A 141,886-nucleotide genomic window follows, 5' to 3' on the forward strand; every position below is an offset into this window, starting at 1 on the left:
CAAGTATCTCGAACGTGGAACCAACAGAACAAGCTAGTGTCACTGCCGAGTCAGTTACATCTGCTGTAGAGCCTCCTCAACCGCCTACGCCTGAATCGAGTCCTCCTCCAGTGATATCCGAGATAAATCCTGAAACTAGCTCAGATAATACAGTTATTACTCCTGACACTTTTGGTGTAGACGAGAATGAGAATGCAGCAATTGATGGTGATACCGGCCGCTATATACTCCCCAACAGAACTACTCGTGGGGTCCCGGCTAAGAGATACAGTCCTGAGAGGATTAGTAGAAGCCGATATTCTATGGCGAATTTGGCTAAAGCAAATCTAACATAGATGGCTAGGGCGTTTGAAGCAGCACTTTACGAAGAAGAAGAAATCCCATATACGGCCGATGAGGCTATGAAAATTGCTCACTGGCGAGAAGCAATGCTAGTAGAAATGCGGGCTCTGATGAAGAACAATACATGGGAAGTATGTCTTAAACCTGATGGAGTTCGAACTGTGGGATGCAGATGGGTCTTCACTATCAAACGGAGGCCAGATGGGTCGATTGAAAGGTATAAGGCGAGACTTGTGGCCAAAGGATACACTCAGACTTATGGAGTTGATTATGCTGAAACATTCTCACCGGTAGCAAAAATGAGTACTATTCGAGTGCTCTTCTCAATAGCGGCAGCCAGGGAATGGCCACTACATCAGTTCGACGTGACAAACGCATTCTTACATGGGGAACTGAAGAAGCCCATTTACATGGAGCCACCACCTGGATTTGTTGGAGATTTCGAAGGAGGAAAGATTTGCAAACTAAAACGAACACTATATGGGCTAAAGCAGTCACCTAGAGCTTGGTTTGGGAGATACTCTGAGGCAATGAAGAAGTATGGGTATGAACAAAGCAACTCTGATCATACATTATTCTTGAAGAAAAGAGAAGGAAATATTACATGCCTCATCATCTATGTAGATGACATGATTCTCACGGGAGATGATGAAGAGGAAATAAGCAAGCTAAGGAAGAATTTGTTTGCAGAGTTTGAAATGAAGGACTTGGGATTACTAAAGTACTTTCTGGGTATAGAAGTGTTAATGTCAAAGAAGGGGATCTTCATCAGTCAGAGGAAATATGTACTTGACTTGTTAACCGAGACATGACTACTGGACTGTAAGCCAGCAGATACTCCTATGGTTCAGAATCATGGTCTGCGGATAGTTGAAGGAGCTGAAGCCACTCACCGCACGAGATATCAACGTTAGTTGGGAAATTGATATACCTATCACACACTAGACCCGACATAGCTTATGCAGTTGGAGTAGTTAGTCAGTTTATGCATGCACCTCAAGTAGCTCACTGGGAAGCAACACTGAGGATTGTTCGATATCTGAAAGGGACAGCGAACCATGGGATTCTATTCGAGAATCATGGACATTTAGAGATTCATGGATTCACGGATGCTGATTGGGCAGGGAACCCAAATGACAGAAAATCAACTGCTGGATATTTTACCTTTATGGGAGGAAATCTTGTCACGTGGAGAAGCAAAAAACAGAAAGTGGTAGCCTTGTCAAGTGCAGAAGCTGAATTTCGAGGGATTAAGAGTGGGTTGACTGAGATTCTGTGGCTGAGGAAATTGATGACTGAGTTGAACTTAAACTCACAGAAGTCATGTAAGTTGTTCTGTGATAATAAGGCGGCAATCAGTATATCTGAAAATCCAGTTCCGCATGATCGGACAAAACATGTCGAGGTGGATCGACATTTCATCAAGGACAATATAGAGGCCAAGACGGTAGAACTTCCTTTTGTGAGATCTGAAGATCAGTTGGCGGATATACTCACGAAAGCTGTCGATGCAAGAAGCTTCCATGAGGTATTGGGCAAGTTAAGTATCGGTAATCCCATTACTTAACTTGAGGGGGAGTGTTAGAAAGGAAAATATGTAAGTAAGGAAAATAGGTAAGCAAGGAAAAAAAATTAATTAGGGAATGAGTATTATGGCAAATCTTGCCAATTTTATGTAACCCTTGACCTATTTAAAGGAGGCATACCTGTTGTAATTCTCTGAACAAGTTGAATGAATAATACTCATATCTTTCAACATTAATAGTTTTAGGTTGCCCTCTCATAAGTCATGCCTTGTAGTATGATACGATCATATCCATATCCCAATTATTTAGTTGCATATTTGATTTACCATATCTTTTCCATATTTGTTTAGATATTTGTTTCTTGTTCATTAAGTTAGGGTATTAGTATTCTAGTATTATAAATAGGAGAGATTATATCATTGTAGGAATCAAGCAATCAATTTATGAATGAAATATTTTCCCTAAACCTAACTTGAGCAAGGAGATTGAATTGTGTTTCCTCTTGTTGCCTACGGAATACGTCCAAGGACAGCAAGAATTTGTGCCTTTTCTTTGAGCACGTCAAGGAATTGAGCAGCCAAACGGCGAGACGATCGCTAATCAGATACGTTGCGAAGAACGTTCGTAACAACTGGTGCTTTCATCCCGTGCTCATCCCCGTCTTCGTTCATCCATATTCCAAAAAAAAAAAAAGTTACGCTTGTTGCTCAAGCCTAGTTTTCCCAAACCGTCCACTGCCGAGCTTCACCGCTGCCGTTCAACGTCATCATGTCACGCAACTACACCAGATTGGGGCGTTACGAACAACTATTCGATCAATTGGATGCCGCTATCTCCAGGTTGGAAACACGTTGTGACACAATCGAACGGCGTAGGACAAACTTGCTTGCGTCTAAAGCAACGTATGCACAACAGGCGTGCTACGATTCCCGCAGAGAGATTCGCACTCGTCCGCTGCCGGATCCACCGCCGCCTCCATATCAGCCGAATAGACGCCGGCCGTACCACCTCCACCAAACTCGTTATCAACTGCCCGAGCACTATCAACCCTTCGACTATGGGTTGCCACCCACGTACAGGGGGCTCCCGCGTCGTCAATTTCTGCAGCTACAGCACGAGCCTTCTCGCCAACCACCCTGTTGGGACCCGCCGAGCGCTCGGGTGCCGATGGGTAACCTGGATTATGAAGAGAGCGCATCCGTATATTACCCTGATTATGATTGTGACTCTGATGGATACGATGAGGACTTTGATGTTGGCTATTCGAGACAGCCCTACCACCAGCAACATTCGGTGCCTCATCTCCGTCAGGCTGCTGCCTGCCTCGACCAGCCCGCTGCTCAGCAGCAGCCTCTGCTCCAACTCCCTCCCTCCTGCCGGCATCCATCGAGTGGAACCCTTGACGAGGAGACCTGCTTTATGGATGACAAAATCGACTACCTAAGTGACAATGAGAAGGGGGTAGGACATGGGAGTATAACAGCAACAGGGACGCTACCTGCCCCGCCTCACGCCGCTGAGTCCCAATGCTTCTCGCATCTCCATCACGATCCATCTAGCCCCTTGCTCGCTGTTGTCGCTGCTGTCCCACCTTCTATTTTAACTCCACCATCACCGTCGTGCTGCCCCAATCTCAGTAGAGATGAGGGTGAATTATTATACGATGACCCGCCCCTACCGGCCCCAATCTTGCAGCTGTGCAACTCAGATATTAGTGAAGAGGATGAGACATTGTTAGAAGATAAAGAAGAGGATGATTCTATTGGTGAAGTGGAGAAGATAATGGCATCGTTCAATGTTGCTCAAATAACATCGAAGGCTGTGGAGAATTGTTGGTTTATGAGAGGAGGTGCTTACACTGGTGTAATGATACTTGCTTATATCCATGTGGATTTCTTTGATGGCGATGTTCCAAGTATTGTTCATCGTTCGACATCACTCGACGTCGATGCACGATTCATCCCTCCGCGCAACGACACGCCATATTTGAGCCTTCTTGGAGGTGATAAAGGGAGATATTCAGTTGTTCGATATGTGTTTGATCCAGGAGGAGATGTCTCGCCAAAGTCAGCTTTCAACTCTCTCTATTGCTTCGCGGTTCCCACCTTGAGGACAAGGTGGATTTCAACCGTGGGGGAGTTGATACGATCATATCCATATCCCAATTATTTAGTTGCATATTTGATTTACCATATCTTTTCCATATTTGTTTAGATATTTGTTTCTTGTTCATTAAGTTAGGGTATTAGTATTCTAGTATTATAAATAGGAGAGATTATATCATTGTAGGAATCAAGCAATCAATTTATGAATGAAATATTTTCCCTAAACCTAACTTGAGCAAGGAGATTGAATTGTGTTTCCTCTTGTTGCCTACGGAATACGTCCAAGGACAGCAAGAATTTGTGCCTTTTCTTTGAGCACGTCAAGGAATTGAGCAGCCAAACGGCGAGACGATCGCTAATCAGATACGTTGCGAAGAACGTTCGTAACATAGTACAATTTATTACTCTTATTTGATTTTCACTAACCACAAGATTTACTAATATTCTTCTACTTACTTGAATAAAATAAGTATTTAATTTCAGATTTGTATCTAAGCTTTATTTTAGTGAGACAAGACACAGACGATGTGGTTGATTCTTTTGAACTTTATTGATCACCACTTTACCCATTATTTGAGTGGTTGGAAATTAGGATGACACTGTCTACAAAAAAATATTGTAATTCTTATTTTTTCAAATTTATTCATTTACCAAAAATTAGTCTTTATATATTTACCATAAATTTATATCTCTAATAAAATACATGCTATTTATATTAATTACTCCTTTCGTCAATAATTAAATATCTCATAATTGACCGGCTCGAGTTTTAAGAAATTGTTTGACTTTATGAAGAAAAATGAATAGTACTACCTCCGTCCTGCACTACTTGCACTTATTTCCTTTCTGGGCGTCTCAAGTTATTTGCACTCTTTCCATTTTTAGTAACAATTTATACCTACAGCCGTAATTGTTGACTTTGTCTATCACTCAGTCTTTAATCTCCGTGCCCAAAAGGAAATGTGCGAGTAGTGCGGGACGGAGGGAGTATATAAGTTAGTGGACTGTGAATCCTGCATTTTTATATATTATTTTTATAATAAAATATGAGTGAAATGCGTTAGTGAAATGTAAGATCTATTTACCAAAATTAGTTAAAATGAAATGAGATATTTATTGACCGACGAACTAAAAATGAGTTAGTTAATAATAAATGGAAGAAGTATATTTTAACTATTTTAACTTTGTATATTTCTTTTACTTCACAAATTTTTCTTATTATTACGTACTATTTAAGATTATTTTTTGGAATGATGTGGTGATATTAGTAATAGTACTACTATTCTTTTCGTCGACAAATTATTTATTTACAGTGTCTAGTTTTGATGATGAAAAGCAAGTAGAGAATGCCGGGGCTGACAAGCATTAAATGCATTGTTCAGAAATTGTTGGCTTCATTTTATGCATACTCCGTGACTCTATTTTTATACTACTATACATACATATATTCTATACTTTAATACTATAGTTATACATGTATAGGATTAGTCACTTTGAAAAATAATTCCTTTGTAAGTAGTAAAATAATCTAGACGATGAGTAGAAAGAATGTACTTTTTCAACAATGTTCTTTTAACACCACTAGTTAAATGGTGCATGTGATTGTACTAAAAGTAAATAAAACAAGTAAATGAATTATCTATCTAAACTGACACTAAATTTTGAACTTTGTAGTATGTCATTCTATAGAATTAATTTTGATTTTTATTTTAAATGTAATATTCCATTCTATATAAGCGATTCACAAAAAATTTTGGGATTGTCCCATCTAAAATAAATCATTTCTTTTTTTAACAAAAAAAACTCATTTTCTCTCCAATACTTTATTCTATAACCTATTGTATTCTCTATTAATTTTTTTATTTTATTTTCATTCATACTTTACACTCTTCCCACTTAACTATTTAAGTAATTACTCCATTTATTCTCAAAGAGTATGAACTTTGGGTTCGACATGGGTTTTAATGTATTATTAGTAAAGTAAGAGTATCTCCAAGGGGAGAGGCAAATGTAGAGGTAAGTCATATAACTATCATATTTATCTTTTCTTTATGAAAAATCATTCCCTAAGTAGAGAGGTATTTGAGAATGTATTATATCTTTTTTTCTATTTTGAAGAGGTATCTTTACCTCTCCATCGATGGAGAAGTAATATCTCATAACTACCATATTTGTCTTCTTTTCATGAAAAACCATTTTCCAAAGGATAAGGTATTTGAGAAGATATTACACTTTATGTTTATTAATGCATTTTGTACTATTATTTTATTTTGTAAAAAATGATATACCTTTCTATATACCTTTTTCCTTTGGAATGTGTTATTTTTTGAAAGGGTATATTTCACTTTATGAGAAGGTAAATAGCTAATATACCTCTTTCATTTACCTCTCCTTGTTGGAGATGCTCTAAGAGAGAGATAGAGAAAGTTTTATAAGTATTGTTAGTGAAGAATGAGTCAGAATGAAGTTTTAAAAATTGGAATGTTTATACTCTTTGGGAAGGGATTAAAAAGGAAATAGTGTATACCCTTCAAGGACGGAGGGAGTATCATTTTCTTAAATCTCGTAGCAAAAGAAACGCCTCGAGTATGGCGGAACAGAGGGAATATGAACTTCAAAAAATATTCTAATTAAGCCCAAATAAATTAAATAGTGTTATACAGCAAAACCATTTTGAACACATACAATATGGTGATGATCAAATGATAGATATGAAACGGAACCATTGCTTCATTCTTGGAAATGGGGTTCCCCTCCATCATCGTTTCATAGATTAGGGTATAAAGTAGATTTTTGAGAAATGGAAATAATTTTACTTTAAAAAATAAATAAATTTTGAGACACAAGATTCAAAGAAAGCAATGATATATCATTTTGGATTTATTATATGCTGTCAATGTCTTATAGCATGGTAGAGAGAGAAGTGAAATGAAAGAGGACAATATGAGAAATTGGCACATTCTATGTTGGTAAAATAAAAAAAATTCCTAAAAATTGTCTGAACATGGTGAACTTTCATTTTCGATGCCTTCTATTCCCATCACAGCAAGGACCATAATCATTTGAATCTGCTTTATCATATCACAATCTGTGTCGATTAATTTGGGAAAATTAAATAAACACTTCAGATGATAATTAAATGCTAGTTTAATTTGATTGTTTTTTATGAATAATATACTTTTGGTATGATTTATCAAGAGATGGGTCGTTTTAGGATTTTGCTGATTACTACAAGTACAACTACAGATTTATCTCCTAAAAATATGTAATTCTATTACTAATTTAGAAAAGTAATTAATTAGAGTGTTATATTTATGTTGGCGAGATCACTTTTTTTTTTATGCATAAAGCAGTCGGCCCAAGCCATCTTGGCGAGCAAGAAGTCCAAGAAAACAGAGCTGAAAAATAGCCAAAAGGTACGAGCAAAGAAGCTAATCTAATCTAAAGGAAAAGCCAACAAATCTAACCTACCAGAAAGCTAACATGAGCAACCCCTATCACAGAAGCAAACCACATGCAAAACGAGCCAAGACTCATCACAAGCGGCTACAAAAAGAACACACAGCAAATACCCACAAAAATGTTTGTACGAGGAAAACCAACCTAAACCCTAAACCCTAAACGAGATCACTATACCACCATATAAGATTATATGACACTACCAAAAGATAACTTTTCCAATATTGACACTATGTTTACCATAGTATTAGCCAAAACCATCAAATTTGTCCAAACTATTTAAAGGTCATATATATATATATATATGCTCTTCATTTTACTAAATATATAAGATTTATAAGTTTCATTGATAGAAACTCATAAAATAATTTGAAAAAAATTATAACAAACATTAATCCCAAGCGGGTCAATCCTAATCAATGGAAGTGGGGGCTAGGTGAAAACTACTTCTAGATCTGTCTATTACATGTTATTGTGATTGAGAAAATTGTTGGTGTATGTTTCAAGAGGTCTTTAACATCTCACATTTAAGATAAAAGGATAATTGTTTTTTTGTGAAACACTAAAAAGATTGATGTTGTCTATGGATCATAAATTTTAGTGAAGAAAAAGAAATAGGACAAGTAGCATAGATCAAATGGATGAGAAATATCTTCTTTTCACCATTTAACTTGAGGCCCAAACATAGGTAAAAAGGGAAGTATTTTTTGTTTCCATCTCTTACTATTTTTGTGGATGCACAAGAATTAGAAGTGCAATGTAAGAAAATGTGATGACTTGTGGAGATGAATTTACTTGATTTGGTTTGGTAAATTATGAGACATGGCCTCCTAGTTTTGCCTTTTCCATACTCTACTTGATGTCATTCTCAAATCTTAATTATAGTTTGTTGGATCAATAGCAATATGTAGAATAAATCGTGTACAAAAAGTGGTCTTAAATGAAATAATAATATCACATGTGATCCATTTTAAAGCATGTATATTCTTCTCACCACATCGGTCATTAATGTTATGAAAATATTTTTTCATATGCAATTGTTCTAGTTTCCCCTTAGTTATTGCTTTTAATTGTTACTTTTACTATTTAGAAGCACTAAATGATGCTACAACTTGCTTGTAACGAAGAAGTACAGGGTTCAAATTTCATTGTTTGCATTTTAAAGAATCTTATTCCATGTTACAAAGGATTGATTTACATTTAAATAAGTCTCATTTACAAATAAAATGCTTTTTGGCATTAATTATCTATAATGCTTTTTAATAGAATCAGATAAGGCTTTTTTCTTAAAAGTAAATGATACGTACGGATGATTTAGAAAAATAGGGCTTTAAATTACTCCCTCCATTGGATAATAGGAGTTTTTGTTTTAATTTATTTCCGGAACTTAGTTTTAAGAAAAAAAAAAGTTAGTAGTAGATTATTTCCATTTTTATATATTAATTTTATAATAAAATGTGTATTTAATTATCATATGTAGTAAAAGTGAAATGAGATTTTTATTGATAAACAAACCAAATTGACAAAATAAAACTTTTATATACTACAGTATTTACAATAAAAACTGTTTTCTTTAAGAAAAAATATTACTCCGGCTTTAATTTCTATGTACATCTGGTCACATTCAAGTAAAGTCTCTTTTGCAAATAAAGAGTTTGACAATATTATATTTATCTTAGTAAAAGTTCTATTTGCGGAATTGGATTCGGAACTTTAAATTACAAATCCAATGTTTGATACCATAAAATATTCGGATTTGAAATTGAATTACAATTATAATTCCTCCTAATTCCACAATTTGAATTCCATATCAAAAGTAGATAATTGAAAATTTGGAATTCCAAATAGTTATAAAATTGGGCACTTTCACACACACACACACACACATATATATATATATATATATTATAACCTTTCTACCGAACAAAGAATTTGGAATTTCTTCAAATTCAATTCCGTAGAATTCTAATTCAATTACAACTCCGTGTACAGAACAGACCCTTTATTTGATTTTATAAAAAAGTTTATTTATGGTTGTGTAAAATATTATTTATGAATAAATGAAAACATCCTATTAAAAATATAATTTACTTTTAATAATATTTATTTTTTAATCACGCATTAATCTACCCTAATTGTCAAATTGGAAGGAGATGTATAAAAAATTAGGGAACAGATAAAAAAAGTGGGGCATGGGATGAGGAAGTAAGATTTTGGGCTTTTGTGAAAACTTGATCACATGCAAGTGGACTCCACATGCTTCACTTCTTCAATTCTTTCGAGTCCAAATCCACCTCCTCTACATGGGCTCCATTTTTATTCTATACTTTTACTACTATACCGTCACAGTGATGATTCAATAAATTTAGTGATTTATTTTTTCTAAAAATAAACAGGTACCGAGGCCCCTACGAAATAATGGATACTACGACAAATTATACAGAACACCTAGCTTATATAGTCTTAATACACGACTGTAATATTCCTTCTAAAGAAGTATTAATCAATGGTTATATATGAATCTCATTTACCAATTACCATGAACACAATAAAAAAACTGATCAAAATGTCAATTGCAAAGCAAACCAAGTGAAATCAACAATGCATTTAATTCCACCCTAATTGAATCATAACACCCTAGAATAGTTATTTACTTCACAATAAACCTCCTTAACTGTTTGTAGTTCTGTAAATTTACTGAGAAGAATAAAGTTAATCTGAATTAATGAATTCAAGCTAAGTATATATCAAATCAACAAAATAATATATAAGCACAAAAGACGATTATTTGTGTGATGTGGTGAACAAATAGATTGCGACCATTTGGTTAATGAATTCGAGTTATAATTTAAAATAGGCCTATAAATGTCACTTCCACATTATAATCATATGCATTGTTCTATGAATGTTTGTAGCATAATCATATGCATTGTTATATGAATGTTGCTACAACCTACAAAGTGTTGTTTTATTTTTATAGTTATATATATGTCGAAAAAATCAAGCCCAAAGTGAAATTTTGTCCATGTTCTTGAAAAGTGATAGTTCTAGAGGTGGGACTAATTAACTAGACATGGAAATAAATAATGGGACAATTGAAGATGAAGTTGTCCAGATGAAGCCATGCATAATTAATGAAAATCAAATGTAAAGAACACACGTAATGGAAATTATTGGAGATGGCATCCTTAAAAAATATACAAAAACTTAATTTGTCCGAGGTTACGTGTCACAACTGAAATTAGTGAAAGTGAAACAAATATTGAAATTTCTATGTCAGGACTCAGTATAATTTTAAATAAAAAAACACTTGAAATACGATACGTTGATTTGGATAAAAATAAGACTGAAAAACAAAATAGAATACCGATACATTTATAATTATGTTAGCGAATACTATATGCTTTTAAATCTTAATTAACCAGTTTTATAAATTTTAACTCGTGAAGAATCACACACAAATTAATGTAACTCAACTTTTTTTTGTAATGTCACAAATTCACAATACTCTGTGACATCATATATATCATCTCAATAATCAGTATAGCTAAATATTGACTTTTAATGTCACTTCATTATCGAGATTATTACATGTGTTCTTATCATTCTCGAAAAATCTATTGGCTTGTCAATTTTCAACTGTTTATAAAATTTAGCATAATACTAATGCTATTAATTTCTCGAAATAACCAAGTTGTTATCTTTTGTTACATTATAAAAACGTTTTAAAATATATTTCTACGTACGTACTATCCTCTCTCCCATCTCAGAAGGTAAATATATCAAAATTTTGAAGGCTTTAGTGAGTGTTCATTTCTTTCTGTTAAATATGGGTTGGTGTTAAAAACAAATAATGCTATCTCAAAATAGTGAATAAATAAATAATCATATAATTAATTAATAATGAGTCTCTTTACATGTACTATTAATCTTTTAGAGCATGTTCTATAGTAGTGATATAAATGGGACAGAGTGTAGTGTTACGAACATACTTCAATTATACTACTATATGCAAGTATGCAGTGGCGGATCCAGGATCCGGAAATAGAGGGGGCGGAATATATAGTATTAGCTTGGTTTAGTGCGGACATGGCTATTTTTTTTATTGTTCGGGGCGACGCCGGAGGCAAACGGAGGGGGCGGACATGGTAAATTTACATCCCGATAAGGGAAAAATAGTCGCACGGAGGGGGCGACCGCCCCCTCCTGCCCCCCCTAGATCCGCCACTGCAAGTATGTAACCCTCGCGGTTGCATATTTTGTGATTACAATCATTACATATTGGAATCTTGAATTTAAGATGTTCAGTCAATGAAATTTGACCAATAATAAATGTGATGAGATATTTAATTTTTAGAAAGTAAATAATATAGCGTCGATCTACGTTCCACGTAGATGACCGTAGCATAGTCACTTTCTCAAATCCGATTCCCGGTGAGTGAGAAAAATTAGATTAAAGTTGGTCACATTGTAGCTTTTAATAAAGCTATGAGATTAAAGCCCAGGAAGTAATTAACTAGTTTTAATTATCCCACATAGGAGATGAGATACATCTTTTAATGTGTATTTATTAAGTGACTTTACTACACTTAATAATTATAGTGAACTAAGATGGGTTGAAGAGCCCACACGCGCGCACACGCGTGCCGAGCCGTGCCCTTGCCCTTGCCCTTGGATGGACTTGGACTTGGACTTGTCTAGATTCATCGTCGACCACTCCAGCTTTCAAATTCGTAACGGCGGTGCTGCTTCACCAGAGACGTTGTCGTTTTATCTTTGGGGACGACAAGCCAAACCGAGAGCACTACCAGGGCGTATCTCGTCTTGCGGAAAGAGGACTTTCCTCGACTCGGCTAAGTTTATTTCCAGTTTCATTTTCATTGTATTTTCAGTTTTAGTTTTCAGTTTCAGTTCTTCCTCTTGGGTTGTATTACGCTCGATTTTGTTTATCTCTTGTAACTCCACTAATAATCTCAACAATCGCAAGACGAGATATACTTGCCGTTGAAGGATCGAACCTTAACTGAACTTAAAACTATCGAAACCTAATCCTTTGCTTGGAGATGACCAACACCAACAGCTCTACTGCCACTACTCCGGCCACCGCCGCCTCCACTGTTCCGGCCACCACCGCCTCCACTGCTGTCGCTCTCTCATCAACCTTGATGGGTCAAGGCACTCCCTTTTTCGCCTCAACTACCTCTTCGGTATGGGACAACCCCTTTGGGGCGTCCACTGGATCCACCTTTGGTGGGTCGATGGGTTCCACTTTTAGTGGTTCCTTTGGATCCTTTAATGGATCGAGTGTTGGTGCCTCCAGGCTCAATACTAGTGTTGGATCTCTTGGGATCAACACGAATGTGGGGCCATCTATGGGCAACACATATGTGGGGGGCAATAGGCTCAACACAAATTTTGGAGGCTCAACTGGAGTCAACATGAATGGTTCATATCAAGGACCAAGCTCGGTGCCTTTGATGCCGAGGATGATGCCTCCCGCCGAGAAGCCCTCCAAGTTTGGAGGATCCGACTTCAAGAGGTGGAAACATAAAATGCTGTTCTACTTGACAACATTGGGGGTCGTGCACTATCTCAAGGAAGACGAGCCACCCACGCAAAGCGATCAAGAGACAAGATTGGAGGTCTTCTCCGACTACGACACATGGCACAAAGGGGATTATCTATGTAAAAATTTCATTTTAAGTGCATTAGATGATAGCCTCTACAATGTATACTCTAATGTAACCACATCTAAACAAATATGGGAAAACCTAGAGAAAAAGTACCGTAGTAATGATGCCGGTACTAAGAAATTTGTAATAGCTAAGTACTTGGACTACAAAATGGTCGATTCAAGACCAGTGATAGACCAAGTACAAGAGTTCCAAATAATCATCCACGAACTCGCCGCCGAGCGGATGATCTTGCCAGAAAACTTTACTTCTGGCACGATAATTGAGAAGCTTCCACCTAGTTGGAAGGACTTCAAGAGCTACCTTAAGCACAAGCGAAAGGAGATGACCCTTGAAGAACTGATCGTGAAGTTGCGCATTGAATCTGGATTGCGCAAAAACGACCAAAAGGCTAAAGGTCATGGCCCCTTTGAAGCCAAGGCCAACTTGTTGGAGCGAGGCGGTCCCTCCAACAAACGTCCTCACCCAAATCGTCCAACGTTAAAGGACAAAGGCAAGGCAAAGCAACATGTGAAAGGCGACTGCTACAAATGTGGCAAACCTGGGCACTACGCCAAGGATTGCCGAAGCAAGAACAAGAGGCCTGCTGCCCACGTCGTCGAGAAGGAGTTCAAAGACTGGGACGAGAATGACCTCATTGTCGTGGTCACTGAAGAGGCCAACTTGATTGAAAACAAGGGAAGCTGATACATCAACACTGGAGCAACTGCTCATGTTTGTGCCGATAGGAGCAAGTTTTCAACTTACAATCTTGTTGATGGGAGGAAGATCAGCATGGGGAATCAAACATCATCCGAAGTGAAAGGAACTGGAGATGTGATCCTCAAAATGACATCTGGCGTCTCTATCACCTTGAAGGATGTGCCGCATGTGCCCGACATCCGAAAGAACCTAGTCTCGGGATCTATACTAGTTAATAAGGGTTTTAAACTTGTATTTGAATCCGATAGGTTTGTATTGTATAAGTTAGAAAAGTCCCTCGGAAAAGGTTATGTAACCGATGAACTTTTTAAGCTTAGTGTGGTTACGCGCCTTGTTCCAAAGCCTTTGGCTATCAATAACAATGCATCTACTTCCTCTTACTTGATTGAGTATTCACACTTGTGGCATTGTAGATTGGGACAAGTAAATATAAACGCTATTAAAAGATTAGTAAATCTTGATTTACTAAAGGCAAGTGAGGTTTATAGTAAAGATAAATGTGAGATTTGTCTTGAAGCCAAAATGGCTAAATTACCGTTTCATTCAGTTGAAAGAAACACCAAACCCCTTGAATTAATTCACACCGATGTATGTGACTTAAAATTTGTGCAAACAAGAGGTGGTAAAAAGTACTTTATCACCTTTATAGATGATTGCACAAAATATTGCTACATCTATCTTTTGAAAAGCAAAGATGAAAGAATAGAAGCGTTCAAGAATTATAAGAACGAAGTTGAGAATCAACTTGGTTGCAAAATCAAAATGATTCGAAGTGATAGAGGACGCGAATATGTAGCCCCGTTTGAAGAACTATGCAACGCAAGTGGCATAATTCATCGAACAACTGCTCCCTATTCACCCCAATCTAATGGGGTTGCAGAACGCAAAAATTGAACTCTAAAAGAGATGATGAATGTACTGCTTCTGACTTCAGGATTACCACATAACATGTGGGGGAAGCGGTTTTGACAGCCAACTATATCTTGAATAAAATTCCTCTCAAGGGCAAAGATGTTATCCCGTATGAGCTGTGGAAAGGAAGTAAACCATTTTACAAATACCTCAAAGTGTAGGGGTGTTTGGCTAAGGTGATGGTCCCCCCGCCCAAATAAGTTACAATCGGACCTAAAACGGTTGATTGCATCTTCATTGGATATGCACTTAATAGTAGTGCATACAGATTTGTGGTCCACAAGTCCGAAATTGCAACTGTGATTATAGGAACAACGATTGAATCAAGAAACGTTGTATTTCTTGAAAATACATTTCCTTGTAAAAATAAGGAAAACGTAGTATCCAATTCTGAGACAAGAATTGAGGATGAAACCACCAGTTCTAAACCATTGGAGATAGAGCCCGATTCACGCAAACCTGCAAGGCCTAATCCGAATCAGGCAGCACTGAGACGTGGGAATAGGGTCAGAACACCAAAGACATTTGGTCCTGACTATATTGCGTTCATGTTGGATGAAAAACCAACATCGATAAAAGTAGCCTTTGCAGGCCCAGACGGGTTGCATTGGAAAGAAGCTGTTCAAAGCGAAAGTGATTCAATTTTGCTAAACCACACGTGGGTGTTGGTTGATCTACCTGAAGGTGCTAAACCTTTAGGATGCAAATGGGTCCTTAAAAGAAAGTTTAAAGCCGATGGAACAGTGGACAAGTATAAAGCTAGACTAATAGTCAAAGGCTTTAAACAAAAGGAAGGGTGTGATTTCTTCGATACCTACTCACCTGTAATGAGGATTACATCAATTTGAGTGCTTCTCGCGATTGTTGTTGTACACAATCTTGAGATTTATCAAATGGATGTTAAGACTGCGTTTCTAAATGGTGACCTTGAAGATGAAATCTATATGGAACAACCTGAAGGTTTGGACAAGAGAAAAATGTATGCAAACTGGTTAAATCCCTCTATGGATTGAAACAAGCGCCGTTGCAGTGGCACTTGAAATTTGATAACGTGATGTTATCAAATGGATTTAAAATCAACGAATGTGACAAATATGTCTACATTAAGAACACTAATAATGGATACGTTATAGTATGTCTCTACGTTGATGATATGTTAATCATGGGTAGTAACACCCAAGTGATTAACGACACGAAAACCATGTTAAAAATAAACTTCGACATGAAGGACATAGGTCTAGACGATGTAATTCTTGGAATGAAAATTCTAAGAACATCCGAAGGAATCACTTTAACACAATCTCATTATGTTGAGAAAATACTAAGAAGATTCAACGCTTATGATAGCACGCCGGCTAAGACACCTATAGAGCTAAATGTTCATTTAACCAAGAACAAAGGCGAACCTATCGCACAAGAAGAATATGCGAAGGTCATTGGGTGCATTATGTATCTGACTAATTGCACCCGGCCCGATATCGCTTGCTCTGTGAACAAATTAACACGCTACACGAGCAATCCAAACAAAGAGCATTGGACTGCTCTTGTAAGGGTTTTGAGATATTTAAAATACACTTAAAATCATGGGCTACACTTTACGAGATACCTCCCGGTACTTGAAGAGTACTGTAATGCAAACTGGATATCCAATAACAAAGACTCACTCTCTACAAGTGGATACGTCTTTACTATTGGGGGCGGTGCTGTCTTGTGGAAATCTACAAAACAGACTTGTATAGCTCGATCAACAATGGAATCTGAATTCATAACTTTAGATAAAGCTGGTGAAGAAGCCGAGTGGCTTAAGAATTTCCTAGAGGACATTCCTTGTTGGTCCAAGCCTGCGCCTCCAGTGTTAATTCACTGTGATAGCCAAGCAGCTATCGGAAGAACAAATAATGGCTTCTATAATGAGAAGTTTCGACACATTCGTCGACGACACAACACCGTGAGGCATTTGATCACAACTGGCGTGATTACAATCGACTATGTGAAGTCAATAGATAATCTAGCGGATCCGCTAACCAAAGGGTTAAACCGTGATCAAATGAATAAACTGCTAGAGGGAATGGGTCTAAAATCCACAAACTAAAAGAATAATCATAGTGGTAACCCAACCATGATGACTGGAGATCCCAAGAACTTGGTTCAATGGGAAAACTAAGCTATGAGAGTTCATGAGAAACACTTATCTGCATCTATTCCCTAAAGAGCAATAGAGTGTTGAAAAACCTTCCTAAGTGGTAAGGCTAAGTCTATGACTTTTTCAACACTTCCTAAGTGGTAAGGCTAAGTCTATGACTTTTAATGGTTCTTAAGGATTTCAAAGAGATGGAGTTCTCAAAGTGACCAAGTAGGGAAGGTACTTGACTAAGAATCACCTATGTAAATGCGAAGTGTGGTTGCTTCACAAAACGCACTTATGAATCCAAGGTGGTGTCCAAGACCGCAATGGACACAAACTGTGAGAACGGAAGAGGTTGGGGTGTTTAAGTGTTAACATCATTGTCTCGGTACACGCCGTGGAGGAATAGTTCAAAGCATCGCGCTACTAGTCCGCCTGTGTACCCGATGGTGCTATCCATGGATGGTTCAAAGCTAAAAACTACCTATCCTTATACTTATATAACTCGTGGGGGTTGAGCTTGTGTCTGCATGTATGCATTTGGCTTTTTCCACTCATGTGGGGATTATTGGATTCTTGAATTTAAGATACCCGGTCAATAAAATTTGACCAATAATAAATGTAACGAGATATTTAATTTTTGAAAATTAAATGATATAGCGTCGATCTACGTTCCGTGTAGATGATCGTAGCATATTCACTTTCTCAAATCCGATTCCCGGTGAGTGAGAAAAATTGGATTAAAGTTGGTCACATTGTAGCTTTTAATAAAGCTATGAGATTAAAGCTTAGGGAGTAATTAACTAGTGTTAATTATCCCACATAGGAGATGAGACACATCTTTTAATGTGTATTTATTAAGTAACTTTACTACACTTAATAATTATAGTGGACTAAGATGGGTTGAAGAGCCCACACGCGCCGTGCCGAGCCGTGCCCGCGCCCGAGCCTTTGCTCTTGGACTTGGATCTTGACAATTGGTCTTTGGGCTTGTCCCTGGGCCCAAACTTAATGTTTTGGACCAACGCTTAGTCAGCGAGACCAGTGGCATGACACATCGTCAACTATGACGCAGTCAAAGTCTACGAGGCTGCCACGTAACGCAGTCCACATGCGACGGATGAACTGGGCGTGTACAGCGTCTAGATTCATCGTCGACCACTCCAGCTTTCAAATTCGTAACGGCCAGTCGTTACAGCCACGCCATGATGAGCCATGATGAAGCCATCAAGGCTGAGTTGACCCCTGCAGTGGACTAGGCCTATAAATAGGCTAGTCATTTCTTGCATCAATAGAACATACACACAAGCATCATACTCTCTCTGCATAGTCCTTCTTCCCGAAACTCTGCCCTCTCCTCTTCCAGTTCGCCGGAGCTCTGCTGATAGCGGTGCTGCTTCACCAGAGACGTTGCCGTTTTATCTTTGGGAACGACACGCCAAACCGAGAGCACTACCGGGGCGTATCTCGTCTTGCGGAAAGAGGACTTTCCTCGACTTGGCTAAGTTTGATTTCCAATTTCGTTTTCATTGTATTATCAATTTCAGTTCTTCCTTCTTGGGTTGTATTACGCCTGATTTTATTTATCTCTTATAATTCGAGTAATAATCGCAACATTACATAATTTAGTTATGTACTGACAAAAGATTTAAATATATTTGCGATTACATAATAATAGAGTCACGACTACTGAATTGTCGGTGCACCTACTTGTGTTGTGCATTTGAAGTTGTTTGAATCTGGCTTCTGTTGAATAGTTCCATGAGTTGTATTGCTTTATTTAATAACTTTGGTTCGTGTATTGAATTATTTATGCTATTTTTGAACCTCGTTGTATATCTTCAATGTATGACAAAAAAATTACTCAATCTGTCTCACCGTAGTTGATTTGTTTACTGTGAACAAGAAGATTAATGAATAAGTGCTTACTTAGTACATGAATTAATAAAGTAGATAATAATGTATACAAGAGAAAAAAGAAAAAGTATGAGAAATGTATTGATCTTTACTGGATTTAAAGCTTATTTTTAAGTATATAGTAAAGTGACTCGGATACAATTAGGTAGCAAAAAACAGGGGAATTATGCCCTAAAATCATAAAATTTGACTTAATTATATATGGTATTTCTCGTAAATTTAAAAATTGGTTTATAATATCACAAACACAAACTTTACATTCCATTTGTCAGTTTCCACGCCGGGTCAATCAACATATCATACTAACATATGTGATTTTTTTAATCATATTTTGGCAAAACTAATTAATCAACGTGATTTTCTACGTGGTTTTTATATCATACTTGTAACGAACTTAAAAATTGATCTAAAATATCATAAACATTTCACAGTTGTACATCTAGAGTAAATTTTTATTGAAAATATTTTATTTTTTGGGTCGGTTTGTGAAATAACAAACAAAATGCAAAATTTGTGATATTTTAGAACAATTTTAAAGTTCGTATGATATATCAAAGTTTATACTTAGTTTTTAGAGACCAAATATCCAAAAAGAAACAAATGCGACTTAGCTAGAGATGAAACATGAAAATCGTTTGGTACTTTCACCATGCAATTAGATAGCATATTCTTTGGGCTTATTATCTTAACAATGTTTTTTAGAAATCAATCTTTGTAGTAAATATAGCATAATATAATGTGGTCAATATAGTTTTAAATGTTCTATTAGGAGATTTATCTCGTCACTTTCAAATGTCACGGTAGATAAAAAGTAGTGATATAAAAGAGTCACAATGAATAAATATCATATTAGGACATTTTCAAAGTGTTACAATAGATAATGCATAAACATTTATTTGGATACAAGTTTTTTGTAGCAAGTATATTTGGATACAAGTTTATTTGGATATAATGAGTTGTAAAGAAGTCATATTATTACCGACACGTGCAATATTACACATATAGGAATAGTTCGGTTGCTATAATTTATTATCATATGATTATCCATCTAAAATTAAGTTGTGAGATTATTTTTGTTACTTAACTATGATGAATTATCATATGTTATTAATCTAGGATTAAATTGTGATTCAATATCATGAACCAGACATAAGTATGTATTTAATCGTTAGATATAATCTCACAAACCGAACATGCCCACAATATTGAATTTATCCATGCTTACCTTGGTCTTGTTTGGTTAATCTTTTCATTGAATTTCATTATTTGGCCTTGATTTTTTTATGTGTGAGATTGAGCATATGCCGATTGATATAAATTATCATTATAGTAATTTATATTGGGACTCATTTTGAGTTTGTGATTAAAAATACAGATTAATAAAAAATATCATAAAATGTTGATGTATGATCTATAATTGAAGATATAATTCTGAAATGAGTTTCAATTTTTTCTGTCTGCACATGTGTATACTAATTAAATTCTGAATATCCACTACTAAAAACTAATGTTATGGGCCTTTTATCAGTATGTGGTGAACTATTGAATTACGGGCTTTCAGTTAATTGGTACTAATAAATGGGCTCGAGCAACAAAATTTATGTGATCCATTTTCCCTTTAAAATTCACTAGTAAACAAAAAATTTCCCATAATTTGGTAAATATGTTATAGTAAACAAAAAATTTCCCATAATTCGATATGATGTGTATACTATATGCATTATATGCACAATAGAATAATTGAAAAAATTGAAACAGCTTCTCAAACACAAATGAAATACAACTCGAAATGCGTTCATATCTTACGTAAATATTGGTAAGATGAAAAATAAAAACTATATTAGTACGATGAAAAATATAGTAAGATGAAAATTTTACTACTATATATATTAGTACGATGTTGTATTTTTACCCCCCATAAAATAGATAAAAATTCATTCATATCTTACGTAACACATAATTTGGACTGTTTTAAGCTGAAAGGCTGTATTTCTTCTAATGAAGGGCATTTAATATGTGAAAAACTAATCGACATTTTTCATAAAGAAATCAACCACCAACATAAAAAAAAATTCACTTTCTATTTAGTAACGGCATGCGACATGTTATCAACTATTTTTCATCACTTACATTATATTGTTTTAATTATTAATAATAATATTTTTATGACGGGATTCGTATTTTTTTTTTGTTATATAACTTTTAAATGAGAATGTTTTAAGGACATAGAAAAGGTAGTTTTTTGCGTTTATTATGAAGCATGTAAACTTAAAAGTGGTTTCATTCAGATGAATTGAAATTGCAATTGCAAGGTTCAAAATTCAAATATTTTGCTATGTATTTAAAGCTATTTAACTAAACGTCATAAGCATTAATGACCTTACAACTGATAAAATATTTATGAGAATATCACATTAATGTTAGTGTAAGAAATTCGGTCCTTCCAATATCTTGGATATAGTAATACCATATAAATAATACTACTAATTCTGTTTGAATACAACCTAGCTACGATTGTTTAGTGCACATGCCGAAAGCAGAATGATTAGTTATAATGCCAAATGACAATTTAAGACCTAATAATCTATGATTAAAAAGTAATTTCGATTATGTGATAATAACCTATATTTATATTTAAGATGGTTTAGGTATTACTGTTATTGCAATTGAGGAGCAATAAATACAAATTACATAGTATTACATTAAATAAGATATCCAAACAAATTCACAGCTAACTCCATTCAGTTAATTACACACCTAATCTACGGATTTCTCACCTCAGGAGAGGGTTTAATCCAGTTAAGTGACCGACTTAATAACTCTAGAGACCGTAATTCAATAAAGTCGATTGTGTTTTGGATCCTAATATTCTACATTCATATGCCTGCTTTGTATCATTGTTTATATGCTTTCTTTTTTATTTGTTTATTTATTTTTCAGTCTAGTTTAATAAAAAAACATCTGTGTCTTTAAATAGTATATGACGCTTAGTATATGATAGTCTGTTGCAATCTTATTCCTTGTGTTCGATATTCTGGTACTGACCTTTAGCTATACTAGATCTACCCTGTAAACTTGCAGGTATTTTTAGTGATAATAGTGCTAATAAATAGTGCATCAGAGAGTTTTTATGTTTAGAGGACGGAAGGAGTATAATTACAAATTTCCAACTAGCTAAATAATTTAATTTAATATTTCAAATTTTGAAAAAAAAAATTGTGAATTAAATGCAGGCCAAAAAACCCACTTGAGAAAACCCCCACCAATCCACACCGTGCGATCCCGTCAACAAGGAATCGACAATGGAGATTCAAAGTCAAAGCGATCAAAGATAAAAAAAATTGGTTGGAATTCGGAACGAAGATGAGTAGCTTTGAAGCTTTGACTGGAGGAAATTAATTGAGTGCGAGAAGAGAGAGAGAGAGAGATTTTATCAGCATTTATTTTTCTCGGAATTTCTTTTCTTTTTGGTTTCGCTTTCTCTTTTATTTCTCTCTCTTCTCTTCTCTTTTCTTTTTTTGTTTCTGTTTTGAACGCAGGGAAGAAAGAGAGAGGAAAAAAAAGAGAAACACATTTTCTCATTTCGTATTGTGGACTGTGCTCTTTGTTCGGTTGATTTGATTGGAGGTCGAAGAAGAAGAGATTTCCATCTGATTCCTTTTTTGCTGGCATCTTTTTGGATTTGTTAATTTCTTATTTTTTGGTGAATAAGATGAATATGATGCGGCGGTTGAAGAGCATTACTTCCGGCCGCTCCTCCGTTTCAGATCCTGTAATTAGTTTTCCTTCTTCAGTAATGAATTTTATTTTGTTTTGGTTATAATCAAAATGTTAAGCATTTTTGGAATTATTTGGCGAAAATGTTTGGAAATTTGATAGATTGTATTTTTGGTGGTTTCCATTTGAGCTTTTGATGATTTGTCCTTATATTCGATGTCGTTTTTAGCATATATGTTATTCTTGTGTATATAATTATATTACTACTACATTCTTACTTTCTTAGAGTTGATATGCTGATACGTGTGGACTTCTTCCAAAGTTGAGAATTTGATAAATACAGGAAAGCTTGTGATTTCGGTTGATTTTGTTGCTGTCTGGTATTAAGTGGATCTTAGTTGAAGCTGCGATTTGTATTGTCTCCTTTGTTAAATCTTTGAAGATGTTTATAGTGAATAATCAATGATGCATTGGCTCCGAATTTGGTAGCATTTGTAGGATTTTTGGAAAGCAAGTGGAGTGAATCACAAAAACAAAAGCCAAATTCTAAAGCTTGATGATCTGTTTTTCTCAGGTTGGGGATTCTAGCACTATCAAGAGGGTGAAGGTGGATCAAGAACTCAATCAGAGATTCCCATGTGGAGTAGAGGCGGTAGAGAACAGTATGAGGGATCCGGAGCAGCACAAAGTAGGTGAAGCTGTTGCTAGCACATCTAGTAGCAATCATGATAGACATGACAAACCTGGCCACGATGAGCTTCCCAAGGAGATTAATGGTATGAAAATCAGAGATGATAACGAGGAGAGTGTCAAGGTTATATTTCGATTCTAGTTTTCTGTGAAATGATGTTAGTTTGATAGATAAGTTTGTTGACATGGGAACTGGTTGCTATTTCCAGGATGTGGAGCTGACAGTCATCAGTGGCAATGGGACAGAAACTGGTCAGATAATCGTGACTTCAGTTGGTGGCCGGAATGGAAATCCAAAACAGGTGATTGTGATTGTGCTTACTTGTTGTGGTTGATCATGTTAGCATTTGTTTAATATGAGTATGTATGCATGTATAATTTTGTGATATCTTCTCCTCAGATGATGTCTTACATGGCTGAGCGAGTTGTTGGTACTGGTTCATTTGGCGTTGTCTATAAGGTAATTTGGAAGAAATGAAGTAGTTATGAGAGGCAGTGCATTATATTCTGGTGTCCTAATATGATTTTTTGGTGTAGGCTAAATGCCTTGAAACGGGTGAAGCCGTGGCTATAAAGAAGGTGCTTCAGGATAGGAGATATAAGAACAGGGAATTGCAGGTTATGCAGTTGCTTAGCCACCCAAACGTTGTGCAGCTGAAGCATTCCTTCCATTCTACTACGGAGAAGAATGAGGTGTACCTTAATGTTGTTCTCGAGTATGTACCAGAAACTGTTTATCGGGCTTCCAGGCACTACAGCAGAGTGAATCAGCACATACCTGTCTTTTACGTGCAGCTTTATGTATACCAGGTACACTCCATTTTCTGTGATAGCTATTTGTCGTCTGAGTGGTTTCTTGTATGTTGAAATTTCGAATCATGGTTCCTGTTGTTTCTGATCCAAAATTGCAGATATGCCGGGCCCTTAATTACATTCATAGAGTTATTGGAGTCTGTCACAGGGACATTAAACCACAGAATCTACTGGTATGATTATTCTTTATTTTTCAAAGAGGGAACATCATTTTTGGTCCACGAACTTTGACAAAGTATCATTTTAGGTCCGTGAACTTTGAAAATATCATTTTAGGTCCGTGAACTTTGAGTTAGTATCATTTGAGGTACTTTTTACTATTTTCAAGTTTTTTTGGACGAAAATACCCTCAATACCTTAAAGTGTATATATTTTTAATAAATTTATCATATATTCATATTTTTTTATAAATATCTTTACAATATATTTTTGATAAATTTTCTAAATATAATTTGACCTTAAATATTATCACTTAATTTTGTGACATGCAAGTAAAATTGCTTCTTCAATTTTTTATATTATTTTTTTTAAAAATTGAATAAAGAACTTTCTTTAATAATAAAAAATTGAATAAAGATCTTTTTATAAATATCTTTACAATATATTTTTGACAAATTTTCTAAATATAATTTGACCTTCAATATTATCATTTAATTTTGTGACATGCAAGAAAAGATCTTTTCTGCTGCTCTATTCATTTATGGATTCACTGCAGTAGGTTAACGTGAATCATTCACGTTAACCTACTGCAGTGAATTTTCACGCTCCTGCCAAACTAACAGTTGTTCATTTTCTCTTCTAATTTATGCTACAGGTTAATCCTACCACACATGAGCTTAAGATCTGTGATTTTGGGAGTGCAAAGATGCTGGTATGTAACATCTCTGCTGAGTTTGAATGAAGTCTTACCAATAATGCCTGAAGGTCTCTCATTGAGATTTGTGTTTATTGGTTCAGGTACCCGGTGAACCAAATATCTCCTACATCTGCTCACGGTATTATAGGGCTCCCGAGCTCATCTTTGGAGCTACAGAATACACAACTGCGATTGATATGTGGTCGGCTGGCTGTGTTATGGCTGAGTTACTCTTGGGGCAGGTAGGCATGCATCGATTCTTTCTCTGCGAAACATCTTCTGCTTAGGTCCAGTCGAAATTTAGTAATCACGTTATTCTGTACATGCAGCCTCTCTTTCCTGGGGAAAGCAGCGTTGGTCAGCTAGTTGAAATAATCAAGGTATGTTTGTATATTCTTTACACCTTACATTTTTTCTCTCGTTGCATCCGGACCCTTAGCTGTTAAATTTTGTGTAGGTTTTGGGAACTCCAACGAGGGAGGAAATCAAATGCATGAACCGAAACTACACAGAGTTCAATTTTCCTCAGATTAAAGCCCACCCATGGCACAAGGTTCGTGAACCTCGACTTGGAAGCTCTTTCTCTTACCCTTCCCTGTTCAGATAGCTACGTACTATCCAAATAATCCATGTAAAATCACCATTGATGAAGTTATCGTGCACAGGTATTTAACAGGAGAATGCCAGCTGAGGCAATGGATTTGGTGTCGAGGCTCCTCCAATATTCCCCAACTTTACGTTTCACAGCTGTAAGAATTTCATCTTTAATACTTGTCAATACATACATACATACACGCATTCCAATTTCCAAGAACTTGAATATGTCTCTCAATTTTCATTTAGTTGGAGGCTTGTGCACACCCTTTCTTTGATGAGTTGAGAGCACCGAGCGCGTCCTTACCAAACGGGCGACCACTGCCTCCTCTATTCAACTTCTCACCAGAAGGTGAGTGTTTCGCCTACACCCTTTAACCCTGAGCGCTCTCTCCGCCTCTCGGTTGTTAACTGTTGGATCTTAATCTTGCAGAGCTGGCTGGTGCACCTTGCGAGCTGCTGCAACGGCTCATTCCAGAACATTCCAGGAAGCAAACTTCATGAAACCGGGAAAACTAAGGAGAAGAGATTGGTGATGTAGAAATTGGAGTTCATCGAGTGGATGACAAGACGGTTCTGATGAAGCACGATGAATAGCTGCTCGGAAATCCTCCTTAAACGGTGCTGACTGCTTTGTACATGTGGATGCTTGCAAACCAGAGATGGTTTTATTAAGGGTAAACTGCTTTAAAAGTCATGATCTTTTGCCAAATTCCGGTTTTTTCCATGAACTAAAAAATTGGCGTGTAATGTCACGAACTTTATAATCCGTCGCCGTTTTCCCATGGCGGATTTTCCGACTATGAAGCTAGCTGACGTGTCTTTTTCAGCTGATGCGACTGCTAAGTGTGTGTTGAGTGGATGACGTGGATGACAAATTTTAAGTTGACTTTGCCATATCATCAACCTACCGCTCCTCCCTACTCTCTTCCTCTTCCTCTTCCACCAAACCCTCCTCCCTTGCCACCACCACCACCACCACCTAGCCCTCCACTAGAACCTCCCCTAGCCCACCGCCGCCACCAGCCCACCACTAGAACCTCCCACAAGTCCACCACCAGCTCCGCCCCCTCCACCAGCACCACCCCCAAAGTCCACCGTCGCCGCCAAGGCCACCTCCATCACCAAGCCCTCAGCCTCCACCAAGGCCGCCGCCACCAAACGTGTCCTTCTCAAGCCTCCTACCATCAGCAATCTGCAAAGCAAACAACCCCACCAACAACATCAGAGCAGCGAAGCTTTCCTTTTTCCGACACCCTCTTTCCCGTTTCTCACTTTCTTCAAATTCTGGCAGCGAAGCTTCCTCCGCCGGCGACAGAGGCAGCTTCAGAGTTGGATTCATCAAATCCAAATCTTTGTAAAATCTCTTGCTCAATCTCCCCTCCCTCAAAGCTGCACTCTCGCTCACCACCCTCTTCGCAACCACCTCCTCTAGCGGTGCCGCCACCGGTTCTGCCGGAAAATTTTCACCACCACAATGGGTCTACACATGATACGACGTCATTTTAATTGTTGAAAACGCCATCATTTTATGAATTTTCGGCGATCTCCACGTCATCTTTCAGGCTTGCCACGTAAGCTAGTTTTCAACCGGAAAACTACAGGGTCGGGTCAAATGGGAAATACCAGCAACCCGGTAAGTTTGTGACATTACACGCTAATTTTTTAGTTCGTGGGAAAAATAAGAATTTAGCAAAAGTTCGTGACTTTTAAGGCAGTTTACCATTTTATTAATCTATCTCTCTTGTATTTAGTTCTTTTTTATCAAATGTTTGTTCCTATTAAAAGAATGAGATTCCCTTTTTGTGTTTTCGTGAATAATTCAATTTGTAAGTTTCTACTCCCTCCGTCTCACTCTAAGTAGAACATCTTTTAATTGGCACAAGATTTTGTACTGTGTTGTTTTATGAGTTCAGCCGATAGAGAATAAAATATAAAGAGTGAGATTTCTATTTTTAAAAAGTGTCATTTAGGATGGGCATTCAAAAACGGATAATGGGTTAGTTAGAATAAGATAGATGAAGTATAATGTAATAGGAGTACATCATTACCATGCATTAAAATTAAATATAATTAATATTACTATAATTATGATAGTATGTAATTTTAATTTGTAGAGGCACACAACTGGTAAGGAAGTATAATGTAATAGGAGTACATACGTTATAAATCACATGCACAATTGATAAAGTAAGAAAGAGAAAAGATAATCTGATTAAAATATTATTTATGGTGAATGAGTCATATTTAAAGAAATAAAATAGAAAATTTCTAATTTATAGGAATGAAATGAAAATAGTTTCTGTTTACGGATAGTATAATATTGATGAACTTTTTTGTTTATAATGGATTGTAGATTTTTAGTACAGTACTATAGTTTAGTCCAATTATTTGATTTTTGGCGTGCCATTATTTGATTCATTAGAATAAATTAATTATTCCATAGGTATGAGTTGGCGCTCGACCAATCACGTAATTCCAACATGGATAAGCCATTTTATCCTTTCACTTTCAATCGATGCCGTCATGTCTACATCACTTGACTTGACTTATTTTGCTACTCCTGGTCCCACTTAATTTGGCCTTAAGAGCATCTCCAGTGGGCGGACATCCCATTAGACCATCCACAATAGGAATAGCCCAGCAATAGCCCAGCAATAGCCCAGCCACTGCCACATCAGCAGCACTAAAAATCCTCCTGCCACATCATCAAAACAAGCAAATAACCCAGCAATAGCCTAGCCATAGCCCAGCCACATAATATCCACATCACTATTAACAAATATATACAAAATGAAATAATTAACAATCACACAATATGCGAAATTTAATTTACGACACAAAAACGAGAAAATTCACTAATATTAATAAAATTTAAAAAGTACATTAATTAAAAAAAATTACATAATTAAAAAAAACTAACGGCGGTCAATCCTCCGTGCCCATAACTCTTCAATTAAATCCTTCTGGAGTCGAATATGAGCCGCCGTTTGGCGCATGTCGGCATGTGCTTGTAAGAGGCCGGCTTCATCGTTAGGTACCCCACTCCGTACGTTGGGGGCGGCCACGCCGTGGCTTGGACCGGCTTCATTTTCGTCGTTGACCCAATTGGTCAGTTCGCCACCTTCATCTTCGACAATCATGTTGTGCATGATAATACATGCGTACATGATGTCAGCAATGCATTGGACATCCCACATACGCGTTGGACCCTTAATTGCCCCCCATCGAGACTGGAGCACACCAAATGCGCGCTCCACTTCCTTGCGCGCCGACTCCTGCCGTGCCGCAAAGTAGGCCTTCTTCTCATCTCCTGGGCATCGGATCGTCTTCACAAAGACGGGCCACCTAGGGTATATCCCATCCGCCAAGTAGTAGCCCATATCATGTTGGCTGCCGTTGGCGACAAAACTGATGGCCGGACCGACGCCCTGACACTGCTCGTTGAAAAGTGGCGACGAGTTGAGGACGTTGAGGTCGTTGTTCGAACCAGCTATCCCAAAATACGCGTGCCAAATCCAAAGCCGGTAATCAGCTACGGCCTCCAGGATCATCGTGGGATTCTTTCCCTTGTAGCCGGACGTGTAGAACCCCTTCCAGGCTGTGGGACAGTTCTTCCACTCCCAATGCATACAATCAATGCTGCCTAACATACCCGGGAACCCATGCTGACTCCCGTGCATCCGCAACAGATCTTGGCAGTCTTCGGGGGTAGGCTTTCGCAGATACTGATCACCGAATACTTCTATCACTCCCAGACAGAAATTCTTCAGACATTGCAGGGCAGTCGTCTCACCGATGTGGAGATACTCGTCCCACATGTCTGTCGCGCCTCCGTAGGCCAACTGCCGGATTGCCGCAGTGCACTTTTGAATAGGTGTGTGGCCGGGTCTGCCAGACGCATCGTGTCTGAAGCGGAAATACAGATATCGAGACTCCAAAGCGTTGACAATACGCATAAACAGGTCCCTGGTCATCCTAAAACGACGCCTGAAAAGGTTGGCGGTGAACCGAGGCTCCTGTGCGAAGTAGTCTTCGTATAGGCGCTGATGTGCAGCTACGTGATCCCGATCAATCACACTGCGGCGGTGGACCACGGGGGGAGGTCGAGGTATCGCCGGCTGCAAGGCACTTTCCATCCATTGGTTTATCGCGTTGGTCGTATAGGCGTCCAACGCCTCGGCCATACGACGTTCGTACTCCTCAGCATCCCCTCCGTTACCACCACTACTACCACCAGCGTTACTCATTTTGCGTTGTTGATCTTGAACAGAAATTAAGATAGAGAGAGTACTCGTTAAAACAAGTGGTACGAATGAAAATGCCGAGCAAAGCGCGTATATATAGTGTTTCGGAAAAAAAAAATTAAATTTCGCGCTGGGCGGTGCGCTGGGCGATCCGGGAGCTGCAATAGCGCCGAACGGACCGCCCAGCCGACCGCCGAGCGCCACGCCACCGCCCAGCGCTGCGCGGTTTCTCTCTCCACTCAGCCGCTGGGCGGCTGCAATAGACCGCCCAGCGAACCGCCCAGCGCCGGCGCTCGGCTGGGCGGTCGCTGGGCGCCTATTGTGGATGGTCTTAGGACATCCACTAGGACATCCCAAAAGCACCTCCTGCCACGTCACTAGGACTTCCCATCCCACTGCCACGTCACTAGGACTTCCCATCCCACTGCCACGTCACTAGGACATCCCCTGCACAATCCGCCCTTCCCATCGCCCTTCCCACTATGACATCCCGCAATTAAAAAAAATCATACATTTACAAATAAAACAATTAACATTTACGGAAATAAAATTTGACCGAGAATACGAACGAGAAAAATTAACAACTTCATCGGAAAAAACATACATGATTCGAAAAAAAAAATTAAAAACGGGACGTCCGACTGGACGCCACAATGGCGGACGTCCACCCGCCCGTCGCGCCGACGTCCGAGGACACCCGACGTCCTCACGGGACGTCCGTATCCGACCCTAAACGCCACAATGGCGGACGTCCCGGTCTCCCGTCGCGACGTCCGACCGGACGTCCTCCATTGGAGATGCTCTAAGGCCATCCGCAATGGCGCCTAGCGCACCGCCCAGCCGAGCGCCGGCGCTAGGCGGTGCGCTAGGCGATCCATTGCAACTGCCTTGCCAATTTCGGAATAAAAAACCGCCTAGCGCTAGGCGATTTCGGTGCGCTGGGCAATCCGCTCGGCGCTATTGCAGCGTCCGGATCGCCTAGCACATCGCCTAGCCGATTTTTATTTTTTTATTTTCGAAACACTATATATACGCATTTTGCACGTCATTTTCATTCGCACCACTTGTTTTAACGAGTACTCTCTATCTTAATTTCTGTACAAGATCAACACCGAGAAATGAGTAACTAGTAGTGGTGGTAGTGGTGGGGATGCTGGGGAGTACGATCGTATAATGAACGAAGCGCTAGAAGCCTATACGAACCGTGAGATTGATCGATGGATGCAGAGGGCCTTGTAGCCGGCGGTACCTCGCTCAGTGGTCCACCGCCGAGAAGTGATTGATCGTGATCACGTAGCTGCACATCAGCGCCTATACGAAGACTACTTCGCACAGGAGCCGCGGTTCAACGCCAACCATTTCAGGCGCCGTTTTAGGATGAGCAGTGCCCTGTTTATGCGTATTGTTAACGCTTTGGAGCATTGATATCTGTATTTCCGCTTCAGGCACGATGCGGCTGGCAGACCCGACCACACACCTATTCAAAAGTGCACTGCGGCAATCCGGCAGTTGGCCTACGGAGGCGCGGCAGACATGTGGGACGAGTACCTCCACATCGGTGAGATGACTGCCCTTGAATGTATGAAGTATTTTTGTCTGGGGGTGATTGAAATATTCAGTGATCAGTACCTTCGAAGCCCTACCCCGAAGACTGCCAGGATCTTTTGCGTATGCACGGGGAACAGCATGGGTTCCCGGGGATGTTAGGTAGCATAGATTGTATGCATTGGGAGTGGAAGAACTGTCCCGCTTCCTGGAAGGGGTTCTACACGACCGGCTACAAGGGAAAGAATCCCACGATGATCCTCGAGGCCGTAGCTGATTACCGGCTTCGGATTTGGCATGCGTATTTTGGGATAGCCTGTTCGAACAACGACCTCAACGTCCTCAACTCGTCGCCACTTTTCAACGAGCAGTGCCAGGGTGTCGGTCCGGCCATCAGTTTTGTCGCCAACGGCAAGCGGCATGATATGGGCTACTACTTGGCGGATGGGATATACCCTAGGTGGCCCGTCTTTGTGAAGACGATCCGATGCGCATCAGATGAGAGGAAGGCCTACTTTGCGGCACGACAGGAGTGGGCGCGCAAGGACGTGGAGCGCGCCTTTGGTGTGCTCCAGTCTCGATGGGCGGCAGTTAGGGGTCCAACGCGTTTGTGGCATGTCGACTGCATTGCTGATATAATGTACGTCTGTATTATCATGCACAACATGATTGTCGAAGATGAAGGTGTACAACTGACTAGTTTGACCAACGACGATAATGAAGCCGGTCCAAGCCACGGAGTGGGGCACCTCACGATGAAGCCGGCCGCCTCCAAGCACATGCCGACATGCGCCAAACGAAGGCTCATATTCGACTCCAAAAGGATTTAATTGAATAGTTATGGGCGCGGAGGACTGCACGACGTTAGTTTTTTTTTTAATTATGTAATTTTTTTAATTAATGTACTTTTTAAATTTTAATAATATTATTAAATTTTCTCGTACCTGCGTCGTAAATTTAATTCCGTATTTTGTGTGATTGTTAATTATTTGTTTTATATAATTTCGAGTGATGTGGCTAGGCTATGGCTGGGCTATTTGCTTGATTTGATGATGTGGCAGGAGGATTTTTAGTGTTGATGATGTGGCAGGAGGAGTTTGTGGCTAGGCTATGGGTATGTCACGAAGGGACATACCCATTGAATTACTTATTGTTAAATAATTTTTAAAATTCTGAAGTTATAAAAAGCAGTACATGTATATATACTTAATTTCTTAGTGTTACCATCCCACGAAATATTCATAGTCGTTCGAATCAAATTATTTTATTATAAAATAATCTATAAAAATTCTTAGCTATAAAAAAGACTACATGTGTACATACTTCATTTCTCAATTATAATATAATTCTTAAAATTATATATATCACTACCCTAGATATATTTATATGCATATATAATTTTTTAGTGTTATCATTAAATAAAATAATAATTGTCATTCGCTTTCAATTTTTTTATTTCTAAATAATTCTGACAATCTTAAGTTATAAAAATGACTATATGTATGTATTTCTTAGTGTTATCATCCAAGATAACTTATAGTCCTTTTTATAACTTAGGATTTTAAAAATTATATTAAAAATTAAATTAAATATTGATAATAGTCATTCTCATTCAAATATTTATTATTAAATAATTTTTTTATATTATAAATTATAAGCTATATGTATATATACTTAATTTCTCAATGTTATCACCCAACTAATTGTTGATCATTACGTCGATTTCCTTGTATACTTTACAACTTCCCCGCAAAATTCTTAATACGAAATTAGCTATAACATTTAACAGTTAAATTGATAATAGTTATTTGACTCTAATTGTTTAATTATAAATAATTATAACAGTTAAGTGATAATAATTACTCTAATTTAAATTATAAAAACGACTATATCTACATAAACCTAAATTTTCTTAGTGATATCAGCCAATTAATTAATGATCATTAAGTTGATCTTTTTATATTCAACATCTTCATGCAAATATGAAATAAAATTTGATATGATATATAATAAGTGGAAACAAATAAATTAAAATGATTATGGTATGCGTACAATTATTTAATTTTCAAAATTCTCAAATTATAAATTAGAAAAATGACTATATTTATATAAAATACTTATTATTTTAGCATTCTCACCTAACTAACTGATGATAATTAAGTCGATTTCCTTGTATATCTATACTTTCACTCAAAAACCTTTAAACGAAGCTAGTTTAGTATTACAGTATATAATGATAAAAACATAATTTAAAATAATAATTGTCATTCTTGTTCAGTTATTTATTATTATTATTATTATTATTATTATTATTATTATTATTATTATTATTATTATTATCATCATAATCATCATTATTATTACTTTCTCTTTACTATGGAATAACTTATTGATGAATAATCATTTTTTTATCCTCTACATTTTCTCGCAAAAATTATGAAATAAAATTAGATATGATATAGTAAATTAAAATGATAATAGATAGATATAAATTTAAGAAATTTAACGATATTACTTCCAAATTTTAAATGATAACATTAGTTAGACACAAATTTTACAAGTGAAGAAATTCAATTTATGAATGCCTAAATAATGCGACGTTTTAATTGCCAAGATTGTTTATAATTTCATACTACCGTATATAATTCTTGTAATTTAATAGTGATTTGACCTTGCAAATATAATAAAAGGGTAATTTGGTATTGAAATAATAGTTAATGAGATAACCAGTTTAAATAAAAACCGGTTTAAAATTTGAGGGCATTTTGTATATACAATTTTTATTAATTTATCTTTATTCTTATAATTCACAAAAAATGTATATACAAAATTGGATATTTTAGGTATTTCTACATTTATAATAAATTTATGATAATTACTTAATTTAACGTATTACATAATTAGCCTTCAATGCTCATTTAGGAAAAATAAGTTTTCCGTAATCTATATTTACACATTTATGAAGGATTTAGTAATCAATTCCATAGAAACATACATTAATTGCATAATTTTTTCTACTAATAAAAAAGACTGCATCATGTATACGTAATTTTTAGTGTTAATCATCCAAATAAAAAATATTAGTATTTTGTATCTAATTTTTATTATTAAATAATAATTCTTAAAATTTTAACTTACAAATGGCTATATGCCTATATACATAATTTCTAAGTGTCATAATCCAACAATTTAATTATAGTCATTCACATCCAATTATTTTATTATTAAGTCATTTTTTAATTTCTAAATATGAATTAAAATACATGCATATATAGTTGATTTCTTTGTGCTAACATCAAATGAAATAATCATAGTCTTCACATCTAATTATTTTATTATTATAATTTTTAAAATTTCAAGTTATAAAAATGACTACATAATTATATACATAAGTTCTTAGTGTTATTATCCAACGAAATACTAATAATATATTCGCATCTAGTTATTACTATTAATAAACAATTCTTAATTTTAAGTTATAAAAACAACTACATGCATATATACTTAATTTCTTCGTGTTATTATCTAAAACTTTATTCATAGTCATTTACATCCAATTATTTGTTATTGAAAATTTTATAAAAATGACTACATGGATATATACTTAATTTCTTTGTGTTACCATCGAACAAAATAATCATAATCATTCACATCAAATTATTTTATTATTAAATAATTTTACAATTCTATGTTATGAAACTGAATACATGCATATATACTTAATTTTTTAGTGTTATCATCCCACGAAATAATAATATATTTCACATCCATTTTATTTTATTATTAATTAATTTCTAAATTATAAAAATGGTTCTTAGTGCTACCATCAAACAAAATAATCATAGTCGTTCATGTCCATTTATTTTATTATAAATAATTTTTACAATTTCAAGTTACTAACAAATAACTATTCCTACATGATTATATACTTAATTTATTAGTGTTATCATCCAACAACTACATGCATATAGACTTAATTTCTTAGTGTTATTATCCAACAATTTAATCATACTCATTCAAATTTGGATTATTTTACTATTAAATAATTTCTAAAATTTTAAATTATAAAAATTACTACATGCATATAAATACTTACTTTCTTAGTGTTAACATCAAACGAAATAATCATAGTCATTGACATCCAATTATTTATTGTTAAATAAATTTTAAAATTCCAGGTTATAAAACGACTACATGCATATACACTTACTTTATTAGTGTTATCATCAAACAAACTAATCATAGTCATTCACATCAATTTTTTCATCATTAAATAAATTTTAAAATTCCAAGTTATAAAAACGACTACATGGATATATACACTTACTTTCTTAATGTTATCATCAAATAAAATAATCACAGTCATTCACATCAATCGAAATAATCATAGTTATTCATATACAGTTATCTTATTATTAAATGATTTTTAAAATTTTAAATAATCATAATTGTTCATATTTAATTATTTTATTACTGTAAAATTCTAAATTGTAAGTTAAATCATTTTAAAAATTTTAAATAATCATAGCTATTCCATATTCGCATCAAATAATATATTTTTTTGTAAACATAAATTTATATAAGAAATTAATTTAAAATTATTAAATAATTATATTTCCAATCTATTTTTGAATTGCTTAAGTGCAATTTAAAAAATCAGACCCTAAGCTATAATTACAAGTAGATGGAATAAAATGACTAGTAAAAAACAATTAGATACAACACTATTAAAATCGGCCACCAAAATTTATTAGTATACTTCAATTTATGAAATTTCTCTAAATAAATGGCTCCATTTTGTTGCATTGTTTATTCGTATTTTTCCTATTTCCATATATAATCACGTAATTTGGTAGGGATTTAACTTAACAAATATAACATAAAGGGTAATCAAGTAAAGGAATAAGTAATTTATAAGAAAATCGGTTTAAATAAAAACCGGTTTAAAATTTAAGGGCATTTTGTATATACGATTTTTGTTAATTTATCTTTATTCATTTTGTTAATACATGTTTATCAGCACTAATCAAGAAAATCACATTCAAACCGATAAAAATAAATTCTCGAAATCTCTCACGCACTCGCATCAGATCTTCATCTCTGACCGTCCGATCAATCCAGCGTCATTACAACGTTCAAACAAAATTCCAATCAAGAAACATCGTCGCACTCCTCTCCCGCTCTCCGGCCAATAAAACGATGTCTTCTAGCGCCGAATCTCCGCCCCCCGCCTCCGTCGATCCAACGCCGTTACTCTCCGACCAGATCTTCCGCCCTCGCCGCCGCCCTCGCTTCCTCCGGCGCGCACCCAGCCTCCGCGGCGCCGCTAACTTCCTCCGCCGCGCCAGCAGCCGGAGTCTCTCCATGCGCGAGCCCTCCGTTCGCGTCCGAGAAGCGGCCGCTGATCAAATCGAGGAGCGGCAGAGTGATTGGGCTTACTCTAAGCCGATTGTCATTTTAGACCTCGTTTGGAACATCGCCTTCGTTGTCGTCTCAATTTCGGTGCTGATTATGAGCCGGGACGAGACGCCTTCGATGCCGCTGAGGCTCTGGACCGTGGGCTATGCGCTGCAGTGCGTTCTTCACGCAGTGTGTGTTTGTTGGGAGTATACGAAGAGGTATTCGGAGCGGAATTTGGAAGGGGGCGACGGACCTCAATTAGGGCATGCGAGGAATCACTCCAATTCGAGCTCCGGAAGTGATGATGTGGATTCTGGCGGTTATTTTTCCGATCACCGCCAAAGTGATGACGAATCTAGGTATAGTTTAATTTTGTGCTATCCATTTTTAGGGTTTCTAAAAATGTTCGATTTAGGGGGAAATGTTCTTAGTTTAACCAGAGTTAAGCATGTTGTGACTAATTTGAAAGAATTTGCAACACAAATTAGCAAGAGCTCAGTTTATGATTTGGTGATGACTGTGCCTGAAAAACTATAGTTAGTCGAATTGTGTATCTAAGGTTTGTGAATTAGGCTTTAGATTTTGTTTTGTAGAACTTGTTTTAATTTTCAGTTGAGGAACTGTTGGTGCTTGATGAACCAAGAGAAGTTTGCTGGCAAGGTGCTGAGTGATTGCAACTTCTCTGTTGATTGAATTAGTTGGAAGTAATCTAGCAAATTATAGAATTAATTTGAGTCAACGGCCATAGTATACCAAGTACTTATTTATTATATTTACCTGAATTAGTTGGAAGGAATGCAGTAGGGAGAGAATTAATATGAGTCAATGGCCCCAGAATGCCAAGTGGTTATTCATTACATTATTTACTGGTACTAACAGCTTGATGTCCTTCACCCTTTGTCTTATTGTGGAAATATTATCCAAGAAGCTTTCCATTGACCATTTATGCTCCTTATTATCCGAATTAAATGACTGGTATGGTTAAAATGTTAACTTGCTGATATTTTTCTTGGCAGCGTTGCTAAACATCTGGAGTCTGCAAATACTATGTTTTCATTCATTTGGTGGATAATTGGTTTCTACTGGGTTTCTGCTGGTGGCCAACGTCTGACTAGTGAAGCACCTCAGCTTTACTGGTTTGTCTATGCACTGAAGCTATTTCAGTTTTGCTTATGTCCAGTGTGTTTATGAATTCTCATTTTTTCCCCATGCAGGCTGTGCATAACATTTTTGGCTGTAGATGTGTTTTTTGTTGTCATTTGCGTTGCTGTAGCGTGTGTTATTGGACTTGCTGTTTGCTGCTGTCTACCTTGTATCATTGCAATCTTATATGCTGTTGCTGACCAGGTAGGTTACATGCTAGTATCTTTTAGTTGCCGCAATCAGTTAAGTTATGCCATTTTTAAACAGATTTTGCTCTTTCTTGTAATTAAGGATTTGACCTGACCAGTTTAACAAACTGAAGGAACTTTCCACATATTAACTTGAGTGACCAGTTCATATGTTGTGTGGTACTCCCTCCGTCCCAAGGAAGATGACCTCTTCCTTGGGCGGCACGGGAATTTATGCAACTTTATTTTGTGTGTGAGGTGGAGAGAGTAAAGTAAGAGAGAGGGTATAAAATAGAGATAAAAGTGTTTTCATTTTTAGTAATGGGTCATCTTGATTGGGACAAACCAAAAAGGAAAGTGGGTCATCTTCAATGGGACGGAGGGAGTAGTATTTTTTATGATGGTACTAACACCAAAGTTTTTTGAATAAGTTGGGAAGGATAGTTTACCTACTGTTATGAGTTGCTGTAACAGTAAATGCTATCCGTGTACCTGAATGGCTAGCAAGTGCAGGCAGTTCTAATCTAGCTGATATTTGTAAAATCCAAAAATCACACATAAAGAAAAGGGGAGGTGGAAAAAATGTGGGGAGGTGGAAAAAATAGGAACTTTAAGCCCGTCTGGTTGTCCTGCTATCGAGCCTGTTGATATTTTGTGGTCCCTCATAATATATCACCTACTATCATCTCGATATCAAATGACTTTTAGACTTTTTGTGCTTGTTAATGACTTAGTTCTGCCCTGACTAATGAAGGGAATGTTATATCTGCTATGTTATACTAATAGACATCAAAAGTTAATTTCATAGAACTCCTTCTGTAAAATCAGCCGCATGGCCAGGACTTAGTTTGCAATGGCTGGCTAGGCTAGGCAGTGCAGCAGCTGCTTCTGAAGGGTGTTCTTTCTTTCATTGAAGTGTTTTGTACTTTTTGTTACTTTTGATACCATTGCTAATTGTGATGTGACTTTAAAATGTTCTCTTTGGCAGTTTGATGACCCAACTTGTATTTAAACCAACAGAGAAAAATGGTGATGCCAGTATATGCCATTAAGTGTGTGTTCTTCTTGTTTGTGTTACAGGAAGGAGCTACTAAGGATGACATTGAGAGACTACCTAAATACTTATTTCGTAGAATCGATGATTTTGAGAAGCGAAGTGGTGAAATTCAAGGATCATTTGGTGGAATAATGACAGAATGTGACACTGACTCACCCATAGAGCATGCCCTTCCTCTGGACGATGCTGTATGTCCACCTATACTGTTTATACTTTCTGTATTGTTACTTTTTCAATCCAGATCGACGAGATATCTCCTATCATATCATGGCATAAGTCCACTTAAGCATAGTTTTATGTGTCTGTACAGTAGTTGCTATTGGTCACCACTCACCAGTATTTACCTCGGTATATATTTAGGGGTGATTGAGATTTGCCTTTTCTATTCTACATTAAATTGGAATGCATCTGATTCTGACTAATCTTGCATTGGGATTGCAGGAATGCTGCATTTGCCTCTGTGCTTACGATGATGGAACTGAACTGCGGGAGCTCCCTTGCGCCCACCATTTTCACGTGGCTTGTATAGACAAGTGGCTGTACATGAACTCTACATGCCCTCTTTGCAAGTTCAACATACTCAAAAATGGCAACTTGAGTGGTAGTGAAGAAGCATGATCATTGAAAAAAAGGCTAACCACATCGCTCTGGGCATTATTATTCTACAGTGCAGCCTGGATGCTGGTGTGTGGTCTCGCCCCTGCCCCGACCCTTGGTGCGTCGCGAGGCGGAAGCTTCCCGTATATGGAATATACCTACTATATATATACATAGCCCTTTCTTGTTAAATATACAGAACTGATGTTGTAATGTTGAAACATTTAGTTTCCATTCCAAATTTTATAAATGTGAGCTACAAGAAGTGCCAGTTTTTTTGGTTTCTCGCGAGTGTTTTGTAAGAGAACAACCATGTATTTACGCCGACGTCATTCGGTGATTTTGTGTAAATCCTTAGGCGCCATTATTCTTTATATTCTAAGCCTGTTGATTTCTCAGTACCTACATTTTCCTTTTAAAACTCCTTTAAAATAGAAAAAAAATGTACTGAAATGGTAGTAAAATGTAAGTTTGAGAAATGACAAGTGATATTTATATAGTCGAATTTTATTGTTTCATATTGAAAAAGATCTATAAATATTTATTAATTTAAAATAAATTATGTACACACAAATAATTTTACAACAACTTAGGAAAATATTAAAATTTTACATTGTATTATCCTAAAATATAATAGTAATATTTTTTGTATTTTATATTGCATCCCATTCTATGTGTACCAAAACAAACCTTTAAAATATTTATGAAATCTAAAGGTTTATTACTTTACATATATTTTATATATTATTTATTTTAAAAATCTCAAATATTTACAGTAGCAAATATATTTATATAATGTTTACAACATTTTTGAATTTTTAAAATTAAGGGATTTTTTCCACTTACTATTATTTCTTTTACAAACCTCATTGATGAATTAAAACATGACTTGTTTACAATTAAACTAATGGACTCATATATTGCACGAGTCTACACTATTGTTTTTAAATTAACACTCTTTTTAAGCCGTATTCAGTTGAGCATGGAGCTTCAACTAAAATAAAAATTGTATGTTGGGCTTTATCTTGGTCAAATAACAAATACTATTATAATATTATTTTGTTCATATTTGATTATTTACAATATTATAGTTGAATAATGTTATCGGGCTAGCACTATAATATATATTAACTGTCAAATTCTGCATGACAAATTAAATTCTTTAACTAAATTTTATTAAGAGAGGTTAGAGAACAAAAATACTAGAACTAATTATGCATAACCTTGTAGTCATATTTCTTGGGTCTATTTCATTTGAAAGAGCATACGACGACGTATGATTGTGAAGTTGTAACTCTATCCAGTCTGTTATCACCAAGCCAGAAAATCAAGAATGTCATCTCCTTCTGGGCTCTCGTCCCTCCCCTCGAAACCTTTTCTCCCACCGCCTCGGGCCACTTCCTCCGCCACTCTCCTCCACTTTCCATCTGACCAGCAATATGCTTTCTCTTCCAGAGCCTCCCGCTTCAAATGCTCGGCGGGAGACGCCGGCTTCTTCACCAAACTCGGCCGCTTAATCAAAGAAAAAGCCAAGAGCGATGTCGAGAAAATCTTTTCTGGATTCTCTAAAACTAGAGACAATTTAGCTGTTGTTGATGAGCTTCTGCTCTACTGGAATCTCTCCGACACCGACAGGGTTTTAGATGAACTCGAAGAGGTCCAAGATTCTACCTTTCTTCTTAATTCAATTCCGTTAATAACTAGTCGTGGAATTAGGGGGAGCTCAACCACCCCCAATTTTGTTAACATTATGATTTTGAAATTACCAATATTCCTTGCACATTTTTGGGGTAGTTATCTATCTTATCTATCTATCTATACTTGAATGAGCATTTGTTGTCATGTAGAAAATGTGATTTCTGCACGTTTTTAGATTTCTATTATTGATATTTTTGTTCTATTATTTCTATGTGGGTGTATGGAATATTGACATCTTTCCTGTTTTGAGGTGTAGGTGTTGTTAGTGGCTGATTTTGGACCCCGGATTACTGTAAAGATCGTTGATAGCTTAAGGGACGATATATACGCTGGCAAGCTCAAGTCGGGGCCAGAAATCAAAGTAATCATTTTCCAGATTTATATTCACATTAGTCAGAATGATCACTAATGTTATGTTTCTCAATGCATTCACATTAAGTAGACTTGCCTCTGTGATTTATAGGATGCTTTAAAGAAGAGTATATTGAATTTGTTGACGGCAAAGGGACTTAAAACTGAGTTGAAGTTGGGCTTCAGGTCAGAAGCTAGTTCAAATAACAATGCTCATACTGAAACTCTGTAATAGGTGGCTAACATATGATTTTAATTAGGAAACCAGCTGTTGTCATGATAGTTGGTGTCAATGGAGGTGGTAAAACTACATCTCTTGGTAAGTTTTATCAAAATATCATGTTCATGCTGTGAAAACAATTTTTCTGCTTTCAAAATGCGTTCCTCCTTTTCCCTTATTTGCACATGGAGTTAGGATTAAATCTTGATGGTTAGTTTGTGACCGCAGTCGTAGTCAATTATCCTGTTTGTGCTCGTTGGTTGGTGGCCGGGGAGAATTTCTTGCCCTGATTTCTATGTTAAATGACTAGCCATTGCGTTGCTTAATATCGATGGGGCACCCTTGTGTCTATGGCGTGCTATTTTCGTCGTTCTAGAATGACTTCTGTATAACTTTTATGGTGCTATCCATTGCAAGTCTGTTGTTTTTCTGACGATTCTCTACCATTGATAAATAATATCGAGCTTCGATTGTTTTCTTGATGCAGGAAAGCTGGCCAATAGATTTAAAAATGAAGGGACCAAAGTGAGTTGATAATTTTCTTAGTTGATAATTTTCTTGTTGCTATCAGATCAATAACTCGTAATGTCATCAAATGCTTTGGTCAATAACTGTTGATTTTTGAAGTGACTCCATATGTGCGTATAATTCATGTGATGGAGTACCGAGTATGCTTCTAAGACGCCTTAGTTGTTTTCTCTTCGAGGAATTTTTTTGTAGAAAAATGCGTTGAGCTAGTCGTATGTGCTACTTAATTATATTCAAACTTGGATAAAAACTATCTCTCATTCCATCGGGTACTTTCCAAAAAATGGCAGGTATTGTTGGCTGCAGGAGACACATTTAGAGCAGCTGCAAGCGATCAATTGGAGATATGGGCTCAAAGAACGGGTTGTGAGATCGTCGTAGCTGGAAATGAAAATGCAAAGGCAGCTACAGGTAATCGAGTACCTGTCTACAGTTGAAATTTTATCGATGCAGTGGTATTCCAACAAATGATCTTGAAGTTTTCATGAGTAGTTCTTTCACAGGCTGTTAAAAGGGGTAAGCTAGAAGGTTACGATCTTGTTCTGTGCGACACCTCTGGACGTAAGATTGACTGCCTAGTTTCACCTGATGCCCTACACTTGGTGCGAAGCTCTTATTAAGATGATATTGCTTATCCGTAATGGACAGGTTTGCACACTAATTACAGCCTTATGGAAGAATTGATCGCGTGCAAGAAAGCTATTGGAAAAGTTGTTCCCGGTGCACCTAATGTTAGCACCCTCCTCGTTTATTTAGTCCTTGAGACTTTTGTGATGCAAAAAATATGTTATAACCGTGATTTCTCGATTTTGGCAGGAAATCCTGCAAGTGCTGGACGGAACAACTGGTTTAAACATGCTTCCACAAGCAAGAGAATTCAACGACGTAATACATCTCCCTTTACTAATGGGCATTTTTCTGATAGATTTTTTATTAGTTGAACTTAGAGTGTGTTTAGCTACGCTTACTTTAGACAACATATAAACTCCAACAACGTACGTATAAGATCGTTGTTTAAGAAGTAATATCACAAGAGCTTATTTCACCAAACACTTGAATGCCAGGTTGTAGGAATTACTGGTCTGATTTTGACCAAACTTGATGGCTCAGCAAGAGGTGGCTGTGTGGTAAGTTTTTCATCGACATTAGGTTTGCATTCTTTTGAATGAATTTCTTGTACGTTTTGTCCAAGTCACTAGTAACGTAAGCTGATGTTCGTTTGTTTAATGTATTGGGCTCATAGGTGAGTGTAGTTGATGAACTCGGAATACCTGTGAAGTTTGTTGGTGTCGGAGAAGGCGTGGAAGATCTCCAACCATTTGATGCTGAGGCATTCGTCAACGCAATATTTCCATGAAATTTTGTCAGCGAGAGACTGCAAATTTATGTGGTCTTTAAAGAAGGTAGTCTCGACAACTGGCACTTGTATCTTTAGATCGAGTTTTGGGGTCTTCTTTCGTTGTAGATTTGTGAATCCTGCAAATGGATCAACTTGGGATCGGATTAAAAGGGTTTCCGGCAAAGATTATCTTATGATTGTTTGAATAAATGGATAGCTTGATTAATCTTAGAGAAGTAGAAGTATATTATCTTTCTACCAATTCAATTTATTCTGGAAACTGAGTTCTGGTTGCACTGCTTATGTGGAACTGAAAATGAAAATTTGAAGTTTTCAAATTGCGCAGCATTTATATTCTTGCTTGAAATATAATAATAAAGTTTTAATGTACTACTTTTGCAATTTTAGCACAAGCTTTGAAACGTTGCAAATAAATGTATGTGAGATATATTGTAGAAATTGTGGGCATGGAGGTTATATATGATCCGAAGTGTTATTAGTATACATCAGATAAATAAATGTAGATTTAAACATTTGAAAGAGGTACTAGTATTTTGTTGTGTAATGTCCTGCATTATCTATTACATGCTAGTATAATTTTATAAAAGTTATCGATTCCATGACATACACTTTAGCTATCATATATGCATTTAACTTCCAAGATTACGAGAAAATTCCGGCTCAAAAATAGAAACATAGTTTACACACCATATATTGGAAAACAAGTTTAATATAGTACTAACTTTTTGGAGTATTATATGTGTGTCTAACTTTTAGCATTTCTTAATAAATGGTCCTTAATTCACGCTTTTTACTTCAAAAAAATCTCAATTTTGAAAAAAAGTTTAATTTATGATGCACCTTCGAAGTTTGGCAGTTGAAATGACCAGTCAACCTCACCAGATTATTTGGTAGATTATAATTTCATTTGGGATACTACCAAAAATCATTTGGGATACTACCAAAAACTTAGTTTAACAACATATTTTCCCATCGGTAATCTAGAAAATCCGTTGTTGAAAACATCATCGGTAAAAACTTACCAAATTTTATGGTCACAACGAATATTATCGGAGGTGACATACGTTGGTGCGATGTCATCAACAAATCGTCGTCGGCATGCATCCACCGTCGGCTTACTAACGGATTTGGCAATCGATATATACAATGGACGATGTTTGTAGGTGATCATGTGACATTAATATTCATGTAGTTAAGACGTAGCATACTATATACTAACTGTAAAAATGTCTTCAAGAGAAGGACCTATTCCTGAATTACAATTAAATACTCCATCCGTCCACGAAAAATAAGGCTATTCCATTTTTATCCCTCGTTTTGACTTGTCTATATTATTTTCTCTCTTACTTTTCTTTCTCTCCACTTTAACTATTTATTATCATTTTTCCAAAACGAGAGATAAAAATGGAATAGCTCTATTTTCCGTGGACGGAGGGAGTATGTCTTTAACGTCACTAAAATGAATGTCATTTAAATACTACTCCATCATAGAAGCATGTTCAAAAGCAGGTCTGAGATATGAAAATTCTTGAGCATGGATCATAAAATAAACCATGGTTGTGTTCCATCAAACAAAGTACTATAAACACATACCCCTTCCGCTTTGCTAGTATATCTAATCGAATGTATACTACATTAACAATGCCCCATTAAGTAGAGTATGGGATTAATAATCTCACAAACTCGACATGGGCATATTGTAGAATGTGGCTCGAGTCAAGAATGCCAGCCGCCCTGAATCCTTTAGGCGGAAATTAACTGCAACCACTGTTATGTTTCTCCCACTCCTCACTACATTCCCATCAATGATTACTTCAGCCTGTGATATGAGTCACGAGTCAGCTGAAGAAGACAGATCCAATTATGTTAAAGATGCTGATTGTGAGACTTCAAACTACTGGAGGTTCCTGGGTGGAAGTTACCTAATAGTTTCACCACTCTTAGACAAATCTTGGAGTGTAATGTTCACATTCAGTCAAACGGAAATGAGATACTATTGCAATTGCAGGTAAAATCAACTACAAGAACATGGAGGAGATCAATACATGTTCATGGGATTGAATCTCACAACACAATCCTAAATGGATAATCATGTGATAATTAGTCATAGCCACCATCTCCAACTAAAATAATCTCACAACTCAATCCTAGACTACATCTCATGATTGTTTTATCTAATAAACTGAACAGCCACGTAGAAGACTAAAAAAGTACTATCATCTTTTTATCCTTTCCACACCTTTCAGTGCCAACGTATTTCAAAAACTAGTGCCATAGTAAAATGAGCATTCGTATTTATATCCTTAAGAACTCACATTATGTGGAGCAGCAGAGAGATATGAGAGGCCAAGTTCTCCAAGGAAGAGATCTTTGTCGTCTCCAACGACTGTTCTAGCACAAGCAATGGCAACCCTCTCAGCAACAGCCCCAACTGCACCTCCATGCATTCCACCATAAGAATTCTGTGCATCCAACCAGGATATTTCAGTCAAGTGGGATAAAGTCACAAAAATTAGCTGGACTTGTCAAAACGATCCACATTCACGCCTTATTTACAACATGAAACAAAATAAGCTAGAATGATGAATTTCAAGAAATTAGCTTACAGATAACCATCAAATCACTTGCACAAGCCAGGCTGCCAAATTTATTAGCTGAGAATTCCATATTACATGAGCTGAGCGATGGTCATTTCTAAGTAACCATATCTAGCTCATAGTAGCTCTTAACTAGTCAATCACTATCGTTTTAAATACTAGCAACCATCTCGTTTAGCAGATGCGTTAACGACCAAGCCCTTTACTGATGAGGTTAGAAAAACTAATTTGTCAGCAAAAATATGATGGTAAAAATTACAAGATCAAGTAAATTCATTCCCTCTCCAAAAGCATCAGAGGAAAACTAAAACCTAATATGGGCCTAACATTTCATCCCAATTAGTTTTTCCCCAATTTCCCAATTAAGTTGCTGTAACTATGGACAAATCCCTTGAATTTGGAGACCCGCTGAGATAACCATACAGAAAATCCGAGAATCGATCAAAAAACTATACCAAATAGTAAAGTGCTATAGATTCAGACAAATCGGCAGAAAGGATTACCAAAATTGGAGCTTTGACATGGAGAAAGCAGGAGATTTTTCCCCTTTCGACAGAGGTAACCTTAAGTCCTCCTCCTATAAGGTTGGAGAAAGAGTCGTCAACGTTGTGCTGTGGTTTGATTGTTAGAGCGACTCCCATACGCTTCAAAAATTCAGCGATTGCTTCGCAGTATTCTGTTGGTACATCACTAGAGACTGAGGCAGCTGCCACCGCCGGAGATTCTTTTATTGTGCTCATTCTCTCCCTCCTTCGCTCTGTCTCTCAATTCCTTCCAACCAACCACTTTCAACCTGTGTACGATTGGCCTATTATGTTTGCACATTGGTAAGTATTCTGCTCGTTTCATTTTAATGAATTTTTTTATTATGAAAATAGTCCTACAGCTAAAAGAGCATTTACATTTCTTGTTAATTAGGACTATATTTTCTCACTACTGATATGGTCCTAAAAAGGCATTTAGATTTATAATGACAAATATACTTCATTCGCCCTCGATTAAATGACCCAATCACCGATAAGGAGGGCCGAATCTTAATTGCAGGGGCGGAGCCAGGAATCTGTAAGGAAGGGGGAAAATATACCTATAAAGAAAATTTAAGAATTTAAGAGATATTTAATGAAAAATTTTAAAAAATAAATTTTATAATAGACAATATATATATATATATATATGGAGAAAAAAATTTGAGGTGGGGCACCCTCCTAACACCTTACTAGATCCGCCCCTGCTTAATTGCTTTCAGGTAATCGGCAATTCCGAGCACTCATTGTTGGGATTTGCTTTTGGGCCTTTTAATTTTTCTCTTCCTGTACAGAATTTGCATTTGTTGAGATAGAACAAGGTTGTTCTAGTTTAGCTTTTGTAGTAACAGTGATATTTTTAGTTACATTTTTTTAACTCAGATTAAATTGGTACTTTACACGTGTGGATTGTTGTTTATTCTGTATTGGAGCGGCCACTCTAGATGCTTTTGAGGTTTGGGGTACCTGAATTTTGGGACTGAATACCCGAGATGGATAATTGGGTGTTCGATGTTGATTCGGATCGAGTTTCGAGTGATTTCTTTTATACTTTCGGATTGAAATAACACACAAGTAGTGTGACCACAATCATCTGGGGTGGGGTAGACCAATCTATTCAAATTGAGTTGAATTTGAATCTAAAATTTGGTTCGGGCATTTTGCTGGCATTAGATTGATTTTCTTTTTCTTTCTATACAACCAACGGTATATTTTAAAACTCAACAAACCCACAACTAAAATTAGATTTTTTTAACTAAATATGTGATAAAATAAAAAATATAAGGTATTTGGACTTCTCTGATTTTTTTTTCACATTTACACATAGTAAATCGTTTGAAATTGATTCTAAAATTTTAGGATTGGTATATTTCAATATTCGGCTTGATTCAAATAATTTTTTCTTTAAAATTAGTTTTTTTAGAATAATTTTAGGAACCATTTCAAACCAAAATCTTAGTAGGTGTGAGCAAATGAAACAAAATGAGCATAATAACATTTTATATGGGGTAATGAGAAAACTGAAATCATTATAGAATAAGTCTAATGACTATTCTTCATATAATTAATTGGTTTTCAGGTAGAACCTTATGAATTTCTTCATAGTATAAGAGCGGATTGTCCATTGTAGGCTAAATTTAATTGACCTAACAATATATTTATAGACAGAAACTGAAAAATAATTGTCCCAACAATATATCCAGGCTTTAAATTTGAGTCAGTTGGATAGAGAGCGATTGGTCTAATCCGATAAAAAAAACCCAATTCCTTCAAGGTTCACCTTGAAGGATTTGAGCGAAGGTATTAACATAGGAAACAAAAATAACAACAATAAGTAGTACTCCTCGATGTAAAAAGATAACTTAAACTACTAACATAAATTTAATGAACTACGAGAGTATTTCATAATCAATTGCTTTTAGGAAGAAATCAATTTCATCGACGTCAAACCAAAAAAAAAATCAATTTCTATCAATAGGGCCTCCAGGGAATACAAAAACACATGTCAATACCAATTGTAATAGAAAAAGAAATAGAAATGGCAATGGCATAATATTTGAATAGTTTTGAGCCATAGTCATGTGAAGAAGGAAATCATGCATGAAGCAATGTGATACTCTCTCATGATCCTCTTAAATGTCTCATATTTTCTTATTTGGATAATCCCTAATAAACATCTTGTTCTACTTTTAGTACTTTTAATAAATGGTCCGCATTCCACTGATATTTTTTTATCCACCTTTCTTTTCAAAGTCAAACAATTTATTAAAATGCGCACCGGTCAAATGCGAATTCACAAACGACTAGAAAGGTGCAGGCGGTAAAATGTAGCGCGACTCAGGTGGAGCACTCACCCCGTTTCCTCAGCTCCGAAACTCTATAGTCCGCTTATTGTCGCTAGACGCCTCCACAATCACTTGTGCCAGTCACACAAATTAATTTTAATTAAAATGTGGAAACTCACATTAGGCGGAACTGGTGAGAGATAAGAGATGCTAAGCTCTCCAAGGAAGAGATCATCATCTGTCCCAACTACTGTCTTAGCACAAGCAATAGCAACCCTCTCTGCAGCCTACCAACTCCATTCTACATATAACATCCAACAGAGCAGCTAGCTAGGATGCCAATTTTATAATCAATTAATAAAAAAAGGTGGTGAATTCTATTTCAATTTCAAGTTACATTAGGCAACATATTCATTCCGAATCAGTTCTAACAAATAAAAAACACACAGAAATAGTATATACAAACAATGAAAACATGCTGCCAATTTCAATTTGTTCTAAAAAAAAGAGATTAGATTGGGTACCAGAACGGGGGGTTTAACAGTGAGAATGCAGGAGATTTTGGCCTTGTGAAGGGAGCTAAGTTTGAGAGTTCCGGCTACAACTTTGGAGTAAGCGCCCTTCTGGTTCGAGTGGGGTGAAAAGCCCGGCCCCCATTCTTCCAGAAATGCCATAACTATTTTGTAGCCCGTCGCCGGAATTTCGTTGCTCGCTTCATTACACATACATATTTATACTCAAAACGCTTCTAGTAAGTGAAAGCGCAGCGTCATTGTCACGCTCACGCTACTTTAATTTGGAGTTATTCAATTCTTTCATAGGAAAGTTGACTAGTTTTTATTTTTTTGTCTTGTTCTTGTACCAAATACTATTTCGTGACCACTTACATATACTGATATACTAGTATTGAATATAGAGAATATTTCGCGACTTAATTTGTTGTGTTGCCACAAATTAATATATTAATGAACAAAAAAAATATTTTTCATATAATAGTTGATAATATTATCTTGTAGTATAATAATCATAATGTGAAGTCTACAATTTTGAAAGACATATATATACAGTACCCTACATAGATTGGTTTTTAAGTGTGTGGATGTGGGAATGAGTACAAAAAACCACATATATTTAGGTGGGACGAGATTGTGAGGGCGTCAATAACCCCGGCCCGGTTTCAGGCCATAAGTCCCATCCACGTCATCATTCCTCTACAGTTGTTGCCCAGGCCCCAACTGCTCTAACCCTGCAGGCCATAACCCGGGACGCAACTAATAAATGACACTATTCACGACTTCAACCTATTTTAAACGTAAAATAAAAAACGCCGGAAATTTATAACACGGAAAAGTTAATTTCGATCGAAGATTGAAAATTACAACATAGAAATTTTAAAATACAAAATAAAAATGATAAAAACACAACGTCAATGCTGGAAAACGTTGGTGCGAGTCCAAATCTCTTCGATTAGATCGGCTTGGAGGCGAGTGTGTTGTTCCTCTTGGCGCATCGCAGCTGACCGGGCCATGACATTGCGGATGTCGGGAGGAAGGCCCTGCACGGGCGGGTCAGTGACAACGTAGTCACTCCCGGTGCTGGCGAGCGGATCGTCGCTCCACAAAGTGACATTACCTTCTTCCTCAACGATCATGTTATGCATTATGATACATGCATACATGATGTCGGCGACTAGTGACCGCTGCCAACCACGGGCCGCTCCCTTCACGATAGCCCACCGTGCTTGGAGGACTCCGAATGCACGCTCGACATCTTTCCGAGCCGCCTCTTACCTTTGGGCAAACAATGCCCTCCGATCCGTTGTCGGATATGTGATAGTCTTCACGAACACGGGCCATCGAGGGTAGATCCCGTCTGCCAGATAGTACCCCATACTATACCGACGGTGGTTGGCTGTGAACTCTACTTTCGGCGCTCGCCCGACACACAAGTCGTTGAACAATGGAGACTCGTTCAACACATTGAGGTCGTTGTTGGACCACGCAACACCAAAGTAGGCATGCCAGATCCACAATCGTTTGTCGGCAACGGCCTCCAACACAATCGTGGGATGTGTGCCCTTGTGCCCGCTAGTGTATTGTCCTCTCCAAGCCGTTGGGCAATTCTTCCACTGCCAGTGCATACAGTCGATGCTTCCAAGCATCCCCGGGAAGCCGTGGGCCCGCTCGTGCATGTCGACTAGCTTCCTAACGTCGTCGGTCGTTGGCTTTCTCAAGTATGTATCCTTGAATGCTTCGACGACTGCCCGACAGAATCTAGCTAGGCACTCCCGTCCGGTAGGCTCGCTTACATGGAGATACTCATCGAACATATCTGATGTAGTTCCGTAAGAGAGTTGACGAATGGCAGACGTGCATTTCTGCAACGTCGATATACTTTGTCGGCCCACAGCATCGGTTGTTTGGCAGAAATACTTGTCACGAGCTACAACTGCGTTGACAATGCGTAGGAACATAGGCCTCCGCATCCAGAACCGGCGACTGAACATCTGATCACTCCATCGCGGATCTCTAGAGAAATAATCTGTGAAAAGCCGCAAGGCAGCTTGTTCACAGTCTCGGTGAATATACATCCGAGTACGTGGTACCCGGATTTGTTGTTCGTTCCAAGCTTGAATAGCAGCTTGGTAGCGTTCTACTTCGTTGTTGATTTCTTCTTGGATTGCCGGTACCGCCTCTGCTAACAACCGGGACATTTGATATTCGAATAATCTTTGACGAGGAGGCATTTTTTCAAATTCTAGGAAGAGATTTGAAGTTGAAATGAAGTTGAATGTGTATGAAAATGGAGGAATGGAGGAGTATTTATAAAAAAATTTCGAATTTTAAAAAAAACAAAAATCAGTTGCGGCCCGGCCCGAAAATGAAATAACCTTGGGCCGGGCCACATTGCGTCACGTCCCGCACCATTTAACGCGTGGCTAGCCCGGGCCGCGGGACGGTCACCAAGACGGGAATGCGGCCCCGGGCCGGCCCAGGCCGTGACACTCTCCCGTTAACGCGTGGGACGGGCCGGGACTCTTGATTTGCGGTCCGGCCCGTAGCGTTACCGATGCTCTGAGAATCTAATAATTCCCATGCCTACTTGGGATGAGATTAGTGAGAATCTAATCATTCCCATGCCTACTTTTATGTGACTATGTACTTATTTCCAATGAAAGTCACCATTATGGATAATATTCATTAGTATTATTAATGAGATGGGAATATTTCACAATTCATAATTTTGCTATTCCATTAACCTAATTAAATTTTTTTTGGAAAAACTTTGAGAATGTCCAAAAATATTTTCCTTTTTTATTTTATTCCACTAACAAGAAATGAGATGATAAAAGAGAGAAATTGAAAATAAATAGAAGTGGTTAAATTTTCTCTTAAGGCTGAAAAATGTAAAATGAAAAAGAAATAATCTTAAAACAAAAAACAGTACCTCAAATGAATTAAAACCTTAATACATAAACATCTTGTGCAAATCATTTTCATAAGTATTGGAAATATACATCATATACATTTACCCTATATAGTTCACGATTTTTAAAAATGTTGACAATTCATTATTTTAATTAATGTCATCCGTTCTTTAGCATAATATTATAGAAATGAAAATATTTCAGATGTACTAGCTTTTATTTAGTGTGTGCCATGCAACTATGAATGTTGAATGATAAAATTTAAAATTTACATTGTTTTATGCTTCGTGGTTGAACATCTCTTCTTTAAAATTTGTTATTACTATTATGTTTTGATTTTTATTCAATTAATTATACTAACTATTAGGTGGACGTAGGCAAGTATTGGCCATCTAGGTAGTTCGAGTTTAATGGCTAAAACCCAAAATTTCAACATTGCTTCGTCATGTCCAAGTAAAGGCTAAAATTTCAACCTTACGTCGTTCATGTCTAAAGACTAAAATATCTGGTTTCGACTTCAATCATATTTGGGCAAGGCAATTTGGTTTCAAAATCATATACGGCATAATTTAGCATACGTAAATAAAATTGTTAGTACTTAAAAATCTTATTTTAAACAGATTATTATAATTTTTTAAAAAAACTAGTAAATCATAGACACACACATTACACGTTAATCCTTGCGTGACTTGAACAGTTGAACCCCCGCTTATGGGCCAGAAAAATGCTTTTCATTGTTCAAAATAAAATTTTTCTATTTCCAACTAAAATTATTAGTAGTAATTTTTTTATGTTGATGGATTCATGAAAATTAGTGTATATTTATTTTTATAATACAGTAATTTGCATTTTTTTCATTTTTTCTCCTATATTTTCTTTATATATCAACCTTCAATCAACAATATTACAATTTCTTTTTATAATTTACTAATTTTACATTAAAATTCAATCTACAACTATTAAAACTATTCACATATATTTAAATAAGAAAAATTAGTTGAAAACTATCACATTATTATTTAAATAAGGAAATAATTATTGAATTCGAGAATATTAGGTGGGTCCCGACGTAATCAATTACAAAATCAGCTATAAATTTGAGACAAGTAGAGTTGAACCACTCTGTCAAAAGGATTCTCAATTTGCTTTGTTTTTGAGTGTCATTTTGATCTGAAGATGACCCGCGGAACCCTTGAAGTTCTTCTTGTTAGCGCCAAAGGTCTCGACAACTCCGATTTTTTATGTATGTTTCTTTCTTCACTGTATTTCCTTTTTTTTCTCTCTTGAAATGGAGTATTATTATTTATGGCATTGTTTTACTTGATGTCATCGATTCAAAACTCGTGAGCAGAAAACATAGCACGGCGGAATGATATTTGTTTCTGATCTCGTTAATATTTTTAGTAAAAATTATGTGCTTTTTTTTACATTTGCAAAGATCCACATTGATTCATAGTTTCGATGTTTCAGTTGTTTTGAGATTCACGATTCTTAGTTAAATTAGTAAGCGATCCACCGATGAACGATTGATTCGTTAGATTTGGACTACTTTTCGATTTGATTATTTTGCATTTCATTATTTCGGAAAGTTGATGAAAAATTTTCTCAGAAGCTAGGTAAAATAAAATGTTTGATTTGCTAAAAAATTCACTTGATTAGTGTGATTGAGGGATCGAAACTGCTGATTTGATGTTGTTAATCATGATTAGATCGTGTTGGATTCTAACAGAATCATGATTAAGAGTGGAAGTATTTGTATGTGCTAATTATATGCTGATCGATTAGATGATGATCCAGGAATAATTGACTGTATATAGTGAATTTTTACCGGGATTGTATGTTTCACTCTTCCCATCTGAGTAATCTGTGGTTTCATTGGATGCTATAACTGTTGTATAAGTATAATGTGTTCACTTATGGACTAGTACTGCTCTGTCTTGATCTCCGATCTGGCAGCTAAGTCGGATCCTTATGCGGTCATCACCTACCGAACTCAGGAGAAGACTAGTGGCATTGCATCAGGTACAATTTTGTTCCATATTGCTATTCTTGCATAGTTGCATATGCATGGTTCAATTAGTCAGAACAATTCCTTATGAACATAATCACAAACTCATCAAGAGTCTAGTTTTAGGCCTTCTCGCTCCCTCTCTTTCTCATTGATCTTTATTGTTGTATCCAGTTCAAGGATCTAGCTCCGAGTGGAATGAGAGCTTCCTCTTCTCTATATCCAGTGATGGGACTGACCTCAAGATCAAACTAATGGACAAAGACACGTTTACAGCAGACGATTTTATGGGCGAAGCAACGTAAGTAATATAGTACTATATATTATATCTTGTAAAATTCTTGTCCACAGTTGATGTATGATCAGCATTGTTGTCTCATGATTCTTGAATTCCTTGGGAACCCTAGAATTCCTCTCCAGCCTCTGTTTGTTGAAAATAATGTTCCGCCCATGGCATACCATGTCGTCAAAGAGGATAAGTACTGTGGACAGATTAGAGTTGGCCTCACTTTCACTCCCCAGGTCTGAAACATCCTATGTATCATGGTATTTGGTTTGTGCATGTATTGTCGTGTGTCTGTCCCTGAAATGATGTTTTTTTTTTCATTGCAGAGGAGTAGAGGCCTTGAAGAGGAGAGCTATGGAGGATGGAAGGAATCATCATGCGTGGAGTGAGGAAGATGTTGGAATCAATAGTCAGTTTGTGAACTCTCATGTGCATTATTGCTACTGTTTGCTGTTTTGATCATTTAAGGAACCTACACTGTGATGGATTTCAGCAGGATTGGTCATGATGTGCATATATGCATCTGATCTTATGCTCTTTCAGTTTTACCAAACCATTCAATTATACAATTACTGTTTTATAGTATTTGATGTGGTGTTATTTATTCATCCATTTATTTATTATTCATTATACATGATCGGAATAGAGGCATTCATTTTTTAGGTCTAGTATGTATTGATAAAAATAGTAGTACACCATTATTTACTAAAGATGAGCTGGAATTTTGGAACATGTAAAGCTTTTAATAATTTGTACTATTATTTGAGCTAATTTTAATCGACTCATACCCCATCGTAAGGATATGATTGGGGAAGTCTTAGTAATACTTAATTATGCACTCAGTATATGATTAACTATGAAAGTGATCGTACTTGATTGGACTTCTTCACGTAAATTATCTCCTCTAACTTTATATGGAGTATTTGAAGTCTTTTTTTTTTGGTTGTTGTTGGGCGTCCCACCCATCTAAACAATATGCCTAATTGCCTAATTCCCTATATTTTTGTTGTGCAATACTACGATAAATGGATGCAAGATTAGATTAATTCGAAAAAAGAAGAAATTTTTACTCTCGAATTTTGAAATCAAGAAAACGAATTTCTTCAATAAAAAATATCAGAATTATTACTACTCCTTCTAAGCGTATGATTTTTTCGCTGTTTTAATAGTTTTACAAATAAAATTATATAATCCTTCCATTTACAACACAAACTAATACAAAATGTCAAAATCCTACTAGTATTAAATGTCCAACTTAAATTTGGGGAATCATAAAAAGAAGTGGTTTTATTATCAACCTTTATTTTTTTCCCTGCTGTTCTTTTCTTCTTCCTCTTCTTTCTCTCCAGAATTTTCTGGTTATTTTGAGGGTTAATTGAGAAGAAAGATCCAGAAACTTGAAGCACACACCTGAATCGGTGCATGAGCAAACGGTGAGTTTTACAGCTCTCTTATGTTAGCCCTAATTCATTGCCCATTCTCACACTTTAAGTCAATTTCAGCAGAATGTAAAAAGTTAGAAAGAAAGATTCGGATATGTTTCTTCCAGAATCCAAATGCAACTTTCAATTTCTCATCGTCTTGTTGTGTTAAGCTCTATTTGTTTATGTTCCTTGATTACTTTAGCTGCATAATTTTAGGATTCAGCTCACAAAATGCTTATGGGTCACGCTGAGAGGCTTGGTTCTGATAAAAATCTGCTTCCTTCGGATTCCGGCTCTGAGCTTGATGTCGATGAAGGAGCCGATAATCATCTGAGAGTACTATACGCAGCTTCGTTCAACGAGCTCGCATCGAAACATGTTAATTATGATACTATAATATGGCTCTCGATATCTCTGTTGCTAGTTTTGGCTTGGGGTGTTGGGATAATTATGCTGCTTTATTTGCCCTATAGAAGATATGTGCTTCACAGAGATATTGCATCGCGTAAACTCTATGTTACATCGGAAGAAATAGTGTATAAGGTAGTTAATTATCTTGTTTGATTTTGTTAATAAATGTCTCTGTGACTAGTGGGATGATGGATGATGTTTTTCTTTTCTTTGTTTAGGTGTCTAGGCCATCGTATATACCCTTCTTATCGAACAGAAATGTTGAGAAGCATGTTCCTCTTCCATTGATGATCGATGTTATAATAGAACAAGGTACACCATGAAGCTCTGTATCCGTCAGCTTCTTTGTTTGCTCTTTCTGATTGATTTACTTATTTTTTAGTCAAACGTAATGGAAACATGCATTTGGATGTACCGTCTAACTTGTGGGGCAGTTTTTGGGTATTGATCTAACTTGATTGTAGGATGCATTTACTAACTATCAGTTTTGAGTTATCGAATGTTGTTCGTACTTGTATATGCTTCTTTTGTAGACTTCTGTGAGGCTTTTTACCTCATAATGCCTATAAATATTCATCACTGGGGCATTGGTAACATTATTCTGTCTGATATTTAGGTCGAAGATCATTGGCTGTGTTCATACTTCATATACATTGATGATTTACTTCACTTGGCTAAATAAGCATTGGCATTAATAGTAGGCAAGGTTGATAATAACACATGTTTGAAGCTTTCTAGTAACAACTCGCTTCACCACTGCACCCCTTTTTGCTTGAACAACATTACAATTGTTCTAGACCTTATCTTGATTCCTTCTCATCAATCACCACAATTACTCTTCTCCCTTTTATATGAAATCATCGATGTTTATATATATGCACACACATGTGAATATGCAGGCTGGCTGCAATCATTGTATGGACTGCATACATTTAGAGTTGAAAGTATTGTACATGGTAAGGCTGCACCTGTCGATGAATTACAAGTTCAAGGACTCAGTAACCCTGGACTTTTGAGGAAGGTACTGTTTGTCTGACCCAAATCATCTAAACTTATCTCTGAGTAAGAATAAGATTCCTTACATTTGCTCATAGTTTCCTAGGCTGAATTGTTAGATTGTAATGTAATTCTTAATTTACATTTACAGGTTATAATAACACAGGCTTCAAAGGCTATACAAGATACTGGCATAAGCTGGGACCCTAACATCATTGTTAACAGCAGTGAAAGTATGTTTCGCATGGAATCTTTGACCTTGGGTCCAGCAGTTTTAAGATCACCATTGTCTAAAAGCAAAAAGGTAAACAATACTCAGACCCCTTGTTAGTAGATGCCATCAGACTTTCTACCAGATGCCTGGTTTTTTTTATGGCAGTTCTATATTCACCTCATGTCACACATGTCAATCTTAAGGTAGCTTTAGTTGATAGAAGAACACAGTGTAATTTGTTTGTGCATGCTCTTAGTAGGTGGTTGAAGTAGAAAATCATTGTGCAGGTTCTGACCATGTTTCTTCTGATCACCATGGTTCTTGAAATTAGTTGTGCCCTGTAGCAATAAATAGCCAAGTATGTTTTAAAGTGACTGACCGCAATGTTAATTCCATATAGTATTATGATAAGAGTCAAGGTAATCACGCCAAGGAAATAAATAAAATGTAAAAACAATAAATATGGGATGGATGATTTTTATATTCAAAAGAAGGGGAAAAACTCTGACGATTTATGTTAGGTGTTGCCCCTGGCTCGAAATTCTGATGAACTCTGATGCTTGACCAAATGACTTGCTCACCATGAACCAGATTACTCACAAATTTTCTTAATGATCCCTACCTCTACAATCTATTCTATTCATAATTAAGAATATTACAGTTTATCCTGAAATAAGCTTTTGAATCATAACTATAAGTATGAATAACTTAATCAATTGACTGATGTTCTTTCCCTTCCCTTCCCTGACACAATTCCAAAGGAAATAATTTTATTCCTATCACATTATCCTTACAGAGTTCATTGCATCTCAATAGCAAAACTATTAACTACCAAAATGTGATGAATTGTAGCATGGTCTCATGACTCTCATTGTTAGTATGCCTTGAATCTGTATGTGGACGATATGCTTATAGCTGCAAAGTCAAAATCTGAAATTCAGAAGCTAAAAACTCACCTCAGTGCTGAGTTTGATATGAAGGATTTGGGTTCTGCAAATAAAATTTGGGCATGGAGATATCTAGGGATAGAACAAAGAAGAAGCTTTCCCTGTCACAGAAGAGCTACATTGAGAAGATTTTGTCAAGATTTGGCATATCTACATCAAAGGCTATTGATACTCCAAGTGCCATAAACATTCATCTGTCATCTGATCAGGCACCAAAATCTGAAGCTGAGGAGGAGTACATGACTCGAGTTTCGTACTCGAATGCAGTTGGGAGTCTGATGTATGCTATGGTCTGCACTAGGCCAAACATAACACATGCTGTTAGTGTTGTTAGTAGGTTCATGGGGCAGCCTGGAAATGAGCACTGGCTGGCTGTAAAGAGGATCTTTCGTTACTTGAGAGGTACGTCTGATGTTGGTCTCGTTTATAGAGGTGATACCCACTGTTCTGTGATTGGTTATTTTGATTCTGATTATGCTGGAGATGTTGACGGTAGAAGATCTATGACTGGCTATGTTTTCACTCTTGGTGGTTCCGTTGTTAGTTGGAAGGCAACTTTGCAGGCTGCAGTTACTTTGTCCACGACTGAAGCAAAGTATATGGCGTTGACTGAAGCTGCTAAAGAAGGAATATGGCTGAAAGGGCTAGTTGGTGATCTTAGTCTACATCAAGAGCAAGCTGTTGTTTTCTGTGATAGTCAGAGCGCTATTTGTTTAGCCAAGGATCAAGTCCATCATGAGAGGACCAAACATATTGATGTGAGGTATCATTTTCTGAAGAATGAGAATAGAATTGAGGTGAAGAAAGTAGGTACCGCTAATAATCCTGCTGATATGTTCACCAAACCGGTCCCGCAAAGCAAGTTTCAACATTGTTTGGACTTGCTTAACGTCATGAGTTGTTAATTGCCCGAGGAGGGCAAATCTGAGGCAAGGAAGGAGAAGCACGTTCGTTGTCAAGGCGGAGATTTGTTAGTATGCCTTGAATCTTTATGGGATTATGTTTCCTAATTGGGATATGATTATGTTTCCTAGGCCCAGTCTGTTTCATGTGTGCTTATTTATATGGGAGTAGAGCACATAAATCCAAAAATCTAAAATCTGTAGCCATAATCCGAAAATACTCTGAATAAAATCTGTTTCCGTTTCCGCCCGTGGACGTAGCCAACAACGTTGGTGAACCACGTAAATCTGTGTATTCTTTACGTTTTTGTTTGTCTCGATTACACAATTGTTCTATTCTGTCACAACACTCGTGAACTCATGTCTTCTATACGCATTTGATGCAAACCATAGAATTTGTTGTGCCAATTCACGGACGCTAAGCTCCGTGTGCTGTAAGTTTGTCAAACTTGCTAATGAGAATTGTATACTCAATACATTAGCATCTTCTGACTTATAGATAATGGGATCTCCTCGCCGGGCTTTGATGGAATCCAAAGGTGTGGTACCTACAGATGCGTTGCTTAACAAGCTAGAAGAAGTGAACAAATCAGTGAAGGTGATCTCTATTTTCTTTACGTTGCTGCACAACTCTTAATAGTTCTGTAAATAAAGATACTTTTGCACGGATCAATAATTGAGGGTAAAATATAGCTTCATTTTCTAATGGTGCATCTATATCTGACATATTTCTTGGCCTCATAACCAGAAACTTGAGTTTCTCATTGAGAAAAAGCAGGGCTCGGCTGGTCCGAGTCAGGACGATGCATGAGAATTCAAAGCGCGGCAACCTTCTCTGGAGGAAGAAGCTAATGCAAATACATAGTACATTGTAGTAGTATTTTAGAATTTAAGAAGTGCAGTATTGTTAAAATACCTAGTTGGTTGCCTCTTGTTGAGTTTGAACGCTCGAAATTAGCTTATGCAGGTGTGTACATATGCAAATCGAGTTTAAAGATAGTTTGTCATCTCTTTTGAATGATTGAACTTATATATAGTTTCTGAAATTTGATTTTTAATTCATTTTTTCCCCTAAGATGACTTTATTTTTCTGTTTTTGTTTTGTTTAGTTCAATTAAGTTTATTTTATTTACACTTGTAAACTGAATAATAATTTATAGTTAAGTTGTAACAATATAATATAGTCAATAAGGTTGAACTTTAATTATCCTTAATTAATTAAATGAAATTCCAATGGTTGAGAATTATATTTGATTAATCTTCAAATAGATTGATTAAGCTTTAATCAAAATTTAGATTCGATTGAAAATTGAAAATTTAATCAATCTATTGCATTCATTGAATTTAATTATAACCATAGATATTTGTTATTATTGAAAGATATAGCATAGCTTCATAATCAATATAGTAGTATTATAAAAGCTACCAATAGTTTGCATCTATCTAATCAAACTACTCCAAAATGAAAGACTAAAGAATTCAACATTGTTTATAAATAGTTAAATGAATTCAATAAAAGAATTCAACATTGTTTATAAATAGATTAATCAACATTGTTTAAATATAATTTGCCCGCACGGGCTTAACTCAGTTGGTTCCTGGGTGGTAGATTGTCCCTAAGCAGACAGGATCGAATGCTGGCAGCCGCAGTGTGGGAGTTTCACCACTGTGGTGGCTCCTTGTGTGCTGGTTACCAGTGTAAGTTCCTCCCACCTAATGGGCCGCTGAGGTACCGTGTTTGAACCCCTCCATAGCGATGTCGGGCCGGGTTATGGGGGCGCCTGGGGTGAGCGAATCACCTTTTGTCCCTAAGTTAAATGAACGTTACTGGACAACATATTATAAAATCTTATAGTACTACTTTTTAGTTTCGGATACTTTTTGCAGGTTACTTAATACAAACGGGACGAGGAAGAATGTTATATTATTAACTCAATATTTAATTATTAACTATAATTTTATTATTAACTTAATACTTAATTACTAACTATAATTAAATAATAGCCATTAAATATTTAAATTAAGAGTCTATCATCAGCCCCTAAACCCTCAATACAATAAAAAAAGTTAATAAAGGTATCAATCTCAATTTACAACATATTGAAACTAACTTTTGAAAAATATCTAATAACTTTAAAACGCATATAACTTTCTCGATTTAAATTATTTTTTCGCACAACATATATCAAATTAAAGATAATTTCATAAGTATTATAACGAAATCTCACTTGCATATGTTCCGATGTCAAAATTTGAAATTTTTTTAAAAAATTTTCATAAATTTCATTAACAACTGTATATCAATACACGACACATAATATGTCAATACAATAACATTGGCATGTCTTTGTGTTGATGTATTTCATATACTGTATTAACATTGTGTTTCTAAACCCTAAATTTGATAGTTGCTATTATCTTTTTAATAATAAAAAATAAAAAAACGAAATTAAATATGATAAATTATAGATCACAAGATTTCTAAAATCCCATGGTCTTAAATTAATTGAAGTTAGTAATTAAATGATGAGTTAGCAATTGATCATTCCCCACATGCATGTAGGTGTATAAAAAAATAAGTTTAGGAATACAAAAAGAAAAAAAAGGGAAAATAAAACTCAATCTATTGCTAGGCAGTGATGTAAGAGAGAACTTGTTCAACAACCTCGGAACAAAGGAATGAATGGAACAATCTTGCGGTGACTCATGTTGAGTGTCTACTTCTCGAATGGAACTTCGATCATAGTACCAATCTACAATGGCTTCCCTCATTGTCTGCAAATTGCATATGCTAAGAAAGTAAACAAATAGCTAGAAATTATATGTACTAATTATATCAAAAAATGTGTGTATTCAAACTATTCAAGATAAAACATTCAAAGAAAAAATATATATATTCCTCAAGTATAAAATGAAGAAGTAAATAGAAACAAAACTCACTTTATTTGCAAGAGAAATGCTCGTTTGAGAATCTGGGAAGTGGCCATGACGATAACAAGAGTGAACAAACGTACCTCTGCTAAGAGAGTGCTTCAGTCCAACTAATGTTTCTATGAATGTCGTTCGAAATTCTGAAATAACACAATGAAAATGGAAACATTATTTTTCTGTTAGTTAGTTGACTTAGAATTGATGAAGATTAATTGGAACAATTATAGTACCTCTCATGAGTTCTATTTCGGTAGAGTTGCAGGTCGATAAGTTCAAGTTACGAGCGCAGCTAGTGAATCCTACTTCGTATAGAACCTGCAGACAATCAAATTAATTCGACGATTAACCTGAAATGTTTGTAAAACTATATTTCGTGTACCTGAAAACTATCGAAAGCTGATTCTAGTCCAAAGAGCGGTGTCTGAATATCCCCAGCAAAATATTCAGGAAACAAACACTGATATACAAATATATAATTAGTTGAAAAGATTAGGAATGCGATTTTATCATAATAATATATATACAATCCCTCACCAAATTTGGATTCAGCTTAGAAGTGCACGTCCTAGGCAAAGCATTGGCCAACTCCTTCAGCCACAGAAAAAAAATTATTGCAATTATGATATGCCAACATTAAACCTTGCAAAAATTCATGTTAACATTCAGGGTAATAAAGTTTTACGCACCAACAAAATCAGAAGACAAATTTAACAGAAAATATAATTATGAGGAGGTTCCCTATCATTCTAAAACACATGGAGTTTTCTTGATAATAAGAATACAAAGTAGAAAAGTGTAGCAGAATACATGTGTTTTTACCACACCACTATAATAATGTTCCCTTATTATGTGTGCATGCAAATCCTGCCTGTCAATGAAACATTAAGATTTAAGATAAATCACATTTTTGTTTAGAGTATAAATTTTTTTGGAAACAGTTTTTGATACTTACCCATGAAGGAAAAAACCAGAGTCAGAAATGCACTTAACCAATGAATTTGAGCAATTGAACAAATCAATATGCTCAACCAACCAACCACAATGATGGGTTTCTCCATTCTTTAAATAAAAAAATTATGGAAATACAATTAGTGTTCAAACAAAGAAAAATATCAAACAAGGCCAAACACAATATTCAGCAATGTCTTTACTAAAACCAAATCTGGGAGTTCCGGAATTAGGAGATTTAATTTGATGGTAGAACTTAATCTGAGTTAAAGATTTTGAGCAGAGAAGAAGTCTGCTCTAGATGCCAAATCATATAAGTACAATTGAATTTAAAATTTAGATCATTGGCTTCCAAAAGTTGTACACGAACGAATACCGGAACTTGGATTCCAAAGTTGTAATTACAAGTTCATAAATGAGCAGCCTCCTAAAGATCTTATGTAACTGCAAATTGGTGAACCACAGTTTCTAACAACGACTTGGCACAGTTGAACTTAATAATTCAAGCAATTTTAAGAGTTAAGTAGATTATAAAATTTTAACAGTTTCCAGATGAAATTTTATGGTAATTTGCTACAAATGATGTCTCACGTCACTGATTCCATATGCAAAGATTACTTGGATAGGAAAAGGCATAGAAAAAGTGACTGAAATTCATCCTAGAAACACTCACGGCTTAGGCAACATACAATATCTACATATATCTAACTAGCAATTAATCAGAAACCAGATTAAGGATAAATCATGTTTGCTCTTTGGATAACCTAATACTAAAACCAAATACTACTATAATCATTATCTTCAAATATTCCAATTACGCATTACAAAACCGAACAGGATACTGAAGAAAACAAAACAAAAGAGCATATACATCTTTAGCCCTTGCATCATTACCTAGATGAGGGAACAAGGACGTTGAAAATCAAAGGTGAGGTGTGATCCAAAAAGTAACCTGTTGCAACAACAAGCAGAGAATAAGTTTCAGGGAAAAAGAAGCAAACTGAAACACAACACCGCTTAAGGCTTCTTCACACACACTTCTGTGAAAAAGAAGCAAACTAAAACACAGCACCACTAATATTGGGGAAGAGTCTATGTTCAAGTTGTATTGCAACAATTATTAACAGTTTAGAAGCCGTGCAGCAAATCATCATAGAAAAACAAAATCGAACAACTGGTGAAGCCAAAAATACTCCTCTCTTTCACACACACCACAGTTCAATCAACCAGTAGAATTATAAACAACCAACGGCTACATGAAGGAATCGGATTTCTGTTGCTTTTTACACATCCAAAAGCAAATCGAGACAATAAAGTAAAAGAGGCATAGTTGAATTAAACAAAACAATCCAAAAAATTAAAATCCCGAAAAATTAGGAAGAAAAATTAGTTCATAATTAACTCAACTACACAAATCATTATTACGGAGTAGCATATTAATATTCCAAAACAGCAACAAGCGAGTAATATTATGCACAAAAAAAATAGATACAAACTGTAAATCGATTTCAGCAGCAGAAATAATGTGAAACAGTGAAAGGTATACGAAGAAGATAATCGGTGATGGGTGAATAGCGACAGCAAATAACAAATTTGATTTGGTAAGGAAATCCAAGAGAAATTACATCGACTCCACTCGTTGATGAGAGCAGTAGAGGCAATCGACGGCTTGAACAAATAGCTGGAGAGTTCCTTTCTGAAATTTTGATGATGGCGAATGGCAAAGAAATTGGATAGTTAGGCTTGTATCGCCATTAAATGACGAATTGCTCTGAATGGAAACCATAATTGGAAAGTCAGGCTTCAAGAGAGAAGATGGTAAAGATCGAAAGAAGAGAAACGAAATCATGAAACGGTCAGAAACTGACCGGACGGTACTATTCATGCCTGCTCTCTGGCAAGAGCACAACACCCACAACTGTGCTCTTGCGCAAGGACGAGCACAATTAATTTAAAATTCAATTAAACAATAACATTTCCATAATATTAAAATTCATTTAAAAACCACAATAAATATTACAAATGACAAATAAAATTAAACATTACATAATTAAAATCCTAAAAATTAAAAATTACATAATTAAAATCCTAAAAATTAAAAAAACCACTACTCGTTGCCGAATTTCGCCCACATGTGGTTGATTAGGTCTTCTTGTAGTTGATTGTGGATTCGAGTATCGCGCATTGTGTGTCTTGTCTCGATCCTCTGGCCAACCGTCGTATGCTCGCCTCGGCGTGGGGGAGACCTCGCTGTTGAGCTTCCGGCTTCGTCCTCGTCGTAGAAGCTAGCCGCCCTCGGCCCTTCGTCGGCTATAATCATGTTGTGTAATATAATACATGTGAACATGATGTCGGCGATATTATTCACGTACCACAGCCGAGCCGGGGCCTTCACAATGTTGAATCGAGCTTGAAGGACCCCGAAGGCTCTTTCGACGTCCTTCCGCGCTGACTCTTGACACTGCGCAAAAAGAACCCATCTCGGGTCGTGCGGGTTGTGGAGCGTCTTCACGAACGTCGACCACCTTGGGTAGATACCATCGGCGAGATAGTAACCCATGCGATATGTATTTACGTTGATGGTGAAGTCGATCGCCGGTGCTACACCATTCATCACATCATTGAAGAGTGGTGAAGAATAGAGCACGTTCAAGTCGTTGTTGGATCCGGCAACGCCAAAATATGCATGCCAAATCCATAGGCGATAGTCGGCGACCGCCTCAAGGATAAGTGTTGGGCCGCCGCCTTTGTGACCGCTTAAGTGTTGCCCCCTCCAAGCAGTCGGGCAATTCTTCCACCTCCAATGCATGCAGTCAATGCTGCCAAGCATTCCGGGAAAGCCATGGACTGATTCGTGAAGACGAAGCAACCGTTGGCAATCATCGGTGGTGGGTGCCCGAAGGAATTCATCCCCAAAAGCAGAACGAACGCCCTCGCAAAAATTATTTAAACAAAGGATTCCAGTGGACTCACCGATATGCAAATACTCGTCGAAGATGTCGGCCGTTTGCCCAGTAGCGAGTTGTCGGATGGCACACGTACACTTCTGCAACGCCGTGATACTTTGCCGGGCGGCTGCATCTACACCTGTTTGAAAGTATTCAACACGTGCGGACAATGTGTTGACAATTCGCATGAACAAGCGCTTTGACATGCGAAAACGGCGCCTGAAGTAATCTGCCGGAAACCGCGGATGGTCGGCAAAGTAGTCGGCAACGAGCCTTTCGTGGGCTCCCTCCCGGTCACGATGGATGTAGCGGCGATTTGATCTAGTGCGTTGAGGAGGATGAGCGGGGGTATTCGCCGCGACATATGCTTCGTAAGCGGCACGATGTTGTTCGTAGTATTCTTGTTCTTCGCGCTCCGCTTCCGCCATGAGATGAGTGAAATCCATTTGATGTTTTGAGTGAAGGTTGAATGTGTTGATAGTTTGTATAAGAATTATGAATGAGAGATGAATTGATGTGATAAATGAGTGATGAATGTGTGTATTTATAGATAATTTTGGGAAAAAAAATAAAAAAAATCAGAAAAAACGGGAAAAAACGGCCATATTTTTGGGATTTGGAAAATATTTTTTTTTATTTTTTAGCATTATTTATAATTAAATACCGATTTTTTAAAAAATAAAAAATAAAAAAATGTTCAAACACAAAGGCTATGCCGTTGACGAATGGGAGCGCGCCACGTGTGCGTCCGCAGGCACGGACGTGCTCGATACATCGAGCAGCGCCGTGCCAGCGGCGCGGACGGCGGTGGCGACGGACGCCACCGCTGCGCATGCTCTAATGCTATTCAAATTTCCAAAACAAAATGGCAGCTGCTTCTGCTTGCGTGATTAGAGCATATCCAGTGCTCGGCGAGCGAGCGGCTCGCCGATTTTTGGCGCTCGCCGAACTATTGCAGCCGGCGAGCGCCAAATCGGCGAGAATTTCGGCGAGGGTACGCCGATTCCCGGACGCTCGCCGATCGGCTCGCCGCTATTGCAGCCTCCCGATCGGCAAGGAACCAGCGAACGAATTTTTTTTAAAAATTTTCGAAACACTATATATACGCGATTTGCACGACATTTTCATTCGCACCACTTTGTTTTAATGAGTACTCTCTCTATCTTAATTTCTGTACAAGATCAACAACGTGAAATGGATCTCAACAACGAGCCAACTTCAGGGTCGAGCGGGTCTCAAACTCCCGCGGTCCCCGTGGGAGGTGGATGGAATCAGATGCCCGGGTACTATAACAGCATGTACCCTTGGCAGCAGATGATGCCCGAGATGTCATCTGGTGGTGGTATGCCGGGATGGCAGGGGATGTCGGGGGGTTTGGGGGACCGGGGATGCATCCTGGGATGCCGATGATGCCGGGGTGGGCACCCGGAATGCAGGGGACGCCGGGGTACCCGGGGTACCCGGGGATGCAGGGGACGCCGGGGATGGCGGGGATGCAAGGGACGCAGGGTACACCGTGGGGGCAGGGGACGCCGGGGGGCTCTGACGTCTATCGCCCTAACTTTGATTTTGGTACTGCTGCTTCGCACACATCGACCCCAGCGGATACGCAGTTCCAGGGGATTGAGTCCTTCTCCTTAGAGGAGTTGGGTATAGATCTCGGGGCACCGGACACTCCCGTGGGGCGGGGTCGGGGCGCGCCCAAGAAGAAGAAGGGGAAGAAGGTGGTCGGTGAGTCGTCGCAGACGGAGGTACGGAGGAAGTGGACAGATGCGGAGAACGTCGCGCTGTCCAAGGCGTGGGTGGGTGTTTGCGATGACCCTTTCGCCTCGAACAATCAGAGGATCGTTAACTTGTGGGCTAAAATAGCAGCAACCTACAAGGCATTTTGCCCAGAGGGAAGGCCACGCAGCGGGGAGGAGTGCCGGAAGGGGTGGGACCGAATCCGGTCTGGGGTGTCCCGATTTTCGGGCTTGTACACCAACGCCCTCCGAATGAAGTCCAGCGGCCAAACTGACGAAGACTGCAGGAGGCTGGCGGAGAAAGAGTTCCCCCTGGCCTGGCTTTACAAGGACTTCACCTACTCGAACTACTACGAGGTGCTAATAGACTCCGAGAAGTTTGGCAGGTGTCGACGCGGGCTGGCTGAAGAAGCAGCGCCTGAACTATTCAGGTGATTACGCCGGAGGTAGCAGCGGCGGTTCCCACGACCTCCCCGAAGATGCTCAGGAGACCCCGTCCCCTCCCTCGTTCACTCGCCGCACTCGCCCGGTTAGTCAAAGACGGGCGCAACGCCCTCGCCAGAGGTCCCAGGAGGTCCAGTCGGCATCCCCCCTGTTGGCAGCTCGACAGCCGACCTCGTCTTCTTGGCGCGTCAACAAGCGCGGACTCAGATGATCAAGGTCATAGATCAATGGAAGAATGCAACTGACCCCGAAGAGAAGAGTTTTTTTCACGCCGTGCTCGTGAGTATGTTACAGGATTTGAATCCCGGCGCGGCACAGGTGGGGGGCTCTGACGCGGGCTCAGATGCCGCAGATTTGGGGGTCCCGGATAGCGGCGACGACGGCGAGGAGCCCGTGCGTGGATTAGGATTTTTTTAAGTAATGTAATTTTTTTTACTTTTTTTTAATTAATGTATTTTTAAAAATTTAATATTATTAGAGAATTTTCCCGTATATGTGTCGTATATTTAATTCCGTATTTTGTATGATTGTTTAATTATTTATTTTTAGTGGTGATGATGTGGCAAGGCTATGGCTGAGCTATTGCTTGTCCAGTTGCTTGTCCAGCTGATGTGACAGGAGGAATTTAGTGCTGCTGGTGTGGCATGGCTGGGCTACGGCTGGGCTATTGCTTGTCCGCCGACCACTGGAGATGCTCTTAGAGCATCTGCAACGGTGGACGGACGCCGTCCGTCCATCCGTGCCAGCAGCACGGAGGAGGTAGTCCGCTGCTGCGCTCGCGCCGCTGGTACGGCGCTGCTCGATGCATCGAGCACGTCCGTGTCAGCGAGCAGGTGATGTGGCGGCACGCGATTGGGCAACGGCATAGCCGTTGCCTTTGAATATTTTTATTTTTTAAAAAAAATTCGGTATTTAATTTTAAAAATCGATAAAAAATAAAAAAAAAATATTTTCCAAATCCCAAAAATATGGCCGTTTTTTTACCCGTTTTTCTAAATTTTTTTGATTTCCCCCCCAAAATCATCTATAAATACACACATTCATCATCCATTTATCACATCAATTCATCTCTCATTCATCTCTCGTTCATAATTCTCATACATACTATCTACACATTCATCTCTCACTCAAAACCTCAAATGGATTTCACCCATCTTATGGCGGAAGCAGAGCGCGAAGAACAAGAATACTACGAACAACATCGTGCCGCTTACGAAGCATATGTCGCGGCGAATACCCCCGCTCCTCCTCCTCAACGAACTAGATCAACTCGCCGCTACATCCATCGTGACCGGGAGGGAGCCCACGAAAGGCTCGTTGCCAACTACTTTGCCGACTAGCCGCGGTTTCCGGCAGATTACTTCAGGCGCCGTTTTCGCATGTCAAAGCGGTTGTTTATGCGAATTGTCAACACATTGTCCGCACGTGTTGAATTCTTCCAAACAGGTCCAGATGCAGCCGACCGGCAAAGTATAACGCCGTTGCAGAAGTGTACGTGTGCCATCCGACAACTCGCTACTGGGCAAACGGCCGACCTTTTCGACGAGTATTTACATATATGTGAGTCTACTAGAATCCTTTGTCTAAAAAATTTTTGCGATGGCGTTCGTTCAGCTTTCGGTGATGAATTCCTTCGGGTACCCACCACCGATGATTGCCAACGGTTGCTTCGTCTTCACGAATCAGTCCATGGCTTTCCCGGAATGCTTGGCAGCATTGACTGCATGCATTGGAGGTGGAAGAATTGCCCGACTGCTTGGAGGGGGCAACACCTAAGCGGTCACAAAGGCGGCGGCCCAACACTTATCCTTGAGGCGGTCGCCGACTACCGCCTATGAATTTGGCATGCATATTTCGACATTGCCGGATCCAACAACGACTTGAACTTGCTCTATTCTTCACCACTCTTCAATGATCTGATGAATGGTGTAGCACCGGCGATCGACTTCACCATCAATGGAAATACATACCACAAGGGTTACTATCTCGCCGATGATATCTACCCAAGGTGGTCGACTTTCGTGAAGACGCTCAGCAACCCGCACGACACGAGACAGATTCTTTTTGTGCAGTGTCAAGAGTCCGCACAGAAAGACGTCGAAAGAGCCTTTGGGGTCCTTCAAGCCCGATTCAACATTGTTAAGGCCCCGGCTCGGCTCTAGTGCGTGAATAATATCACCGACATCATGTACACGTGTATTATCTTACACAACATAATCATAGCCGACGAAGGACCGATGCCGGCTAGCTTCTACGACGAGGATGAAGCCGGAAGCTCAACCGCGAGGTCTCCCCCACGCCGAGGTGTGCATACGACGGTGGGCCAGAGGATTGAGACAAGGCACACAATGCGCGATACTCGAACCCACATTGAGCTACAAGAAGACCTAATCAAACACATGTGGGCGAAATTCGGCAACGAGTAGTGGTTTTTTTTTATTTTTAGTATTTTAATTATGTAATTTTTAATTTTTAGGATTTTAATTATGTCGTTTTTATTTTATTTGTCATTTGTAATATTATTTAGGTTTTTTAATGAATTTTAATATTATGGAAATGTTTTTGTTTAATTGAATTTTAAATTGAATTGTGCTCGTCCTTGCGGAAGAGCACAATCTGTGGGTGTTGTGCTCTTGCCAGAGAGCAGGCAGAAAAAGTGGGGCTGGGCCCACAACCGTGCTCGCTGGCAAGAGCACGGCTGTGGGTGCTCTTACTCTCATCATCGATTATCACGATCCTACGAATATCGAACCCGAAAGGAGAGATTTCGGAAAAATGGTCTCAATTCACCGGCCTTTCGAAATTTCGCTGACCCTTTCAGAATATGAGATCGCTGACCTTTCGGAATATTGGAGTGTGGCATGCGAATTTACGGAAATGAGATTTTCGCATTTTTATCTATTTTCTCTTCTTTTATCTTATTACTTCTCTACCAATATTTATGAATTTACTAATTACCCCCTAATACTTTTTTACCACAATTTTAATATTTTTACTCCAATTCTTTTTACCCAATTCTCCTCTTCCCCAGCGCTGCCTCCACCCTTCTCCTACTCTCTTGCGCTGGCTCCACGTATTGGAAAGCTCCCATTTTTTAGGAGAATTCATTTAGTCCAGAGTTGAAAGTATGCCACACTTGGTATTAATATATAGTTGATTTCATGAAACTTGTTTGTTGTTTGCGCTTGTATCGGTGCCAACAGAAATGTAAAGGAGATGAGTTTTTCGGATCCGTGGGGCACTCTACTACTATAATAACGAAAATGTACTCATTTTGTTATTTCTTCCGTCTATGGGAAAAACACCACCCCTATTGGCGGCTTATTAAGTAAAAACGCCATCATGGTTGGCGTTTTACAATGTCTTTTTGATTTTATGCAAATACAATATTTAGCGTAACACACCCACTTGGTTGGCGTGTTTATGTAAAAAACGCCTATTGTATTGGCGTTTTTAAGCAAATTTCGGATAAAATAAATCCTAAATTATAATTTATACACGCCTATCTAGTTGGCGTGTTTAAATTAGAAACGCCAACATCATTGGCGTGTTTAGGCAGAATGAATTATATCAGATTCTCCTCCCCCAAATCGCGAAACCCATACCACGCACATCGCGAAACCCACACACAGCGGCGGCTTCTCGGTGATTTCGCCCTCCCTCCATCAATTGCATCAACAAGGAGTGAATCAGTGCTATTCTTCCACATATTTGATATATTTTTCGGATAGTATGCTTATTTTTTTACAATATTAGAGTAATTATTTAATAGTTACTTAGGGTTTGTAATGAGTTGTAAATTGAGTTGAAATTCTGTGTTGCATTATTATTTAGCATATTGGCTTGTTTGAATGACATTATTGTTGATTAATAGTTGAGATATTGGTGTTTAGTTAAGGTATAAATTTGATTAAAAACCAAACTAGGTAGTGTTGTTCTAGCTTAAAAATTGGGCAACTTGATTTGGTTTATGTGGGTTTTAAATTGGTGTTGCATTATTTGGGTTTAGGTGTTACATTATTTGATATTGGGTTCAATGGTGATAAATTATTGAAATTGTTTAGGTTTATGTATATTGTTTTTTTTGAATTGTAAATGTTGTGTAGGTGAATTGTGTTACAATTTTGTGTAATATTGTGTAGGTGAATTTGTGTAATGTTGTGAAGGTGAATTTGTGTAATGTGGCTGAAACGAGCTATTGTGCATTATTTGATACTGATGTTCCATTTTGTGATATTGGGTTGAATAGTATCAAATTATTGAAATTGTTTAGGTTTGTGTATTGTTTAATTTGAATTGTGAATGTTGTGTAGGTGTATTATGGCAACATCTTCAACTTCTCGTCGAAGACTCTTATGTGGTCCTGAGGACCCTTCCGTATTGTATCTTCAGAGACAACACGTCTCTAATAATATATGGGCAGGAGTTGAATCACAAGACGTACGATGTAGAAGATATGAAGGAATCATTTGGTATATTACCATACATCCCCGTGTTTTGACAATAATAGACGAGATGGGCTTTGGCGGCATATTGAGGTGTGGTCAACCAAAGGACATTGACCACCATCTTATCACCGCGTTGATTGAACGATGGAGGCCAGAGACTCACACGTTTCACTTTCCAGTTGGTGAAGCGACAGTTACATTGGAAGACGTGGAGGTCTTATGGGGTCTCAAAGTTGACGGTGATGCTTTGACGGGTCACATCCCCATTAAGGATGCCAACTATTGGATGCAACTTTCTTTGGATTTACACCAGATACAGTTGAGTTGAAAGAAATAGTTTGGAAACAGACACGCTTATCAAATCAACTAAGGATTGAGTTGAGTGATAAACACGACCACTATATATATGTTCAACGTCCTCGTGTTTATTGTCTGCTTTTACTTGGTGGTCTGATGATCCCGAACGCCTCCGGAAATAAAATTTCATTCTTCTACTTGCAATTTTTCATGGATGTAGAACGATGTTCTAGCTATAGCTGGGGTGGTGCGACTGTTGCTTGCTTGTATCACACTTTATGTGAAGTTGCCCTTTATAGGAGGACCGGTGTCGGGGGAGCTTGTACTTTGTTACAATTGTGGGCTTGGGAGAGAATCCCAAATATTAGACCGAAGATGATAAATCCCGTGCATATAGACTACGCACCATGTGCAGTCGCGTAAGTTGTGCACTAATTAATTTTTTAAGCATAATTTTCATTAATTTCCGTGTTATTCGCTCATAATTTAATTTTTTTAGATGGAGTGGTCCGTAGTCATATGTAAAAGCACCCGAGCATTGCATTGAAAATTACAGAGATCGGTTCTCCAGAATGCACGCCAACCGAGTAATTTATGTAACTTAAATTGTTTTTTGTTTGTTGTTTTGATTGAATTTGTTTTGACTAAATTTATTTCATATGTAGTTTATTTGGTGGCCTTATGTCATGCGAAACTTGCCGGATATTTGTGTTGACGGTCGTCCTATATGGACGCCGATAACATCCCTTATTTGCTGGAATTTGGTTGAGCCACACATGCCACAACGAGTGTTGCGGCAATTTGGGATTGTCCAACCGTATATCCCGATCCTCAACCGGTTCCACCCGGAATAGTTTGTGAAACAGGATCGTCATGGTAAATCTGGCCGAAATTGGGTTGAGTACCACCACAATTATATACAGGAGTGGGACAATATGCACAACTTGGTATGGACGGATTTGGAGTACTCAAATGAGCTTATTGTACTTAACTAAACCTGGCGTGCAAGCTCAAGAGGGCTTCCATGAAACGGCATCTTCTCATAGCTTCACGGTAAATTGAAACCAATATTAATTATTTAAATTCATATGATGAAATGTAATAAACTTTGAAAATTGTAGGTGGAAACGCTTCAAAAAATACGTCACTTTTTAAGTTGGCAAGATATGACAGGACGACGGGATTTGGTAACAATTTTGAAGATGGTTGAAGATGGTCTTCAAGTATCTGGGGAGGCTGAGATGATGGACTACCGTCATTCCCAGCGATATGAGCTAGACATTGTCATGCCCGTTAGGCAAAAAGGGAAACGACGTGGAAAGATGAAAACTGCTTGTGGAGAGTCGTCATCTTCAAGGATGGAAGCTCATTTGATAGATGATTCTGATGAAGATTTTGTGCCTCCACCTCCACCTAGATCTGCAGTTCGAGGTCGTCATTCTGTCAGCCACACTGGTGGTACAGGTGAAGATATTGGTCTCAGTGATGTCTACCCTTCTCCACCTCAGTCTTCTGTGCGAGATGACTTTTTCGAGGTGGATTTTGATAATGTTGTTGTTCAAGATACTCCTCCCTCTAGACTCCCTACTTCCAGAATCGGGAAGGGGATCCAGGGTCTATTTATGCGGAGAAGGCGAGACGATTGAACTAAACTAGAACTATTTTTATTTGGTTATTGAGTTGATCTCTGTGTTTGTGAACCTTGTAATATTTATATTTGATAATTTTACAACTTCTTATTTATATTTTTGAATATGCTACATAATGGGTGGGAATGATTGTAACATTTTGAATAAGCATTGTAATAAACAGGATTGGGTAGAAACTGGAATGGTTTTATTGTGTTGTTTAAAAAGCCAAACATTCTGCATTAAAACGCCAACATCATTGGCGTTTCTACATTATTTTAAAAACGCCAACGGGAATGGCGTTTTAAAGTATAACACGCCAACTGGTGTAATAACCGCTCTTTTAAACGCCATATCCGTTATGTACTATCGAACTAATGAATCCTAATCCGCTTGACTTGTGTTTTGGGACGGAAATTTTTACCGTCCCTGAATGCTTAATGTTGTCAAAACAAAAAAATAGTGCAAGGAAAATAATCGAACGAACGAAAAAAGAAGAAGGAAATGAATAGTTATGATTTTATAAATGCATATGGCGAGTATAATACAAAGATATCCTTTCCGAACAAGATGTCCGAATTCTTCCTACATAACAAGTTGTCACCTAGTAAATAAGGAAAATATATGTATTACACATGAATTGATGGGATGAGAATTTAGAAAAAAAACAAAGAATGCATTCTGGGCCTTCTCTCTTTTCGAGCCAAGCCATACCTTCACGGCCCCGCCGAAGCAGCCCGTTGGGCCGAGAGCTGTAAGTCGCGTAGTAGTTAGCCCGAAGGAGATGATGATAGGCCAAGGAGCTACTCCAAGCACCACGATAACGAACCCGAAGATTAATGAGCAATGCAAAACAATCACATTGAGAAGTGGGAAAGAGTTATAGAGACTTGGAGAGCAAATGGTACATAGAGGCTCAAACATCTTGCACGCAGGGGCGGACAAGTTGTTAGGCTCACAAACCTCGCACGCAGGGGCGGAAGAGGGGAGTGAGTGGGCCACTGCAGAAGCTAGAGGTGGTCGACAAGAAAAAAAATATGCAAGTCAGCGTGATACAAAGAAGAAGAAGCCGTTGAGTCCGGCAATGGATCCTAAGAGTCTATTCAATTTCCCGGATTGTATCCCGCTATCACCTTTCCCAATCGAGAAGAATAAGAGAAAGAAAATAATTCAAGAGAAGTGACTCGATTGGATGATGAATATCATTAAGAAAGTTAATGTAGATGTGTCCTTGGTGGATCTGTTCCCTACACTTTTATAAATTCTCTAAGTTTTTCAAGGACCTTATTGCGAATGAGGAGAAGATACAAGATGATGATGTGGTGATATTGAGCGCATTTTGCTCACAGTTTGTGAAGGAGAAGATACCGGCTAAAAGAAGAAACCCCGGAAGTTTTGTGATCCCGTGTGAGGTGGGAGATAAAAAGTTCCCAAAGTGTCTACTTGATCAAGGCTTGAGAATATCATTGATGGCTTTAAAAACTGCGAGGTCAATCAGCCTTGAAGCAAGGATTGAACCAATCGATATTGACCTTCAGTTGGCGGATCATTCAATTATTAAGCTAAAAGGGATCATCGAGGATGTCTTGGTGAAGGTGGACAAATTTGTACTCCCGGTCGACTTTATTGTCCTAGAGATGGAAGAGGATAATGACATGCCTATCCTCTTTGGTAGACCGTTTTTAGCAACCGGTGATGTTGTGATTGAGACTAAGACAAATACGGTCATATTTCAAGTAGATGGTGAGAAAGTGGTGATCAAGCAAGAGAAGGCGGAGAAGCGCCTATTAGAGCATGGATAGAAGTAAGAAAGTCGAGCCAACGACTATAAACAAAGGTTGCTTTCTCTCTCAATGTAAAAGGGAATAAAACTCTCTTGATTCGATGATGCTCCACATTTGGTGGTCTGTGAGAATTTGTCAACTTATAGAAGGCATTCAGATGGCTCATTGGATTTTCATCATCACGACCATGGAAAAGGTTTCATCCATTCACCAAACTGATATAGTGAGGTGGAATGTTGACATTGTCATTTGCGTAGGCAAACTCCCCCGGGTGTTCAACTCCCGACTATGGATATCTCCAAACCTTCCCACATGTGGTGGGGCATCATTGTACTCATTCTCAACCATCGATTTTGTTTCTAATTCTGTCTCACTATTACTTTCTGAACTTGAGCTTAATATAGGATTCTCTCTAGCTAGACTTTGATAGCTCGAATAATTCTCTATTTCCAACCCTCTCGCTACTCTTCTATGATATGTGAGCTGATTAAACGGCGGTGTACCCCTTGATCTAGTGTGCATTCACAAGTTTTTTTTATGATTACAAAAACCTGCACAACAGAAAAGAAACCAGGTACAAACACAAAATATATTACACTACTACTGAAAGCGAGGCCTCTCGACAACTCCGGGGTAAGTCCTATAACACGTTTGTGCATGAGTGTAAACTAAACTACCTAATTACTAAATTAAGAGTTAGAAAAATATCACCTAAATACACTCCTCCGTCTTCAAGTCCGGGCGTGGTTGATGGCTATCACCCCCAACAACACGAAGTAAGTACCTAACAAAATAAAATAAAAGATCAAACAAAAATAAAACAACTAGGTATTAAACATTCTATTGCATCCCCGGCAACGGCGCCAAAACTTGATGCGTATTTTAGAGTATCTTATCCGGTTTACACAATATATCAAGTTTAGTTAATTAACTATAACAATACTATAATACTGCAAGAATACAACGTCATAAATAGTATTTCAAGTGTAGATCCACAAGGAGGTGAAAGATTGTTTTAACTTATAAAAACATAACAAATGTTTCATTTTTGGTTTTGAAAGATGTTGACAAAATTAAAAAAAACTAATAAAAACAGAAAGATTTCACAAACGGAAAGACATGTAACTCCAAGTTGCTCATTAGACTTGAATCATTCTACACCTACATCAAAAGCACATATTTTGGGATTAATTAATCAGCCTAATTGCGTGCACTGGACATGTTTGCGACGTATAGTTCACAGTCAACTGAACACTTGTTCCATGAACTAATTTTCAAAAATATTAAATTCCTGCCGAAGCGCATGAATAAAAGATCATCTACTATATAAACTTACCTAATCCGTTGTCAAATTATCCTCTGAACAATTCAAATTCAACAACACATCAATTGATTAGTCCATCCAAGTCTATGTTAAAGAGACGATAAACAAGGATTAAACATCTATAACGATAGAGGCCTCTGAAGTGATAACATTAAACACTTCAATGATGTCAAAACGTGGATTCAAGGGTGTAGAAACATTCAAACAAGTCTAAATCACAACTTGGAGCAACATTGAGAGTTTAGCCTAAACGCATGGTAAAAATCACAATGAAAACCATAGGAAGCATACTCTCGTTGAGTGGAGTTGAGATTTGGAGACGGATCTTCGGAATGTTGGCCGGAATTTCTTCCTTCTCTTCTTCCTCCTATCTTTCTCTCTTTTCCTCTCTCTTTTTGTGTCTCAGAATCTCTCAATAATCCTCCCAAAACTGCCTCCAAACTATTTGAAAACTGAATTCGACAGTTACTACGTCTTCGTACCCGGTCGGGTGCATTATTGGGCATGAAAATCACCCGGCCGGGTGGCTGATTTTGAGCACATTCTGGACTCGCGACGCAGACTAGGCAGTCTGTCAAATTGGCCCGTCTGTCAAATTGGTTATTTTGCACGACTTTTTCCAATGACTTTGTTCTCAACCCGAGCTTTATTCCATGTCTCGTTTCACCATCCATTCCGCTTCTTACACCATAAAACATACTTTTGCGAGTATCAAATCATATAAATCATGTAAAGTAATGAGAATAAAGATATACTATTTGATTCACATCAAACTTCTCATTTTGATGACTTCATATATGCCATGCAGAGCTTGAAGTCATTTCTTGGAGAAGAAAAGCTCAAGGTTAGAACCTGCCACCTTCTTTGCCAAGTTATTCATATTGGATACTACAGTAAGTAGGCAAATTTCCCCTTATTGAAGGGTGTTACAGTGAATGTCTGACCTCTCCAAACCCAGAAATGTCAATACAATTTCTTGTCGGAAATCATTTGATGTGCTGTTAATAATATTACAGGAATTGATCAACTTCTCTCTCCACTACATAGCTGACTTGGACATCCCCATTAAAAGGTAAGTAAAACTAAAGCTCTCATAAGCACCTGATCATATCTGATAGAAATCTTAGATCCATTTTATTTTACTCTAGGGGAACATTTATTGAATTCCGAAATGGTATGCTTAATGTATCTCCCATCGGAAGAAACTGCAGTCAGGAAGAACGAGATGAGTTTGAAAAGTATGATAAGGTATGAGTTGTACATACAGGGGAAGGACCATGTCTTTATCTTAACTGGAACTTGAGAAACACTTGAATTTTTTCACTAGAACTTGTCATTTCATTTACTTTTAACAGAATTGATTTCATAAATGTAATCAGGTTCACAACGTTCGCCCCAAAATGGTGTCTGCGCTCCGTGAGAAGTTTGCGCAGTATAACCTAACATTTTCCATTGGTGGACAAATCAGTTTTGATGTAAGCAATTTCGTCTGTGTTTGCTATATTTCCATTAAATGTAGTTTGTACCTGAGCAAAATGTTTCCGGCAGGTTTTTCCCCAAGGCTGGGATAAAACATATTGCTTGAAATACCTGGAAGAGTTTCAAGAAGTTCACTTCTTCGGAGACAAGACCTACAAGGTTGTCTATACAATTAGAAGCTGGTCTGGTTTTTCCTTGCTCCTAATTTTAAAATCTATCCTGTTATTGGTTCTATAAGTATTTTTGTGATCAATGATAGGGAGGAAATGACTATGAGATATTTGAGTCGGAGAGGACCAATGGCCATACGGGTGAGTGCATTTTTTTCCATTTCCTAGTGTCGCCATTCAATCAATAAATCTACTGCCTCGAAATTGAGGCTTATGCAAGTCTCGATTCATTTTGAACTAAACTAGAAAGTATAGATGAATGTGTGGTTGCAACCATGATTTTTTTAGCTTGCTTTTTTACTGCGAATCCCTCCCCTTAGGCCGTCCACAACGTTGTTCCTATACCGTTCCTATACCGTTCTTTAAACCACTATTTGAGGGCCCCACTGTACTTTTTTACTCCATTCCTTAACTAAGGAACGGAACCTGCAACCCTCCGTTCCTTAACCGTTCATTAAATTACTATTCATTCAATTTCATTTTTTTTTATTTCCAACCCAATTCAATTTAAATAAACACACTTTAAAAAACAAACACACTTTATTAAAAAAACACACAACATTAAAAAAAATTACAACTTAAACGTAAAAAAATAAAAAGCACACAATTAAAATCCTAAAAAAATAAAAGTACACAATTTTAATAATTTCATCCGCCAAAATTTGCCCAAATGTGCTCAATTAGATCATGTTGGAGTTGGGTGTGGGCACTAGAGTCGCGTGTCCTTGCACGAATAGATAACCGTTCTTGTATAGACGGATGCGCTCCACTTCGAGGCGGACTATTTGCGGTTGAGTTTCCGGGGGATTCGTCGTCGAACCAATTTCCCGCCTCGGGTCCTTCGTCTTGGACAATCATGTTGTGCAAGATTATGCACGTATACATGATGTCGACCATGTTTTCCATGAACCACGTACGAGCCGGGGCTTTGATGATGTTGAAGCGCGCTTGGAGAACCCCGAACGCCCTCTCCACATTCTTGCGAGCAGCCTCCTGCTTCTGCGCAAAAAGAGTCTGCTTTGGGTTCGCAGACCCACTGCACGTCTTCACGAAGGTAGGCCACTTCGGGTAGATGTCATCGGCGAGATAGTACCCCATTTTATAAAGCCGGTTGTTGGCGACGAAGTTGATGGCCGGCGCTTTACCATCCAAAACTTCGGTCAAGAGGTCGGACTGGTGATGTACGCGTGCCAGATCCAAAGGCGGTAGTCGGCAACGGCCTCAAGTATAACGGTTGGGTGGGTGCCTTTGTGGCCGCTCGTGTAGGACCCCTTCCACGCCACCGGGCAATTCTTCCATTGCCAGTGCATGCAATCGACGCTGCCGAGCATCCCGGGGAATCCGTGCACTGTTTCGTGAAGGTTGAGCATGAACTGACAATCGGTCGTGCTTGGCCTTCGGAGAAATTCGTCGGTGAAGGCTGCCCGGACGCCTTGGCAGAATTTGAGCAAGCACATTCGCCCAGTGTTGTCTCCGATGTGGAGGTATTCGTCGAACATGTCGGCCGTTTGTCCAGTCGCAAGCTGGCGGATTGCTGCAGTACATTTCTGCAGCGTCGTGTGGCTGGGACGGCCGACCGCGTCGAACCCTTCCTGGAAGAACTCTTCCCGGGCTGCCAAAGTATTCGCGATGTGGAGAAATAACGGTTTCCCCATGCGGAAACGGCGACGGAAGTACGTATCTCCCCAAACCGGGTTATCGCAGAAGTAGTCGCGTACTAACCTTGCGGCGGCTTCCTCCCGGTTACGATGGATGTACGTACGGGAGCGTCGTTGGGGTGGCGCGGCTTCTTCCGCCTCCCGTCGTCGATCTTCTTCAAGTGATTGTTCCAATATTTAACGCATTTGTTCATAAGGATCCATTAGTTTGATTAAATTTGGGAGAAGGAAAATATAGTTGATTTGAGATGAAAATTGGGGTGGAAATAGAGAGGAATAGATGTGTGTTTGTGATTGAAATGAGTATGAAATAGGAGTATTTATAGAGTAAATAAATAAAATAAAAATTAAAAAAAAAATAAAAAACGGATATAAAAAAAACGGTCTCATTACCGTTGCAAAAAAAAAAAAAAATTTTATTAAATTCGAATTTTTTTAAAAAAAATTAATTATTGCGTCACCGGACGAAGCCCACTCGCGGGGCAGCGAGTGGGCTGCACGCGTCGAATGGGAGGCCGCCACGTCGCCTCGGCGCGTGGCGGAACGTTCCGTTTCGCGTTCCTCCGGAACGGAACGCGGCACGGCATAGGAACGGCGACGGCACGGAACGGCGACGGAACGCACCCCGCAACGTGTGCCGCCGCGGAACCGTTCCGCCGGAACGGCATAGGAACCGCAACGGCACAGCGTTGCGGGTGCCCTTATGATGTGAAGTCATATTTTTGAAACTTGATACCAGTTACTAGCCCCGAGGACACAATAAATCAGTGTACGAAACTCTTCCTGAGATAACAAGGTGGATGGCCCCTGATTTTTCCAACTCTTAAAAGTTCTTTGAGCTTTTGAGATTCGTGGACCTCGGATCCAGAACTTGAAGGTCTGCCAGCTGCAAGTACAAAGCGCCAGGATATACAGATTCTTCCTTTCTATATTATCAGACATTGTACACTTATTGTATGAGTGACACAGATTTGTATTAATGACAGATTATGCCCCCTGACTTATTGAATGTTCAACTTGCTCAATTCCCACAAACTCACTAGTATTTTTAACATCAGATTTCAAAGGTATTTATCATCTGAACATGTCTGTAGGCCATTCCCGAGTCTTCTAACAAGCTTTCGTAGTTTTTGCAATCCATTCAAGTATTCATCGTGATTTGTTTGTAGGTTTGATTAATGCAAGGCTATGTAGCAACAGTGTCTGATAATCATGAACTCCTTATACTCAAATGCAATGATGTAATTCATTGGTTGGTGAAAATTTGTATTTTGATGAATATTTCTGGTTCGATATGGGGGGTTGCTGTATAAATTTACACATTATGGGTAAAAATTGCATTTTTTACCTTGTGGAGGGAAACATAAGAAACCCACTTATATTGGTATTGACCCTTCAGGGATTTGGTTGTCGTCTGAAGAGTCAGAGGGCTGAGATTTAGGTTTACTCATTGTTTTGGAAAATCCATAACCAAGAGAGCTGCCACTGGCTTCACAAAGCTGTACATGGGGAAACATGTTTGATCATCAGTATTCTTCCACAAACGCCCCCAATGCGCACACCACATGCACGATCAGACCTAATAGCGTGATGAAAGATGCATAGATGTTTGAAATCTGCTTACCTCTGTCAGCTCGGAGAGGTGGTGGGATCTAAACTCATCAATAGTAGCTGCTATCTCCGAGGCCGGCAATTTTGCCTGCAACAACATAGTCATAAATAATCAACTAACTGATGAACTAGTGAGAGAGAGAGAGAGAGAGAGAGACAGGTTTATGGTTAAACTACTTACTTGTGCAAGAACAGCTGCTGCTAACTGCAAACTAGGTTCCAACGTCTCAGGAACAACCTGAATTTTGTTAAAAGTAACTTAATCGAAAGAAAGCTTGAATATTTTAAATAAATTATGCACAGGAACAAAGTAGCAATAATGGTAGATCCTTATCAATACTCCATAAATACATGTACGTATAGACTGCTCAAGTGAATTATTCAATAGAAAGGAGACAACTCAAGAAATGAAAGAAGAATACCGCTGTTGCACCAGCTTTTTCCAGGTTGACTCCATGATTGACGTCATGAGCACGGACGAATGTTTTAACGTTGGGAAAATACTTGCTCAAAGCCCAAACAGTTCTATAATTTGCTCCTGGACTATCTAAGGTTATTGCTGCAGCACATGCTCTTTCAGCACCAATTTTATGGAGGACCTAAAACAAGAAATCAAAGCTATTAAGAAGATTTCCTTCATTTCTTGAAGAACCTTGATTAAATTCTGATCATTTTAATCACCTCTTGACTACCGGCATCACCAAAGTAAACAGGAAGGTCAAGTGCGCGTCCATATGCAACTCGATCGCTGAAATGATGAAAGTTGAATATTTATTGTATTTAAGTGCTGAAAAACAGAGAAGCATACTCATCAAACTGTATCAAGAAATTAAATATTTTCTTTTCCAACTTATGTTACATGAAATGAAACTCAACAGTTACCCAAGTATCCATTCTATTTATAATAATGTAGAAGTAACTTTGGATGAGACTTTTAGATGTTCGCGATCCACTTTTATGTTTCTTGGCACTTGGAAGACGACCTAGTTGCTAAACCAAATAACCTAAGCTAATCCAAGCAACCTATTTGCCCACATTTATGTTTTCTTGGAACTTCGAAAATGACCAAATGGTTGTGACATGATGTGACTGCAACATAAAAAATGTTCATGACCTGCAAGAAGCAAATGTAATGAATTCCAAAAATGAGCACCACCCATGCCAGGCTAATCCAAGAATCATGGTGAGTTGCTACTATGTAAGGATATCATATTCTGCCAAAATGGTAGAACTTTGGTTAAGAGAATTATGCATTGCAACTATCTAAGGCTATCATGCTCTAAAGTTGGTCATGACATTAGAACATAGAACTTAATAACTTCGAAACTATTCAAACCGTAACACTTAAAGATAAGAGTTATACCCATTGACATCAAGTGCAACAAATGGAATCAACCGTTCTGAAAGAAGCTGGGCAATAATCTGTAATCTCAAACTGAAATCAGACATACCAGATGATAATTTCATAGTTTATAATGATAATTAAGGCAGTTCATACTATGAACTGAGATCAGAAAATACCTCGCCGACTCGTCCGAAACCACATAAAATAATATGATCTTGCAAGTCATCAGTCTGGAAAGGTTCGAAAAATAGAAATTAAAATAAAGGTACCAAGATAGCCTAAAAAACCTACATACTCACGTCTGAATACTAAACCCTTTTCCTTAACTGTTAAAAGGAATCTAAGTATGTTCAAATCACTCATTTTGCAGTTATATCTTCCTAAATTACAAGAATAGTATAGGTATCCGCTAACGCCATATTTGAATAGCAAAATGTTGATAATGGGAAAGGACTGTACAGTATAAAACACTTAGAGAAGATAACAATGGAAGCATGGCCACGAACACAAGACACTTAATCCATGCAGGAAATTTTTGTAGTTCACCTCACTTTCAACGGGCAATAGACTTCGAACATCATGCTGCTCAAAGCGAGAGGCTATAAATTGTCCTCCAGCAGCCAACCAAGGAGTTAGGGCCATTGATATTCCAACCACGAGAAACAGCAATGAAGACAACTGTGGAGACATTATACCCTGAAAAATAGGCCAAACCATTACAAAGTTGCTTCATAGTACTGTGTTGAAATACTTATCCACACATTCCAAATGCTTGTTAACTTTTGAGTTCTAATGGCCCATGGCAAGTAGATATTCTAACGAGTAAGCCTAATCTGTAACTTGAAAATCATAAGAAGGGTGTGGTGCAGCTCAACCAGAAAACATAAAGGAAGTACCTATGCTGCAACTATACAAAGCATTGTTGGTGTAACTTGAAAAAAAAGTAGTTAACTTGGAATTTCTACGCCACTATGTTACACAACAGCAGCCGTGGTTTATGCACGAAGGGCAAAGAGTAGGTTTGGTCATTAGGCAAAGCATAGTTCTATTTAATTATCTATTAATGACCGCTGGTTCCTTTTGTGGTCTTAGAAGGCATTTTAATTCTAGAAGACTTATCCAGGAAGCTACTGAAGCGAATGAACTTTTTCAGGAAGCTACTCCTGATAATTAATGAATGAAAACTCTCTCCTTCTGAGAGAGACTTGTCTAGGACTATGATTGCTTGAAGAAGTGCTTATCGCATGGGCAAAAGAGATTGTTTGTCACTTTCATAGAATTCCTGTCGACTTTGTGCTATTTCTTTGTGATTGTTTTACCTTCACTCTAACACGACGTCTAGAAGTCATAGTATACTTGGATCTCAACCAACAGGCAGAAAGTTAACATGTGAAATATTAAAAGGTGTTAATGAACTCTAAGAAGAAAATATATCATACTAAGCAGCAGATTATGCAAACAGGTAAAATTTGTTAGAGAACCTGATTGACAGCTTCACCAAAAGCCACGAATGCAAATTCTCCACCAGGTGCTAGTAGGAGACCAACTCTTACTGCTGATACAATTGAGATGCCAAAAAGTCTACCAATAATTGCAACCAAGATGGTTTTCCCCACAATTAGAAGCGCTAATATTCCTGTAATAACCGGGAAATTCGAAAATAGAAGTTTTGGATCAATGGACATCCCAACCTGTAAGGAATCAGCATTTTTGTAAGGATATATGAGAGAGAAACAGTAGCAAGACTCACTAGAAAATTTTAACAAACAAAACACAATCAAATGAAAAATTTAATATTCAAAGGTGAAATTACACGGAATATAAACTCTGGAAGCAACAGACTAAGGAAATCAAGAGTTTAATAGACAATGGAATGCATTTAAAAAGACTTCATAAACTGAAAAAATAGAAGAGAGAGGGGAGATACACACACGCTCACAAAGAGTTGTGAACTATATCCAAACGATTAAATATGGGAATTTACCGTCATGAAGAAGAGACCTAAGAGAAGTCCACGGTATGGAGCAATATCAGATTCAACCTGCAATGAGAATTCTGTTTCTGCCAGTAGCAAGCCTGCTAAAAATGCTCCTAAAGCCATGGAAAGACCAGCCTGTGTTCAGATAATGTATCAAATACATTAAAAATAGTATGCAAGAAATACTATGATAATGATGAACCACAACCATAAATAATAACATGTCAGGAAAAAAATAAGAGTAACATGAGTTCTCCTACCCTGGCAGTTAGTAGGCTAGTTCCCAAGATAACAAAAAGAGTATTTGCTGAAAATATTTCTGCATTTTGATTCTCCGCAATTTGTTTATAAATTGGGCGAAGCAGCTGCACAAGGAGGAAAAACTGGAAGTCATTTTTTCAAGTGATAAATGACCTAACATCATACAGTAGGAACAAAGCTCAATATGGCTTGTAACATGTAGAACATCCTGCCCGCTTTAGCAGCAAGCTTAACCAGAACTTTTTATCAATATGACTTCAGTTGACAGGACAAACTCCACCGTCATGAACAGGGAATGGTTCAACCATGCCTTAAAGAATCATAATTACCAGGCGTCCTCCAGCTATTATGACAGAGATGGCAACAACTGCCTTAACAGCAGCAATCCCAAGAGCTTCTGCAATGGCCTGGAAACCAACCTGAAAACCATGAAGGTATACATTGTCATAACCACATCACCAGCAGTGTTAGTTAGAAACTTAGAATGATGTTTAAGCTATCACAGTAAAATAAACAAACATGAGAATAAACAAAGTGTGGTACTTGTCAAACAATATAGCATATGATGACCGAACTTTAATTTGAATGGAAATGATGAAAGAATAAAATTTTTAAATGGGTTATCATGTCATAAAATTCTTTGTTAGGATAAGATGAAAATAACAGAATCCAAAATGTTTACCCCTCCTTTGGAAGATGTCGGTGAAATCAGGGGTATCAGAATAAGCAAAACCACCACAGCCAAATCCTAGAATAGAAAGAAATTACGTAAGTAGGTGCCAAGCTCTATGAAAAAAATCACATGAATTGTGGAGCAAACAGACATAACAGGAAATAGATACTAAACCTACAGAGTAGTATGCTGTACCTGGAAGAGTAATACAGAAAATGTTGCACGCCCATGGCGTGATGTGCTCTCCCCACGTTCCTGCAAAACCTGGATATGTGCCACATATATTCTTTCAGCATTTGGCACTGATACCTCAAAACACTCACAAAAATAGATAAAAGATCAAAGGATGCCTACCTGAAGGACTACAGCAGTTGAAGACAGCGCAAGGCCATTGCCAATGACAATTGCAGCTGGACCAGGCAGCCCAGAAGCATAACGAGCAAGTAAGCCAACAACCACAGCTGTCACCAAGACCTGTATTTATTCAGGCACATTAAAATGAAATGACATGCTTGGGCTTTATCCTACTTCAGATTGAAAGTTATACAGTGTCAAGTCACCTGAGTAGAACCAAGTCCAAAAACATATTTCTTCATGGAACTTAATCTCTCAACAGAGAGCTGCCAGAAAACAATGAGTTAAAGGTCACATGGATATAGCCATACAGGTTGATAATGAATTATAAATAAATCTGAAAAATCCAAAATTGGCATGGCGCTCTACCTCAAGGCCGATATTAAACAGTAAGAAGACAACTCCAAATTCTGCTATTGCCTTAGTTTCATGAACATTACGTATAATAGAGAGACCATAAGGTCCAATTAAGATTCCAGCAGCCAAATATCCAAGAACAGGGCTGCCTAAAATTTCAATGGAGAAGATTCAAGTATTATAATTAATTGCATACAATCTACACCAGCAAAAAAAGCTCTCACATGTGAAAAGAGAGAAAAGGTAAATATAAACTCAAACATAGAAAATATGTCCTGAGCATAAATGTATCTAATTCATACTATAGACTAGTAGGCATTAGCTAATAAAACTCAGGTGCCAGGAAAGAACTTTAACTGAACAGTGTTTCCTATTAAATGAATTGTCTGCGTGAAGATTAACTATTTGACATACTGATGAAATTATTCCCTTTTTCCATCACAACCTCAGGGGTTAGGGTCCAAATGCACAAATGCCACTTACCTCCAGGAATTTTTTGGAAAATAGGCACAAATATAACACTTGCAAGTAGCAACCACAACATATCAAACAGGGAAGCTTCCTCCTCATTTATCTGAAGAAGATAAGAGATGTTGGGATTAAGAAATTGAAACATGGCGATATATTATCACAGTAACATGGGAATGACAGGTTTTATCTAAAAACAATATGAGAGAAATAGAGAAGGGGAGTCTTGCCTCTTGATGAGGAAGAAAATCCATGAGCTTCTTTATTTCATTTGGAAGCTTTCTTATATTTCTGACCAAGGGTCTTGTGGTAGTTGATACTTCATCAATACTAGTGGCAATGATGCCTGGCTGCTGAAAAAACTGAGCTACCTTTTCACCACGATGGTTATAATAGGCAATTCTGCAATGAACATCAGCAATTTTTTTTGTGAAGCATCATGCTTTTCAATAAACAAAAGTCAGAAGACACCCATTTCTATTAGAATGAACTACTATAAGCTTATACATTTTCAGATATTTAGTACTACTATTTTTCATTTGTTCAATTAACTAGGTGAGTACGCAGAAAGGAGAAAGCATACCCTGCTCCAACAAGTATTGACCCAAGTACGAGCTTTGGCAATTGCTTCCGAGCAGACTCCACAAGACCACGGAAAACTGAAGCTGGTGAGAACTCTTCCTCATCTGCAGAAAAAGAGAAAAAAGAAGCAGAAAAGAACCGCGATGATTTCTTTACAAATGCTTTTGGAGCATTTAAAGGGGAACCATCCCTTGTTGTTTCTTTCTGCGTTTCCTGTACCTTGCTGAGTATAGTTTTTAGTTTCTCAGGCTCAGTTTCAGTATCCTTAAAGAAACTTATTTTTCCATTCTCTTTGTCACTATCAGTATCATCCAGGAAAGTCTGTTCCTCTAACTGGCCATCTGGAGATGTTTCAAGTACTTCTGCAGCATCAAGTGGCAGATTCAAGTCTCCCTCAACAGCGCCATCTGCAGATATTACTTGAGATGCCTCTTTCGAAATAGTTCCCTCAACCATAGAATCTGCAATATTGATATTGGAAAGGGCAAGGTTCTTCTCTGCCCTTTGCAGTGCAATCTCAGCATCATCAACACACTGTGCAGCCAGAAGTTCATGCGCAACAGCTTGCTCTGCTAAAAGCATTATATTGGCCACTTTTTCCTCTGCTTTAGAAAAATTGATTTGAGCTAGTTCTGCTACCTCATTCAACCTATCTACTTCCTTTTGCACCTCTGCTTTTCTGTTTTGAACCCTTTCTAGCTCAGCCTCGCAATTTGCTAAATGATCTTTACACTCTTGTATGTCCTCCTGCGCTGCCAAGAGTGCTTCCTCTTGATTGAATTCTCCAGCTCCTCCTTCATATCCAGAATCGACTTCTTTTACATTAGGTGAGCTGTTGTTTCCAGTATCTATTTTGATTGAATCCAAGAGCACCTGGAATCTTGCTTCAGCAAAAGAAAGAGCTAATGCAGCCTTTTGGACACCTTCTTGAGCAATAGCCTCTTCATTTATTACCTCTTGGATGTCCTGGAGAGCATTATTTACGTCAATCCAAGCATTAGTAGCTTCATCCTTCGACGCTATCGCAGCTTCAGATATCCTCTGGGCTTTTTCCTCATATACTATACTGTTATGTCGCGCAATTTCCAAATCTTTCAGTGCTTTTTGCAATAAATCTCTTAATTCATCCACACTAGGAGACCCAATTTCTCCTTTTGCCTCCCCTGATCGCTCACTAGCATCAAGGCTACAGTCTTCGTTTCTACTTTCTGTGCTTTCAACATCTCCACTATTTCCATTTATATAAGCCACCGAATCATTTTTCTGACAATATGACAGTCCCACATGCTTCAAAATTTTGAAATCGATGTTGTTATTAATGGAAGACTTGTTAAAGCTAAAGCGTCGCAACAGATAATTCCCTTCACTAGGAACGTTAGAATTGGCACAGTGAAAACTCTTCTTCTTCTTCAACCTCTTCGGTGAATTTGCTCCCAAGACAAGTCCTGAATCCCCAAACAATTTGTAGTGATAACCTCTATTATGCCCCAAACCTGTAGAAAAATTCAAGCATTCCACTGCTCTGCCACTTGCAATTTCACCTCCATAAATTACACTTGCAGATGATAGGCTACATGCAACCTCCATGACTCCTAATTCAGAAGAAATAAGTGCGCATCAATACAACCTTCACGAACCAGAAACTCACAGGCTTCAGATCAACCTGAAATTGCCAAACATATACACCAAACAAAAGAATTTCAGCATTAAAACTTGAGAGAAATGCATATGATTGCGAAATATGGCTTTGCATGTGAGCAACCAAATACAGTGTAAAAAACACATAAATTGCAATGTCAGCCATCTCCCAATATATCCTCCATCTATGCACTCAAACACTTTGTACACCACATTCCAAGTATACACTAGTATAATGCAGGCATACGCATAATGATATTATGCATAGAGATGTTGATCACCTCTACTCTCATGCTGCTTAATATATCATGATCAAACCAATCAATCACTGTTTTTTTTTTTAATTTCCATATTTTACTTCTGGCACGTCTCTCAGTGACCTAGCATCGAACACTTGATGACAAATCAATTCCGAAAAAAAATCATCATAATCAAACGCAGAAAAATGAATTCATTCCCCAAATAACAAATCAATAATTTCTACTATTACTCAACATGCATAACAAAACAATCCAAAAATAAAAGTGAGGAGCACTTAGGAAACTCGGAACACGCAGTAAGTAGGAGAAATGTAGAGAAGAACTGACCGTTAAGAATATCCTCAGCGGCTCAGCATCCAGCCAAGTGAAAAATGGAGTTGGAAAGAAAAGACGAGACGTTGACGGAAATGATAACGATTTTTAGTTCGCAGTTACGAGATTTGCCTTACGCGAACGGCTAGTTTGACGGCAGGTTAGTGAACAAGAATTTTTATTTCGGATATTTCTATATTTATATATTTTGGATAAATAGTCGATAATAAGTTTGTGGAGCCCGTTAAATCTCTTTTTAGTAAGTCACATTTTCCTATTTTTTCATTATTTTCGACAAACGATTAGTCTCGACAATGTGTTCCATTCAAAATAAATTTTAAAATAACGAGGTAAAATATGATTTTTTTTAGTATTTATTTGACTTGTAAACTACTATGAGTAATCACTAGCCTACCGAAATCGAATCAATTACTCCATCCGTCCCACAAAGTTTGTCACAGTTTGACCCAGCGCGAGTTTTGAGAAATTATTTGACTTTGTATTAAATGAAGGTATGTAGTGGAATAAGAAATTATTTGACTTTGTATTAAATGAAGGTATGTAGTGGAATAGGGGTCCCACATTGAGGAGATTAGGGGTGTATAAAATATCTATTTTTGGAATGATTCCAATTGGGACAAATTTTGTGGGACGGATGAAAATGGTAAAATAGGACAAACTTTGTGGGACGGGGGAGTATTAAAAAGTTCGAGATATACTCATTTAATTAGTACTACTAGGTGGCGTTCGGTTGACATGACTAATATCATGAGACTATCCATTTAGGATTAAGTTATGGGATTATTTTAGTTGGAGGGGGGAGACTATGACTAATTATCATTATACTATCCATCTAGGATTAAGTTAAAGGGTTCAATCTTATGAACCAAACATGATACATATTTAACCATGAGATTTAATCTTGCCAACCGAACACCCCTAGTATATAGAAAACGTAATTTATATGTATTTAGACGATCCACAATAGCGCCCAGCCGACCGCCCAACCGAGCGCTGGCGCTGGGCGGTTCGCTGGGCGGTCTATTGCAGTCGCCCAGCGGACGAATGGAGAGAGAAACCGCGCAGCGCTGGGCGGTTTCGTGGCGCTGGGCGGTGCGCTGGGCGATCCGCTCGGCGCTATTGCAGCGCCCGGATCGCCCAGCACACCGCCTAGCGCGAAATTTAATTTTTTTCCCCGAAACACTATATATACGCGCTTTGCTCGTCATTTTCATTCACACCACTTGTTTTAACGAGTACTCTCTCTATCTTAATTTCTGTACAAGATCAACAACGAGAAATGGATCTCAACAACGAGCCTAGTTCCGGGAGTAGCGGGTCACAAACTCCGTCGATCCACGTGGGAAGTGGATGGGGTCAGATGCCCGGGTACTACAACATGTACCCGTGGCATCAGATGTTTTCTGGGATGCCAACGGGGGGAGTCCGCGTGGGGGGTTTCCGGCGATACCGGGGTGGGCACCAACGGGATGGGCACCCGGGATACAGATGATGCCCGGGGGGTACCGCCGACACAGGGGACTCCGGGGGTCGTACCAGCTACACAGTGGACTTCTGGGGGTCCCCGGCGACGACGGGGGATGTCTATCGCCCTAGTTTTGATTTTTCGACTGGTTCTTCGCACACATCGACCCAAACGCCCTTGGGGTTTGATAGTTTCTCCTTAGATGACTTGGTGTTTGATACTATCGGAGCTCCAGAAACTCTTGTTCAAGGGGGGGGGCAGAGCGGGGGCGTGGCGCCCCAAAGAAGAAGGGCAAGAAGAAGGTCGGCGAGTCGTCGCAGCCGGGTGAGGAGGAGGTGGACGGACGAGGAGAACGTCGCGCTCTGCAAGGCGTGGGTGAGTGTTTGCGACGATCCTCTCGTTTGGAACGAGCAGAGGATCGTCAACATGTGGGGCAAGATAGCAGCAGCCTACAAGAGATTTTGCCCGGAGGGGAGGCCACGCAACGGGGAGGATTGCCGGAAGGCCTGGAACCGAATCAGGGCTGCGGTCTCCCGATTTTTGGGTTTGTACACCAACGCACTCCGCATGATGAGCAGTGGCCAAACGGAGGAGGACTGCAGGAGAATAGCGGAGAAAGCCTTCCCACTGAAGGGGGTATACAAGGACTTCACCTACTGGAACTGCTATCTTGTGCTGAACGAGTCCGAGAAGTTCCGAGTAGGTGTCGACTCTGGCTGGCCGAAGAAGCAACGACTGAACTACACCGGCGATTTCAGCGGCAGCAGCGGTGGTTCCCACGACCTCCCCGAGACGACGCAGGAGTTCCCCACGCCGCGTTCGGTCGGTGGCCGACCTCGCCCGATTGGGCGCAAGCGCGCTCAACGGGAGGCGAGGGGGAACGCCGGGGCTTCCCAGGAGGTCCAGTCGACATCCCCCCTTGGCCAATCCACCGAGGATCTCAAATTCTTCGCTCGCGCCCAAACGCGCGCTCAGTTGATCAAGACGATGGCCGAATGGCGGGTGGCGACGGATCCCGTGGAGAAGAGCGTGCTTCAAACCTTGCTCATGAGCCTGCAGGACGAGTTGGAGGCGGCACGGAGGGAGACCGGCGGCGGCGGCGGCGGTGGTGGCGGCGGCGATGGTGGCGATAGCGACGGAGGCGGCGACGACGGAGACGAGGAGTGAATTGGCACTCCTTTTTATTATTGTATTTTTTAAAAAATTAATGTATTTTTTTAAACTATTGTACTTTTTAAAATTTTAATAGTATTATTAAATTTTTGTCGTATATGTCTCGTAAATTAAATTTCGTATATTGTGTGATTGTTAATTATTTCATTTTGTATATATTTGTTAATAGTGATGTGGATATTATGTGGCTAGGCTATGGCTGAGCTATTGCTGGGCTATTTGCTTGTTTTGATGATGTGGCAGGAGGATTTTTAGTGCTAATGATGTGGCAGTGGCTGAGCTATTCCTATTGTGGATGGCCTTAGAGCATCTCCAATAGCACTGGACGTCAAATAGCCATCAAATAGCCTTCACACTGCCACATCATCAGCACTACAATTCTCCTGCCACATCAAATAGCCCTCACATAGCCTTCACACTACCTTTCCACATCACTAATAAGAATTATATAATTTAATTTACACTTGTATCAACATACGGAATTTAATTTACGAGACAAATACGGAAAATTCGAATAATAATATTAAAATTTAAAAAGTACATTAATTATAAAAAAAAGTACAATAATATAAAAAAGTACAAAAATTAAAAAGTACAATAATATAAAAAAAGTACAAAAATTCGAGAGACGCCAGCCCTGATTCGGTCCCAGCACTTCCGGACCTCCTCCCCGGTGCACGGTCGCCCTTCAGGGCAAAATGCCCTGTAGGCTGCGGCTATCTTGGCCCACAAGTTGACGATCCTCTGGTTGTTCGAAACCAGAGGATCGTCGCAGACACTCACCCACGCCTTGGCAACCGCAACGTTCTCCGCGTCTGTCCACTTCCTCCGGCCCCGGATTTCGGCTTGGGGCTGCGACGACTCGCCGACCTTCTTCGCCTTGCCCTTCTTCTTACCCCGCCCTACTCCCTGGCTTTGAATGAGAGTTTCCGAAACCTCGTTAATATCAAAACCCAAGTCCGCTAAGGAGAAGGTCTCCGTATACTGTGCATCCGTTGGGGTCGATGTGTGCGAAGAACCGGTGGAAAAATCAAAAGTCGGCCGATAGGCGTTGTCCCCCCGTGCGTCCCCTGCTCCGGGGGAATAATCTGTTGCGTCGGTGGCATCATCTGCTGCGCGGGTGGCTGCATGCCGGGTGCCCACCCCGGCATCATCTGCATAGGGTGCTGCATGCCGGGTGCCCACCCCGGAATCATATGTTGCCACGGGTACATGTTGTAGTACCCGCTCATCGGAGGCCAACCACCTCCCCCATGAGCCGGGGAAGTATGGGACCCTGCCCCGGGAGTCGGGGGCGTCTGAGACCCTACACCGGGAGGCGGGGGAGTCTGAGACCATCCCCCGGGATTAACTGGAGTACCTTCGTAGTTGTTCTCCATTGCTCGTTATTGATCTTGTACAGAAAGTAAGGTAGAGAGAGAGTACTCGTTAAAACAAGTGGTGCGAATGAAAATGAGATTCAACGCGCGTATATATAGTGTGTTCGAAAAACAAAAAAAAAAAATTTAAATCCGACGCCGGTTTGGCGCCGATCCGGGACGCACAATGGCGCCCGTGATGATCGGCGTCGGAACCGGCGTCAGCGCAGGAATCGGCATGGCGACGCCGATTTCGCCCAAGCCGGTTCCAATGGTTCGGCGTCAAACCGGCGTGGGCGAAAAATCGGCGTGGCGGTGGTGACGCCGGTTATTGTGGATGCTCTTATAAAAAATGGAACTCCAAGTTCTACAACTAAAAATATGAATTTAAATATTTAATAATAAAGTGCAGGTCAGTGTGCAAGACGTTTCTCAACTTGTATATTGAGAATTCTAACTCATCTTAGAAATAATGGGAAATCATTGTTGACGGTACATAGTCGATTTAAAAATGAAAATAATTAAATTAAAGAAATTGAAATATTTCCAATCAAGATGTTCGCAAGTGTTACATTCATTTAGCAATGAGTTGCATCCATATTAATTCTTCGTCACTGAAATATTGAAAATGATTCTTCTTCTTTTCATAGATAATTATGTCTGGGAATATGAAAATTATGTTGCCTCTTGAATTCAAACCAATGACTATGTTCATCCACTAGAAAGATGCATCCACTTCAAATATTCGTGATTCAACACAACGATCTCATTTGAACCTATGCTTATGTAAAATGATTATATGGTTTGAGGATAATTACTGTTATTAAGTCCAATAAATTAATTATATGGATTATAGATAGTGGAAAAATGAAAGAAAGAGTAAGAACCATAAGTAGTAGGTCCATCCATTTCCCTGGATTATGGGATGTCCAATCACGATTCCACCACAAGAAATAGAATAATGAGGTGGGTATAAAAGCATGTGTGGTTTGGGAACAAGGAATTTCTTTACACAATTTGAATCAGATTCCCATTTAATGCCTAAATTCCCAGCTCTTGATAGAATAGGCCTTGCCTTAATTAATTAATCAATCAATCCATGGCATCATCATTCACAGGAACTCAGGATAAATGCAAGGCCTGCGACAAGACTGTTTATTTCGTCGATCTCTTGTCTGCTGATGGCGCCAACTACCACAAAGCCTGCTTCAAATGCAGCCACTGCAAGGGCACCCTTGTTGTATGTATTTATATTCTATACATACATGGATCTCTCTCTCTCTCTCTCTCTCTCTCTCTATGATTCTTAATTCAATTGTCTCTCTCTCTCTCTCAGATGAGCAACTACTCATCCATGGATGGCGTACTCTACTGCAAGACTCATTTCGAACAGCTTTTCAAGGAGTCCGGAAATTTCAGCAAGAATTTCCAAACTGGTCTGAAATCTCAATGTACCTTTTATACATATACTATTGCATCTTCTCCATAATCTGCTGATGATTCATTTATTCGTTCATGCAGCAGGAAAAGGAGACCGAGAAAATTCCCTTGTAAGATTTTATATGTATATATATATATATAGGAGATGGATCATTTCAAAACTATCTTAAAATTAGAATTTCAGAACTTATCATTAGTTGGTAGCACAAAACAAATCAACTAATATGGTTTGGTGCTTCCAACTGATAAGTTTTCAAGTTCTTTTCAATTGAACCACTACCTTAAGTATAGATATATCCAATTGTGAATGAAGATGTGTGCAAAAATGTTGATATTATTGTTGATGACAGACAAGGGCACCCAGCAAGATGTCTGCCATGTTCTCTGGCACCCAAGACAAATGTGCTGCCTGCACCAAGACTGTCTACCCACTTGACAAGGTACTCAATAACAGACATAGTCATAGATATGTAGGAGTTGTGTTGAAACAAGTTAAACGATGGTATATGTATGCAGATGGCAATGGAGGAACATATATACCACAAGTCATGCTTCAAGTGTGCCCATGGGGGTTGCCCTCTTACCCACTCCAACTACGCAGCCCTAGATGGGGTGCTCTACTGCAAGCACCACTTCCAGCAACTATTCATGGAGAAGGGAAATTACCAGCATGTCCTTGATTCCACCTCCCACAAGAAGACCGCCAGCATGGAGGCCATCGACGTCGACGGCCTCACCGAAGATGCCGACGAAGACAAACCTGCAGATGTGGACGATAAACCTGCCGACGAGGACAAACCCGCAGATGATGATGATGATAAACCCGCCATCGAGGACAAACCGGCAGATGACGATGATGCTGACAGGCCAAAAGAGGAATCCTAGATGTTTCATTTCTACTGGAAATATATATGAGCTATTCTTTTTCTTTTTTCTTCTGAGTTTTGGTTATGTGTTAGCACTAGTCTATATATGTATGACGTATAAATGTTGTTGTTAAGTCTTATGCACGCATGCAGTTGCAGGAGTATACTAGTAGTATATTATAGAGAAATAAGACAAGTTCTACACCTCAATATATATTGTTCAAATGGAATAGCATGCCTGCTAATTAAAAAACCAATATATTTGAGATGTTGTCGAGCCAGTCCCACAATTTGATAGCTGTAACACATGCATATAATTTCAATTTAGACGTAATTAGTTTTCAATGTTTGATGATCCAAGAAAGATGATTCAAGATTGAAAGCAAAGTGAAGTGTGCAACTCTGAGAAAGAATGCGGTAAAAGTTTCAACTATGATAAGTAGACTTCAAAAATCTAACATTGTCACTGGAGCCTAATGCATCTTTCTTCAGAAGAATATGATAGACACGCCCATTGTGAAACATCCAACAGCCACCCAAGGACTCAGTCGCTCCCCTGTTACAGGGATTGGCCACCTCTGAGTTAGAGCTCGTAAGAAAGCAAAAATACAAGTAGCAAAAGCAAACAAGAAATGGAGAATCCTTACAGCATGCATCTTGATATATCCAACTAATCACTCAAATATAAGATTGGAGTTTCGAAGGAATACATGATCAAACAAGCTCAGATTTGTTTGATCCATCAAAGTATGTGGTGGACTAGCCTATATTACTATTATCTATCTAACATATCTCACCTAAAATAAGTACCCCCTCAGCAAACAAGCCTCCTTATATAACAAGTAAAAGGTGGAGCCTATGGAGTAAAGGATAAAAGACATAACTTCTTTTATTATTACTTCAACAATTAAAACTGATGCTCTTACATTATATGTAAGTCACATAGGGTCAAATAGCATAAAAGATTGCTGCCCAGGCAAATGTAATTATTCCACTCTGGCATTGTGTTCCACGAACTGTTTACTGTTTAGTGGCCAGAAGTTTAGTTGGTCATGAAAACCTGTTCATTTTCATCCTACATGGCTTGCTGAAAGCGTTCTGTACATAATCTATCCCGGCAAATGGATCTTATTTCGACCATTAAATCTAAACGAGTTTAACTAAAAGGAAAACTTTGTTTACTTGCCAGTGTGACAGTTACTAGAAAGGCAGGAAGAAAAATTTTTGTAATGAAGAAGGATGATCAGTTTGTAATTCTCAGAAACTGGCAGTTTCGTCCTACAGTCTACAGGTCATGCTTGCTAAAGGTTGCCTATAGAATCATGTGCACACTCCTAGACATCATTAAATACAATATGAACCAAAAATCCATGTAAAAAACATAGTAATACAAATCACAGTTAAGAAAGTGATACCTATTCTAGCAGCCTTCCAGAATACACCTCGAAACCTGCCAGAGTGAATTTAAATGAGGATCCAATTATTAGGCTTCTCAATAAAAAGGCTGAATAACTAACCATGAATTTTATTGTGAAAAATTCATATCATAGAAAAGAGAAACAGCAGACAAGCAGGTACAAACTGACACAAATGTGATTTTCCTTCAAAATTTCTTGGATGTATAATTTTGTGCATGAAACAGGAGTTGAACCAAATTCTAAAACAAGAATTCTTAGACATGCAAGTCACGAATTAAGATCAGCTCATTGTATCAACATCTTCTGTCTGCTTATGATCATATCTAGGTTATGAAATGCTGGTAATTATAGTAAACAATTGGTAAGCTTTAGGACATTTTGTCTTTGTGTTTCAGAAAAAGCACCAAATCTTGTCTGAATCATCAATTATCAGGACTCTTCGGCACAAGTTCCTTGGTTGCTTCTTGCAATGAGGAAGTTGTAGACTAGTCTCTTGAGAAAAAAGACTGTTGCCCCAAGGTAATCATCAAGTTTCATGTTATCATGAACTTCAGCCAAAATATAAATTGTTTTCATGACAAGGCAGAAATGACAACTAGAAAAAGATCTATCACTTGGCGATTTGGCAGGAAGCTTTATCACTTAACCAATTACCTAAGTACAATAAATCAAAATATCTACAACCAAAGCTGGTCCATAGTCCATACAACACACTACCTTACTGTGTTTTAGAAGTTTCCATGTAAAACATCTCAAATTCCAATTTAAAAATTCAAACTTCATTTCTTAAAACAAACAATTTACATCCTCACACTAACAAAATATATTAACAGTTTCGAAAAGTAGAATATAGAACCACAACGTCTTACCCTGTTCTCTGTTCAAGAAGACCAGGGAACTGTATCTTCACATATGTGCAGGCACATATGCCTAACAAAACAACAGTAAGGAATGAATGGAAATTGAACAGCGCTGACTGAAAATTCATTAACAAGAATATCAGTAAAAATTTACAAGAGATTAAATTCATTGAACAAATCAAGTTACGGTATCCAAAGCCAGAAACGTGTTACCATGTCTTAATCACCTCGTTTTACAGCTGCAAAATCTTCCAGTTAATCTACAAAGACAAGATGCAGTCACTACTTTATTGCAAGGCAAATGTACACTGTTGGCGAACGTTCTCTTACATAAATAAGTCTATGAGTACTTTCCCTTTTGTTTAGTTTCTTAAATTTTGTTTTTAGTTATGTTACGTACATTCACAAATTACTATGCACAATTGGACTCAATTAAAAACGATGCAAATGTTGGAGCACTCCCATCATCTGACTTCTGTTGGGATATAGTAACGACTAAGAAGTAAGAACTTCAAATGCTTTGCATCAATATCTGAGTTCAACTAACCCCTTAGCACAAAATGGGAGAGAATATCATTTTCAAGTACTTTCTTCGTCAAAAATAGCTCATGCATCACCTTACCCTCATAGTTTCGGAAAAACTAAAGAATCTGTTTCAAAATTGAAATTCGCACAATATGAAAAAGGATTAATAGTGCAAACACAATCATGAGTTTAAGATTGCATTTCGGTCAGGGATTCAGAGTCAAAAGAGGCGTACGTAGGATACATTACACCTCAAATATTTAAAAAAATAAATAACACGGAAACGAGATAGCAAAATTCCAAATTGTGGACGATAAACACATCGGTGCAGCAGTGAAAGGCAGTAAATGAACTCATAAAGCAAAGTGATCTAAGGTTACAAGACAGTGCAGATCAAAACCCTAACTATTAAAATGCATAATTATCCAGCGATCATCGTTTGCAAATACACGGGAATTTTCACCCGAAAGCATTCTTGAATCTAATGCAATCTAATTGATTTCTAGCGAAGTAATAGAGACCAAAATCAAACTGAGAGGGATTACCAGAATTTGAAGAATTGTTCCAGTTATGACTGAAGATAACTTTTCTTCGTAGCTGAATGTAGATTTAAGAATCTACTAAAAAATTACTTGACTTTCAATTTTTCTCTAATTTTGCTAACAATGTCGGATTTTTTAATTAACGAGGTCATGTTCAAATTGATTCTAGTTAATCGTGTTCAATTTCAATTGAAAACGTCGAATCCACCTCGGATTTTCAAGTGGTCATAAATCATAATCCAATTTATTCGCAAACTTAACTGAATGTTCATTGATTATCCGATTTTAGTAAAATAAGTAAGATTTTATTAATTTGTAGGTTATTATTCCTTTATTATAGAGTAAAGGCCAAAAATAGTCTTGAACATATGATGATTGATCTAGAACATTATTTTTTGAATTATTTGGTCCAACACACTTGAAAACGGGTTAGATTTAGTCCTTTTTGTACAGTACCATTTAAAACTAACCGTCAATGGTTGTTTAGTCGATTTTGACCGAATTAAATTACTCATTATGTTTTATTAAAACCTAAATTATAACCTAATATTTTTTGTTTATAAAATTTTAAATGTAAAATACTTTTAACTAAAAAAAATGCAAAAAATACAAAACAAAAAAACTTCTCACTTTTGTCATTATAGAGTTACGATGACTAAATCAAACTAGTACGCCTACAATTTAGTGTTTAAAAATTTCAACTTAATCAATGATAAATAAATTTAAATTGCATCCATAGCTCTACTACGCAATCTACAACCAATTTACACAAACTGAAACCAAATTCCATGAAAAAACAAAAATAGATCAGCACATATTCACACTGCCACTGTTGGTAATATAAAAGAATAATCTCTAAATTTTTTAATTCACCAATGAAAAAGTTTTTGATTTTATATTAGTATAAACCTAAAAATAAATACTCCTACTCAAACACTAATAACTAATAAGATTGATTTTGGATTACTATTAGGACAAATTTTCTACGTATTGGATTACTAATAAGATTGATTTTGGATTAGTATTAAAACAAATTGTCTACGTATTTTATGTTGTAGTTTATCATTGGAGAGTAATTTTGAACCGAACTGAATGTAAGAAATTCCTCGGACACCTAGAACGGTCGCATTTCCTAGACTTCCAATTTATCTTTTAACTTCATTTCATTGAAAAATCGTTGTAGCATTTTCTTCTCTCTCAATCGCGAGATATCACTGTTTCTTCTACCTCGCGCTCTGAAACAACTTATGTAGGTCAGGATATCTCGATCTATATCTCAAGATTTTCAAGGTTGTGTAATTGGATACTAAATAGGCGCTCAGGATCGCTCAATTCGCCATTGTTGTAAAGTTTAAACAGTATTTTTTATGAGTTCGCGAGCGAGATACCCACCGCCAGGAATGGGCGGCGGCAGAGGCGGAGGGGGCGGAATGAACCCGAATGCCGGACCAAACCCTAGTTTTCAGCCACGAAACCCTATGCACCAGTATGTGCAAAGAAGTCCAGCGCCTAGTAATCAGAATCAGCAAATGTATCAGCAGCAGCAATGGCTGCGAAGAAATCAGTTGCCTCCTTCCGATTCCGCTGTCGACGAGGTTGAAAAGACCGTGCAGTCAGAAGCCATTGATTCTAGGTATTTGTCATTAATTTGCACATTTTGCCCTATGTTTCGTATTGGTTAAATCTCCCTGTTCCTATCATTTTATCTCCTTTTCTCTTCTTGCTTTTGTTGGCTTACTGCTATACTATTTCTTCGGTTCCTGTGGTTTTGTCTTTTATACTTATCTCTTTTTACTGAGTACATAGGTAGGGTAATTATTAAGAGTTCAATCATTGAAATTGTGGGTAAAGGACTGATAAATGATAATCTAGTTCTGTCATCGAACTATTGGGAATCCAAGGTGTTACAGTTTTGATATAAAAGCTACTAGTAATTAGTGAGAACCTGACTTCAGCCTCAGAAATGTACTTGCTGTGCTATTTGCATTTGGCAAGATTTTTGTAGTACTTTTTTAGACGACGAGATATTTTATGGAGTACATGATTCATCTGTAACTTAGCTTTCTCTTTATTTTTCATGTGGACATCAAGTTGGTAGTCGCTGTGTTTTGCCGAACGAAGTGCTCTATGTAGCGTTATTTAAAGTTAGAATTACATGTTCGAGCTTGTTAATAGAATGGTCTCGCTCTAATTTTAAGGACATCTGGGATAATCTTGTTATTTCTTAACTCTGCAATGTGGTTTTGTGGAAGTGCTGCTGCTTGCTTTTTTCTTTTTATGCTTACTGTTGTATTTTTTGCTGAACTTTGAGCTGTCTTCCTTTGCCACTTTATCTCCACTGTACACATAACATTATTCTTGCATAATTGGCACTTAAGTATTTATCTTGACCAGTTCACAAGATTGGAAGGCACGTTTAAAGTTACCACCACGGGACAATCGTTACAGAACAGAGGTAACACTCTCATTGTTCACGATTTTTGGATTATTGCACTAACAAACTTAACGTCAATATTGTTTCCCCCAGTTAACATCTCTGGTCTGTTCTACTTGGTAATGCAATCCTTGGACCATCATTGTCAGAAAAAAAACACTATATTGCATTAGAATGTTTCTGATATGTCGTAACTAAAAAGGTCTGATTGAGCAAAAAACAAATTTTGGATGCACATTGGCTAACTACATTTTAAGTGACAGGATTAGCTATTATTCAATTAAATCATAACTATGTTTAGGATTTGATCAACCATACCTTGGAAAATGCCATTTGTGTATGCTTTTTGTTTGTGCTTCTTATACAAGCTCTATTTTCTGTATTGTTGTCTTCCAAATTCCAATAAATGCTTAGAAACTAGCTCCCAGTGTGTGCATGTGTGTTTAATTCCTAGCTAGCTTAAGCAATCATGATATATGTCAAAAACTCAAAGGAAGTATCTTGTTTAGGTGACTGAATCTGTAGCACAATATTCTTCTAGAAAATTAGAAGACAATGTAGGCCTTTTGCTTATCCTGAATTCCTTTTCTTGTGTCATGTTACTTTTAGCATGAGAGCAGGGCTAATAATTAATTTCCCATTAATCTTCATGATGGAAGAAGCCCCCTCCTTCTCTACTAGAAGAGTGAGCAACTTATACTAGGAAAGTAAGAAACTTCTGTCAACCATTTTGATATTTTTCTTGATATTTCAGTTGATAATTGATGTTAATAACTGATTTGAAGAACTCAATTTAAGTGAAGAGTTTGTTAAAGATCTTAGGAGTGTTTGTTGGTGAATAAGTGAGCACTTGAGTGCACTGACTGCATTTCAACTGCTTTTCCATTTCACTGTCACAATTAGATTCATTCAATTTGTCTTGATGTGCAGAACATCTTCTGGCATTCTCTTTTAGCACTTCCGTAAATGACTTTATTGTACATTAAATTCTGCAAGGGTTGACATTAGTTTGTCATTTTATTGAATTTTGCTGTTTGTAATCTTAAGCCATGTCTGGAGTGACTGTTGGCCTGACTTTTATTTGTATTTTGTCTTTCAGGATGTTACAGCTACCAAAGGAAATGAATTTGAAGATTACTTTTTAAAGCGGGAACTGTTAATGGGAATATATGAGAAGGGTTTTGAGAGCCCATCTCCGATCCAGGAAGAGAGTATTCCAATTGCTCTCACTGGAAGTGATATTTTGGCTAGGGCAAAAAATGGAACCGGAAAAACTGCAGCGTTTTGCATTCCTGCCTTGGAGAAGATTGATCAAGATAAAAATGCAATTCAAGGTTTAGTTTACGTATTTGATGCTTTCTGCAATTATAGAGTCTCTTAGTATTCGTTGAAGAAAAAGGATGTGCTTTTAACTTGGTACTTAATGGAATTTAATAGTTCAAGACAAATATTTGCATTTATCATTGTGTTAGGACTTAGGAGGCAATGGCATTTTGACAATGTACCATGGTGCTATGTGTGTGTGTGTGTACTGTGTACACCAACACGTAGGGGTTTATAAAAGTGTGGGGTAGTAAAGATAGTCTTGGTCAACGATAGGAGTTTATTGGTCTCATTGGGTTAGTTTAACAGCTCCTTGGTAAATGTTTTGCGTAAAGTTGAAGAACATGGATACAATCCTTATATATTAAAAGTGCATGAACACGATGCAGACAAATTCTATCTAGCATTAATATATTTAGAGCTTTCCTTGTTGTTTTAACTAACTAACTAATTGCCAATATCCTTTGTTTTATGTTACTATTTAATGCAATTCATAACTTACTATTGAATACCATTGTTGGTTGATTTAGGTAACTTATTGATGCTATTCTCGATTTCTTATTTAACTAATCTGATCTTGGTATCTTATGCATGCATTTGCAGTTGTTATTCTTGTCCCAACAAGAGAATTGGCTCTTCAAACATCACAAGTTTGTAAAGAACTGGGGAAGCACTTACAAATTCAAGTCATGGCTACTACTGGCGGAACTAGCTTAAAAGATGACATAATGCGCCTTTACCAGCCAGTGCATTTACTTGTTGGGACGCCAGGAAGAATTCTTGATCTTGCTAACAAGAATGTCTGTGTTCTGAATGAGTGTAGCATGCTTGTAATGGATGAGGTAAGTAAATATGTCTTCTCTTTTCATTATCGACGTGTAGGATGTGGAAGAATATTGGTCCTCTGATATTGCATGACTACTTACTATGACTCATCTTCTTGTATCACGCCATTCTTTTAACTTTTATGGGGATTGGAGATTGGGTCTGTGGTTGTTACTTGTTAGCCCATGCCAAAGGCTTTATTGAGCTTTTGTGATGTGCTAAACTCAGAATGTCTAGATGAGGCCAGACATGAAAATCTTGGATAAGGTCGCCAAATCTTGAAAAACAGTTAACATCAGAATAAACTGTCTATTAGTGGTGGACGTACTTTTTATCCGACTTTGCTGGTTGCTTGTATATGCTTACAACATAATCATCACTCACCAGAGCATCATTTTCTTGTGCATTTCTGATTTGTCTGTTTCTCATACCGCATTTAAGCTGTCAGAAAAATGCTACTGATTGCTTAAAAAGTTAACCTTACTCTATTGATTTCTTTCAGGCTGATAAGCTTCTGTCCCCAGAGTTCCAGCCTTCTATTGAGCAGTTGATTCGCTTTATGCCCACAAGCCGTCAGATTCTTATGTTCTCAGCTACATTTCCTGTTACAGTAAAAGATTTCAAAGAACGATACCTTAGAAAACCCTATATTATCAACCTTATGGATGAGCTTACGCTCAAGGGTATAACCCAGTTTTATGCTTTTGTTGAAGAAAGACAGAAAGTTCACTGCCTGAACACCCTTTTCTCAAAGGTTAATTAATTCGAACCAACTATTTGTCTGTTCTATTATTTTCTGAGACTCTGGGGGTGACTTTACCATATTTGGTGATTTTTTTTGATATATCTGTTTCTTTGGCACAGCTTCAAATAAACCAGTCTATTATTTTCTGCAATTCTGTGAATCGGGTGGAACTTCTTGCCAAGAAAATCACAGAACTTGGCTACTCTTGCTTCTACATTCATGCTAAGATGCTTCAGGATCACCGCAACAGAGTATTTCATGACTTCCGTAATGGTGCCTGCAGGAATCTTGTCTGCACTGGTATGTACTATGCAATGGGTGGATACACCATATTCTTATTGTAACATGCCAACATGTAACAAAAATTGTGATATTTTCTTTTAAGGGCTATCTGAAACTTCGGTGTTTCTCTTCTCCGTTGCCCCATTTTTATTTTTTCTCTGAGGTCATCAACAGGTAGAGAAGTTTGTGAGTTATGGTACTTGGTAGTGCTATATATATTTGTTCTGATTGTATGAAAATGGGAATATGATGTTCAATAGTTTAGAAAGCCACCATAAACTATCTTGTTCTTATTACTTGCATGGTGAATGGCCTTACTCTTATCAGGCTCGGGCATGGTGGGTCTTCCAATCTCTCCCCCTCTCATTTTCTATGTTGTGTTTATACACATACATATATGAATGATTTTTGCCCCCCCCCCTAATATTCTTCTACAGATTTTCTTGTTCAGAAATCATATTCTCTCCTCCCTCTGAACGTGATTGCATTCTTTTGATATTGTTTTTACTTATTTTGCGTCCATTTTCAAACTGTAAAGCATTGATTGGGTACTGTTACAAGGTAAGAATGATGCTCTTCTACATGACTTTACTTTAGGGTCTGCTAACAAATCTCTTTTGGAACCTTGAATTTTGTATGCTGCCTTGTAGATTGATAGAAATGGCCTACTTTGGGGTCTGGCATTTGGTCATATCGTTTTATGACTATTTCATATATCTTATATTGATGATCATTTATGCTCTAAACTATGGTATTTGGTATTTTATTTTTCCTTTTTATATATTGCAGACTTGTTTACAAGAGGGATAGATATCCAGGCAGTCAATGTTGTAATCAACTTCGATTTTCCTAAGAACTCTGAAACATATTTACACAGGGTATGTGTGCGTTTTTTACTTTCATAACTCTTTTATAAGTTTTCATGTTAGTGTTTTGCTGCTTCCTACTATATTTATTCATTTTGTGTGAAGGTTGGCCGATCCGGAAGATATGGACACCTTGGCTTAGCTGTGAATCTCATCACCTATGAGGACCGTTTCAATTTGTATGTACTTTGATCCTTATTTTATATGTACTCTGTTTATAATTCATTGTTATTAGAGATTAATATGTTTATAAAAATTTATCATCATTCAGGTATAGGATTGAACAAGAATTAGGAACAGAAATCAAGCAGATCCCACCACAAATTGACCAGGCCGTATACTGTCAGTGATCTGTAGGGATTGCTATTCGACCCACGATTTGAAGTTTGTAAGGTTGTCAAATTCTTGAACTGATATTTCCTGTATTAGATGTTTTCTTCTCGCATCTCATTTTATCGGCCATTTATTTATAGGTAAATAGCACTAGTTCCTGTCGATCAATGTGTTACTTGGAAGAACCTTTCTAAATAAATCACGATGGACAGTCAGATTGTTTCTGTATCTTCTATTATTTCATGCTCTACTCCTCTCTAACACCTATTCAATTGCAGCAAAGCTGCTGCCCTGTGGAAGAGGTGAGATGATTGAAGGTTCGGGTTCAGATGAAACCATGGTCTTGGTAATGAGAAGCTTTATATATGATGCCCAAATGTCCAACATGTTGGGCATCTGATGCCACTTGAACTTCTAAAGGGATGGTATACTGTACAACCTTGAGGATTATATCTTATTGCTCTAGGTTATGACTCGTCTTATTCTCTATATTAACGTTAGACTATGGCAATCCTGTGTTTCTGTATGTCCTGTGCGAAAGAGGGTTTTCTTATCCTAGTTTGTACTATTGATCATGATTGAAGGAGAAAAAGAGATTGTTTCTGTTTTTTGATGCCTCATAATGTGATATCCCGGCAGCTGAAGAGGCCCCTTCACCGTCCAAGAATGAAGAATCCTGTCTTTTTTTAGATACTTTATATGTTCAGTTGAATTAGTTTTCAGACATTAACTATATGATGAGATAATTTATCAAAAAATCAAAGTGGGAAACAAAGAGTTGAGGCTAATGGTTGGGCTTGAGCATCTCTTGACTCTTGCTTTGCAACACTAGCTCTCTTCTATTCAGTCTTCTTGTGGAGTTGTGCTTCCTTGCTCTTGGCATTCTCTTTGTATTATGCCTTCTTCCTCTCCAACCGATTGTAGCAACCCACAACAAGGGATTTTCACTACAACATCAAATGCAACAAATAAGCTAGCGTTGTCTGTTACCCCGACTTTCTTTAGGCGCACCTCAAGGGAGCGGCCTTCTTGCTCTTCTCCCATAAACTTACTCTGGCTTGCTCCTTGTACTCCACAACTAGTGGCTCCATTATGTGGAGTAAATACTACTCCGTCCGTCCCACTAAGTGAGCCACTTTATTTTTAAATTTGTTTTGAAAAAATTATGTATATTTGTTGAAGTTGAGAGAATGTAAAATAAGGGATCCAATAATGTAGATAAGACTAATTTCTATATTATTCATTCTTACTTTACATTTTCTATATTTTAACTATTTTATACTATAATTTTTCTAAAACGAATGCAAAAAAAAGAAGCGTCTTGCTTATGGTGGGACGAAGGCAGTATTATTTTTGTGTCATGTCCCTAATGTGTCTATTCTCTATGCCCGCTATTAAATGTCTCATATTCTTTTTTTTGTTCATCCGGCATTAAATATTTCATTTCACTTGTACTATTTTTAATAAGCAGATCTCGCGGATCTCACATTCCACTATCTTACACGACTCGCGTTTTACTATAAAACTAATACTCCATATAAAAGTTGCAACCAAATTTCACTATTCTTTTCTGTCCACCCTTTATAAAGTTAAATAATTTCTTAAAATTGTACGACTAATAGTAAAGTTACTATGTTTCAGAAAAAATAACATATTTTAAAAATTGTACAACTATTAATACATAAAGTAAGAAAACGTGGTTGTAATATTGTTAATGTGGAATGTTTGTGGTTGTAATATTGTTAATGTGGAATATAGGTTTTTATTAGTATTAAAAAATTAGTACTATTAAAAATAGAGATATGTACTTGAGTCATTTTCTTTTTTAGTAAAAAATACTTAATTCTTTCTTACTTTACTCTCTATTCATCTCTCTACTTTTTCCTTTATACTTTAGAGCATCCACTATGATGTCTCCATACCGTCCCTTAAACTACTATTTGAGGGCTCCACTGTACTTTTTTACTACATCCCTTAACTAAGGAAAAGAACCTGCAACGCTCCGTCCCTTAACCGTCCCTTAAATTACTATTCATTCAATTTCATTTTTTATTTTTATTTCCAACCCAATTCAATTTAAAAACACACTTCATTAAAATTAAAACAACATTACAACTTAAAATAAAAAAATAGAAAAAAGACATAATTAAAATCATAAAAAATAAAAATGACATAATTTAATCTTCTCCGCCAAAGTTTTCCCAAATGTGTTCAATTAGATACTCTTGGAGTTGGGCGTGGACGCTAGAGTCGCGTGTCCTTGCCCGAATAGCCAACCGTTCTTGCATAGACGGATGCGCTCCACTTCGCGGCGGACTACTTGCGGTTGAGCTTCCGGGGGATTCGAGGTCGAACCAATTTCCCGCCTCGGGTCCTTCGTCTCAGACAATCATGTTGTGCAAGATTATGCACGTATACATGATGTCGACCATGCTCTCCATGAACCACGAACGAGCTGGGGCTTTGATGATGTTGAAGCGCGCTTGGAGAACCCCGAACGCCCTCTCCACATCCTTGCGAGCAGCCTCCTACTTCTGCGCAAAAAGAGCCTGCTTTGGGTTCGCAGGCCTGCTGCACGTCTTCACGAAGGTCGGCCACTTCGGGTAGATGCCGTCGGCGAGATAGTACCCCATTTTATACAGCCGGTTGTTGGCGACGAAGTTGATGGCCGGCGCTTTACCATCCAAAACTTCGGTAAAGAGGTCGGACTGGTGGAACACGTTTACGTCGTTGTTCGAGCCAGGGACCCCGAAGTACGCGTGCCAGATCCAAAGCCGGTAGTCGGCAACGGCCTCGAGTACAACGGTTGGGTGGGTGCCTTTGTGGCCGCTCGTGTAGGAGCCCCTCCAAGCCACCCGGCAATTCTTCCATTGCCAGTGCATGCAATCGACACTGCCAAGCATCCCAGGGAATCCGTGCACTTGTTCGTGCAGGTTGAGGAGGAACTGACAGTCGGTCGTGCTTGGCCTCTGGAGAAATTCATCGGTGAAGACTGCCCGGACGCCTTTGCAGAATTTGAGCAAGCACGTGCGCCCAGTGGCGTCTCCGATGTGGAGGTATTCGTCGAACATGTCGGCCGTTTGTCCAGTCGCAAGCTGACGGATCGCTGCAGTACATTTCTGCAGCGTCGTGTGGCTGGGACGGCCGACCGCGTCGAACCCTTCTCGGAAGAACTCTTCCCGGGCCGCCAAAGTATTCGCGATGTGGAGAAATAGCAGTTTACTCATGCGGAAAACGGCGACGGAAGTAGGTATCTCCCCAAATCGGGTTATCGCAGAAGTAGTCGGGTACTAACCTTGCGGCGGCTTCCTCCCGGTTACGATGGATGTACGTCCGGGAGCGTCGTGAGGGCGGCGCGGCTTACTCCGCCTCCCGTTGTCGATCTTCTTCAAGTGATTGTTCCATTATTTGACGCATTTGCTCAAAAGGATCCATTAGTTTGGGTTGATTTGAGATGGAAATTGGAGTGGATATAGAGAGGATTTGAGAGGAATAGATGTGTGTTTGTGTGTGAAATGAGTATGAAATAGGATTATTTATAGAGTAAAGAAAAAAAATTATAAAAAAAGTTGAAAATAAAAAAAAACAAAATGGTAACATTACCGTTTGAATTTTTTATTATTAAAATTCGATTTTTTTTAAAAATGAATTATTGCGTCATCCGTGACGACGCCCACTCGCGGGCCAGCGAGTGGGCGTCACGCATGCATCAGGCGCTCGCCACGTCGCCGAGTCGCGTGGCGCGACGTCGCGTCCCGCGTCGCGCACTCGCGGGCTACGAGACGGCATGGAGACGGGCTAGGGACGGAACGTGTCGCTGCAACGCGTCCCGCGGCGGTTCCGTCCCTCGGGAACGAAACACGAGCCCAGTGCGGGACGCGTAGTAAATGCTCTTATTCGCCTTTTATTTAACTCATTTAAAACAATTTTTTTTTCTTGAATCTAGTGTCGAAAAGAAATTACTCTGGCACGTAGAGACGGAGGGAGTAGTTTACTAGTACATGACAAAATATCGAGTCGTAATGTAATGTGACAGACGATGCACTTGTAAGAATAAAAAAGTATATAAACAATTTTTAGCTCTTAGTATAACAGCAAATAATGAGATTTTATAGCCTCTTTCTTTCTTATTCTCCATCTCCGCCGTTAAATTATAGTCTGTCCAGCACAAGCAGCCGCCACTGAAGGGAAATCCCCAGACCGTGTAATTCCTTGAAACCGACTTCCGCTGTTCAGACAACATAAGATGGCGTCATCTGCTGTAGCTCCAACGTCCTCATTCCTTGTCGACAAGGTTTGTGTGCTTGAAAAAGTAGCATCTTTTCATTTAATTTCTTCCAATTCATGGGACGTTTAGTTAATCGAGAAAGTTTATATAATTTCCCTCATTTTTGTGTCTGTGTTTGCAGAAAATTTTGGGATTTTCAGCATCCTGTGCCCAGCCTTCTTCATTTCCATGTTCCCCGCAGCTTTCCAAAAAAAGGGCTTCCACGAAAATAGTTTCTGTAATGACGCCTCAGCAATCTGAGCGCAAACCATCGGCGACGGGGGCGGTAATTAATTTAGTTTTTTTATATCATTTTTATAAAAGATTTCAGATTAAATGGAGAGGGTTTTGGATTTTGATGGTTTTGGAAAAAAATAAAATTGTAGGTTAAGACTGGGATGACCATGACTGAGAAGATACTGGCGAGAGCTTCAGAAAAATCACAATTGGTTCCCGGTGAGAATGCGTGGGTCAATGTGGATATTTTGATGACACATGATGTTTGTGGCCCTGGTTCCATTGGGATATTCAAAAAGGAATTCGGCGAAAATGCAAAGGTATTTTTTAATGAAAAAACAGTATTTCTTGATTGCATAATCTTAAGAAGAAACATGTGCGATTTCTGAGTTGTTGAAGTTAGTTTTTATAGAATTATATTATTGGAACATCTTGAGGTCATGTATTGCATTCCATGTTTGAGACCTTGTAACTCTTTGATGAATAAAGTGTATTGGTTGAGGTTGTGTATGTGTCCTCATCTTTTCGGTAGTGACTAGTACTGTGTGGCCATTGATAGAAGTAACTGGGCACAATAAGAAAACACTGTATAACTTAGCTAGTACAAACCGAAGGCATATATCTTAGTTAAGTTTAGGATCATTTATCTCTTGAATTTGTATGTAAATCTTAGTTCACAAAAACTTAATACACTTTATTTTAGATCTCTAGAAAGGTGAATTCTCGGTTGTACTTCATGCCTTAATTTCTTGTATTCTATTTTAGGGTCTTGGTGATATTCCACAATTTTGAAAAACTTAAATTATTTTCTCCTACAGATATTTTCGGATGATTTTTTTGATGTTATTTGTGTATGCTGTTCTCAAAACAAAAGGAAAAGTTTGGCGTATATTATCTGGCTGTAATTTCATTTTGTTGTGCTTTTCACACTTTCCTAAACTGTTGTTGTACTTTTTGGTGTGCCTATCTCACTTTATTTGTTGCTTGCTATTTGCTATTGTAGGTGTGGGACCGTGAAAAAGTTGTTATCATTCCTGACCATTACATCTTCACAACCGATGAACGAGCAAATCGAAATGTAGACATCTTGAGGGATTTCTGTAATGAGCAAAATATTAAGTACTTCTACGATATTAAAGATCTCGGAAATTTTAAGGTATGACTACTTGGCTAATTGCTGGAACTAGTGACTTACTAACTATCCTGTCAAATGTTTTTTGAAGAAAGCAATTGAGTTTGATCAACTCACATTTTAGGCTAATCCTGATTACAAAGGTGTCTGCCATGTGGCTCTTGCCCAAGAAGGCCATTGCCGACCTGGAGAGGTATAGAAAAATGTTCTGTATTCGTGATTTAATGTCCCTCTGGTCTCCTCTAGTAACCAAGTTCTAGATGAGGCTGTATTTAAAAATGATATCAATCCCTCTGATAACTTATGAACTATATTATGCTCCTAGGTCCTGTTGGGTACCGACTCTCACACGTGTACTGCTGGAGCATTTGGTCAGTTTGCTACTGGAATCGGAAACACCGATGCCGGTTTCGTGTTGGGCACTGGAAAGCTTTTGCTTAAGGTATATTTAATGTTACACGTTCTTATCTTGTTTAATCTTGTTTTCTTTAATTTCTTCACGAATTCTAGACTTTAATTGCTCAATATGCCGTCCAGTCCCATTTCTTTCTTTTCACTCTGGTCATGCAGATTTAATAATTAACCACTGACAGTTTTATTTGAATTGGAAGACTAAAATTTGACTATCTAAGACTAAAGTGATAATTCACAATTCTGTTTATTTCTTAATGAGTATGACTGTTTGCGAGACTATCCCTCCATGTCTTAGATATGATGAACGCATGAATCAGTGAGTATTTCTTGTAAATGCATTTCAGGTGCCCCCAACTTTGAGATTTGTAATGGATGGTGAAATGCCCAACTATCTGCTTGCAAAAGATTTAATTCTGCAAGTAAGTACATGCAAGCTTATAATCATTTGGTCACACGAACATCAAAGGCAACATATTGATTCATGTGTTGCGTATTTTGTAGATTATTGGTGAAATTTCAGTTGCTGGCGCGACATACAAAGCAATGGAGTTTGTTGGTTCTGCTGTTGAAAGTTTGACCGTAAGCGCATCCAACCATTCAGTAAATGCATATAAGTTCTTGAGGATAATGACCTGCATTTACTTTAATTTGTTCTTTGTGTAACTTGAAATTTACTTTTTGCTGAAGATGGAAGAAAGAATGACTCTGTGCAACATGGTAGTTGAAGCTGGAGGAAAGAATGGTGTCATCCCTGCTGATAGTACCACTTACAAGTTCCTTGAGGTTAGTTTTAGGAGATAAATTCTGTGACCGTAGTGTGTGTCTGAACAAAAACACACAGGGATCACAAATTTCACACAGCTAACCAATCATTGTGAATATATGAATAATAAATATATATGCTGGTTCAAGTTTCCTTGAGTTGATGCTTTTTGAAATCTGCAAGAAATGAGAACATCTATATTACGATTTTTCCTTTTATCAATAGTGACATTACTTTTTGGCTGCCCAGGACAAGACATCTTTGCCATTTGAACCAGTATTTAGCGATGGAGGAGCCAGGTAGCTTCTTGTTACTTTTGCAAGTTTTGAACAGTATTATGTTTGTGACACTAGGCTTAATCTTAAATCAAATAATAGCAGAGAGAGATTGTGTTAGGATTCTCTGACATATTAATCAGTCTATTTACCATCCTTGGTGATATATGGAAACCTCTCTTGTGAAGTAATTTGGAATTCCCTTTGACACATTGATCAATACATTTCCTGTCAATTTTAATATACTAAAACCTAACTGTTAGTATGATTTTTTAAGCATCATGTCATTTCTTTAATATGGTGAACTTGTACAATTGTGTGTTTATGGTCAAATATCTTTTTACCTTTTCTTTTAATTAGGTTTCTCAAAGAGTACCGGTTTGATATTTCAAAGCTCGAGCCTTTGGTGGCTAAGGTGAGTAATATAAACCCCATTGTTCGTCTTTGAATCCTCTTAGGAATTATCTTTAGAGACGTAAATGTTTCTCATAGACATGCTGTCTCATTAATCTCTTTTGTAAATGGAAGATTGTTGTATGATAATTAACTGTTACACTCTTGAGGTGTGTTCTTTTTGATAGAAAAGGGTGTACACATATATTTTAGGGTGTGGTTGTTTTTGTTTTTGTTTTGGTTAATCTACTTTCCCTTTTGATTCATGGTTAATTTCGGTCTACGCCTTGGCCTACTCGTTCTAATGGGCAGAACTTTGTGCCGAATCGCAAAAATGGCATGATCTGTTAAAAATTGCAAAAATAGCAAGACTCGGATGTGACTCGGATACAGCCTGTGCCTAGTTTTTTGGGCTATAAATTGTCGTGGAAAACTCAGATCCGACTTGGATATTCTAATTTATTTTGTAAATTATGTGGAAAATGCATTTTCACTCGAGCATCAAAATGTCGTCGTTTGATGCCCAATATATATATTTTCCATTTAATTTTACAAATAAATCAGAACATCCTACGTTTGGGCCTTCCATGTCAGAATTTCCATCCCAGCTCAGAAAGCAAGAAATACAGGCATGAGTCATAGTTTCCACTCGTGCCCAAAGATCAGACTATTTTTTGCGATATTTTAAAGGTCATGCCATTTTTGCAACTTGGCCCAAAGATCAAGCCATAAAATTTATCATCTTTTATACACTGACATAAACTTTATGGATATCAGCCTCATTCTCCCGACAATCGTGCTTTAGCTCGAGAATGCAAAGATGTGAAAATTGACAGGGTATATATTGGATCTTGTACTGGTGGGAAAACAGAAGATTTCATGGCTGCTGCTAAAGTATTTCTTGCTTCGGTAAGTAGCTAAATATTGTTTAGTAATAGGCCTTTTATGTATCTTCTGTGTAAACTCAAAATCTGATGACCTCACTGCTGTCGAAAACCTTCCTAATGTAGTATATGCTAGTACTGGAGATGCTCTATTTATTTGTGCACTTAGGTATGTGTGAAATATATGTGTGCACCGTTTACCAGGGAATGTTACGGTTTGTGAAAAGTATCAGATCAGTCTATTATAAGCTCAATGAAGCATATGTACTCTCTCTGGACTTTTAGAAAATCGTATTTGGAATGCAAAAACTTTCTTGAACTTACACATATTTACTGATTCACAGGGTAAAAAGGTCAAAGTCCCAACCTTCCTAGTTCCAGCTACACAGAAGGTATTCTTTCTAAATTACACATGTTTTCTAAACAGGCCAAAGGTAAAACCACAATTCCAAACATTCAATATTTTGTATCTAATTACACATATTTCGCAGGTTTGGATGGATGTATATAGCCTTCCGGTCCCAGGATCGGGCGGGAAAACTTGCTCACAGATATTTGAGGAAGCTGGATGCGACACTCCTGCAAGCCCCAGTTGTGGTGCTTGTTTGGGAGGACCAAGAGACACATATGCACGCATGAATGAAGCTCAGGTATACACCGTTGCGTTTTATAACAATATATACTAGCTTTGCCCAAATAGTAATTCCTTTGGTCTCCAAGGAAGAAGGTGATAGAAAGTGCTTTTGCATGTCTGATTGCTAACTCAAGTTTTCATCAAATAATTTTATTAAGTGGGGTAATCATGATTGTCTTCCTAATTTTAAGCATTTATCAGAACATGTTCACAGTGAACTTTTTTTCTCTCTTTACAACCCCCTACTCTGTGAAAGGTTTGATGTATGTCCCAATTAAATCTGTTGAGCTAGCTCAATGTTCTGTTGCTGGAATTGGGTTTTTAAAATTGTTATGTTAAGTGAGAATCGAAAAGAAAAGTTGGCAATACAAAACACGATTAAGTAAAGGTCTTGTTTGGGTTTAATATGTAATTATAGATACTGTTTTCTGAACTGCTTATAGAGATTCATATACATGGAGTAGCATATATCGTCCTTATTTTGTTGCAGAGGACTAGAAGTTACGCCCTCCGTCCCAAGGAAGATGACCCCTTCCTTGGGCGGCACGGGATTTTATGTAACTTTATTTTGTGTGTTGAGTGGAAAGAGTAAAGTAAGAGAGAGGGAATAAAGTAGATATAAAATGTGTTTCCATTGAGTCATCTTGAATGGGACGGAGGGAGTTTAACATAACTAGTAGTCGTAATAATACTAAATATTGCAATCTTGGTAATATGCAGGTGTGTGTTTCAACCACAAACAGGAACTTCCCTGGTCGAATGGGGCATAAAGAGGGACAGATTTATCTAGCTTCTCCATACACGGCTGCTGCATCTGCGTTGACTGGTTTCGTGACTGACCCACGAGAGTTTATCTAGAGCATGATTTTCACGAATGAGAGTAACTTTGTGCACTACTTTTCTGAATGCTGCTTCTGAGTTGTTGACGTTACTGATTCACATATTGTGATGTGTTAGAAGTTAGAACTGGTGTTTGATTTGGGAAGTAGATTCTTCAATAAAGATGATTGTTTGACATGCTTTTTATTTTATTTTAATTTGCTGGAAAAAGTATGTATGGTAAGAAAGAAGAAAATAATAGGAAAAACATATTTCGAGGTCCTTATACTAATACATCTTGTTTTATTTGATCCTTTGACAATTTTTGTTTTATTTTGATTTAATAAGTTTTAATACTTTTATATTATTTGGTTGGATCTTTATTCAATGGACTTCAAATTTGATTATTTTTTTGTGTTTATTAAACTTATTTGTTTTTCTTAGATTTATTTTTGAATCAATTCAGCTCTAATATCGACTCAAGAATCATTGGGAAAATGAACTTTGATATTGCTCGTTATTAATTTATAAATAAGAGAATTTTAAATATTTAATTTTCATAAGAACAAAAAATCGATGAGCACTAAGAGAAAAAAAGCACGAGACATCTTCGTTAAACCTTTTATATACACTATAATTGTTTTCAGATGATAGAAATTGAAGAAAGTTTATAGCATTTTATAAGGGATGTAAAAGATGCAATATATAGGATTGTTAGTGAATAATGTAAGTTGCATATCTAATTTCATAATATTAATTTAAATATAGGATGTTCTGCATTAATGCATTTTTTCTCAAGTTGCATGTGTATTTGATTATTAATTACTTTCAAAATTTTGAATGATGATAAGATCATTAATATTTTTGTTGAATTTTTTTTGGTATATACATAATCAGGGCTATTCTTAAATGGAGAAAACAATCTTTACGTACAAAGTATAACATATAGTAGGGTTTTAATCCATATGGATGTACTAATATATTTTCTTCAACAACAAGTATATTTCAAAATATTTCTGGCAGAGGAGCATAATGGTGGTGGTGGGGAGGAGAGGCGTGGCATTGGCGGTGGCGGTTTCTTGTTGCGACGTGGCTATGGGGGGAGGAGGAGTACGGCGGTGGTCGTTGAGCGGCTCAATATTCAACATCCCATCATCTTCAAAATCTTCATTATTCTCAATTAAATTTCAATCTAGCAATGATAAATCATCATCCAAATCATGAGAAAAAATGGGGTAGCCACATGCATAAGCACCAAGAGAGTGAAAGGGTTAGACATTTTTTTTAAATCTTATATAGTAGTATAATATATAATTGTTTTTACACGAGGGATATTGAAAAGGGTTTATAACATTTTTATGATGAATGTAAATGATGCATGATATTTAGGTTTGTGGGTCAATATTTCATTATGTTAATTAATAAGGTAGTATATCTCATACATAAGAAAATAATCACAAGTATATTAATTTGTTTTTTTTTCTTGAACAACCGATACACTTTTAAAAGCTTTCCGGTGGAGGAGCATGGCAGCGATGCTGGGGTGGGGGAGCATAATGGCGATGTTAGGTAGGAGGAGGAAGGTAGCGATGGATTCTTGGAGCGCCATGGCATTGAGGAGAAGGAGCGTGACGGCAGTTGCCGCTGTGGTGGTGTTGGAGCGACTTTATATTCCATAACATCTCATCAACTTCATTGGTTTCGTTTATATTACTAGAAACCAATGCATCTTCTTTTAAATCACGAGCTAGAGATGGGGTCAACACTAGAACTAAAAATCCAATGAGTATCAAGAGAGAGAATGTACGAGACATCTTGTTCAATGAATGATATCTTTATGAGAAAAACTGAAGAAAGTTTATGATATTTTATAGTGGATGCGAAGAGTATAATGCTTAAGTTTGTGGGTCAATAATATTAAATACAGAATATTTACCAATGATGCAATTTTTTGAGTGGTCTATTTATTTATTACAGTATTTTCAAATTTGTGAATGATAATTAGGTAAATGTACGTAATTAGATTTTGTGTTTTCCGTTTTTAATTAAGTAATTGCCTGGATTATTATATTCTGCGAATATTGCACCGTTTATTTGACTTGGTACTTCTTACTATATTTAGTTTAACTTTGAAAATTTCATATTAAAAACCTTCACAACTATTGAATTATTTTCGAGTTTTTAAATTTCGGACATCTGATTTCCCAAAATGATGTACATCTTGCAAGTTGCATAAGCAAGTATAAAGTCAAATTTCAGAAAGGTAGAAATATGCCGCAACGGTAATTAGTTTTTTTTAAAACAACTTCTTTGAATCGACAAATTTAAATATTAATTAAATGTTTATACTAATACAAAAGTGGGCGTGAGAACGACTCACATAATAAATAATTGATTAATTTTATTATAAAAGTTCTTTATTTAATGTAGGAGAAAACCAAAGTACGTACATTCCGCTATGACAAAATTTTGTCATCAAATTCCACACAAATAACAAATTCCATAGTAGTAATAAGAATTTTTCAAATTTAATAAATTGTTCGGTTAATTTTGAGTTAAAGTATTACTCCTCTCTGAATGGCTATAAATATGTGTCACATTGCTTATAATTTTCAAATGATCGAGTCTTGACCTCAGATGTTTAATGACTATATATAGTTCTCGCATAAAGTAAATTCATATTTTTTAAATTTTACTAATTAAAATAAAAAACTTTATTAAAATTATAATTTTAACATACCATTAGTACAAAAATACTTCTAAAAAATTCAAAATAATTAGGGTCCATGAACCAACTTTAATGTTGATTTGATTTCAACAATTGAATAATCTGACACATATATAATTTTAGTTACTTAGATATATACCTAATAGATTCATTTTCATATAGCTTAAAGTGCATATATGTATTACAAATAACTCAAATTATCTACCGTATTTGTAACTATATCAAATCTAAACAAATTAAGAGAGTTTTAAACAGATTTTTATGTCACATTGGAAATAATACACATATTTTCACTTTTAAATAATTAAGAAGTTGTGCACTATAATATTAACATTAATATTCATGAGGTAAACTTGTATTCCGTATATAAGAAACTCTCACAATAATGGATGTATTAATTTATTTTCTTCAATAATGAGTACTACATTTTAAAACATTTCCGGTGGAGGAGCTTGATTGCGGTGGTGGGGAGGAGGAGCATGGCGGCGGCGGTTACTTGGTGCACCGTGGCTACGTGGAGGAGGAGCACGACGGCCACGACGGTGGCGGTGGCGATGGCGCTTGAGCGATTCAATATTCAACATCTCGTTATCCTCGAAACTTTCATTATTCTCATTTAAATTCAAATCTGACAATAGTGCATCATCCTCTAAATCACGAGCAAGAGATGGAGTAATAACAAGAACCAAAAAACCAATAAGCACCAAGACAGAAAAAGCACGAGACATCTTTTTATCTTTTATGCTACTATACAATTGTTTTGGGATGAGAGAAATTGGAGAAGGTTTATAACATTTTATAATTGAGGTAAAAGGATGTAATATTTAAGTTTGTTTGACAATAATATAGGTTGCATATCTGATTTCATGATATTGTTTAAATACAGGATATTCCATTTTCTCAATTTGCATGTGTCTTTGATTATAATTTTCAAATTTTCGAATGATGATAAAATTTATTTTGCCATTATAGATTGGAATAGGATAGCTTGATAGGGCAATATTTTTGAATTCTTTTCTTGAATTTTTTATTAGTATAGATTAGGGCTATTGTTAAATAAAGAAAATAGTCTTTATTGATATTAGACATGCATGTGTACAAATTAAAATATAGTTGATTAGATGTCTTAAATGACGTTGTTCAAGTAGTCAAACATTTTGTCCACATGGTATTTTATGTTTATCACATCATACATAATTTTCTCCAAATATGAGATTATAGGACAGCCGAAAAAAATGTCAAAATTATGATCAATAATTTTTGTAAATTGATTAACCTAAAAATAGTTTTTCGAGTAATTTGTCATAGCAATATGTTGATTGTTGTTTCTAGTTTATAGACTAGAACTACAAGCCATATATTCGTGCATATAAAAGATAGGAGTATTCCATTTGTCCCCCATTAAATATCTCATCCCAATTTAACAGAAGTTTTTTTATAGCAAATATAGAGGATCAATTTTAGACTTTAACTATAACAAAATATTATCATCAAATTCCAAAGTTAATTAACAATAAATTTTCCATCAAGGTTAATCCACTCAATTATTCGGGCCACTATTTTTATTTCAGACTTAGTCGGGTGTGAAATTTTAGAGTTAACCTTTTCTGTTTTTATCAAATGTATTAAACGGTTTATAACATTCCCACTAAAAGAAAAATAGAACTTCCAGTCCAACAATTAATTTTACTCCCACACAACATAAATATTAAAAGTACTCTCCCTATCTCACTAGATCATCTCCATCCAGCTATTTAATTAAACCAAATAGAACCTATTTTTCGATATTCATCACATCAAATAAAAATTTTACTCCAATCATATACATTATTTAAATCCAAAAATATATTTTATTTTCACTTATTTTTTATACATTTTCAATCATACCTATATATTTATATAAATTACATGGTAACGCCATAATACTTTATCAATAATTACTATAAATTAAATAATTCAATAAGATTATCTTACATGAATTAAAACATATACATTCAAAGTTAATCATAATGACAGCATACAAAATTAAATATTAATGTGATGTGATTATTATTATTACATAAAAAGTGTACACAATTTGAGAAATTGAAATACGTTAAACATAACTAAAATATATTTGCAAATCCATTTAATTAATTAATTTAACCAGCTCAGTTTTGACTAAGTCCGTCGCTTATTTAACTAATTTAATGATTAATTACAACTAATAAGTAATTTATCAAGCCCATTTAAATCGATCCACGCCCATGTACAACAAGCCCATCTTATTCTTAAAATGAGTACTAGTATTACTTTTTAATTAAAATTCATTTTCAATTTTACACGTGGCATTAGTCTAAATAATTAGATTTCGAAATTCTATAACCCTGTGTTATTATTTAAATCTCAACTGCATGACCACAATTAACAACTGTTTGTATACAAATATTCAATATTGAAGTGAAACACACACACACACACATTGACGATGATCACCAACTCATGCCTAATGCTAAGGCCGCCTGCTTTTGTGAAAGTTTCTCCCACAAAAGGAACTCCAAATCCTCTGCTTCTCATCTTCATTTCTTTGGTGTTTTCGGCGCCATGGATTCTAACTCTGCTCTCTTCTCCAACCAAATACAGTATCAATTAGAATTAGACTACTATAATTAACAATGTGATGGGGTACGAACTAAACAACTAAACCCTAATGGCGAGCCCAATAGCGGTGACGGCCCATTAGCCCAAAACCCAAGAAAGAGTATCAGTTCGGCACGACCAAAGAGTTCAGTTCGGTTCGGCACAACCAAAGAGTTCGGTCGCAGCCTACAGCTCGGTAAAAGAACCAATCAAGCCCTACTCTCAGATCGGCAAAAGCTGATCGGCAAAGTTCAGCAGTTCGGTCTCAGTATTCGACCGAACAAGGAGATAGTGGACCCATGCAGGACCTCCACGACCTCCACTACACCCACGATCTATCTAGTGGTATGAAGCAGTTGTCAACCTGCAAGCCACGATCTTGGTTCAAATGTATAAATAGAACTTAGATCAGATAGACAAGGGTTAAGCTCTCTAGATATCGAATCTCATATAGCAAGTCAGTATTGTAAGCTGTAATCCAGATCAAGCAATACAAATTTGCCCTCCTTTCTTCCCGTGGACGTAGATTTACCTCAGTAAATCGAACCACGTAACTTTCTGTGTCGTGATCTATATTTATTACCTGCATTTATTACCATCAGAAATTCGCCCAATCATCACTGGCGCCGTCTGTGGGAACCAGAGAACCAAATCTGTGATAAAAGCGAGTTTTTGATCCTCTTCCACCAAAAAAAATGCATACCAGATCACATAATACCCGTGCTTCCGTCCGTGATAACCATGAGGAAGCTAGTCCAGCCCGTCGGTCTGGAAAACAGCCTCGTGAGAAATCTGTCTCCAGTCCTCACGGTGAAGGAACAAGCCACTCCAGAAGTCGTCGCACCGAGTCTTCCCAGCTGCCCGATTTGAACGAGGCTGTCAAGTTGTTTTTGGCCGAGAAGCAGGATGATTTCTTAACATTCCTGCAAACAGGCCAAAAGCCGGAGACGAAAACGGCGGATTCTCCCTCTCCATCCAGACATGAAAGTCACTACCGCAGTAGTGTCGCATCTCCCCGGAGAAAGAATCCTCACCACCGACATGTTCCTCTTCCTCCTCGTTACCGGAATCACAGGAGAACTCCATCTCCACCATACCGAAGAGATGTCGGGTTCGCCATGTATGGAGCGCTGAAGACTCCATTCTCGGATGATATCACCCGAACTCCGTTGCCGCAGAATTACCGAACTCCGTCAATGATTTATGACGGGTTAGTGGATCCTCATGATTTCTTGGGACGCTATCAGTATAATATGGCGAACCAAGGTCTCAATGAGGTTCACATGTGTAAGCTGTTTCCCGAGCTGCTCATCGGGAACGCAAGGAGGTGGTTTGACAGCCTCCCTCAAGGCAGCATTAGATCTTACAGAGATCTAATGGATGCTTTTCATAGGAGATTCTTCCAGAAAGCGGAAGCCCGAATCACTTCGGCTCAGCTGCTTTCTATTCGTCAAGGTCGCGATGAAAAAATTAGCGACTTCATGACGAGGTTCCACAAGGAATGCCTACAAGTAGATGATCTCAATGATCTACTTGTCATTTCGGCATTCCAAAATGGAATACTGCCCGGAGCTCTCTAGAGGAAGCTCGTTGAATGCAGTCCGCAAACAGCTCAAGAGATGTGGGACATTGCGTACCAGTTTTCTCGTGCCGATGAGGCAGACCGTCGAAAACGGTCTTTAGACAGCTCATCTAGAGGAGACCAAAAGAAGCCCGATCATAGCGATCAGAGGCTTCCTCGCCGAACTCCTTTTGAAAGAATTCAAAGGGCACCGGTACAAGGCAGATTGGGACCACGTCTCGATCTTGAGAAACCGCCCGCTCAGTTCGTACCATTGAACAAGTCGAGAGCGGAAATTTTCGAACTGCATTCCGATATGTTCGAAAAGCCAAAGCGGATGACGAAATCGGCCGCGCGCCGAAGTCAGGATAATTATTGCTCCTTCCATCAAGACCACGGTCACGATACCGAGGAGTGCCGACATTTGGCTGCAGGTATTGATGTTCTTGTGAAAGCAGGGACGTTAAAAAAATACCAAAGCAAGCAGCCGAAAAAGAACAAGAAGCAGAGAGGTGCGAACTGCGCTCCTCAGGATCCGAAAAGGCAACAGGATCCCGAAGACGATGACGAGCCGCAATATGATGGAGTAATCCAGACTATTGACGCTCTCCCAGCCGGGAAGACTAAATCGTCCCTGAAGTCAGAGCGCAGAGGCTTCAATCGAGAGGAGCCAACACATAAAAGGCTGAAGCAGGACGAAGTGATTACATTTTCAGATGCCGATCCCGTCCCGGCCATCTCTCCTCATCAAGACGCCATTGTCATTCAAGCCGGAGTGGCAAACAAACTGATCCACAGAGTGTTCGTGGATACAGGAGCGTCAGTTAGCATTCTTTTTAAAGAATGTTTCGATAAACTGGAAGTGGATCCAGCTCGGCTCAGTCCGGCTCCGCTTCCTCTGAAAAGTTTCGCCCAGGAGGACACCCGCCCTGAAGGTATTATCAGCCTTCCGATTACGGTAGGAAGAGCGCCTACAAGCTCCAGTACGATGATCGAGTTCTTTGTGGTAAAAGCTCGGTCCCCGTACAACATTATACTGGGAAGAGACTGGCTCAACACAGTTCGGGCCATTTGCTCTACTTATCACCTCACCATCAAGATCCCCACTAAAGGAGGGATAGCGGTCATCCGAGGTGATCAAAAGAGAGCAAAAGAGTGTTTGCAGATTGCGCTTAAAAGTGCCGAGCAATCAGATCGGCACCATCAAGCATAGCAATCACAGCAGCCGGAGTCAGAGGCAGGCGAAATGACCGAAGTCACACCGGAGCCGAACTCGATGGAAGTTCGGTTATATGAAGATGATCCATCCAGAACGGTGAAGATCGGTTTCGCGGGAACACCTCTACTCCGGGAAAAGACCATCCAGCTCCTCAAAGAGTACAAAGACGTCTTTGCGTGGTCGCCGTTGGACATGACCGGAGTGCCCCCCGAGGTAATTACACATCGGTTAAATATTGATCTTTCAGTCCGGCCTATAAAACAGAAGCAAAGACTTTTTGCGGCAGAAAGAAGTCAAGTCATCCATGACGAAGTCCGCCAATTACTGAAAGCGGATGTGTTATTTGAAGTGAAATATCCTTCTTGGGTGGCCAACCCTGTGATGATCAAGAAAAAAGAGGGAGGATGGCGGATGTGCATAGATTTTACCGATCTAAACAAGCATTGTCCTAAAGATTGCTATCCCCTTCCGAACATAGATAAAAAAGTAGAAGCTTTGATAGGCTTCGAAATTTTTTGTTTTCTTGATTTATACAAAGGATATCACCAAGTTTTAATGGATGAGAGTGATGCTTCAAAAACGGCTTTCATTACTGACTTCGGCATTTTTGCTTACAAAAAGATGCCATTCGGTTTAAAGAATGCCGGAGCCACATATCAAAGGATGGTTGACAAGTTATTTCGGCACCTAATCGGAAAAGAGGTTGAAGTGTATGTTGACGACATAGTCGTTAAAAGCAGAAGCACTTCGGAGTACGAAGACAATCTCAAGTCCACTCTCGACGTGCTCCGAAAAGCCAACCTCAAACTCAATCCCCAAAAATGTACCTTTTTGGTAGATTCGGGAAAGTTTCTAGGTTGTTGGGTTTCAAAGGAAGGACTCAAGGCAAATCCGCTAAAAGTTCAAGTTGTTCAGAACATGGCAACGCCGAAGTCCATACATGATGTGCAAAGGCTAACTGGATGTCTAGCCGCACTGAATAGATTCCTTTCCCAAGCAGCCGAAAAGCAAATGCCGTTCTTCAATGTGTTGAAGAAGGCACCAAAGTTTGAGTGGGGAGTCGAGCAGAAAAAGGCTTTTGACGAGCTCAAAAGTTATTTAGCCGAGCTTCCTATTCTCTCTGCTCCAACAGATGCCGAAGTGATATTCTTATACTTAGCGGCATCAGATCAAACCATTAGCGCGGTGCTTGTACGAGAAGAAGGCCTAAAGCAGCTTCCCATCTACTTTACAAGCCGAGCATTAAGAGGTCCAGAAACAAGGTATCAACCTCTGGAAAAAATTGCTCTGGCATTAGTAAATGCAGCAAGGAGACTGCGGCCATATTTCTATGCTCACAAGGTATGCGTCTTAACCGATCTTCCACTTCGGCAAGTTTTGACTAAGCCTGAAGCATCAGGCAGAATTGCCAAGTGGGCCATAGAGCTAGGAGAACACTCAATAGAATATCTACCTCGGAAAGCCATCAAGGGACAAGCCTTGGCAGATTTTCTTGCAGAGGCAAAGTTCGATCAAGCAATCCCTGTTATTGCCGAACAGAAAAATCCTGCCAATGACGAACTAACATAGCCCCAGGAATCCGAAGTAGAGCCGCCGGACTGCTGGAGTGGATTCGTAGATGGAGCTTCGAATAAGACGGGAAGTGGAGCTGGTATTCTACTTATCGCTCCCGACGGACACGAGGTAACTTATTCACTTCGGTTCTTATTCCCAACTACTAATAACGAAGCCGAATACGAAGCCCTCCTTGCCGGACTTCAATTAGCGCAAAGTCTATTTGTCAAATCTCTCAAAATCCATTGTGATTCACAAGTCATAGTGAATCACATGCTGGGTACAAGTGAAGCCCGAGATGAGAGGATGAAAAAATACTTGGACAAAGCGCAAAGCATTAGCCGAAGTTTCTCTTATTTTCGGATAATCCGCATTCCCAGAGCGGAAAACAGCCGAGCAGATACTTTAAGTAAGTTGGCCTCATATCCGAGCTCAGAGGTGGAGGAATTACTACACCGAAGCATTGATGAAGCTGAGGTACATTCAGTAACCAGCTCGCCGAACTGGATGACGCCGATCTTACAGTATCTAGATCAAGGACAACTGCCCGAGGATAAGAGAGAAGCTCGGAAAATCACATGCCGAGCACTTCGGTATGAACTTCATGAAGGAATCCTATACAGAAAGTCCTACCTTCAACCGTTATTGCGATGTGTAGGACCAGAAGAGACGGACTACATCCTTAGAGAAGTTCATGAAGGATCTTGCGGTAGCCACATCGGAGCTAGAGCTTTAGCTAAAAAAGTTCTGAGATGGGGATATTATTGGCCAACTTTGGTACAAGAAGCAGTGCAGCTCGTCAAGACATGTACGAAGTGCCAAATCCATGCAAATATCCCAAGGATGCCGCAGACCGATCTATGTGCTATGCAAAGCCCTTGGCCTTTTATGCAATGGGGCATAGACATAGTAGGACCACTACCACAAGCTCCTCGGCAAATGAAATTCCTTATCGTTGCCGTGGATTACTTCACGAAGTGGGTGGAGGCTGAACCATTAGCTACGATAACGAGCTCGAAGGCATTGGATTTTGTCTGGAAGAACATAGTTTGCCGATTTGGCATACCCCATATCCTCATTTCAGATAATGGGACTCAGTTCACCGACAAGACATTCAAGAATTGGTGCCAAGAGCTGAATATTCAACAGCGGTTCACTTCGGTCTCTCACCCACAAGCAAACGGACAAACGGAAGTAACAAACCGTATTCTGGTGAAAGGGTTAAAAACTCGGTTAGAACAAGCCAAAGGACAATGGGTAGAAAATCTTCCTCAAGTCCTATGGTCTTACCGAACTACACCAAAAACCTCAAACGGTGAAACTCCGTACAGTCTGGTGTACGGCACTGAAGCCGTGATTCCGGTTGAGATCGGCATACCCAGTCCCCGAACTCTTAATTTCTCAGCAGAACTGAATGAGGACGGACTGAGAGCCGAACTAGATCTTGCCGAAGAAAGAAGAGAATTGGCCTGCATAAAAGCAGCCAAGTACAAGGAGCAAGTAGCCCGGTATTATAACCAAAGGGTGAAAAAGCTGCAATTTCAAGTGGGAGATCTCGTCTTGAGAAACAATGAAGTAAGCCGAGCAGAAAAGCTGGGCAAACTCGAACCCACATGGGAAGGTCCATATCGGGTGTCAGAAGTCCTCGGCAAAGGGTCTTATAAATTGACTCACATGTCAGGAGAACAAGTACCCCGAACATGGCACATTTCCAACCTCAAGAAGTTCCATTTGTAAGAGACAGTCCGGTCAGTCAGTCTTGTGTCTAGTTCGGTCCTAGGGGTATGTGCTTTCTTTGTTTTTTACTTGTTTTTCATGCTTGTCGTTTTATAAAAGTTTAAAACCTTTTTCGTCTTTTTATTTGTCTTTATGTGCGTTGTCTCTCTATGTGCGTGTCGTCTCTTACAAATGTTACTGAGGTATCTTGTTCTTTAAAGGCTGATCCCCTTTTTAGAACATGTATTAAAGACAATTGTGAGTCCAAGCTTCTCAGAAAGATACAAGACTCCACAATTCAGCTTAAGAAACAAGCAGTTCGTCTGAAACGAACTGCAAAAAGGGAAAGTCCGATCCGAGCGATAAAACTCGCCAAATTAGGACAAAGGGAAAGTCCGATCCGAGCGATAAAACTCGCCAAATTAGGACAAAGGGAAAGTCCGATCCGAGCGATAAAACTCGCCAAATTAGGACAAAGGGAAAGTCCGATCCGAGCGATAAAACTCGCCAAATTAGGACACAAACCAAGTCCGGTCAAAGAAGTTTATTTCATAAGACCGAGGACTAAGTCCGGTCAAAGAAGTTTACTTCATAAGACCAAGGACGAGTCCGGTCAAAGAAGTTCACTTCATAAGACCAAAGACGAGTCCGGTCAAAGAAGTTCACTTCATAAGACCAAAGACGAGTCCGGTCAAAGAAGTTTACTTCATAAGACCGAGGACGAGTCCGGTCAAAGAAGTTTACTTCATAAGACCGAGGACGAGTACAATAAATGAAATAAAAAATCGCTGAACTGTAAGTACGCAGTGATAGAAGCGAAATAAAATCGCTGAACTGTAAGTACGCAGTGATAGAAGCGAAATGAAAAAAAATTTCATTTATTAAGTCTTGTTCGGCATACAACTCCGCCGCCCTACGAGAAGGCGTTACGCTATTACAAAGGACTATTCTACTGTCCACGGTTGCTAAAGTTGAGCCACCTATTCAAAAAATCCTCGTGAAGCCGAGTTCGGGTGTTCCGGGCAACTGAAGAATAAGCAGGTCGACGAGATGCTCTGATCGACCTACCGCCTCTTCCCTGAGTCCGGGAAGTTCTGGCACCTCGGCGGTGAAGAGTCTCTTCACGAAGCATTTGTTGATCTTGCTCACTCATAATCACAGCTCCTCTACGAACTTCAGTCCGTCCTTGTCTTGACGTTTCCGGTTGCTCCTGAGTCCGTTCTCGTCTTGACGTTTCCGGTTGCTCCTGAGTTCGTTGCTGATTTGGAGTAGGATTTTGAGCAAGTGGATCAGAGGTTTGAGCTGGAGAGTGAGCATCTGTTGGCGGGAAATGCCTAAGGAATCTCTCGATTGAAGGACGCCGGGAAAGAATGATGTCGTACCGAGAAGCCCAGCGCCGCAATGATTTCACAACTTGTTGGCAAGCCGAGCTCTCCAGCGCATTGTTCCTCCGGAGTACATGAAGCTCCTCCCACAGTTCATCAACTTGATTCTGAACTTCATATATGCTCATTCCCCCGCGTCCGCAGATGAAATCCTCATATGCAGTCCTCTCAGCGACGACAATATCCAGCTCGGCCTCCAGATCCTTCCTTATGGACTCTAAGTCCTTATTGTCGGACTCCAGCTCCACTGAACGAGCCAAGAGTTCGTCATACTTCATCTGGTCCTCTATGGCTTTTTTCTCAGCTTCGTTTAAAGCCGAAGAGTATAGCCGCTTCCAGTGAAGTACCTCCAGCTCCTTAGAGTTAAAGAATACAAAGCAGCTAGGTCAGTTCGGCATTTCAGCTTACCGAGCAGGCAGTAAACCACAACAGGAGTAAAAGAGATCAAGAAAAGCTATACGAAGACACGAGTGTAGAAAGAAAATTTTTTCATTCATAAGAAAAAAATTTTTTTACACAAGGAGGGCTTCAAGGCCATTTTACAAGAAGGAAGAAAGAAACTAAACTAAGAGAAGGGAGATGAAATCATACTCCGCCAGTTTCATCTCCGGCTCCCCTCCGGGTTTCAGCTTCTCCCTCCTTGTCCACCTCGGCTTCAGCCTCAGCCTCCCTACTCCCCCCAGCCTGCTCGGCGCCCCCATAGCCGATCTGCTGCACCTCCTGCTCGGCCTGCCCGTCGCCGGTCTGCCGATCCGGCTGCTCGGTCTCCTTGCCGGCCTCGTTTTCCTGCTCACCCTCTCCTTGGAAAATTGGAGCGGGTGAAACAGGTCCCAAGGAGGCAAAGATGGCCTCCATGTTCTCGTCCCGGTCAGCTCGGCAATTGCGGACTCGGTCAGCAGAAAGCAGGACCGAGGAAGACGCGAGCTCATCAAGGAGCGGCAGACTCTGGAGACGAGCTGCAATTTCTCGGCCATACAGCGGCAGGACGACTTCGGGTCCCTGCTCAGCATTATCGGTCATCAGTTTCAGCAGATCACCGACAAAGGCCGAAAATTGATTGCTCAAAAAGAGTTTCTCCGCGAAAGCACGGAGAGCCTCCCCTTGGGCAACCACGGCAGCAGCCTCCCTCTGTTTCGACTGCTCTCTCTGGATAATGAGCTCGTTTTTTGCCCGCTGTGCCTCATCCTGAGCCGAGATCCTAGCAGCCCTTGCCTTCTCAAAGTCTGCCCTAGCCTGTTCGGCCTGGTGACGAGCAGCAGTCAACTTCCTCTGCATCTCAGCATAGTCGCTGGACGCTTTAGAGAGTTCAACTGCGACGAGCTTGCTTAGCATATCGTTCCTCTGAAAATGGAAAAAGGAAAAAGTCAACCGAGGGGCCACAAAAAATACAGGAAAAAAAGCAAGGCCAGAAAATCAAGAAGAGAATTCACCTCGGCGAAGTCCGTGGGCCATAAAAAGGGCTCACAGATATGTTCCGAAGGAGGCGCCAAGACCACGTCTTTCTCTGGCGCTCTTGGGGGCTTCTGAAGCTTCGCCTTCCCCCTTGCCGAAGTCGACTCCGGCTTCTTTGGATCCGAAGAGGTTTTTTGCCTCTTCGGGTTCTTCTCGGCATCAGACGCCGAGCTGGTGGTTTTCGGCCTCTCCGGTTCCTTAGATTCGGAGGATTTGCGACCGAGCTTGTTTAGCAAGTTCACTGCCAAAAAGCAAGAAAACAAGGTTAGTTTTCGTCGTCAAGGCAGTAATGCATAAAAAAGAAATCCTCACCCTCAGTCTCGCCGTCCGAAGACGAGGAGTCGAACACGAAGTCGCCCTTAACGAGCTCAGACTCCAAGTACTGCTTCCTAATCAGGGGAATCTTATTGAGCTCGGCCTCGAGCTCGTCCAACGGTTCTACCCGAGGATGAGGAATAACGGACTTCGGCCCTCTCCAGGAAAAGTCCGAAGCCGAAGTCCTATTATAAAAAAAGAAACGATTTTGCCATTTCGGCCATTTGGTTTTACAAAAGGCTCTAAAGGGCTGTAAAGGGATCAAGTAAAACCAAGATCCCTTCCTCTTAAACTGGAAGAAATTAAGGATTGCCCTCAGAGACAGATCCTTATCTAGCCTACGCAGTTCGGCAGCAAAGGCCGATAAGTGCCTCCAAGAATTCGGAGTCACCTGACCTAAAGGGAGTTGGAAAAAATCAAGAAGCTCTACAAAAGGTGGGGGAAGAGGGAAACGAAGCCCGCATTCTAAGCAGGCTTCGTAAACGGTGGCATAACCCTCCGGCGGTGAGTTAGCCCTATGATCGTCGTCGGGAATCACCACCTTCCCCCCGGGAAGAAGATATTTTCCGTGTAGGGATATCACAGTGTCCTTACTCAAGATGCTGTGAAAGTATTCTACGGTCTTCTCCCCGGACTCTTTCCGGCTAGAAGATCCCTTACCCCCTTTTCTACCGCTACCTGACTCAGAAGAAGAAGAAGAAGACATGATTCTTACTCTTTGAAAGTCTGAAGAAGTTCTGAGTTCTGAAGAAATTCTTGAAGGAGCGGAAGGAAATTTTGCGCAAAAGAGAGAGAATGCAGAAGAAACAATAGCAAAAGTGTTCCAATGATGGAAAATGGTAATATTTATCAGATTCACAGAGGCATTTCAAATCCGTAGCGCCGTTTCAAATCCCCCTTTTTCTGGATTCAACGGCCGGATTTGCTATCGCATTTAATGCAGACACGCGCATGGCACGTCCCCTGACGTCAGCCTCCCCCTTACACTTATCCAAAATGCCGAAGTGGTTCACTTCGCTTTTCGGGGGGGGGGTAGTGATGGGGTACGAACTAAACAACTAAACCCTAATGGCGAGCCCAATAGCGGTGACGGCCCATTAGCCCAAAACCCAAGAAAGAGTATCAGTTCGGCACGACCAAAGAGTTCAGTTCGGTTCGGCACAACCAAAGAGTTCGGTCGCAGCCTACAGCTCGGTAAAAGAACCAATCAAGCCCTACTCTCAGATCGGCAAAAGCTGATCGGCAAAGTTCAGCAGTTCGGTCTCAGTATTCGACCGAACAAGGAGATAGTGGACCCATGCAGGACCTCCACGACCTCCACTACACCCACGATCTATCTAGTGGTATGAAGCAGTTGTCAACCTGCAAGCCACGATCTTGGTTCAAATGTATAAATAGAACTTAGATCAGATAGACAAGGGTTAAGCTCTCTAGATATCGAATCTCATATAGCAAGTCAGTATTGTAAGCTGTAATCCAGATCAAGCAATACAAATTTGCCCTCCTTTCTTCCCGTGGACGTAGATTTACCTCAGTAAATCGAACCACGTAACTTTCTGTGTCGTGATCTATATTTATTACCTGCATTTATTACCATCAGAAATTCGCCCAATCATCACAATGCATGATCCGATTTTGAATATATTTCCTTTTAATTACTCTAACAATTCCAATCATCGCAGGGTAAATATGATTCTGTGATTGCCGTTGAGAAGCCATTACCAACTCCGGACTGCGCGGCATGGAATCACACCAGAATTTGCCCCAAAATTCAACCAACATTTACGGAGGCGAATCAGAGAAGCGGATCCCAGTGCCCTGACTACTTCCGATGGATTCACGAGGACTTGCGCCACTGGAGAAGCACGGGGATCACCGAGGAAATGGTGGCGGAGGCGCGGCGCATTTCCGGATTACGATTTTAGGCGGGAAAATGTACGTGGGGAATTTCGAGGAGGCGTTTCAGTCGCGCGGCTCGTTTACGCTGTGGGGATTCGCGCAGCTGATGAGGAGGTATGGTGGGAAATTGCCCGATCTGGAGCTGATATTTGACTGCAATGATCGGCCGGTGGTGGAAGCGGAGAAGTACGAGGCGGCAGGGGCGATTCCACCGCCACTTTTCAAGTACTGCGCGGATAATCGCACCGTCGATATCGTCTTCCCCGATTGGTCTTTCTGGGGCTGGTAATGTGCTTCTTCACATGCTGATATGATGATCAAATTTTAAATATTGACAATCTTGAATACTCCATCCATCTCAAGATTATAGTCATCTTTTAATGCAAAGAAAGAAAAAAAAAATTATAGTAGTAATTTTTAATGCAAAGAAAGAAGAAAAGAGTATAGTTACACAGATTAAGAAACTTTATTACATATTTGAAAAACTCAAATGGAAACCGATTCCTTATTATGTTGTTATACTCACAAAAAATGAAAGTTATAGATTGCTAATTTTTGTTTGGATCACTAAATAGAATAATAATGTAAATTTACACTCATTTAATTGAAGAAAAGAGAAATGGTCAGGGGTATTTGTCCCTAATTACAAACTTTGGCCAAAATTTAGTACTCTGAGAACTTTAAAACTGGTCAGGGGTATTTGTCCCTAATTACAAACTTTGGCCAAAATTTAGTACTCTGAGAACTTTAAAACTGGTCATGGCTAAGTTGATGACTTTTGCGAAAACTTTAAAAGTTTTTAGGAAATAGTATCAAACTATGGCCAATGTTTGTGAGAAATATCAAATTTTGGCAAGAGTTTATGATTTTTTGGAGTAATACCCAAATGATAAAGGTTAGGCACCTTTTGGTGTATCTCTACCAAGTTTATGTTTTAGTTCTATCTTAAACAGTTTTTAGAGGTGGTTGACCATATATATACAATTGGGGTTTATGTTAATTTAAACATTTTTTGGTTTTCACGAGTAGGATTTGTAATTTAAATAGTTTAAGATTATAGTTATTGATTGATTATGACAAAATAAAAATTTGAATGATGTTATGGGGATGCAGGACAGAGGTAAATATAAGTGAAGGAAATGAAAGAAGAGATGGAGAAATCGAAATGGGAGGATAGAGTTCCCTACGCATACTGGAAAGGCAACCCCAAGGTTTCTAAACAAAGACACCAACTCATGAAATGCAACCTCACTAATCAACCCGATTGGAATGCTCGTCTTTACTCCCTCCTATCCTATCATAACTCTTCTATCTTGAAGTTATCTAACCAAACGGCCCCTAAATATAGACCAACTTTCTCTTGTTTTGATCATAGGATTGGGATGAAGAGGCTCGAAAAGCATTCAACCAGACCAATCTTGCAAACCAGTGCACCCACAGGTTGTGTTTTTTTACACAGGAGAAAACTAAGTGTTGTGTTGTTTCTGATTCTTGATTTCTTTTTTTGTGATTTAAGGTACAAGATTTATGCACAAGGATGGGGATGGTCTGTTAGTGAGAAATACATCCTAGCCTGCAACTCGCCCACGTTGCTCATCAACTCGCGTTGGCACGATTTCTTCTCACGGGGGCTCATCCCTCAACGCCATTATTGGCCGATTAGGGATGCCCAAAAGTGTAGTTCCATCAAATTTGCAGTTGAATATGGCAACAATCACACTGCAAAGGTATGTATCATCATATCATCTTTTCAATTATGTCACTCTTTTTTGACTGAATTCTGCTTTTTAGGCCAAGAAGATTGGTGAAGCCGGGAGCCACTTCGCCCACGAGGCTCTGAAAATGGAGAATATTTATGACTACATGTTCCATCTGCTAAATGAATACGCGAAGCTCTTCAAGTACAAGTCTAAGATTCCTCCAAATGCGACTCAGCTTTGCTCGGAGTTGCTGGCCTGCCCTGCACAGGGGAAGTTGATGGAGTTCATGGAGGAAACCATTGAGAAGTCGCCTAGTGATTCGCCTCCCTGCAAGATGCCTCCACCTTTCAAGCTTCGAGATCTTGGAGATTTTGCACGAGCGAATATGGAGGCCATCAACGAGGTGGAGGCATTGGAAGACGAGTATGGGAGGAAACAATACGAGAGAAAATGATTCAAGAGAAACTAATTTATACTTCATTTCAAGAGAAAGCTGTCGTCCATGTAAACCATCTTAAAATATAACAAAAATTATGAACTCAAAAACAAATGTCAAGATTTGAAAAAAGAAAAGAAATCATGTGATTAAGAAAGTTTTGAATTACTAATAAAAATAGAAATAGTGCTGTCTCAGCATTAAAGAAACTTGAATTAATAAGCTCTTTCCTTGAAGATGTCCATGCTCATCTCACTTGCATCAGTTGCTTGCAACTCAACCTGAATTCCATCCAACTCTCTCTTGAAACGATCTTTTGAACTCGCGTAAAGCATCTTGGTCCTCACCTTCGAAGTCTCGGGCGACCTGAGGCAATATCACAACAATTTCATGATTTCATCAAAAAAACAATATTTGCAAAAATTTGGAGTTTCATGTGATCTCACCATGCAATGAAGAAAATCTTGCTCTTGCGGCAGTTCTCATCAGTTGTAAAGTCGTAGTCGTAGACAGCATACCGACAATCATCAGCGGGCAAGCTATTGTTGAGGTCATCGTGAGTCTCATCTTGACCCCCGGCCTTCTCCACCACCACTTGCTGGAGTCCATCATCGAGTTTGAACACGATGTACCTGTAGTTCCGCTTAGCCTTTAGCTCCAAAAACTTCAGTTTGCACGCGTCGTCCACAGCAACCCCGGATGCAGAATTTGCCTGTTGAGAATCAAAATCATTAGCATCGAAACCATGATCACGTTTTTCTCTTAGAATCAGAAAAAAAATGGGAGCACATCAATATTCTTGATCATCAGACGCCTTAATGACTATATGTAAACCAGAATGTATAGCAGTTTTTTGTTGATAAAATTCCCCCCTAACTCTTTGATGGAAAATTGTGAATATATTATTTTCACCATTTTTCCGACTCTTTTCACATGAGATAAAAAAAAAGGTGGTCAGCACTAATATGTGATAAATTATCTAATACTTTCCTATACTTCATTTTCTTACTATAAATTTGTGAAATCTCTAATTAGAGATCCTTACTTCCTTACAAAACAGAGATCTGCATTATTTTTTGCATCATTCATGAATCTTGATCTTGTTTGAGGTCTAAATTCAAATATCACACACATAATTAGGCATTAAACAAGAGGTATTACACAGACAAACACACACATATTGATATTACTAATGCCAACTTGTCCCATAAGCAGTGACAAAATCAAGCAAATAGAATACATAAATTCATCTTATAATGCTGAGGAAATCAATCAAAATATCATGAAGAAAGTGGATATCAATGAGAGCCAAGCATTCTAGCAACGTAACATAAAAAAATAGAGGGAATGTAGATGAATGATGACATATAAAAAGAATTAAATGATGTAGGAATGGCAAAGATGACTTACCATTTTGCTCTTGAGTAAAAATTCGAGCAGCCTCGAGTAAATGTGATTACAGATCAGAGGGAGAGAAGAAGAAAATAGGGTGGAGAGATATGGATCCTTGAATTTTGGTAGGGCATGAAAGTTTCAAAGGATGAGAGATCTTTGAGGAAATTTGTTTATAAACTATATATGAACTGTAACATGAGGCCAATATATAATTTTGAAGCAGTATAAATAAAAAAATCATTATCTTACAACAAATTAAAAAGACTATGTATACATTAACTCACTACCATTATATTCTTATGTTAGTGTTTGAGCTCATCAAGATCGGATTGAGCTGGTGGAAGAATCAAGTCAGGAAATAGCCGTTGGGAACCAAAACAGGAACTAGCCGTTGGAAACGGTTATAACCGTGTTCGGCAAAAGGAGCTGTTCGGCCAAAGGAAGCTGTTCAGCAATTGGAAGCTGTTCAGCAATTGGAAGCTGTTCGGCAATTGGAAGCTGTTCAGCAATTGGAAGCTGTTCAGCAATTGGAAGCTGTTCGGCAATTGGAAGCTGTTCGGCAATTGGAAGCTGTTCGGCAAAGGAAGCTGTTCGGCGGTTTTCTTGATCGATACTTCTTAAGGGAGTTGCGATTCATTCCGGAACTAACAACAACAGAAATCAAAAGTGATAGAGAGAGAATTCAAGAGAGGAAGTGTTATCTTTCAGCTGTGCGTTTTTAGCTCTCGAAGCAAGAAGTTTTCGGGCGAGTTGAGGGTTTTCCATCTTGTAAATTCTTGAGAGTTTTGAGTGCTCTTATGTTTGTAATTTCTCGAGTGATCAATAAAGAAACACACCAGATTCTGCCCGTGGATGTAGGCTTACGCCGAACCACGTAATTCGCTTGTGTTCTTCCTTGCATGTTGTCATTTCATTAATTTTGCATTTCGATCATCACAACCGTAGGTTCATTCTTCACAACGTGGCGCCGTCTGTGGGAAATTCGTCCACTGAATTGATCGAGAAGGCATAAAGTTTTGGGAGTTCTTTCTTTGTTTCATCAAGAAGGCGCTCAACCTGTTTGAATAATGGCTGCAGCAAGGTTTGATGTTGAAAAGTTCACAGGCCGAAATGATTTTGGCCTATGGAGGCTGAAGATGAAAGCAATCTTGATGCAACAGGGTTTATGGGAAACCCTAAATGGTGGAGGCAGTAGTGAGGAGGAGAAGCCCGAGCCTGATGAAAAGGAGAAGGCAAAGGCTCAAGACAGAGAGTACAAGGCATATAGTACCTTGATACTCAACCTCAATGACAGAGTCCTCAGAGAAGTTTCAAAGGAGGAGACAGCGGCTGGAGTTTGGTCCAAGTTGGAGTCATTATACATGGCCAAATCCTTGGCAAATCGGCTGCACCTGAAGCAGAAACTTCTCACTTTCAAGATTGCTGATGGAAAAGGTGTGTTGGAACAGCTCGAAGAATTTGGGAAATGCATCGATGATCTTGAGAACATTGATGAAGAGATTAAAGATGAGGACAAGGCTCTGATGTTGTTGAATTCCTTGCCACCAAGTTATGAGCATTTCAAGGATGCTATACTTCTTGGTAGAGAGTCCAAGATTGGATATGAAGAGGTGTACTCTGCTCTAAAGCTCAAGGAAATCCAGAAATCTAATCCAAAGTCCACTGAAATGGTGTCTGAGAGTCTGAGTGTTGCTGATCACAAGAAGAATGTGAAAAGAAAGTCACAGAAGAAGCCATGGAAAAACAAGACAGCTGACTGGAAAGAGACCAGATCATGCCATCACTGCAAGAAACCAGGCCACATAAAGAAGAATTGTTGGGTTTGGAAGAAGAAGCAGGCCGAGGAAGAGAATGGCAAGAACAATGCTGATATTGCAGAAGAGTTGGTGGTCCCGGAGGCTCTGTGTGTGACTGAGGACATGGAAGAACTTCCATGGATCATGGATTCTGGATGTAGCTTCCACATGTGTCCAACTAGAAGTCATTTTGAGGAAATCAAGAATGCAGCTGGATCAGTTTTGTTAGGAAATGACCAGATATGCAGAATCAGAGGAATTGGGTCCATCAGGCTTAGACTTCATAATGGCTCCATCAGGTTACTCACTGGTGTGAGGTTTATTCCAGAGATTAAGAGGAATTTGATCTCTATTGGAGTGTTGGATGCAGCAGGATATAATTGCATATTATCTGATGGGATTATGAACATCGTCAAGTATGGTGATGTTGTTATGATGGCTGAGAGAAAGAGAAGCCTATACTGTCTAAAGGCAAGTGTGGTTACTGGATCTGTGAATCTGGTGCAGGTATTAGACTTAAGAATGTGGCATCTCAGACTCGGACACTTGGGAGAAACTGGAATTAAAGAATTGGCCAAGAAGGAGCTGATTAAGCTGGAAAATCCCAATGAGCAGTTGGGTTTGTGTGAGCAATGTGTGCTCGGAAAGAGTAAGAAACTGCCCTATGGAAGAGGAATTCACAGCTCAAAGTCACCACTAGACTATGCCCACAGTGACTTGTGGGGCCCAGCTACACCAGCTTCATTGGGTGGAGGTAGATACTTTCTATCCATTATTGATGATTTTTCTAGAAAATTATGGGTGTTTATCTTGAAGGAAAAATCAGAGACATTCATGAAATTCAAGGAGTGGTGTAGGGAAGTGGAGGTGGAGAAAGGGTGTTCTTTGAAGTGTTTAAGAACTGATAATGGGCTGGAATTTCTGAGTGGGGAGTTTGATTCTTTCTGCAAGCAGAAAGGTATGAAGAGGCATAGGACATCTCCATCTAATCCCCAACAGAATGGAGTTGCTGAGCGCATGAATAGAACCATCCTAGAGCGAGTTAGATGTATGCTCTTTGGCTCTGGAATGGCTAAGAGATTCTGGGGTGAGGCTGTGAGTATGGCAGCAGTTCTCATCAATAGAAGTCCTTCTTCAGCTATAGCTTTTGACACTCCTGATCAGAGATGGTATGGAAAGGCCATGGATTATTCGAATATGAAGATTTTTGGTTGTATGGCTTATGCACACATCAAGCAAAGTAAGTTGGAGCCAAGGGCCTTGAGATGTGTGATGATTGGATACCAAAAGGGAGTGAAGGGCTACAGACTGTGGTGCATAGAGCCAGGAAATCAGAAAGTTATTATCTCTAGAGATGTGCAATTTGAAGAAAGTAGGATGCCATTTCTAGAAAAGGCTCAAGAGAGCCAGAGGCCATCTCATTCTGAGAAAGAACCAGAGCCTGAGAGGATGGTGGAGATGGGTGTTCCAGAACCTGAGGAGGCTGAGGAATCAGTTCAGGTGGAGGTTTCTGGAGCAGATAGAATTGCTGAGCCTGAACAGCAGATGGGAAATCATAGTGAACAAGAAGAAGCAGATGCTGATGTCTTGAACCCTGAAGAAGAGCAGCAGGATTTGGGTGACTATGTTCTAGCCAGAGATAGGGTCAGAAGAATCCCTAAACCATCTACAAGATACAGTGAAGAAGAATACTTGCTATATGCACTATGTGTTGCAGAAAACATAGAGTATGCAGAGCCTTCAAGCTTCAAGGAAGCTATGAGTTCTAAGGAGAGCAAGCAGTGGATGGAGGCTATGATAGATGAAATACAGTCCCTGATCAAGAACAAGACATGGGTGCTTGTGAAGAGACCTTCCACACAAAAACCAGTGAGTTGTAAGTGGATATACAAGAAAAAGTTGGAGGTTGGGAACAAGATTAGGTTCAAGGCTAGGCTTGTAGCTCGGGGGTTCACACAAGAGGAGGGAATAGACTATAATGAAGTATTTTCTCCAGTGGTAAAGCATGCCTCAATCAGAATTTTGCTAGCTATAGTTGCTCAAAGAAGTTGGTTTTTGGACCAACTTGATGTGAAGACAGCCTTTCTTCATGGAGAGCTTGAGGAAACTATATACATGAATCAGCCAGAGGGATTTGTGATACATGGGAGTGAAGATAAGGTTTGTCTACTAAAGAAAAGTCTATACGGTTTGAAGCAAGCAAGTAGACAATGGCATATCAAGTTTGATGAACATATGCAGAGTATGGGATTTATAAATTCCAGATATGATAGTTGTGTCTACTTCAAATCAAAGTCTGAGGGACCTGCTGTGTATTTGCTATTATATGTAGACGACATCTTGCTTGCTGGACCAGATAGACAGGAGCTAG

At 38.6% G+C, this 141,886-nt stretch overlaps 14 protein-coding genes across 17 annotated transcripts; 9 read left to right on the forward strand and 5 right to left on the reverse strand.

Moving 5' to 3' along the window:
• Positions 1–22,212: 22,212 nt before the first annotated feature.
• LOC121749883 (shaggy-related protein kinase alpha-like) lies at positions 22,213–27,255 on the forward strand. The gene is made up of 13 exons (XM_042144513.1): positions 22,213–22,553; positions 23,073–23,312; positions 23,398–23,490; positions 23,589–23,648; positions 23,726–23,998; positions 24,100–24,174; positions 24,816–24,872; positions 24,959–25,099; positions 25,187–25,237; positions 25,315–25,410; positions 25,523–25,606; positions 25,701–25,803; positions 25,885–27,255. Exons 1-13 carry the CDS (start codon positions 22,494–22,496, stop codon positions 25,953–25,955), a joined length of 1,404 nt encoding a protein of 467 aa, XP_042000447.1. The 5' UTR covers positions 22,213–22,493; the 3' UTR covers positions 25,956–27,255.
• Positions 26,584–29,428, reverse strand: LOC121786260. The gene is made up of 2 exons (XM_042184894.1): positions 28,583–29,428; positions 26,584–26,934 (listed from the first exon to the last, which is right to left on the reverse strand). Exons 1-2 carry the CDS (start codon positions 29,426–29,428, stop codon positions 26,584–26,586), a joined length of 1,197 nt encoding a protein of 398 aa, XP_042040828.1.
• A 6,877-nt stretch (positions 29,429–36,305) lies between these two features.
• LOC121799999 (E3 ubiquitin-protein ligase At1g63170-like) lies at positions 36,306–40,002 on the forward strand. Its single transcript, XM_042199544.1, has 5 exons — positions 36,306–37,002; positions 37,660–37,779; positions 37,858–37,990; positions 39,055–39,219; positions 39,473–40,002. The coding sequence occupies exons 1-5, from the start codon at positions 36,443–36,445 to the stop codon at positions 39,647–39,649; spliced, it is 1,155 nt and encodes a 384-aa protein (XP_042055478.1). The 5' UTR covers positions 36,306–36,442; the 3' UTR covers positions 39,650–40,002.
• An 898-nt stretch (positions 40,003–40,900) lies between these two features.
• LOC121800010 (cell division protein FtsY homolog, chloroplastic-like) lies at positions 40,901–44,044 on the forward strand. Its single transcript, XM_042199551.1, has 11 exons — positions 40,901–41,285; positions 41,583–41,687; positions 41,790–41,863; positions 41,938–41,996; positions 42,385–42,422; positions 42,716–42,836; positions 42,918–42,986; positions 43,074–43,156; positions 43,242–43,310; positions 43,490–43,552; positions 43,669–44,044. The coding sequence occupies exons 1-11, from the start codon at positions 40,962–40,964 to the stop codon at positions 43,780–43,782; spliced, it is 1,119 nt and encodes a 372-aa protein (XP_042055485.1). The 5' UTR covers positions 40,901–40,961; the 3' UTR covers positions 43,783–44,044.
• A 1,253-nt stretch (positions 44,045–45,297) lies between these two features.
• Positions 45,298–47,210, reverse strand: LOC121800019. The gene is made up of 3 exons (XM_042199563.1): positions 46,886–47,210; positions 46,101–46,247; positions 45,298–45,604 (listed from the first exon to the last, which is right to left on the reverse strand). The coding sequence occupies exons 1-3, from the start codon at positions 47,120–47,122 to the stop codon at positions 45,461–45,463; spliced, it is 528 nt and encodes a 175-aa protein (XP_042055497.1). The 5' UTR covers positions 47,123–47,210; the 3' UTR covers positions 45,298–45,460.
• A 6,527-nt stretch (positions 47,211–53,737) lies between these two features.
• LOC121800027 (elicitor-responsive protein 3-like) lies at positions 53,738–55,497 on the forward strand. Its single transcript, XM_042199575.1, has 5 exons — positions 53,738–53,861; positions 54,575–54,640; positions 54,801–54,927; positions 55,034–55,148; positions 55,239–55,497. The coding sequence occupies exons 1-5, from the start codon at positions 53,795–53,797 to the stop codon at positions 55,299–55,301; spliced, it is 438 nt and encodes a 145-aa protein (XP_042055509.1). The 5' UTR covers positions 53,738–53,794; the 3' UTR covers positions 55,302–55,497.
• A 6,787-nt stretch (positions 55,498–62,284) lies between these two features.
• LOC121800032 (pectin acetylesterase 8-like) lies at positions 62,285–63,802 on the reverse strand. The gene is made up of 7 exons (XM_042199583.1): positions 63,690–63,802; positions 63,557–63,605; positions 63,272–63,325; positions 63,117–63,194; positions 62,968–63,052; positions 62,747–62,877; positions 62,285–62,581 (listed from the first exon to the last, which is right to left on the reverse strand). Exons 5-7 carry the CDS (start codon positions 62,972–62,974, stop codon positions 62,309–62,311), a joined length of 411 nt encoding a protein of 136 aa, XP_042055517.1. The 5' UTR covers positions 62,975–63,052; positions 63,117–63,194; positions 63,272–63,325; positions 63,557–63,605; positions 63,690–63,802; the 3' UTR covers positions 62,285–62,308.
• Positions 63,803–79,102: 15,300 nt separating this feature from the next.
• Positions 79,103–80,302, forward strand: LOC121786351 (phosphomannomutase-like). Its single transcript, XM_042185004.1, has 6 exons — positions 79,103–79,144; positions 79,317–79,372; positions 79,449–79,548; positions 79,680–79,775; positions 79,849–79,938; positions 80,039–80,302. Exons 1-6 carry the CDS (start codon positions 79,103–79,105, stop codon positions 80,135–80,137), a joined length of 483 nt encoding a protein of 160 aa, XP_042040938.1. The 3' UTR covers positions 80,138–80,302.
• Positions 80,303–82,814: 2,512 nt separating this feature from the next.
• Positions 82,815–91,595, reverse strand: LOC121749935 (K(+) efflux antiporter 2, chloroplastic-like). Of its 3 annotated transcripts, none has more exons than XM_042144514.1 (21): positions 91,462–91,595; positions 89,238–90,899; positions 88,885–89,056; positions 88,670–88,760; positions 88,199–88,335; positions 88,036–88,095; positions 87,830–87,949; positions 87,671–87,739; positions 87,485–87,550; positions 87,132–87,221; positions 86,802–86,906; positions 86,548–86,676; positions 86,045–86,254; positions 85,110–85,259; positions 84,740–84,793; positions 84,582–84,640; positions 83,900–83,966; positions 83,641–83,817; positions 83,400–83,456; positions 83,232–83,306; positions 82,815–83,106 (listed from the first exon to the last, which is right to left on the reverse strand). In XM_042144514.1, the coding sequence occupies exons 2-21, from the start codon at positions 90,821–90,823 to the stop codon at positions 82,984–82,986; spliced, it is 3,597 nt and encodes a 1,198-aa protein (XP_042000448.1). In that variant the 5' UTR covers positions 90,824–90,899; positions 91,462–91,595; the 3' UTR covers positions 82,815–82,983. The 3 variants fall into 3 exon arrangements, 2 of the variants coding, with proteins under 2 accessions (XP_042000448.1, XP_042000449.1); XM_042144515.1 differs by lacking the exon at positions 91,462–91,595 and adding an exon at positions 91,156–91,426; XR_006039762.1 differs by lacking the exons at positions 82,815–83,106; positions 83,232–83,306; positions 83,400–83,456 and having other exon boundaries at positions 83,747–83,817; positions 84,582–84,653.
• A 4,890-nt stretch (positions 91,596–96,485) lies between these two features.
• Positions 96,486–97,979, forward strand: LOC121749966 (LIM domain-containing protein PLIM2b-like). 2 transcript variants are annotated; one of them, XM_042144517.1, is made up of 5 exons: positions 96,486–96,703; positions 96,800–96,899; positions 96,985–97,013; positions 97,254–97,343; positions 97,420–97,979. In XM_042144517.1, exons 1-5 carry the CDS (start codon positions 96,563–96,565, stop codon positions 97,786–97,788), a joined length of 729 nt encoding a protein of 242 aa, XP_042000451.1. In that variant the 5' UTR covers positions 96,486–96,562; the 3' UTR covers positions 97,789–97,979. The 2 variants fall into 2 exon arrangements, with proteins under 2 accessions (XP_042000451.1, XP_042000452.1); XM_042144518.1 differs by having other exon boundaries at positions 96,988–97,013.
• Positions 97,980–102,222: 4,243 nt separating this feature from the next.
• Positions 102,223–108,529, forward strand: LOC121749992 (DEAD-box ATP-dependent RNA helicase 6-like). Its single transcript, XM_042144519.1, has 10 exons — positions 102,223–102,747; positions 103,509–103,569; positions 104,648–104,882; positions 105,475–105,713; positions 106,199–106,450; positions 106,561–106,741; positions 107,513–107,601; positions 107,695–107,768; positions 107,861–107,982; positions 108,201–108,529. The coding sequence occupies exons 1-9, from the start codon at positions 102,482–102,484 to the stop codon at positions 107,937–107,939; spliced, it is 1,476 nt and encodes a 491-aa protein (XP_042000453.1). The 5' UTR covers positions 102,223–102,481; the 3' UTR covers positions 107,940–107,982; positions 108,201–108,529.
• Positions 108,530–112,008: 3,479 nt separating this feature from the next.
• LOC121750008 (3-isopropylmalate dehydratase large subunit, chloroplastic-like) lies at positions 112,009–118,032 on the forward strand. The gene is made up of 15 exons (XM_042144520.1): positions 112,009–112,216; positions 112,332–112,475; positions 112,576–112,746; positions 113,430–113,582; positions 113,683–113,751; positions 113,884–114,000; positions 114,317–114,391; positions 114,474–114,551; positions 114,660–114,755; positions 114,985–115,034; positions 115,371–115,425; positions 116,181–116,312; positions 116,632–116,679; positions 116,779–116,937; positions 117,642–118,032. The coding sequence occupies exons 1-15, from the start codon at positions 112,169–112,171 to the stop codon at positions 117,777–117,779; spliced, it is 1,533 nt and encodes a 510-aa protein (XP_042000454.1). The 5' UTR covers positions 112,009–112,168; the 3' UTR covers positions 117,780–118,032.
• Positions 118,033–134,438: 16,406 nt separating this feature from the next.
• Positions 134,439–136,427, forward strand: LOC121800054 (O-glucosyltransferase rumi homolog). The gene is made up of 5 exons (XM_042199615.1): positions 134,439–134,473; positions 135,302–135,399; positions 135,564–135,628; positions 135,705–135,915; positions 135,980–136,427. The coding sequence occupies exons 2-5, from the start codon at positions 135,328–135,330 to the stop codon at positions 136,340–136,342; spliced, it is 711 nt and encodes a 236-aa protein (XP_042055549.1). The 5' UTR covers positions 134,439–134,473; positions 135,302–135,327; the 3' UTR covers positions 136,343–136,427.
• Positions 136,384–137,760, reverse strand: LOC121800065 (actin-depolymerizing factor 7-like). The gene is made up of 3 exons (XM_042199626.1): positions 137,735–137,760; positions 136,771–137,036; positions 136,384–136,690 (listed from the first exon to the last, which is right to left on the reverse strand). The coding sequence occupies exons 1-3, from the start codon at positions 137,735–137,737 to the stop codon at positions 136,540–136,542; spliced, it is 420 nt and encodes a 139-aa protein (XP_042055560.1). The 5' UTR covers positions 137,738–137,760; the 3' UTR covers positions 136,384–136,539.
• Positions 137,761–141,886: the final 4,126 nt, after the last annotated feature.

This window comes from Salvia splendens, chromosome 1, assembly GCF_004379255.2.
Source record: "Salvia splendens isolate huo1 chromosome 1, SspV2, whole genome shotgun sequence".
Lineage (NCBI taxonomy): Eukaryota > Viridiplantae > Streptophyta > Magnoliopsida > Lamiales > Lamiaceae > Salvia > Salvia splendens.

Coding starts and splice junctions, on each gene's coding strand:
- LOC121749883 (XM_042144513.1), top strand. CDS start 22,494: ATGAATATGATGCGGCGGTTGAAGAGCATTACTTCCGGCCGCTCCTCC. Junction 23,491..23,588: donor GGAATGGAAATCCAAAACAG/GTGATTGTGATT, acceptor TCTTCTCCTCAG/ATGATGTCTTACATGGCTGA. Junction 23,999..24,099: donor TGCAGCTTTATGTATACCAG/GTACACTCCATT, acceptor CCAAAATTGCAG/ATATGCCGGGCCCTTAATTA.
- LOC121786260 (XM_042184894.1), bottom strand. CDS start 29,428: ATGACCAGGGACCTGTTTATGCGTATTGTCAACGCTTTGGAGTCTCGA. Junction 26,935..28,582: donor TGCACAACATGATTGTCGAA/GATGAAGGTGGC, acceptor TATCATGTGTAG/ACCCATTGTGGTGGTGAAAA.
- LOC121799999 (XM_042199544.1), top strand. CDS start 36,443: ATGTCTTCTAGCGCCGAATCTCCGCCCCCCGCCTCCGTCGATCCAACG. Junction 37,780..37,857: donor GAAGCACCTCAGCTTTACTG/GTTTGTCTATGC, acceptor TTCCCCATGCAG/GCTGTGCATAACATTTTTGG. Junction 37,991..39,054: donor TATATGCTGTTGCTGACCAG/GTAGGTTACATG, acceptor TTTGTGTTACAG/GAAGGAGCTACTAAGGATGA.
- LOC121800010 (XM_042199551.1), top strand. CDS start 40,962: ATGTCATCTCCTTCTGGGCTCTCGTCCCTCCCCTCGAAACCTTTTCTC. Junction 42,423..42,715: donor TTAAAAATGAAGGGACCAAA/GTGAGTTGATAA, acceptor AAAAAATGGCAG/GTATTGTTGGCTGCAGGAGA. Junction 43,553..43,668: donor CAGCAAGAGGTGGCTGTGTG/GTAAGTTTTTCA, acceptor TTGGGCTCATAG/GTGAGTGTAGTTGATGAACT.
- LOC121800019 (XM_042199563.1), bottom strand. CDS start 47,122: ATGAGCACAATAAAAGAATCTCCGGCGGTGGCAGCTGCCTCAGTCTCT. Junction 46,248..46,885: donor ATGTCAAAGCTCCAATTTTG/GTAATCCTTTCT, acceptor TTGGATGCACAG/AATTCTTATGGTGGAATGCA. Junction 45,605..46,100: donor TCTCTGCTGCTCCACATAAT/GTGAGTTCTTAA, acceptor CTCATATCACAG/GCTGAAGTAATCATTGATGG.
- LOC121800027 (XM_042199575.1), top strand. CDS start 53,795: ATGACCCGCGGAACCCTTGAAGTTCTTCTTGTTAGCGCCAAAGGTCTC. Junction 53,862..54,574: donor CGACAACTCCGATTTTTTAT/GTATGTTTCTTT, acceptor CCGATCTGGCAG/CTAAGTCGGATCCTTATGCG. Junction 55,149..55,238: donor GCCTCACTTTCACTCCCCAG/GTCTGAAACATC, acceptor TTTTCATTGCAG/AGGAGTAGAGGCCTTGAAGA.
- LOC121800032 (XM_042199583.1), bottom strand. Junction 62,582..62,746: donor GCATTTCTCTTGCAAATAAA/GTGAGTTTTGTT, acceptor TGCAATTTGCAG/ACAATGAGGGAAGCCATTGT.
- LOC121786351 (XM_042185004.1), top strand. CDS start 79,103: ATGCAGAGCTTGAAGTCATTTCTTGGAGAAGAAAAGCTCAAG. Junction 79,549..79,679: donor AGTTTGAAAAGTATGATAAG/GTATGAGTTGTA, acceptor AAATGTAATCAG/GTTCACAACGTTCGCCCCAA. Junction 79,776..79,848: donor GTGGACAAATCAGTTTTGAT/GTAAGCAATTTC, acceptor TGTTTCCGGCAG/GTTTTTCCCCAAGGCTGGGA.
- LOC121749935 (XM_042144514.1), bottom strand. CDS start 90,823: ATGGAGGTTGCATGTAGCCTATCATCTGCAAGTGTAATTTATGGAGGT. Junction 89,057..89,237: donor TCAATACTTGTTGGAGCAGG/GTATGCTTTCTC, acceptor TGTTCATTGCAG/AATTGCCTATTATAACCATC. Junction 85,260..86,044: donor TTGGTGAAGCTGTCAATCAG/GTTCTCTAACAA, acceptor CCTATTTTTCAG/GGTATAATGTCTCCACAGTT.
- LOC121749966 (XM_042144517.1), top strand. CDS start 96,563: ATGGCATCATCATTCACAGGAACTCAGGATAAATGCAAGGCCTGCGAC. Junction 96,704..96,799: donor ACTGCAAGGGCACCCTTGTT/GTATGTATTTAT, acceptor TCTCTCTCTCAG/ATGAGCAACTACTCATCCAT. Junction 97,344..97,419: donor CTGTCTACCCACTTGACAAG/GTACTCAATAAC, acceptor ATATGTATGCAG/ATGGCAATGGAGGAACATAT.
- LOC121749992 (XM_042144519.1), top strand. CDS start 102,482: ATGAGTTCGCGAGCGAGATACCCACCGCCAGGAATGGGCGGCGGCAGA. Junction 105,714..106,198: donor GCATGCTTGTAATGGATGAG/GTAAGTAAATAT, acceptor GATTTCTTTCAG/GCTGATAAGCTTCTGTCCCC. Junction 106,742..107,512: donor CAGGAATCTTGTCTGCACTG/GTATGTACTATG, acceptor TATATATTGCAG/ACTTGTTTACAAGAGGGATA.
- LOC121750008 (XM_042144520.1), top strand. CDS start 112,169: ATGGCGTCATCTGCTGTAGCTCCAACGTCCTCATTCCTTGTCGACAAG. Junction 114,392..114,473: donor CAAAAGATTTAATTCTGCAA/GTAAGTACATGC, acceptor CGTATTTTGTAG/ATTATTGGTGAAATTTCAGT. Junction 116,680..116,778: donor TAGTTCCAGCTACACAGAAG/GTATTCTTTCTA, acceptor CATATTTCGCAG/GTTTGGATGGATGTATATAG.
- LOC121800054 (XM_042199615.1), top strand. CDS start 135,328: ATGAAAGAAGAGATGGAGAAATCGAAATGGGAGGATAGAGTTCCCTAC. Junction 135,400..135,563: donor ACTGGAAAGGCAACCCCAAG/GTTTCTAAACAA, acceptor TTTTGATCATAG/GATTGGGATGAAGAGGCTCG. Junction 135,916..135,979: donor GCAACAATCACACTGCAAAG/GTATGTATCATC, acceptor TCTGCTTTTTAG/GCCAAGAAGATTGGTGAAGC.
- LOC121800065 (XM_042199626.1), bottom strand. Junction 136,691..136,770: donor AAGATTTTCTTCATTGCATG/GTGAGATCACAT, acceptor ATATTGCCTCAG/GTCGCCCGAGACTTCGAAGG.